Below are 142,903 nucleotides of genomic sequence, written 5' to 3'. Positions count from 1 at the left end.
CAGAGTAGGGGCAAGAAAGGGAAAGAGGAGAACAAGAGATATGTATGGGGTGGTGTAGGAAAGTCAGCCACTTGGGGAAGAGATTTTATTCCTGTCTTTGGCTCCAGCTGCAGAAGCATTATTGTTCTTGGGCTAGCTCAGGAGAATGAGGCTCTCCAAGCTCATGCGATTGCTGCTTTCTGCCTCCTGGGCTCATTCCAAGTTCCCGCTTGTTGTTTTATCCATCCAGTGCAAGCCTGAAGGGAAGATTGCAGAGTGGTCCCTCTGAGTGCTACTGTTTTTTCCTGATGGGTGGCAAGACAGACCCCAAAGAGAAAAGAGATTTGGTGGGATGGGGGAGTGACATTTTACTGCAAAAACCTTAGGAGAATGGGGACCACATGGTATTTCTGCTGCTTGGTCTCTCCTTCAGCAAATAGCCACTGAGCTGAATGTGGCTTTCCACAAACCTGTATTTAAAAGGAGAACCCAGCTATGTGGGGGCTGTGTGGCCTAAGGGAGAGGGAGTAGGAGGTGGAGCATCTTCCTCTGTAATCTAACCTAGCTTCATAGGGAGTGAGAGCTCTGTTATCTGATGGCTGTTTGGTGGCGTCCATGTAAATGAATTGGTGGGTCCTAGAGCTGGTCTACACTAATGCTGTTGGTCAATCTAAGTTATGCTAGTTCAGTTATGTAAGTTACGTAACTGAAGTCAACATAATTTAGGATGACCTAGTGCAGGGTAGACAAGGCTGTATGCCAATGGGAGCGTGCTTCCGCCTCTCGGGGAGGTGGAGTACAGACATCGACGGGAGAGCACTGTCCCATTGACTTAGTGTGTCTTCACCAGACCTGCTAAATCGACACTGCTGCATCGTGATTTAGCCAGTAGTTTAGACATGGCCTTAGTCTGTTTCTGAGGACAAGATCAGCCAGCTGGGTAGTTGTAGCTGTAGCCAGCAACCGCCTTCATCGGCAATGATCTAGTTTCACCAGGTTGCTTGGTGTATGTCACGCTGTCTGGAGTGGCTCATGACTGTGAGTGCCTACCTCAAAGCAGACACCCCAACTGGGAATACATTCTATAATTAGATTTCACTAACCCAGTACCACAGGTGAACTCCCAAAGTACTACAGTAGTCTCATAATGAAGTCCCAGACAGTCCCCTTAGACACTGCAGACTATCTTGCCACCCAGGCAAGCTGGACTATGTGATAAACGTCGCTTACACACACAAATCACAAAATATTCAGGTTACACCCAGTTCCAAGAGACTATTCGCTCACCCAGGTCAATTAGCTTCCTAGATCTCACACCGAAGATAACACTGGTAGCCAGTTCTAAAGTAAACTAACTAAAGATTTATTAGCTAAGAAAAAGGAATGAGAGTTATTGAGAGGTTAAAGCAGGTCAAAGTATATGTACAGGTGTCTCCAGCAGTGCTCTGTTAGAATCCAAACCCTCCAGAGATGCAGAATTTTATCTTGTGTCCATATTTATAGCTTCTTCTCACAGAAACCAAGCTGTCAGCAACAGTCTCCATGCAGGGCCCTTCTTCATGCACTTAACAAAGTCTTTGATGTTTGATCTCACACACAATGACCATTTGCTTTCCAGGAATTAGCACTTTCCTGTTAAAGTTTTCATTTCCATTCTACGAGGCTTCTTTCTCGTTTGATGGGTTGCTTAGTTACAGGGGTATGCACAATACGGGTGTTTGCTGTTCCATTATAACAGGGTACAGATAAGTGAAAACAATGCATGTAACATCCTCCAAGTCTTCATGAAGTTTAAACACTAAACACATTCTTATACATTTTAACATCTACTTTGAACTATACTACCACCCAAGTGAGCTGGTCTGGCTTCCAGCCGTGAGTTTGTCAGATCTCAGCTGACACCTAGGCCTTTGCCAGACTGGGCGCTTAGGTTAAGACTGTCACAGTACGGACATTCTATTAGGATGGAAGACCAACGAAGCACAAAGCGCATTTACCAAGGTATGCTGTTACATGGCAGCGATTGCGCCACTGGTGACAATGTGATCAGCAGTCATGCTAAGATTGGCAGTGATAGCCATACCGTCTTAAGGACCTAGATGGAGACCAATTCAATCAGTGCTCCATCTGCACGGAGGCCACGGCCCTTTGGATGATGATGAGAAGGAGTCCATTTCCAAGCAGAAGGTGCCCCTGTCCCAAATAACTACCATTGCAGCTAGCATTTGTTGACATCCTTGTTTGGTGAGACTGAATTCTCTTCTCAACCATAGAGAGGGGCCCTGCTGGATCAGCCATGAGGCAAATTAGCAGGTCTACGTGGGGAAGCCCCAGGGCCTGATCTGGGATTGAGTGGAGGACTTCAGTCTCCAGAGCCATCAGTTCAGCATCTTTCACTAGCACTTGATTCACACCCAATATTCAAAGAGAACAAACTGCAGCCAAACGGGTGGGTTGCCCTGGAGCTCAGCTGTGACACCTGCTTCTGTTGAACAGTCACAGCCCTCAGTGCGCTGCAGTGCTTCGGATGGGAGTTCAGCTTTCTGCCTGAACGTGGGGACTAGCATCTTACACTGCAGGTGCTGGCAGAGCCAGAGCCAGGCTTTCTCTACAAACTCCCCATCTGCAGAACAATTTCCAGTGGCAACCTACAGGATTAGAATCCTGCAGCTGGGGATGTTGCAGCCATGGCTCCATCCACATCTGTCCACCACCCTCCGTGCTGGAGACATCTGGAGGCGTCTCTCACACACAGAGATCCTATAAACCAGCTCAAGCTGCTCCTCTTGTCAGCATCCTAAGCCAAGGCAATAAAGACGCGACTGAAACCTTGGTGTGTGTGTGTGTGTGATCCAGTAGAGAAAAACAAACCTCTCCGTCTCCATACGGTTATGAAAGCAACGATGTCGCCTGGAAAATATGTACCGGAGAGCAAAAAGAACTCCCTGTATCAGGGGGTTAGGGGAGGAGGTGGGCACCCGCTCAAATATGACTAATCCATGGAAATTATTTCTGATGAACGTAATTACTTCGGCTCCAGCTCTGATCAATACGAGGAGCTGAAACGTCCATAAAATGGCCCGGAATGCAAACTATGCACCATGATTTGTGAAAGGTATTGGCCTCGGCGTTCTATCTCAGTTGTTGTGCTAACTGTGAGGCAGGGTGACCCACTCTTGTGGAGGGGGGAGGGAGGCAGCTTGAGAGCTAAAAACTGATCTCTGCCCTCCCATCCCTTAGGGAAAATCCACATCGCCTTCAGGAACATGAGGATAGGCAGCTGCTTTGCTCGGGTCTAGGGCCTAATTAAAAGCAAATGGACTGTTTGGCAAGGATTATTTTGTATTCTAGCACAACACAACACAACACAGCTGGCACCAGAGTGCCCTCTACAATAGGGCCATTCTGATCTTGCTTACCAAGTCAGGGAGGATTCAGAGAGCCTGCACCCTCCATGCTGCAATGCAGAGACAACTGCAGTCTGTTCCCCAGCGTGCAGGGCCTGCTGCTGATTAGTGCCCCTAGAAATGCTGGCCACCACAAAGAGGGCAGGAAGAGACAGTGTCTCGGCCCCCCACGCCCTCTAACTGGCCAGCATTGCCAGCCAGGCACAGGGTGATGGACACTCCACAGCCCTGGAAGGGTAAGCCCATAGTTGCACTCTCTGAAAGCTGCTGCAATCACATTCCTAATTCAGGGGCCTAGTGTCAATTTTCTGTTCACTGATTGTTCCAAAAAAGAAACAGGAATTGATTTGGGTTGACCCGAAAACAATGTTGTTGGGGTTTTTTTTGATATTTTGGAGATTCAAAAAGGGGGGGGGGAAGTTTGGGGTCAAATGAAATGTTTTGTTTTGATGGGAGGGAGGAGTTAATGTTTTGGCATTTTTAAAAAATGAAATAGAAGAAAATTACAAAATAAAGTCATTTTGACAGGAAAAATCAAAATTATAGAAACCAAGTATTTTGACTTTGTCAAAATTGTTTTTCCTGGCTGACACAATTCGGCAAAGCCCTCACAAATTTGCACAATGTTTCAGTGGCACCGAATCTTCATTTTTCGCCCAAGAATTTTACCCAGCTCTACTGCACACTGTTCCTGGGCTGTCAAGACCCCATTGAGCCCTTCCTTGTCTACAGTTGACTCTGGCCTTCGAGATATTGTCCTGTCACTGATCTCAGGGGATCACAGTGAAGTGGGACCAGAGGAAAAACCTGCCCTGGGAAATCCCCAGGTGTTGCAGGCTGTGATGGGGTCAGTCCCTGACGATGCCTTGAGGATTCAGGAAATTTCCTCATGAATTGAGGAGCTGAAGTTTCCAAGGCCTGGATCTTAAAATATAAAATATGAAGAGATCCCAACAGGGATGAACTGAACCTCAAACGGAGGAACTTCCCTGATACAGTGAGGAACAGGAAAACGAGTGTGTGTCTCTTTTTCTCAGTCTGTGTAGATGGAGTCCCTTGTTATTCCTTGCTCTGTGTCTCAGTTAATCAGCTTGCAGAGACTGGTTCCGAGTTAGCTAATAATATTTGTACTGGCTTAATAGACACCTGATAAAACAGAGAGAGTGGAAAAACCCAACATTGAGGCAAAATATGAACACCTCCCTCTGCCTGGTTCTTTCTCAGGATGGAGCCCCTGAGCCCCAGAATGGGAGAGGTCTAGAAATATAAAATCTGGATTGGTTGGCTGCTGGGCTGGAATTTATCCCCATCCACCCATATTGACTGAGCATCAAACAGGGACGAGTGTTTGCAGCAAACTATGGGAGTATTTCACAAATACCATCGCTCTCCCTGCCACGCTGCAAGGAAAGGGACTGTGTAGTAGATGCTGATTTAGCTTTCCAGGGTATGTCAGCGAAATCCTCCAGCACTCATTTAATGGAAACCTGTAGGCTTTCCGCCATGCTTGTCCTGCTCCCTTTCAAGGGAATCCCATTGGCTACAAAGTGGAAATATGTCCAGCCAAATCCCCGAGCCCTTCCCTGTATAAACCTGCCCTACTGAACCCCAGTTGTGGAAGCACACAGCTTAGTGAGCTGTTAGAACTTGCTGGAACTTCTGCATTTTCTGCTAGTGATTTCGGAAGCATTTTATAATGATTTATTTAAAACAAAGCCAAAAAAAAAAAAAGCCCATGCCTGACTTAGTGAGATGTATTGTGGTCTGAATTAGTGTCTGCTAATTCTAGGTTGTGTCCCGTATGCCATGAATTTATGGGTTGTCATTTCTCCTTGCTTAATTCAGCCTGTTCTGTTGGTAGTATTGCACTCTGGAATTCCCTCACTCGAACCACCTGGCCAGACGGGTCACCAGTAAAGGGGTCGCTCTGAATCTCCCTTTAAAAAGCCTAAGCAGATAAAGTCTCCTGCCCAGCCTGAAATGTGAGAGGCAGCTTGTGGAGAGCTGCAGTCCTGAGGATTGAGAGGAGGCCTTGAGGGCCATGGTAACATTCATCTCTGAGTGGAAATCTGGCCTGTGTGGTGAAATCTGTTACTATCCTGAAGGCAGCCCAGATTCCCCTGACACAGAGCAAAAATAGCAGGAGCCCCTGCTGGGGATCAACAGAGCAACACTTCCTTCCATAACAATTTCCCTCAAACCTGGGAACAGGACCAGCAACTTGGCTCACAGCGGAGATGGAGTGGAACTGCCAGCAAGTAGCTTCTTCCCCAAGTACGCTGGCCCTAGTATCACATAAACACAGCCTGGCCTTTATTTAGGGATTGGAATGTGCCCTCACCCCACTATCCCTCTGCCTGCCGGGTGATGCCAGAAAAAGGTGCAAGTGGCTAGATTATGGGACTGTCCCGAATCCAAATCACCCTGCACTCACCCAGTTCAGAGGACGTTACATTCTGTCCTTCCACAAACCGTTTTTAAGAAACAGTCTGAAATGCCAATCCTGGAAATGGAGGAGAGGACTGAGAAGTGAATGGTGAAGGGAGCATGGACACAGGACTCCTCCAGAGTTGAGCTTTCCAGATCAGGGACAAAGCATACTAAGGTGCAAGTTATCCTAGTGAAGCAGCTGCCTGCAATGAGGAAGTTTGCACCCATCAAGTCATCAGGAAAGCACATTAAAGGATCTTCTCACAAGGCTGCTCCTCTCACATCCCAGACTCCAGATTGTGACTTGAGCACTCAAAGGATTTGCACGGGCAATACACTGGCAAAGTACATATCACATTCCCCACTACAGGCTGGCCCAGTAAAGGGTAACAGCCTACTACTGCTGTCACCTAATAGAGTTATTCCTTTAGGTCAAGCGATACAGGTCTGTGCTGTGGATATGAAGGTCCTAAGTGCAAACCCTGCTGATGACCAATGCTTGGTGTTATACATGACACAAAAGATAAGCTGCTTGTAGTTTCAGTATTAACCTCTTCTTCTCCCTGCCTGTATGGGTCTCAGTCACAGTTTGAAAAGAAGATCCATTCAAATGAAAGAGCTGTTAAAAACTACCACAAAGCTTTGGCCACACTGGAGCATATCCTGGGACATGCCCAACTCTTTGGAGCAACCCAGAATTACTCTGTCCAGGTGTAAACCATGGTTGCCCCATGATTTGGCTTTGCTGGAAACCACACTTAGTAGATGTGGACTGGGCCTGCTGGCAAAGAGAAACAGTGGCACAGGTTACCTGTGACCACTATAATCATTAGCTGACCCTAGTCAAACCACTGGCATTCTTCACTTCTCCCAGTCCTGTTGAGATACAGCAGCTCTTTCTACGGTCTATGCTAATGTAGACCCCATTGATCTGGTGTCCAGGAAAACATGCTTTCAGAGCCCCAAATCCTTAGTCTGTATCCTGTTGATGAAGCCTGTCTGCATGTTCACACAGCCCTTGAGCCGTTGTATGTTTCAGGGCTAGGAATCAATATTTGTGAACTAACTTTCTAAGCAGAGGAAAGGGTTTTTCACCATTGTGCATGCAAAGCCCCACAGTCTTGGTAGCTGCATGTGCAGATGGTTAGAAGTCCAATGGGTCAGTTCTCTGCACTATTGCTACAATTGCAAGCACAAGCTTGGTAATTACATGTGCCAGGTAGCTATACAAATGCAAGCACATTTTTGTGTGTGTCCTGAGAATCTGGTCACATCCATATTTATCATTTATATACTTTTTTTTGCAGTGCTGTTGTAGCTATGTCGATCCCAGGCTATGAGAGAGATAAGTAGGTGTGCTAACATCTTTTACTGGACCAACTCAAGTGGAGGTAGTCACTTGGAATGAAGTGGGCATTTGGGGGTTAGATTGTTATGCATAAAAGGTTTGAAGTGGACAGTTAAGGGTATCAGGTAGTGTGATGTGTTACCAATTGTTGTAATGAGCCATAAAACCAGTGTCCCTGTTAAGTCCATGGTTCTAGGTGTCTAGCAGAGTTAAGTTCCTAGGCTTGTCTTTTGAAGATGTTGTGCTGGGTTTCCTTTGAGGACAAGTATTGAAAGATCAGATATGGAGTGATCACTGTGTGAAAAGTGTTCGCCCGTGGGTGATAGTGTGGTTTTGTCTTTTAGCATTTTTCTGTGGGAGTTCATTCGAGAGCGTCATGATTTGTGTGGTTTCACCCACACAGTTATCCGGGTCACCTGCACCAGGCCTTACACATTCTGCTTAACTATCTGTCCCAATTGGTATTTAGCTCAGACACGCTGCTTCCTTACCCAGAGCTGAGGAAGAGCTCTGCATAGCTCAAAAGCTTGTACTTTACACCAACAGAAGTTGCTCCAATTACCTACCTTGTCTCATTCACATAACTGTCAGCCATCATCTTTGTATTTCGAGTCCAAATTTGTTGCCATCCTACCCCTATCTGGGGGGTTCTCGGTGCCATTTCTGCATATTATCAACACCAGGAAAAGCAAAATCTGGAGCTGGAGGTTAGAGACAATGTTATTTAGGCTGATGAAATGTAGAACCATGTTGTTTGGCATTTTGGTTTTGGTATGTGCCCTGCATTCTGAGTCTTTATCCCACATCTGGGCTTTGGCAGGCTGAGAATCCTGCTTTTCAGATTTAACCGTGGAGATCTGTCTCCTCTGGCCCACAGCTGTGTCCTATGTATTTGTTGTCATCGCTAATGAAGGCTGTGGTGCTAGCCACACTGCTCCCCAGGTCTCCTTCTCCTGTTCTCAGCTTTGTGCCTTCTTTGATGCTATCTGCCACGCTTAGACCAGCCTCCCACTCTGCCTGTGCCAACCATCCTCTGCCTCACTGCAGCTGTGGATCCCCTGACACTGACCTGTCAGGCAGCATCGTCTTCATGGCCTTGGGCACCCCAGCTATTGCCCCAGTGTTATTTTCTCTGTGTTGGACTTCAAGCTGCAGGGGTCAGGGGCCTGTTCTGCAATGGGTCATGTACGTTTGGTATTGCCATAGGGGTATCGTCAGGAGTAGGAGCCTCTGGTTGCCCCACCCCAAAAACAGGTATTGGAATCTTGGAAGGAGACGCAGGTTAATTACTGTGGATTCCCTGGGGCAGGTGTGGCTCATGAGACCCCACCTTGAATATAGGAGAGGAAACTAGGATCACAGGCAGATAACCAATCAACATGCCCCCCGTAGGGCAGCCAAGCCTAGGCTGAGGTTCGGGGAGTGTTTGAACTACCTTTGTGTTAATATAACTGTGCCCCAGGAGGGGGTGACTCTCTACAGCCGTGTGTGGCTTTTGCCTGGCGCAGGGGGGTGCCTTGTCAGCTGATAGTCATTATCGTCAGAGTGGGCCCCTTGCTCCTGGGCAATGTTCTCTCTGACACCCAGTGGTGAGAGATAAGCCCTTTCCAGGGACGTGCCTGTCTGGAAGGAGAAAGCACAGGCTCCCTTCCTTTGCCCAGCCTCGCCCCTCCTGCCTCCAAGCACAGGACCCTGGAAACATCTGCCAGGAAATAGCTGACAGTGTTGAACAGGAAGGCAGGAAACTCTGGGTTTTTATTTCTAAACACTGTGGCACTAAAGCTGTTTGAGGAGTTAAAAATAGCAATCCAGGGAACCTGCCTTTTTCCTGTTTGCTTCAAGCTCACACTTTCCTGCCTGTCCCTGCATTCAAACCTGGCCCGATCTGGCCCCTATTCCTGACCTCCTGAAACGGGACCTTGGTACAAGAGGGCTTGCACCAGTGAAAACTATATTGCGTTTGCAGCACAACTGAAAGAGGGCACGGGCGGCAAAGCTTAGGCACAGCCTCAGCTCGCAGCCCTGGGATGGGGTACCTTACAGGAGACCTGGGGGTGGGGATGCATGGGGCAGGGGGAACATCCGAAAAACAGAAAGTACTCAGCTTTGGAATTGCCTCCCGCTTGGTCTGTGTCTTTGCCTGTAGCTACACATGCCTGGGTCTCCCCTGCCTGTCTCTGTGCCTTATGTCTGTGTACTCCCAGCTGTCCATGGTTCTGGGTCTGTCTCTGTCTAACTACATTAAGGGCTTCTGCTGCATCCATCACCAGAGTATCTGAATGCTTCCCAGGGAAATGAGATCTGTGTTACTGGGTCCCTAGTGGATTTCATGGGGTCTCTGCTTTTCTCCCTTCTCTCACTCTCGGAAGCTCTACTTGAGATACTATTCATTTCTGGCTCTAGCTTTCCCTATCTCTGCATGTCTCTACGACTTTGTGTCTTGGCGGCTGTCTCTTCAGGTCTTTGTGACCCTGTGTATGTCTGTGGAGGTTACGTCCTGTCTCTGGGTGGCTGCACTGTTTCCCTAGCAGTAGTGCTGGCCTTTTCCAGGGCCTCTCCACAGCTAACTGGGCAGCACTGGCTGCTCCAGTGTGGGTTCTGCTGAGCTGAACCATCAGTTGTGAAGCTCCAGCTTGAAACCGTGAAATCCCCAAATTCCCATTGCTCCTGCCGAAGGCACAGATTCTTTTCTGGCTCTCTGCCCCAGCCAGGAGCTCTCTGGCCATGTGGGACAGCTGCCTGGCAGATGCTGAACACTTACCAGTGGTGTGAAAGAAAAGGGCCAGTGTTAGCAAAGGTGGTTCTCTCTGCACACCCCTCTTCCTTTTGAAGGACAATGCCTTCTCCTTGTAATTTCGGGGCATCTGCATTCCCACTCCCCACCCCAGCTCTGCCAGGTGGCTCACCTGACACTGCACTTTCAGTCCATGCGTCTACATTAAAAGGAGAGGGTTTGTTTTGTTTAATCTGCTGCTGATCTCACAAGCTGCTTTGTGTTAAGTGTAGTCACAAAGAGTGGGCAATAACCAGACCAGGGAGACCCAGCTGCTCCAGGGAGCTGGGTGCCAGTTCCAATCCAGGCCAAGTTAATAGTGAGAGGGATTTCCAGCTGATGGCTGCTTGGTCTCTGTAAGCGGGCGGTACTCACCCCTGCCGCGCCTCCTGCTGGTTGGTCCCAGAATGTCCCTCAGTCCAGCCCTGGAGCGCCCTCGGCAGGCTGGTGACCCGCCTGTTCCCTGGCCCCGGCGTCCCTCCCTGGACCCGGTGCCCCCTATCTATAATTGGGTCTCCCCCTCCCAGGGGAACCCCACGCTACTATCCCCGCCTTGCCTCAGTAGTGGCTACTGACAGTCATGGTCTAGCCCCACACCCTGGGGCAGACTGCAGTATCAGGGGGTTTCCATCTCTCTCTTTCCCCATCAGCCCAGCCTCCAGCCGCAGCTCTCAAGCCCTGCCAGGCTGCTTTTCCAAGCCCTCAGGGCCGGAGCAGGGTCCCCCCTGCTACAGTCTCCCATGTGCAAAATGGGTTGGGTCTTTTCACTCAGTCTGGTTCCTATGGTCAGGTGTCTGCATCACACAAACCACCCTCACAGTTGGCACTAATGGGCCCCCTTGTCGGGAATCTCAGCAGAAGCCAAGAACAGAATGGATCATGGAGACAGAACTCCCAACTCCTTCCAGGCTGGGGCTGAGACCCATTGGCTGGGCAGTCCTGTTGCTGCCCAGGGATACAGCACCAGAAAACAAGAGGCAGTTCAGCAAATCCTCCCCTACCGCTTCTCAAGGCCATTCCCAGCATCCTGCTTTCCCCCTTCTGCTTCATCCCCATTCTCTTGAGTTTGTCATGAGCTGAGACCAGGAGTCAGGTGGGTACTTTGGATGAAGGGAGGGAGAGCCTGGAGTGTCAGAACGAGCTGACTTGGAAGACCATGCACCGTGGAATTGGTTTTATTCTGAGTCAAGCTGTTCATGATGCCCCTTGGCTGAAGCAAGCTTCCATGCAGGTGAAATAACAACCAGGCCAGCATAGGAACAAGGCACAGATGGGAAGATTAAATGAAGGGTTTACATTCTGAGTAGTCTCTGTGTTCGTGCAAATGATCCTGCACTGTTGCATGCACGTGAAGGCAGAGTCCAGATTTCCAATCTGCGTGCACACTTCTGACATGCCTGTATGCAAATACCCCAGTGCACACGGCGAGCTCTGCCATCCAGGTGCAGAGACCTAACTCGTGCATTGAGGGGAGGGGCTGTTCACAAAACACCAGGACCCTGCTGCTGCTGCAAGTAATCTCTGTGATTAAGGAAGTCTTCTTTCCTGAGTGGAGAAGCTCTGTTGCTGACATATCCACAGGGATGGTGGGGTTTAAAGGAAGATGTGAACACATATCACCGCCCTCTTCTCCGCATTTGGTGCACTGGCGTGGGGAAGAGATTCTGCAGGTCACTGGGAGCAAAGACCTCTCACCAGATATTTGGAGAGGCAGGGCCACATTCAGTGCTGACATAAATGGGTGCAAATACACTGACACCAATGGACCTGGGTGTACTTTGTTAGCCAGTGAATTTGGGCTCAAATATACACAGAGCTTGAGAGAACAGAGCACATGAGTCTGCTCTTCTCCCACCCTCCAGAGCAGGTGAAACATTAATGATGGGGTGCAGAGAAATGACTAAGGAAATGATGTTGGAATAGCAGCATACCTTTCATTTGCGAGACAACACCCTGTCCCTGATCCATGTGGTTTTCTTGCACAATGCAGGTATTCAGATTAAAAGCTAAATGCTCATTTCTCAGAAGACTATGCTGGCTGGATGTGTCTGGGATGGAGGCTGGTGCCTGATTTATTATGTACTTGGCTCTGGGTGCTTCCAAAGATTAAGTCCTGGCACATGATGAGACACAAGTGTGTGTACGTATGGATTGCATTAAGCAAAACCCTGTCCTGTAGTAATGTTATAGGCTTGACTCAACCACCCCGATGCCGAGGAATTCAGAGTATGGCGGAACAATCCATCCTGATTTGCATTCCTCTCCCCCCCCCCAGTTCTTTTTTAAGTGATTTTCACACTGATGAATGGGGCTGGCTGGCAGCGCTGCATAGTCAAGTTCTCTCTAAAGCCACAAAGCAGAAGATCAAGCTTTCCCGGCAGTGACCTAGAAGGACCCCACCTAAGCATAAGGCTGAGCTGCTCCCCCAAAGACTTTTGACCTGCATTGCAATGATATTGAACAAGTGTCCATATCACATGGGGACTGGACTCCTTTCCCACTACAGGTCACTAGTTTTCAGACAGCAATGGTTCTTGGTCACTGTTAACCCCAGCTGAAGTGGAACCAGTCACCTACAGATGAAAGTCTCTGTCACAGGGTAAAAAATTTAAGGCCACAAGGGGTCACCAGATCTATTCTAGTCTGACCTCCTGTGTATCACAGGCCACCACCAACACCACCCAGCACCTGCACACTAAATCCAACAATGGAAATGAGACCAAAGTATTATGGCCCTCTGGGGACTAAACTGTTATTTGCCACAGGCAGAGGATAGGAGAGACCGAGGTGCATGAGAGCCTGAGACCCCTACAAGGGCAGGGAACTGATTAAGTGAGACATAACCGGATAATCCTGAAAAGTGACCTGTGCCCACGTGCTACAGAGGAAGGTGAAAAACTCCCAAGCTCACTGCCAGTCTGATCTGGAGGAAAATTCCTTCCTGACCTCAAATATAATGATCAGTTAGACCCTGAGCATGAACCAGCCAGGCAAGCACCTGAGAGAAAGAATCATAGAATATCAGGGTTGGAAAGGACCTCAGGAGGTCATCTAGTCCAACCCCCTGCTGAAAGCAGGACCAATCCCCAGACAGATTTTTGCCTGAGCTCCCTAAATGCCCCCCTCAAGGATGGAGCTCACAACCCTCAGTTTAGCAGGCCAATGTGCAAACCACTGAGCTATCCCTCCCCCCTGAGAGCCCTTTCAGAGCCCTGGTCCTCCCTGTCCAATGTCCCATCTCCAGCTGTAGCCATCCCTGATGCTTCAGAGGAAGGAGTTAGAGAAATCCATAACTGATGGGGCAGAGGGGAAATTCTGAAAGCAAGAGTTTTTAGGAGTGTAAAACATAAAACAGAAGTGAGCCCCAGGCCTGTTGAGCCCTATTCCTACCATCACAAGCAGCCCCGTCATACAATCACAGTCATACATTTGTCCATCTCTCTCTTAAAAACAGTTCAGTTGCTTGCCCCTGTCATGGGGTGTCCACCTCCCACAAGAGCAGGTTAAATTAGGTCAATTAACCTAGTAGGCTGCACCTGGGAAAAGATTTAGGCTTGAAGGACCAGCACTGAGTGAAGATGGAGCCCAGCGGGGAAGGAGCAGGTGGGGCCTGTATAAAGGGAGATGAGAACAGAAGAGGGCTGCTAGGGGAGTTGTCTGCAGTCACTCCCTCTGAGAAGGGAGAGGTGTTTGGGGCTGCAGAGTGTGGCAAGAAGCCAAAGAAAGGAGTAGTCTACAGCTGCTTCTTGGGAGGATGGCATTTGGGCCCCTAAACCCAGGGGACAGAGGATAGAGCAGGGAAATGGGAAGGACTGCAGTGAATTAGTGACCGGGTCTGGGAGCAAGCAGATCAGAGTTGCTAGACAAAGAGTCCCCGAACTGGAACCTGGAGGAGTGGGTGGTCCTATGTTCTCCTACCAGCCTCTGGGGAAGTGGCACAGGACTTGGCCTGGACTGGAAGATTGTCTGGAATAGGTAGACCCAGTGAGACTTTGATAGCCCAGAAGGGGAGGACTATAGTGACCTGGCTGGAGGGCTGAGTCATGAGGAGGGAGCACCCTGGTCCTGGAGAGAGAGAGGCCATAGTGCAAAAAGGGGGCATCAGACCTGAGTGAAGCTAAAACCCAGACCTAGCCACATGGAAGTGCCCCAACAGTGAGTGAACTCCATCACAGCTCCCACAACTCCTGTTGGGAGGCTGTTCCAAAAACTCACCTCTCTGATAGTTAGAAATCTTATGCTGATTTCCAGGCTGAATTTGTTCATGGCCAATTTATATCCATTGTCCTTTAGCTTAAATGGCTATTTACCCTCCTAATGGACTTATAGACAGCAGCAACCATGTCCCCTCTTAGCTGCTTTCTTGCTAGACTAAACAAGCCAAGCTCTTCCCGCATCCTGTCATAAGACAGGTCCTCGATTTCCCTGCTCATCCTAGTAGCTCTTTGTACCAGTTCTGATTTAAATGAATCTTTCTTGAACATGGGTGTGGAGAACTGTACACAGAATTCCCACTGAGGTCTTACCAGTGCCTGATTAATACTTATTATTACTAATATTGATTAAAACAACATCATTAATACTTCTCTATCTATCTTCTCTATCTCAGCTGAAAGTGCCTCACTTGATACATCCTAGGATTGCATTTGCCCTTTTTCACATTACACTGGTGGCTCATAATCATCCTGTGATCAACCCCCAGACCCAGGTGTCTCTCCTCTTCTGTAGCAGAAATTCCTATTATTAGACCCTAAGTGCATGACTTTGCACTTTGTACTATTGAGTTTCATCCCATTTCTCTCACTCCAGTCTTCAAGGTCATCCAGATCTCACTGTATAATATTCTGATCCTCCTCTGCATTGGCAATGCCTCCCACCTTTGTTTGATCAGCAAATGTCATTAGCACCCTGCTACGTTTTGTGCCACGGTCATTAAGAAAAATATTGAATAAGATTGGTCCCAAGATCAATCCTTGAGGAAACCTACTAGTAACCTCCCTCCAATTCAATAATCCACCTTTCAGCACAACCTGTCGCTTCTCCATTTTAGCCAGTTCCTTACAGTTCTTGTACTGATCCTCATCTTCTCTAATGTAACTAATAATTTCCCATGTGGTAACATCTCACTTGCTTTACTGAACTCCAAGTACTGCACTTCCCTTATACAAAAAAATCAGTCATTTTCTCAAAGAAGGAAATCAGGTTAGTCTGGCATGATCTACTTTTGGTAAACCTATGGTGCATTGCAGCCTCTTTACCATTTACCTCCATGAATTTAATGATTCTTTCCTTCACAATCCATTCTAGCACTTTGTATACTACTTAGGTCAGACTAACAGGTCTAATTTCCTGGATCACTTTTTCCCCCCATTCTTAAATGTAGGTTATGACCTTCACTAATCTCCAGTCAGATGCTACTACCCCCGAAAAAACAGATTTATAAAAAATCCTTGCTATCAGACTAGCAATCGCATGTGCCAGTTCTTTCAGTACTCTGTGATGGAAGTGATCGGGTCGTTCCCACACCTCTGATTTGAGTGTGTTAAGCTCCTTCAGTTTTTCTTTCACCTCAGATGTGGTCATTTCCATTTCTAGACACTCATTTCCATCAGTCGCACTGCCTGAACGCACATGTTCCATATTATTGAAAACTGAGGCAAAGTACTCATTTAGGTTTGGGGCCATACCTAGATTATGTTTAATCGTCTTCCCATCCACACTGCATAGCAGCCCAACCTCATCCTTCCTTAGTCTCTTTTTATTTATATAACTAAGAAACCTCTTATTTGAATTTCCTTGGCAAGAGCTAATCCAGCTTGGCTTTTCGCAATTCTCAGTTTATTCCTTCATTTTCTAACCTCCATGAGATAGCTTTATTTGCATGATGTAGCTTTCCTTTTCCATTTCCTAGAGGCTCTCTGCTTACCTTTCTGAGGTAGTTCATCCTGCTGGGTCTGAAGTCTTTCTCTACAAGTTTTCCCCTTGCTTGGGATGCAAATTGCAGATAGTTTTTGTATAGTCGATTTAAAGAAATGTCACGTGTTCTCCACATATTAAGTTCTTGATCTCTTCAGTCTACTTGACTTCTTTAATTCCCTTAACTTCTCCAGGTCTGCCTTTTTTAAATAAAAAATCATAATTGATGATCTGGTTTTGATTATCCTTCCATGCAATTTAAACTGAATCACTCGATCCAGTGACCACTCGATCCAAACTTACTTCCTATGACCAGCTGTTCTAAGATGTCCTTACTACTTACCAAAACCAGGTATAACACTGCATCACCTCTTGTTAGTTTGGTCACAGTTTGATGATGAAAACTACCATATATGTCATCTATCACATCCAGGAATAAGTGGGCCCTATCAGCATTAGGAGCATTTCTATGTGCATTTCTATGTGCAGGAATGTACAATGCCAAAAGTATTCATCTGTAATAGTATTAAAGAGATTTCTGTCCATATCTGAGTCTGACCCTGGGGGTTTATAACAGACCCCTCACAATATCCCAGTAGAACTCTTTTATAATCCTTCCCCAAAGGAAGGATTATACTATCACTTCTGGCCCACTGCTGACTCCACAAGACATCCAGTCTCCCAGCCATTCACTTCTGATGAATTTGTGAATGGGAAACACAAGCCAGCCTCTTGCACCTCTCATGCAAACTGCAGTTGAAGGAGAAAATAGCCATTCAGAAAGAGTGTTAGACCTAATTAGCATAATCCATTTCAACCTTCCTTTCTCCAAGAGGCTAGCTGGGCCAGGAAGGAGAAGTGAATGAAAGTACGCCAAAGTAGAGTGAAGCAAATAAACGACAATGAATAGTTCTTCTGGTGAATTTTTCTGTTTGTGGAACATTAAGTGGATCACAGTTCCCTCCAATTGTCTTTATTATCAGAACTGAGCAGATGCATAGCTTCTCATATTTTTAACTCTGTAGACTGATCAATGACAAGGAACAACTGTGAGACTGGTCACTTGGGGTTGTTTCCTGTTCCTTGGTTGGATGAGCACATGAGCAGTGGAATGTGTGGGCCTCTGTCTTCCTCTAGTGGCTGGTGCATGCAAGAGGTGTCCGAGTCTTGTATAGGACTTGGGGTATGTCTGCGCTGCAATCGGAGATGTGACTGCAGCTTTAATCGAGCTAGCACAGCTAAAATAGCAATGAAGATCTGGTGGCACACGTGGCAGCACAAGCCAGCCCAGTACTCTGGGCATCCCTTGACTTTGCTAGCCCACACTGACGCCCATGCAGCTGCTGCTTCACTGCAATTTTTAACTGTGCTATCTGGATTAAAGCTAGTGTAGATATGCCTCCCTGAGCTGCAATCACCTCTGAATGCAGTATAGACAGACTCTTATTTTAAGTGGTAGAGACTTGTGCTTTTAGCTCTTAAGGTCCTGGGCTCAAGTCCTGTTCTCAGCCCAACATAGTCAATTATCCAGGGAAACTTAGCATCCAGTTCCCATGCATGCATACGCAGGTGACTTTGCAATTCACGTTCTGTGACTACTTTTGCCAGTAAAATTCTCACCCGCGGATGTGCCTGGTAGTGTAAACATGACCAATGTGGGATTCATGTACAGATTCCAATGAATATTTGCATTATTTGCCCAGCATCGTTCCCAGATATTTATCCTTTTTTAAAGCAGAACCGTCCAGTTGCCACTGGGGAAGAGCTTATTATAGCCCAGACTTGCGTCACAGCTGGGGAATGGTCAGGAATGGAGCCAGCTGCACAGGAGACAGTCGTCTAAAAATTGAAGTAGTTTTCTCCCCAATAATCTGTTTTCAATTTCTTTACCAGTCTACCTTGCCAAGAACAAAACAAAACAAAAGCTAGAAGAATTTCTATAGAATGCGAGTTGGGCCAGAGCCCTGAATTATACAAGTCCAATGGAGTATCCAGAGAGTTCCAGTTCTAAACGGCAAGGATCAGTTCCTTTTCAAAACATTATCATTACTTGTAGATATTTAAGAACTAGAGAAGGCTTGTGCCTAGACTGCCCAGAGGCCTGGAGTCTTCTGTGAATCTACAGAGGAGCAAGGGCAGAAGCAGTGCTGTGAGCTTCCTCAGCTGGATCTGGGAGAAGAGGAGTTGAGTCTCTGTGACCTTTGAGGTGCTGGATATGTTGCTGGTTTGTGGGTGGTGGGACACCTCGCTACTAGAAGTCAAACTGAGAACATAAGACACCCAACAGCCACTAGATGATCATGATTGTGCCAGCTAACTGGGGTTCAACATGCCAATACAATGGGTTCCTGCTACCCCTGCATTCTGTGCTAAACAACCTGTTACTTTTGGTCTCTCCTTTCCCCCTGTCTGCTTGTTTTGTCTCATTCACCGGCCCTGGCTTGTCTTTTAGAGTGTAAGCTCGGTGGGGGCAGGGACTGCTGTTTATGTGTTTGTACAGCACCCCACCCTGGTTGAGGCCTCTAGGCACTACTGCCATAGTAATGATAACTATGGCAGTAGTGCCTGTAGGGCCAGATCCCCAGGTCTGGCTGAGCTGAGGTTGGCACAGGACCCAGAGGAAGGAGAAACTAAGTGATCTGTCTGCTCCCCTGATCCTCCCCTGATCCTGCAGTCCCTGCATAATTGAGAGTAGCCTTGCCGGCTGCTCTAAATCAGTGGTTCTCAAACTAGGGCTGCCGCTAGTTCAGGGAAAGCCCCTGGCGGCCCAGGCTGGTTTGTTTACCTGCTGCATCTGCAGGTTCAGCCAATCGTGGCTCCCACTGGCCAGCATGTCTCTCAGCCCACGCCGCTTCCTGCAGTCCCCATTGGCCTGAAGCGGCGAATCACGGCCAGTGGGAGCCACAATCATCCGAACCTGCGGACATGGCAGGTAAACAAACCATCCCAGCCCGCCAGGGGCTTTCCCTGAACAAGCGGCAGCCCTAGTTTGAGAACCGCTACTCTAAATTATGCTCACACCAGCTAGGGATCACCCCCAACAGGCTCCTTACACCTGAAATGGGGAGTGGGTAGCATAGACCTGGTTGTGCCTACACCAGAGCAATTCCTAGATACCTTCTTTGTGCAGCTCTGGAGCTGCAAAGGGGATAGAGCCAGGGCCAGCATCTGGTCTGTGTTGTAGGAGAAAGTGTGTCCTAATGGAGCTGGATTGGAGAAGGGGAATGGGGGCTAGTGATGCACAGGAGGCGGTGCCCCTTAAATCTGCACACTGCAGATTGCTCATGGCACAAACAGCATGGGACACCCCTCGCCACTGCATGCAATAGGGTGCCACACAGCAGGGCAACACTTCTGAGAGGAGCTTATTTGACACTGAAATCAACCTGTTGATTGTACAGTTACACTCTTACCTGCCGGCTAAAAGACTTGCTAAATAGCGGCACCCTCAGGGCATGTTAGTTCACTGCTCTATTTTTGGATGGGTACAGTTTAGGGGGAAGCATCCCTTTTCCCCCCCAACCCCTGCAGCCCAGGATTCAGATGTAAGGCACAGATCATCCAATACCTTGCAGCAAACCTAGGGTGACCAAACAGCAAGTGTGAAAAATCACGACCGGGGGTGGGGGGTAATAGGTGCCTATATAAGAAAAAGACCCCAAAATCGGGACTGTCCCTATAAAATTGGGACATCTGGTCACCCTAAGCAAACCAATGGTTAATTTTTGTCAGGGCTGAGCCCCGGCACCTCTGGGCTTGGCAGTTCATAGCCCTGGCACCTCTGGGCTTGGCACATCAGTTATGAAAGTAAAAAAATTGCTTGAACCCTGGCACAGAACAAGGAGAAATGGTCTCAAGTTGCAGTGGGGGCAGTTTAGGTTGGACATTAGGAAAAACTTTTTCACTAGGAGGGTGGTGAAGCACTGGAATGGGTTACCTAGGGAGGTGGTGGAATCTCCTTCCTTAGAGGTTTTTAAGGTCACGCTTGACAAAGCCCCGGCTGGGATGATTTAGTTGGTGTTGGTCCTGCTTTGAGCAGGGGGTTGGACTAGATGACCTCCTGAGGTCCCTTCCAACCCTGATATTCTATGATTCTATGACCTCTTTCACTACAATGTAAGCACTGCAGTGAACACTCTACAGCAAACAGCGCCATCTAGTGACTATTAAATTACTTTAGGCACAAAACTGATCCATTCTTTCCTTGGTTTTCCTTGTGGAGAGTGAGCACTAGCACCACTGAGGAGAAGCACCGGCTCTTTGAACAAGTTCTGCCAGAGAAAACGGGGCGCTAAAAGCTGTGACAGTGCAAGGGAGACTGGCACCTGCACTAGAGGGGCCTAGAGAGGGCAAGAGGAAAGCCCTGAGGACTGAGTATAGCGGGAGTTCTGGTTCCATGCAGGGGCATAGAAACTAGATGATAGAGGGTCTCAGTGGACTGAGTGGTGTGGGTTTCTGTGCACCATCAATGGAATAACGTCGTGCGTTTCATCTTCATGCAGTTTACAAGCCCTACTGAGAAATGCAGCAATCTCTGGGGTGGAGCATGGCAACAAATAGGCTGTGTCACACTGTCTGGAGTGGCTCACGATCATGAGGGCCAACCTCAGGGCAAACTGTCAAAAAGCAGGGCAGACACCCCAAACTGGCTGTATGTTCTAGAATTAGATTTCACCAACCCAGTAAAAGGGTGAACTCCTAACACACTATAAAAGTCTCACCTTGGAGTGACACACAGTCCCCTTGAGCATTTCAGTCTGTCTTGCCCCCCAGGTAAGCTAGACTTGGTGATAGATGGTTCTTTACACTAAAAATGATGGTAATATTCAGGTTACTCCCATTTCCAAAGGACCGGTCACTTACCCTTGGTCAATGGTACTCAAATCTCAAACCAAAACAACACTTGTAGCCAATCCTGTAACAAGCTAACTAAAGGTTTATTAACCAGGAAAAGGAAACAAGAGAGAGTTATTAACAAGGTTAAAACAGGAAACATATACACACAAATAAGTTGCGGTCTTAGATTTGAAAAGGTAAGATAAGGTTCTGTAATAAGCAGCTCTATATGTCCTTAGGGCTGATCCATGCCAAGCAACATGGGAATCTCTTGTTTATGTTTAGGAATCTTTGCCCCTCAGAGTCCAGACAGCATAAAAAGACCCAATTTCTCATTGTCAGGGATTTTTATTCCTGTCAACCCAAAATCCAAGATGACAGGATGAGTTTATGCATAGGTCTCCCTTTCCTGGAGGGAATTAGGAATGCAACCAACAAGGTCTCTCTGGCCTTTGATGCTACACAATATGTCATTTGTCTTCAATGGGTCAACGCGTGTGCAGGACGAGCACTTGACTTTAATTAACGCTTCTTTTCCTGTTTGGTGAGATACACAATTACAGAGGTTTACAATGCAAACACTCAATATAACTTGATACCAGTGGTTCTCAACCAGGGGTACCCGTATCTCTGGGGGTACACAGAGGTCTTCTAGGAGATACATCAACTCATCTAGATATTTGCCTAGTTTTACATGAAAAGCACTAGCGAATTCACTACAAACTAAAATTTCATACCAACAGTGACTTGTGCATACTGCTCTATACATTATACACTGAAATGTAAGTACAATATTTATATTTAATTATATGGTAAAAATGAGGAAGTCAGCAATTTTTCAGTGATAGTGCGCTGTGACACTTGTGTTTTTATGTCTGATTTTGTAAGCAACTAGTTTTTAAATGAGGTGAAACTTGGGGGTACGCAAGACAAATCAAAATCCTGAAAGGGGTACAATAGTCTGGAAAGATTTGAAAGCCACTGCTTTACACCATGGGATACAGATATAAGTAAGATTAACACATGCAGCATCCTACAAGCAGTCCATAAAGTCTGAACACATTCTTATAAAACTAATATCTATTGTAACTATACTAACCAACAGGTGAGCCAGACTGGTTCCAGCTATGCATTTGTCAGTGTCCAATGAGGCCCTGGTCCTTGGCATGAGCTGGCCCCTGGTCTGCCAGTATCACACAGGCACAGAGCAGTGGAATGAGGATAATTTGGACCACAAACCCAAGCGTAAACCCTGGTGACAGGTTTCATAGCGGTAGCCGAGTTAGTCTGTATCAGCAAAAACAATGAGGAGTCCTTGTGGCACCTTAGAGACTAACATTTATTTGAGCATAAGCTTTCGTGGGCTAGAACCCACTTCATCAGATGCATGGAGTGGAACATACAGTAGGCAGATATAAATACACAGCACATGAAAAGATGGGAGTTGCCTTACTGAGTGGGGGGGGTCAGTGCTAACGAGGCAAATTCAATTAGGGTGGATGTGGCCCATTTCCAAGAGTTAACAAGAAGGGGGGAATATCAACAGAGGGAAAGGTTTCAGAGTGGTAGCCTTGTTAGTCTGTATCCGCAAAAAGAACGAGGAGTACTTGTGGTACCTTAGAGACTAACAAATTTATTTGGGCATAAGCTTTCGTGGGCTAAAACCCACTTCATCAGATGCATGCAGTGGAAAATACAGTAGGCATTTTTTCATGTTCTCTGTGTATATATATCTTCCTACTGTATTTTCCACTGCATGCATCTGATGAAGTGGGTTTTAGCCCACGAAAGCTTATGCCCAACAAATTTGTTAGTCTCTAAGGTGCCACAAGCACTCCTGGTCTTTTAACAGGGAGAAAATTACTCTTTCAGGTGACTTTGGATCTTTAACATCCAGGCCGAGCAGACAGGACTTCATGGCTTTTTTATTTTTTTTTTAAGGACCCGTTCAAAGATCAATACATAATGAAGTGCTTGGAATTCAGTTCATCTGTCTGAGAGGGATGAAAGGCAAAGCTGACCCTGCTGGGACTGGACTCTATAGTACCAGCAAGGTTAGGTATTTCATACTTGCCACATGAGCCACTAAGCCATCCCACAGTGGCAGCCGTGGACTTGCCGCAAGGGGGCGCAGTAGCGAAAAGGTTCAGTATCTGGAAGAGCTAAGGGGCCAGGGCTGGAAAGTCAGATTATAGTGAGAGCTGCCATCAGCCCACTGAGCAGCACTTTGTCACTCTGGCGCATTGTAACTAAACTGAACAGGGAGCTGCGGGCAGCGGCACTTTGTGATGGGTATGGCGAGGGGCCAGGAAGGAAAGTATTTTGGAACATGATGAATGCAAACCTAGAAACGGAAGAGAGCTTGTGGGTCTGACAGTGTTCTACAGAAGGCTTGTGCAGTCTGTAAGGGACCCATGGCCCCCTTAGGAATTAATGGTGCCTCTACAGAACTGGATGCTGTCATTAATAGTAAAGTACACACCATATTAGACTATTGGTAAGCCGCTTTGTTTTCAGTTTAACCAATTTTTACCAAAATAGTCCCAGGTTTTACAAAAAGTATTATTCTTTTTTTCCTGATTTTCACCCTACTTTTGTGTCATTTAAATATATAAAAATAACGTGTTTTATTAGGAAAATACAATACAGCACATGAGCTATATGTATTACAATAATACATTAGTCTGTGTGTAAATGCAAAGCTGCCTGTTGAAGTAAGGTTATGTATTAGTCTAGAAGATACACACAAACAAACAGGCAGGCACGCAAGCTCTGAAGTGTGTGCACGTCTGAACGTACTGATGAATCTCATGCCCACCACATACACATTTCAAGCTGTTAGCAGATAACAGTTTAAGGATTTGACACACTAAAATGAGAAGAAAACAAAAATCTGTCTCATTACGTTTCAGAACACAAGGAAGTATTCAAAAGTTTTAAAAAAACAAAAACAGGAGAAAAGGATGAAGTTGAGTGTACGCACTGCAAACAGTGTGGCCCAATTATTAAATATAGATATTTATAGGCTGATAGTTCTAAGTCTACAACAGTAAACTGTTTATTCAAAGGAAAAGTTTTATTTGGGGATTAGAGAGCTATTGTTTTCTTAAACTCTGAGAAAGCATTGTGTTTTGAGTTCTGATTTAGTTCTGCAGCAAAACACAGAGATCAGTGTTTCCCAAACTTGTTCCACCACTTCTGCAGGGAAAGCCCCTGGTGGGCCGGGCCAGTTTGTGTACCTGCCGCGTCTGCAGGTTCGGCTGATCGCGGCTCCCATTGGCCGCGGTTCCAGCAGCTCCCATTGGCCTGGAGCAATGAACTGCGGGCACTGGGAGCCACGATCAGCCGAACCTGCGGATGCGGCAGGTAAACAAACCGGCCCAGCCTGCCAGGGGCTTTCCCTCTACAAGCGGCGGAACAAGTTTGGGAACCACTGACATAGATGAATGGAATTGAAAGCATTAATCTACTCAATACTTTCCCCCGTCTTTCCATCCATCAAAATAAACCCTGATATTTACCCAGAAAAAATATTTATAGTTTTTTACACTGATTTTCACCTATGTTGTTGTGGTAATAAACACTGATAAATTCCTGGGGAAAAAAAATAAAATAAAAACTTAAAACCAAGGGCCTTAGCTATTGGTTATTTACTGTAAAAATATAACTGTGGCTTTGGCTACACTTGAAAGTTGCAGCGCTGGTGGAGGCTTTCCAGCGCTGCAATTAGTAACCGTCCACACCTGCAAGGCACATCCAGCGCTGCAACTCCCTGGCTGCAGTGCTGGCTGTACACCTGGTCTGGTTGGGGTGTAGCGATTGCAGCGCTGGTGATCCAGCGCTGCTTGTCAAGTGTGGACACACACCAGCGCTGTTATTGGCCTCCAGGGTATTAGCAGATATCCCAGAATGCTTTTAACTAAATTACTCTTTGTTTTGTTATGCTGCCTCTCTTTGTTTTGTTGTGAACTCGGAGCTCCGCGAGCTCCGTTGCTCCCAGAGCTGCCTATCTAAGAAACAAACACAGCTCCTGTTTGCTGTGATCAATCTAAACCTGGCTGTGAACAATCAAATGAGATAATGAGGCAGGCAGGGAAACAGCGGGGAGTCCATTGGATGCAGGCTGTTTGCAATTAAGAGTTAAGACTAAGGGGTCGGGAACATTTTCTGATTTTTCAACGCAGGAAGCTAACACACAGTGTTGGCTCCAAAAATCCACTCTCTCTCTCTCCCCCCGCTTCCTGTCACACTACAACACCACCCCCACCCCCCTCTTTTGAAAAGCACGTTGCTGCCACTTGAACGCTGGGATAGCTGCCCATAATGCATCACTCCCAACAGCGCTGCAAATGTGGCCATACACCAGCGCTGGTAGCTGTGAGTGTGGCCACACACCAGCGCTGTAACTCCCAGCGCTGCAACTTTCAAGTGTAGCCAAGCCCAAAAGGCTTAATTCTCCATGAACTTTCCTGGTCACTTATACCTGTGCAGAAAGGGCCATATCCTCAGGTGATGTAAATCACCATATCCCTGTTAAAGCAGTGATGGGTGGCAATATAAAACCCTACGATAGACTAATAGTCAATGGTGCTCCTCCCCCCGCCCCTTTCCCAGCTCAGGCTCTGGCCCAGTGAGTGCAAGGGGAGTACCCTCGGGCTTTGGTGGCAGTTCACACCATCTTTGCACGTACTTAGCACAGATGTAAATTACTGCACCAGGTGCAAAGCATTGGGGTGACACAGACCTTAAGACTCTTGCTATTGGATGCCCTTGGTAAATGCCTCCCCTGGGCTTCAACAGTGGGAGTTTTGCCTGCTCAACAGCAGCAGAATCTGGTGCAGTAAAACTGATTCTAATGAGCTGATATTTGCTCCACTGCCCAGGGCAGTTTCTGCCGGCAGCACTGTTCAGTGATACCGCTGCCACCCACCCAACTTTCACAGGACAGACCCAATCTTTTTCAGTCTGCTTCATGCTAATTTGCAGAAGCCAACGAATCCCCAAAACAAGGAGGAGTCCTTGTGGCACCTGGGAGACTCACAAATTTACAGTAGTTAGTGCCACAAGGACTCCTTGTTTTGCTGATACAGACTAACACGGCTACCACTCTGAAAGAATCCCAAGTGAGCTTTGAGTCAGAGAAAGATCACTTGTGTGTGCCTGGATTGCCAAGTAATGGAGTGACTGTTGATTCTCTCTGTGTTTCTGGCATCCAGGGTGTCTCCTAATCACAGGTTTGCAAACATTGCAGGGAGTGGCTCAGTATAAACACTGGTTTCTACTGACATTTGTTCTAAACTAATGAAAACATTTCTGTTAGGCTGGGTTTGAGGCCTAAACTGTTTTGATTCCTTCCCGTCTGTTTTCCCTAGCCATCAGTCTCTTGGTGTCTTTACTGATGACTCTGCCTTCCTGTTGCCCTGTGGATACCCAGGGGAAGATGTCCTGTGCTCAGAGTCCCGTATGGTGCTGAATCATTTGAATTCTGCTGCAGCGTGCTGTGGCCTATTGCCTGAGCATAGCATGTCAGGTGTGCTGTACCTTGCAAAATATGCTGTTAGTTTCCTGGTCACAGTTCTTGCCTCAGTGTCCTCTAGACTGTCCACCTCCCAGAAATTGGAGTAATAAGCTACCAGGACTCTGTAGTTCCTGTCATTAAAAGTGAACAAGTCTATGCTCCCCTTTTCCCAGGTCAAGATGGGATTTCATGAGGCCGCAGAGTCTCCTGTTGTTGATCACTCTACTGTTTGCACACCTCACACTGTTCCACGTACACTCCCATCTGGGCATCCAGGCCTGGCCAATAGCGATGCTCCTTGGCTTGCCTCAGGTATGCTTCTGCCTCTGTCCCCAGGTGTGATTCGTGAAACAGCTCACCCCTACCCTGCCTCCTCCCCGAGCATGCCATTGCTGCTTCATTTCTCCCGCCTCCCTGGCTTGCGGCGCCAATCAGCTTAGGCGCCGCAAGCCTGGGAGGCGGGAGAAGTGAAGCAGCCACGGCGTGCTCGGGGAGGAGGTGGGGAAGGGGTGAGCTGGGGCGGGGAGTTCCCCTGTGTGCCATCCCTCACCCCCACTTGCTGCAGGCAGCCCTCCCCGTGCCCCCCTGCCCCAGCTCCCTCCACCTAAATGCCGGCGGCGACCGGGGCGGCCGAAGATCCAGCCACCGCAGTCGCTGCAGAAGAAAATGGTGCCCCCCAAATGCCAGCGCCCTAGGCGACCACCTAGGTCACCTAAATGGTTGCACCGGCCCTGCTCCCCATCAGTGCTTTGTTGGATTGATCTGGAGGCTCTCGTCAGAGATGTGAAGGTAGTGTAGCATGCTGATAGACTCCATCGCCTCTTCCACAGAGCCATTCTGTGTTGTACTCTGGAAGGTATGTCCTGCTGAGTGTGTATCCTCACATCATAGAGATGAAGCCCCAATAACATTCACTGGAGTCTCTCGGGTACCCTCAACAGTGGCTTCTTCCATGATACTTTCTAATGGCTGGTGATCAGATTCCATGTCCACTTTGTGCCCAAAGGCAAGTTGGTGGAATCAGAACATAGCCAGTAGCTCTTTTTCGAAGCGAGCATATCCCCTTTCTGTTCTGTCAGGGCTTTGCTTTAGGAGCAGTGCCTCATTTATGATTTTCTTTATTCTTTCAAATGCCTGTTCTTAGGTCTCTGACCATTCCCATGGTGCATTAACTGTCTCAAGGCTTCATGGGCTTCTGGTAGGTGAGCACAGAATCTGGAAAGATAGATGGGCATCCCTATAAAGTGTTGGACTCTCTTCACATCCTTTTGGCCTGGGCATTTCACAATGTCTTTCTGGAGTCCCTCAGAAGTCAATAGATGTCCAGTATAGGGGGACCTCAGTTATTCTTAGCTTCAGTTTGTCTGCATTCAGGGCAGGTGTACCGCACTGAGGGTATGTCTACACTACCCGCCGGATCGGCGGGTAGTCATCTATCTATCAGGGATCAATTTATCGCGTGTAGTGTAGACGCGATAAATCGATCCCCGATTGTTCTCCAGTCAACTACTGAACTCCAGCTCAGCGAGAGACAGAAGCAAAGTCGATGGGGGAGCGGCGGCCGTCAATCCTGCGTCGCAAGGACGTGAAGTAAGTAATTCTAAGTCGATCTAAGATACATCGACTTCAGCTACGCTATTCCGGTAGCTGAAGTTGCATATCTTAGATCGATCCCCCACCCTAGTGTAGACCAGGCCTTAGCTGTGCTCTGGGAAGCATGCGTTAGTGGCAGTGCTGCTAGAGAGCCAGCAAGGGGAGCTCCCAACATTGATTTCAGGAATGCGAATTCTAGGGACAGCCTCCACACTGCTACTAGTCAGCATATGTTGACAACATGGCCTGTTACTTCTTTTCTTTGGCATCTGCACTTGTACTTATTTTGCTTATTTGCCCTCGTTGGGATAAATTATAGATTTATTTGTTAAAGAGTCCAGAGGATTTTCTCAGTATTGAGTCCCAAGCACTCAAAAATCATTAGCCAGGCCCCAGAATATCATGAGATTGCCTTAAAATTCATGAGATTTTTAAAAATAATATACTTTGGGTTCTTTTTATATGCCTTGCAGTTTCTGAGCCTTTAGTGGGTACTCACTTCAGCTTTTCTCTGCAACCACAAGGGCTATTTTTAAAATGAAAGCTGGGTTTCTCATGCAATCCAGCCATTCCTGCAGCTGGGGCTTTAGGAAAAATATTAGCTATTGTGAGGCTCACGAAAAAAAATCAAGCGGAGTTGGCAACGCTGCTTTCTGTGTGCTACAATGTAATAAAGTATACAAAGCCTGCCTCTCAGTTCTGCTCCTTTATACCGCTCTGGGACTTGACCCCTTTACACTCCCAGAGCATCTTAGCATAACTGAGAATTCAGGCCATATTGGTGATTTAATTACAATTAGTATATTTCAAACCATTTACAAGGGGTGCTGACAGGTAGTGTAGGTTTAATTTACTTCCCTCCCCCCTAAACTGATGCTGACGATTGTCAGAGACAGGTTGCTAGGCTAGATGGACCATTGATCTGGATCAGTCTGGCAATTCCTCCGTTCTACAAATTGTTAGATCAATACAAATATTTTCAAGTTTTGTTTTGTTTTTTAAATACAATTTTGAAAGTTTTATTTTTCGTTTAAAGACTCCTCTGTAAGGCTAGGCAATTTTTTTTCAGTGAATAGTAAATTTGCTAAAAAATGCATTTTTCAGGGTCCCAAAACTGTTCACAAATGTGAGTTGAATTCATCAAATAGTTTTGGCTGAAGAAAAAAATAGTTTAGTTTGAAAAAAAAAGAAAGTTAAAAAAAATATCCAAAATTTATTTTGATTCTTTTTTTTCCATTTCGGGTTTTTTTTTATCCAAAATTATTTTTGTTGTTTGTTTGTTTGTTTTATTTCAGCGAGGGGGAAAAAGAAATTCAGCTTTAATTCAAAACAAATGGAAATTTTGTGTTGGATTTTTCAGTTAGGTTGCCAAACCAAAACCTCAAACCCAAAACCTTATTCTCTGGGCTCTACTCCTCTGTCATGTCAGGAACCTAACAAGGCATGTGAGAAGGACCAAAAGATAGTATTGTCTGGTCCATATGAGCTGTCCAAGGTTGGGTAAATGGCCGAAAGTAAACCAAACAGCATCACTGGTGAAAAACAAACAAGGGTCACGATTTCGCATGGGATCTGCACAACTGGACCCCTTGCCTGTGCTGAGACCCAGTGACGGCATGGGGGGCTCTGCCCATGTGAGTCCAATTGCAGGATCAGGGCCATGGTATTTACTATCTCCTTCTGGTTTAATACTCAGAGGTGGTGTTAGTGGCACAGATCAGGAAGTTTGGTAGGAGTTTTCACCTGATGGTGTGCCACTGGCTTCTTTTTAGCACCATCAGAAAACTCCACATCTCTCCCGCGAGGCCTCCAGTGTTCAATAGGGGATGTACTGGGTATCCCTGTGAATCAGGGCAGAATTTGGCCCCAATGGCTTTCCTACTCTGTTAGCAGGACAATAGCAGCACAGTAGACAGTCTCGCTGTGATTAGCTGAGCCTAGAGAATCCATTTGATCCTGTCTGGGCCGGAAAGGATGTTCAAACTATCTGGGGGAGGTGTGGTCTGAGCGCAAGACTAGGACTCAGGAACTCCTCCATTCTGACACTGAGGCCTTGTCTATATTGGTGATTTTAGCTTTGGGGGTAGCTGCACCCAAACAGCCTCAGTAGCTTAGTTGGGAGGGACATGGTACACTAGGCTGGAACTGAGGAAGCTGCACCAGTGTAAGTTGTGGCTTATGCTAGTGCAGGCTGTCTACAGTAAGGGTTTTCCCCAGTGTAGCTACATCAATGTGCTGGTGGCTAAAACCCCAGTGCAGACAAAGTGAGGGGGGGGTCACTCAACTTCTCTGCCTCGGTTTCCCTATCTGTAAAATGGAGATAATGATCCTTCGTGGCCTCTCCGTTTGGACTGGCTATTAGCAAGTTGGAAGCATGTTGGTAAGGATGACAGAAGTGCTGCTGTATGTTGCAGTTATATAATAGACAATATCATTAATAGTTGATGTACTCTCATTTTTTGTTAATACAAAGAAACATCCACAAAGAAAGAAAATCCAATAATTAACCCTCCATCCAACCACCCTAAAGCTGAGGTCCTGTTGGGAATCAGTTAGTCCATATTCTCTGGGCCCTGACACAGCTAAGAGTGAAAAAAAATCCACCTGGCTAACTTAACTGGTATCTTTGCCATTATCCTGAGTGTTCCTGCTATGAAGCCAGCTAGGCCCCCACTCTGCAGACATCTCTTTGCTGATATGAATAGTTCCTGTGCTGGTAACAGTACCTTCCCCCAATGCACAGAAACATGATAGCCTTGTGTAACTATGGGTGAAGGCGGAGTCTGGTTTGAAAAACATGGGGCACCTTCAGCTGGGGAGACATGATACTTCCCTCCTCCCTTATCAACTTGGGAGCTGCAGGCTGCAGCAGGGTGATAGACTGTTGACTTTGTGGCCTGAGAAGAGGCTTGCTGCCTTTGCTAGTAAGGCATCCATTGTTCATGGTTCCCACTGATGCAAACCTAGTTTACTTTAGGCTCCATCTCTCATGCCGTAATCTGCAGCAGGATGATAGGAGCAGGGGCGGCTCTAGACATTTTGCCGCCCCAAGCAGGGCGGCATGCCGCGGGGGGCGCTCTGCCGGTCACCGGGAGGGTGGCAGGCAGCTCCGGTGGACCTCCCGCAGGCCCCGTGTTCTGCAGGTCCACCGGAGCCGCCTGCCGCCCTCCCAGCGACCGGCAGAGCGCCCCCCATGGCATGCCGCCCCAAGCACGCGCTTGGCGTTCTGAGGCCTGGAGCCACCCCTGGATAGGAAGCATGTTTTGCCTAAAAGAAGGAACAGGTGCTTTGTCACATTCATACATAAGACAACTCAAGGAGTATTTTCAGGGCAGAGGGTCTACAGTAAGAAGCCACGCAGGTCTGCTAGCGAAGGACTATCTGCATGGAGGTGTTGGGCTTGGTGCCAGCAGCCATATGACTCAGTGGGACACACCACATCTGTTCTCAGTATCTTGGCCTTTCTGCAATTCAAACCCTCGCCTTAATTTTGCTATAATATTGGTTCTTACTGTTAATCTCTATTCTGTGTATTTAAGATTTTAAAATGCCAAAGGGCTGGCGGGGCGGGGGGAGATTCACGATAAAGTATTTCTTCAAAAACTGTCCCTGGGATCTGCTGGAATTTTACCAAACAATCCAACCAATGGCTAAATACATTCTGTGAAGGACAAATACAAAATGCAAAACTGGGCATGGGTAGGGCTGAGAGCAAACAACTCCAGGTCTTCTCAGCTATTCCTCATCCTGTGACCCCACATTCAGACACATATAACTATTCTCCTCACGTGCTCCAGGGAACCTTCAGCTTTGCAAGGAGGTGCTGCAAAAATCAATGCACTGGTTCACCCCACACTTCTGGTGTCTGAGGAGGACCTGCCTGCAAGAGGCTGAGCAAATGCACTTAAAAACATGGGAAATGGGAAATGGTTTGCAACCTATGCCCCTCGCCCAGGCAACTGCTGGTGAACCTCTCACCTCGCACCACTGTATAATTTGGGATCTGGTTCTGCTTACATTGAAACCAGTGTGAACTTTGCCTTGACTTTTCTAGGAGCAGAAGGGGACCCATTGTCCCTTTCACATACTAGGATCATTGTTGGAATGGACACAGTGCTGGGATATAGTCACATTATGTTTGCCTTGCGTTAACCACAAGTTTCATGACACCAAGAGGATGTCATGCAGCAGGAAAGTCAGTCACAGCCCAGTTATCTGGCAGGTCATTCAGCCGCAGGAGTTTCAATATCAGCAAATCTGCTCCTTCTGTCATGCTGAGTTAGCAGATGAGGAAGTTAGCTGAGAATTGATGACATTAGAGTCAGAGCTTTGGTTCTCAAGGGGAAAATTGCAGAAACAACTGATAATTGTGGCTGAGGAATTTCACTCAGCAAAGTTTAAGGTAACACTGTAAGTGGCATCAACACTTATAAATATTTTAGTACTAGGTGTCACAGGGGGTACTGGGTCCTTGAAGAGGTCCACCCCACCTGTGCCTCATTTACTGCCTCTCAGTGAGGTCTGATAGAGGGCAGCTGGTCTCTATAAAGAGCCAGAGGAGAAACAGAAATAGGGAGACAAAGCTGGGGCAGAAGCTGCAGAGAACAGGAGGATCCTGCAGGAGACCTTTGACCCTGGAGGGCCACTTGGAATATGTCTACATTTTGGAGCCCATGGGAGTGAGACTCCCAGCCCAGGTCGATGGACTCGGGTTAGAGGGGCTCATGCTAGCGCTCTTAAAAATAGCTGTGTAGACAGCACCTTGAAGCTGCAGCTTGGGTTGGATCTCAGGCTGTGTAGACCAGCCCTAGGCTTCAGAACCCCATCTCCAGCCCAAGCTACTACGTCAAAGCACTGCCCACACAGCTATTTTTATAGTGCTAACTCAAGCCCTGCTAGCCCAGCTTTGTTGACCTGGGCTGAGAGTCTCCAAAATGCTATGTAGACACACCCTTGGACTGGACGCTGTGAACCTGTGGAAGATTCCAGGTAAAAAGACCTGGCAGTGTCTGCTTAGAAGAGAGCAGAGAGTGTTTAAAGGAGCACAGAGTGGGCTGAGGGGAGAGACTGAGCAGAGCCCAGGAAGGGCTGAAAAGCTCCCCCCCCCCCGGAGATGATGTGGTGGGGCCATGCAGGGTTATGTGCTCTGCAGAGTTGCTGCTTGGCTTGTACTGAGCATGCCTGCATAGACTGAGCATACTCAGTAACATCTGCTGAAGCCACTGCCCTCACTTTGCCCCCGCATTATTGGCAGATACGGGTCCTCTTTGATTCACTCTGTGACCAGAGGTGGAATTAGCAATCCTTAACCTCGCTCAGATACAGATAACCCGCAAATCCTAGTCCCTATGCGTCTGTGTTGTCCTCCCACTTACACAGATGTAAATTAGGAGAAACTCTGATGAAGTCAATGGAGTGGCGTGAATGTAAAATGGAGTGTGAGGAAGGCCAGACCAAGGGCCTGTACTGCCATGCTTTTCCTTAGCACGACTCTGACCTGTGTGTATCTACCTGATGTTGTTTAGATCGGTTGGATTTCCAGCTCCTCAGCATCCCACAGATTTAGTCAGGGCTAAAATAAAATGCTTGTTGTTACTTGCTTTCGGTTTTTGCTAACAGTGAAGTCTCATGTAGCATTTGTTATTCTAGAAGGAAAGGGGGCAGGCAGTTCTCTCACCAAATATCACCGTTAGCATTAGAATACTTACAAATACCTATTCCCCTAAGCTCTACCAGGCACTGAAATCTATCTCTTTGGAAGCAGTAAAAATATGCATAAGTACAGATGAATTCCCTTATGATTTACAGAGTCAGAAGCTTTAGCTAAGTTGATGAACACCATATGAAGACCACGGTTTTGTTCCCAGCATTTTTCCTGAAACTAATGAGGTGTGAAGATCATGTTTACAGTGTCCCGTCCAGACTGAAATCTACCCTGAGATTTGGAGAAGATGGTTTCCACAAGATAGGCATTAATTCTATTCAGTCTGGAAACTATTCAACTGTGGACATTTTGTTCATCGTTGGGATGTCCTGCAAAGTTTATTTCTGTCCTTTCATGATGGGGTGATGGCCAGAGTGGTAGAAAATGGCAAGAGGTCAGACCTCTTTCCAGTCACCAATGGCACCAAACAAGGTTGTGTGCTGTTTCCTGCACTCTTTTCCATCCTTCTTTGAGTTACGCTTATGGATGCATTTCATGACACTGACAGAGAAGTAGTTACCCAGTTCTGCACTTATGAGAAGTTGCTCATAGGAAAGTGGCAGATTTACTCATTAAGGATCTTTTACTCAGTTGATGACATTCAGTTTATAACTGATCACTTCACTTGTGCAATTAGTCGCTTTGGTTGTACAATCAGCCTAAAGAAAACTGAAGTATTGTACTGGGAGAGCTCATGTCTACACCGTGATTAAGATCAATAACACTTCTCTCAGGTCCATGGAGAAGTTTGCTGTGTAGAGAATGCTGTCACAGAATGCCACAATTGATTATGAGATTATCCTTCTCATGACCAAAGCCAGCTGTGCATTCGGAATGCTGTTACAGCGCATATGGAATGACAAGGGCATCAAATTAAGCACTAACCTAAATGTCTATTGGGCAATCATGCTCACAATGCTTCTATATGGTTGTGAAACACTGATGACATATTACCATCATATTAGGAAACCTGACCAGCTCCATAAGCAGCGAAGTCAAAGCTGAAAGAATATCAGGTTGACCCCAGCAACTGGGAAGTAACAACCCATGATAGGGCAAGATGGGGGAAGATTTGTCATGTCGCTGTTAATTGTTTTAAAGCCAGGGGCTTTAACACCTTATGTGAAAAACGTGCACAGCACAAAGGATACAACAGCCTGCAATGGCCAGGGACATTCTTGTCTGCCTCACATGTAACTATGTTTGTGGTTCTCGCATAGTTCTGACCTCACATATACGTGTTCACCAATAGTGTTTGCTGAATCCTCTCATGTCAGCACTGTGAGATTCCATCATCACAGATGAATTAGGACATAAATACCCTGCCTAGTTACTGGTGCGCAGTCCCTTTGACCAATGTGACTATACAGTACTGGAACCTGTTATACATAAAAACTCCTTGTGAGACCAATGTTTATATATGGTGACTGGGCAAGAAGCACTATTCGCCTGAGTTTTGCCCCATATTAACTATGGGAATTAAGTGAGGTAGGTACATTAATTGCTTTGAGATACCTGGAAGATGGGGCTGTGTAAATAGAAAGTATTATTGTTGTTTCCAGTTCATGTATTAACTGTCTTTAAGTCAAAGAGCAAAATTATGACTGCTCATTCAGACCCTCTGTGCATCCACTCCATATATAGGACCAGCTGTGTGGAGGAAGATCCAGATTTACACTGTTGTAGCATTAGGGTGCAAACTATCAATTTGTGCCAGACTATGCTAGTTAACTCAGACTCTTCTGCCTTTTAAGCCTTTCCTGCTGCTAAGAGATGCCAGCACTGAGCTTTGCATATAGCAATAGGATTTCAGTGGGAAAACTCTGGTTTAATATATAAATAGCATGGCAGTCATAGCAACCACCTGATTAAGTCAAGATGGTAAAGATGGATAGGCAGGATCAAGGTCAGGCCAATTAAAATCCACCTGATTTCCACAGAGTTGCGCCAGCGAGTTGTGTGCTATAAACAATGGCACCAATGTTTACATTCTCCTGCAAATGGCTGAATATGCAGCACATGCTTTATTTGCTCAGCAGAAAAAAAAATTTAATCTTTGCAGCCCTGGTGCCTGCGTCTAAATGTGTAATTCAGCCCAATTTGCATTGCTTTTCACTGCATTCACGACTTTCCTCTTGGCAGAAAGGTACCTCAATGCTATTTTTATCCTTGTGGGACATAGATTATGATTTTTTTTAACGCATGAAGTTAAATTTACATGGGCTCCTGTTGAAATCTCAAATAGAAGATTACTGACAGCTACATTCCTTCCATTATCAAGTGGCATCTCTTACAGGCATAGATGTCTGTACAAGGCCACTGTGTTGTAAGAGCACTCAGGAAAGAATATTGTTTTCAGTAGAGATATTACAGAATAAAGAAAAATAAATCTCAAAATGGCAACCAAATTGGGAGACTCACTATATATGCAAACAGAACTATATTTTTGAAGGGCCTTTAAAATACCTATGCATAATTTGGAGGTGCAACTGTTTGCATGTGCTAGGGTGACCAGACAGCAAGTGTGAAAAATCGGGATGGAGGTGGGGGTTTAATAGGCGCCTATATAAGAAAAAGACCCAAAAATCGAGACTGTCCCTATAAAATCGGGACATCTGGTCACCCTAGCACGTGCCAAAGCCAAGTTGGTGCACACAGATTGGGGAATTATACACCCAGCTGCCCGTTTGCACATTCAGATGTCCAATTTTTGCACAAGTTTGCATGCACAAATGTGGGATTTTGCATGTGTGAATGGAGGACCCCGCAAATCTGACACCCAGAGTTTTGGAGCCCCTTGGAAAATGTGGCCTCAGAAGTTTGGATGGTTCAGAGAATAACAGAAACTAGAGACGGAAAGACCCATTGCATCATCCCATGCGTCTCCCATTGGCCAATGCAAGACCCATGCAACTGACTTTCACCACTTCCCTTGAGAAACTGTCCCACAACCTAATATATTCCATTGTTCTTTGCAGGTTGTCAACTAAATTACACTCTGTCAGAAATTATTTTATAAAGGTTATTGCTGCGTATTGGTTAAATGCCAATAATGTGCTGTGCAATACACAAAAATAAAGAGCTCAACAAATCCTTGCAATGAGGTGTGGGGAAGGGAGTCGTTAATGATGAGAACATTTTGATGAGACATTCTCCTCTCCCCACAACAACTACTGCATCCAAGAGTTGCTTCAGAGGCTTGAATGTGGGTATAAAAGGCTCTCTTTTCCTCATCTGACACTTTCTTCTTTTTATGTTTATGAGTACTATTTTTTTTTGGTATTATGAACCCCAATCAAGGATCAGGGCCCCACTATGGTAGGCACTATAGATGAGATTTCCAAAAGAGCCTAAGTAATTTAAGAGCACAAGTCTCATTGACTTTCAGTGGGACTTCTGCACCTAATTCACTCAGGCACTTTTGAAAATCTCAACCTATACAAACAACTCCTTAAAAGGCTATGGAGATGAACATGTTTCCCATGAAGCCCTTTCTAATTCTGTTCCCACAGTTTTGTTGGCAGGCTCCCTAACCCTCTAGAAATCATAGCAGCCTGAAAAACGTCATCCTGGCCTTTTTCCAGATTAAAGGTTTCAATGCCCATGTGCTTAGAGGGCAATTTTTTGCCCTCTGTTCTATGAGCAAAATAGTAGGAGGAACAAGTGGAGGATTCCTGAGCCTTTTTGCCTGGGGGAGATAGGAGACAATATGGCCACGACTTCCCCCAAGCACTTACATTCCCAAAAATCTTCCCTAGTATCAACTTTGCAACTTCCTGAGCTACCCACATTTTGGGGAAATGCCCTGTCACATCTCTAGCTGCGAACCAATAAATCTGAAATGTGATGATGACATAACTCTAAAATGCATTGGCAGAAAGCGCTTGTAAGTCTTCTCCATCCCTCATTTCCATGACTGTGATGTGACTCTGATTCCATGCCACAAGCTTTTTTAAACCATATTTGTGCCTGTTTATGCATGCATTGTAAACCCAGCTAGGACAGGGAGAACAGTTTAACTTAAGGAAGCTTTATTTTTCCAAACATTTGTGGTAGCATACATGTGTGAAGTGTTAATCTCTTTCTTTGCTTACATACCATAGCAAGTAATAATAATATTTTACATTTATATAGCACCTTTCAGTCCTATATATCCCAAAGTTCTTTACAAACTAAGGCATCCATTGCCACGGGACCTACAATAGCTATGCATCTCATTCAGAAGATCCCTACACAGGAAACTGCATGTTTATTATGCACAAAAACCTATGTTAAAAAGGTTATTACATTTACAAAGTCAAGCATTCAAAAGTTAAGAAATGCCAGTATTAAGATTGCCTGTGCAACCTTAATTTGGCTCCCTTGTGCATATGCATTGATACAGTCTTTAATTACATGATCACGTAGTGTTTTTTCGATGGCTGAAATGTTTTGGCTGACAATTTGCAGAAAAATTCAGCCTAAGGCTGGCGTCTGGCATGCAAAATTTCAGCCCAAATGGTTAAATTTAAATACAATTGAAAATAGGATCTTCTAACGAGAAGAGTTGAGCAGCCTTAGCAGTGCTGCCAGCCCCACCTATAATGTAATACCTTAGAAGCAGAAACTGTTGAGTGCTCTGCTGAGATTTGAATCTGGGATTGCAGGTATTTCACATCTGAGACTCGGGTGTTGTCTAAACACAAAAAGTTGCAGCAGTTTAACTAAAGGTGTGTGTTTTAAAACTAATTTAACTAATCTGGTGCAGACCTCTGTGAGGGCATTCTTAACTCAGTTTAAACCTGATTTATATCAATTTAGCTTATTTCAGTATGGAATAGACTTAAGACAAATTGATATAAACCAAGTTTGCATTGATTGAAGAGTATCCGCATAGAAGTTTGCCACAGTTTAACTAAATTGGAGCACCTTTATGTTTAAACAAGGCCTTATGTCACTGAGCTATTCCTTCTACATGCAGTCACAACAGACTACTTGTTCTAGAGGACCAAGAAGTTAGAGGCTGTTTGAAAGTCCTGCCCCCACAAGGGGACAACCAGATTGGAGTTCTGACCTGTCAGTTTACTCAGTGGCTGCAGGTGTCTGACAACAGAAGCCAACAGTTAGAAAGCTGGAGCCAGCCACTTCTGGTGAGGATGAAATAAAGCAAAGGGGCTGCACAAGAGAGAGAATGTTCCAAAGTCCATTAACATGGTGGGTTAGCAAAGTGAGAAGCTAGAACTATGGTGGATCTAGAACTCAACTCCAGTTTTGAGGGGATAAAAACAGGTGTGTGAGAAAGGTCCAATGACAGATTGTGAAACTGAATTATTTTGCAGTGGAGTCCAAAGACAGGGAAGGTGATAAGCAAGGGTTGTTAGTGAGTTTAAACAATTTAATAGCCCGTTTTGGGTTAAGAATAGTTTAAAAGAGTGTGAGCACATCAGCCCAAGGTTGGAAGCAAAATCACCATGGGAGATAAAAACCCAGTTTTATGAGCTAAGTTGTTGTCTCAATTTTAGCCTGTTGTAAATGTTAAGTGTAGTGTTCCCAGTGAGGAGAAAGAAAGAAAGATCTGGGGAATAGAGGAGCAGAACTTGGGACAGGTCCCAAGGTAGAGCTGGAAAAATCTCAGGACAGGTGATAGGATAGCAGAGAATGGTAAGAGTCTGATTTGAATGTGGCTTTAAGGGTTAGTGTCGTTATGAAGTTCCAGATCTTTAAAGATAGTTAGGTACCTAACGATGTAGACAGGCACCCATTGGGATTTTCAGAATTGCCTAGATCAGGGGTTCTCAAACTTAATTGAATCGTAACCCCCTTCTGACAACAGAAATTACTACATGACTGTGACGTTCCCCTCTGGTCTTATCCGGACCAGTGTCTGCTAGGTCACTCCAATCCTTGACTCTGGGAGCCAGCCTTACCCTGCACTGCTGCGAGAACCCCCACGCCTGAGCTGTTCATGCACAGCCTCTGGCACGTAAGCTGCTCCTTGGACTGTGCAACCAAATGACACTAGCCAATAGCTCCGGTCCCAGACACAACCCTCGGAACCTCCGTCTTACAGTTTCCAGTTATGCCCACTGGATGCTGCAAGCTTATATGAATTCATCCATTTAACAAAGAAATTGATATGTACCAGGCTTGTTATCCCAAGGGGAGTCTCTGACACGCTTCAGACCAAATGCACTGCTTCAGGTAGAATAAACAAACAGATTTATTAACTATAAAGATAGATTTTAAGTGATTATAAGTCAAAGGATAACAAGTCAGATTTGGTCAAATGAAAATAAAATATAAGTATGCAGTCTAAACTCTCAACCCTATTAGGGCAGCAACTAGAGTAAGCAGTTTTTCTCACCCCACTGGATATTGCAGATCTGGATATAGGTGTGTTCCTGAAACCTGGGCCAATCTCCTGTGTTGGGGTCTTCTCTTCTTCTCAGTGTCTTGGTCGCTTGCAGCATAGGTGGGGGCAGAAAAAGGGCGGGTATGTGTCCACTCACTCTGTTTTATACTCTCAGTCCATGTGCTTGGGGAGCACAAGTCCAGGCATGCCTAGGGGGAATTGCTGAGTCTCTCCCAGCAAGGTTGAACAATTTCCCTGGTGTGGCCTCATGCAGGTGAGTCATTGCATTGTAGCTCCCTTGCTGGTTAATGGCTGTTGATGCACTATTTGACACCCCGCCCGGGCGTTGGTTACTTTCCTTGCTGTTGCCTCTGGGAAGCTAATATCTGTCTGATTCCCCAACTTACAGCATGCTTTAGTGACCACCATACAACACAATTCTCATAACTTCATATGCAATAATGATACACACATATGGATAGAGAAATGACTTTCAGCAGATCGTAATTACATGATCAAGTAGTGTTTTTTCCATGGCTGAAATGTTTTGGCTGACAATTTGCAGAAAAATTCAGCCTAAGGCTGGTGTCTGGCATCTGGCATGCAAAATTTCAGCCCAAATGGTTAAAATTTCATAAATTGAAAAACAATTGAAAATAGGATCTTCTAATCTTAGCAGTGCTGCCAGCCCCACCTATAATGTAATACCTTAGACACAGAAACTGTTGAGTGCTCTGCTGAGATTTGAATCTGGGATTGCAGGTATTTCATATCTGAGACTCAGGTCTTGTCTAAACACAAAGTTGCAGCAGTTTAACTAAAGGTGTGTGTTTTAAAACTAATTTAACTAATCTGGTGCAGACCCCTGTGAGGGCATTCTTAACTCAGTTTAAACCTGATTTATATCAATTTAGCTTATTTCAGTATGGAATAGACTTAAGCCAAATTGATAAAAGCCAGGTTTGCATTGATTGAAGAGTATCCGCATAGAAGTTTGCCACAGTTTAACTAAATTGGTGCACCTTTATGTTTAAACAAGGCCTTATGTCACTGAGCTATTCCTTCTACATGCAGTCACAACAGACTACTTGTTCTAGAGGACCAAGAAGAAGTTAGAGGCTGTTCGAAAGTCCTGCCCCCACAAGGGGAGAACAAGATTGGAGATCTGACCTGTCAGTTTACTCAGTGGCTGCAGGTGTCTGACAACAGAAGCCAGCAGTTAGAAAGCTGGAGCCAGCCACTTCTGGTGAGGATGAAATAAAGCAAAGGGGCTGCCCAAGAGAGAGAATGTTCCAAAGTCCATTAACATGGTGGGTTAGCAAAGTGAGAAGCTAGAACTATGGTGGATCTAGAACTCTGAACTCCAGTTTTGAGGGGATAAAAACAGGTGTGTGAGAAAGGTCCAATGACAGATTGTGAAACTGAATTATTTTGCAGTGGAGTCCAAAGACAGGGAAGGGTGATAAGCAAGGGTTGTTAGTGAATTTAAACAATTTAATAGCCCTTTTTGGGTTAAGAATAGATTAAAAGAGTGTGAGCACATCAGCCCAAGGTTGGAAGCAAAATCACCATGGGAGATAAAAACCCAGCTTTATGAGCTAAGTTGTTGTCTCAATTTCAGCCTGTTGTAAATGTTAAGTGTAGTGTTCCCAATGAGGAGAAAGAAAGAAAGATCTGGGGAATAGAGGAGCAGAACTTGGGACAGGTCCCAAGGTAGAGCTGGAAAAATCTCAGGACACAGGTGATAGGATAGCAGAGAATGGTAAGAGTGCAAGAAAACCATGGGCCTTTTTGTGGGCAGTCTCAACAGAGAAGCCCAGGACTGAAAGGGCCATGAGACAAAGCTGAGGGTACATCTACACTGGAGCTGAAAGATGTAATTTCCAGCTCAGGGAGACCAGTTCTGATCGAACTTATGCACTAAAAATAGAAGTGTAGCTGAGGTAGGATGGGCTATCCACCCTGACTATGATCCCTTCTGAAACCTTAGGTAGACCCTCAGGAAAGCTAGTCTCTCCGGCTGCTTGCGAAGTCTCAGTGATGCTGCTCTTTTTAGCACATTAGCTCTATCAGAGTTAGCACGGATCTGTCTCCTCAAGATGGAAATTACACCTTCCAGCTGGAGTAGATGTACCCACTGAAGGATTTCAATGTGTTAGGCTGTGGATTTACTGTCCATTGTGAAGAAGCTCTCAGTACTACTGCCATGCTATATCTGGCTTGCAGATAAACAGAGGACTTCAGTATCCAGGGCTTTCAATCCAGCACCTTTTACCAGTGCTGAAATCTACAAATCTATTATATTCATTTAAAATTTGACTCGTAAAGAAAGATAGTAAGAAATGAAACTCTTTCCTGTGATTGACTCAGGCCCAAGCAATTGTAATGTTTCTGTGCCTGCAGTGTCTAAAAACTGTAACACGCGAATAAGGATTAGAGGCCTGTGAAAGGATTAATAAAGAGAAAGAAAGGAAAAGGGTCTGAGAACCTGTGTGTACTTACCTGTCATGTGTGGGCAGGTCATTGTGTGTGTTTGGATATGCAGACTTATTAAACGAATAAAGCAGAATCAGAAGAAAACTCCTCGGTGTTTCTTCAGTGCCAGTTTAAATGGTGTCCCAATACTGACAAAAAGAAACTCGGTCCTGCCCTCAAAATGGCTCCATTCAGTCTGATCCTGCCTCTCCTATGCCCAAGAACATACTTGAATGCTCAGCTATGGGTCGTTCTCCCATTAGCAGTTTTAGTATTTTTTTTATTGGCATCACAAACAGGATCAGGAGCCCAAAGCAGGATGTGTAGTGCCCAAAAGGGGCACTCCCCACCTAGTGGCTGCTGTCCTGCTTTCTGAGGGGGGGAGCCACACAAAATTCAGAGTTGCTAAGAGCACCTTTCAAAGCCTCACCATAGAAAACAGAGTGATCTGGTGACAAAGGGAGGCTGCCATGTTCCTGACCAGGTGCTGAGCTTCCTGGTGACTGCAAGGAGAGGGTTTGGGGAAAAATTATCCCCGCCCAGAGTTAGGAGAAAAGATAGCAAAAAGGAAGAGGGAACGTCTGAGTTATAATAATATTTGATGTTGCCGGTACAGTATTGGAGAGGGAAGAGGGGAGGGTTAGGAATAAGAAAACAGCTGAGACTGGAGGGTTCATTTTGAAGGGAGATGCAGAGTCTGATTTGAATGTGGCTTTAAGGGTTAGTGTCGTTATGAAGTTCCAGATCTTTAAAGATAGTTAGGTACCTAACGATGTAGACAGGCACCCATTGGGATTTTCAGAATTGCCTAGATCAGTGGTTCTCAAACTTAATTGAATCGTAACCCCCTTCTGACAACAGAAATTACTACATGACTGTGACGTTCCCCTCTGGTCTTATCCGGACCAGTGATCTGCTAGGTCACTCCAATCCTTGACTCTGGGAGCCAGCCTTACCCTGCACTGCTGCGAGAACCCCCACGCCTGAGCTGTTCATGCACAGCCTCTGGCACGTAAGCTGCTCCTTGGACTGTGCAACTGAATGACACTAGCCAATAGCTCCGGTCCCAGACACAACCCTCGGAACCTCCGTCTTGCAGTTTCCAGTTATGCCCGCTGGATGCTGCAAGCTTATATGAATTCATCCATTTAACAAAGAAATTGATATGTACCAGGCTTGTTATCCCAAGGGGAGTCTCTGACACGCTTCAGACCAAATGCACTGCTTCAGGTAGAATAAACAAACAGATTTATTAACTATAAAGATAGATTTTAAGTGATTATAAGTCAAAGGATAACAAGTCAGATTTGGTCAAATGAAAATAAAATATAAGTATGCAGTCTAAACTCTCAACCCTATTAGGGCAGCAACTAGAGTAAGCAGTTTTTCTCACCCCACTGGATATTGCAGATCTTAATATATAGGTGTGTTCCTGAAACCTGGGCCAATCTCCTGTGTTGGGGTCTTGTCTTCTTCTCAGTGTCTTGGTCGCTTGCAGCATAGGTGGGGGCAGAAAAAGGGCGGGTATGTGTCCACTCACTCTGTTTTATACTCTCAGTCCATGTGCTTGGGGAGCACAAGTCCAGGCATGCCTAGGGGGAATTGCTGAGTCTCTCCCAGCAAGGTTGAACAATTTCCCTGGTGTGGCCTCATGCAGGTGAGTCATTGCATTGTAGCTCCCTTGCTGGTTAATGGCTGTTGATGCACTATTTGACACCCCGCCCGGGCGTTGGTTACTTTCCTTGCTGTTGCCTCTGGGAAGCTAATATCTGTCTGATTCCCCAACTTACAGCATGCTTTAGTGACCACCATACAACATAATTCTCATAACTTCATATGCATTAATGATACACACATATGGATAGAGAAATGACTTTCAGCAAATCATAACCTTTCCCCTGATACAAGGCAGGTCTTCGGCGGCATTTCAGCGATGAAGCTTCAGTGCCGCTGAAGACACTTGAAGCGAGTGCAAGTCCCGCCACTGAAGTGCCGCCGAAGACCCGGAGCGCCATCCCATCAGTAAAAGCGCCGCAGTGAGTGGCGCCCTTTTTCCCCCCACTCCCGAGTGAATACAATTAAAAAGGCGCCACTTGTGCTCGGTAGGGGAGCAGCCTCTCCCCCGCTCCTCCTAGCTACGCTACTGCCTCCCCCGCCCAGCCCTGCCACCCTGGGGTGGAGGAGCCAAAGCCTGAGTCCCACTGCCCTGGGCGGGGGGAGGAGGGCCAAAGCTGAAGATCAAGGGCTTCAACCCCAGGCAGGGGGCCTGTAACCTGAGTCCTGCCACCCAGAGCTGGAGCCCTTGGGCTTTGGCCCTGGGCGATGGGGCTCCGGCTTTGGCTCTGGGCCCCAGTAAGTCTAAGCCAGCTCTCACGACCCCATTAAAACAGGGTTGTGACCCATTTTGGTGTCCTGACCCACAGTTTGAGAACCGCTGGCCTAGATACCTAATTCCCATTTATTTCAGATCCTACTGGGTGCTTATTTTTAGGTGCCTATATATCTTTAAAAATCTGGCCTGAAGAGTCTGGAGTTATGTTTATTTAACAGTAAAGCATGGCTGGCAGGGAACAATAAGATGCCAGCCCAAAAGAGACCTCACCACCTTCCACTAAGAGACACACAGCAACTCCAGGACCAAAAAACCCTGTTCACCCTCATTATTATTATTAATAGTAAGTGCCTGACAAGGTCCCTGCCCTTGATGTTATGGGCTAAAAGACAAAAACAAATATGGGGCAACCTTATTATGGGGCAAGCTGCTTGCAAGGGAGGTCCGTGGGGGAGCCCCTGGCTGCAGAGGGGAGCGGGGCCTGGGGGCAGGGCCAGGCTGCAGGGATTCCCCGCCCCAGCGGGGGTTGCGAGGAGCCGCGAGCTGAGCCCCGCGGAAAGGGCGCGGGCGGGTGTCAGCGAGGCGGGGCCGGCGCGAGAGCTGGGCGGGGCCGGGCTCTAAGGTCCCGGCAGCCCCGATGTCCCGCCAGTAGCGCGGGATGGAGGGAAGCAGCGGCTGCAGGATGGAGCGGGACGCGGGGCAGGGGCCGTCCGTCTTCGACCTGCCCAAGGTGAGCGGGCGAGCAGCGAGCCCGGGAGCTGCGGCTCTGAGCCGGCTGCCTCCCCCCTGCTGGATGCTCCTGGGTCCGAGCCGGAGGCTGCGACCCTCCCCTGGGCGGGCGGCTCCGCGATGGGGCGGCTCCCCTTACCCCGGCACGTGCCTCCCCCCCGGGCAGTAGGGGGGGGTCCCTGCCTAGAGCCAGTGGCCCCCCACACCCGCCGGGCCAGCCCCGAGCCCCAGCGGCTGACGGGCGGCGCGAGCCCACCCAGGTCTCCCGGGGACACGCGGAACGCGGGGGAGTCCCAGCTGTGCCTCTCCCTTCAGAGGCGCCTGCACCGCATTGTGCGGAGTCGGGCTTGTATTTACCTGGGGTGGCTTTGCCAACCAGAAGCGACCCATTATAATGCTGCTAAGGGTTTGTGTTCTGTTGCTTCCACTTCCTCTTGCCCATCCTGCTGACTTCTTATTTTTACTGCGGTTAGCAGCACCCACATTGGGCTAGGCGCTGTCTGTGCCTGCAGGAAGACACTGTCCGGTTCTCACCCTAAAGGGGGCTGTAGGTGGAAGCCTGGTCTGTGACAGCAGAGCTGCAGTACCTGTTGCTGCTGAGAGAGTCGCTGACACAGCGTAACTGCAAGTGTTTGTAGTTTCCAACTACAGCTGCACCAGTTGTTGATGCCTTTTGATAGCAGTGAGTGATGTCTGTGGGTAGCCAAGGTTTAGGAAAATAAGCAACATATAAAAAGATTGTTAAGGCAAAAATAAACCATTAAAAAAACAAGCATCAAGCATTAAATGAGCTAGAGATTGATGAAATCCTTTTACAGCAGTCACCAGAAAATATATCCTAGCAGTACTGTCAGTTTATAGAGTTGATAAAAATACAAACAGTGAAGTGAAAAGTATCTAGCAGCACAAGCTAGCCTATAAAGAAAATGATGTAAGGGGTAAGATTTTGAAGTTTAGCTCATGGTCTGTTGTATCCATTCATCCTGTCTCCGTTTCCCCCCCCCCCCGCCTTTCTCTTCTGTCCCCTCCCCACCATCCAAGACTGGAGGGCAAACAATGGTTTTTCAGACTCAGTCCAGACAATTAAAAATCACAAAATATTGATGGTAAATTTTGCAATTTTAGAACTAATTTCCATATTAGAAAAAGTCTAAGAGACTGAGATTTAAACCTTCTGTTAATCTGAGAAAGCAGGAAAAGCAGACAAGAGAGATGACCTTCTAGGAATGACCTGGAAGATTTTATTTGTTAACTACCCAAGCTTATGATATACCCATTAAGCCTCCTAGTGAAATCAGTGCTGGGAAAAGGTGTCAAATTGATGGTCATAGAGTATGAAGTCCTGTTTATTGGCAGACCAGGGGTACAGCATGGGCAGCAGCAGTGCAAGATTCCTCCAAGCTATCCTGGCATTGTAGCTCAGTGCTGACCTGGAATTCCCCCATTAGGATCAGAGGAGAGTTCAGTCTACATGATGCAATGTGATCCTTTGCCTCTTGGCTGCTCCTGCTGCTCCTGCCAACAAAAGGGGCAACAGTGGTAGTATTTTTGGGTGGATACCTGTCTGCTTTGATCTGGACGGAGGCCACAAAATAACTGTGAGATGATACTTTCCAGTCACTCTCAGTATGAGTTCCAGCAGAGCCATTGATCTATAGATGAAATACTGTGTAGATTATCAATCCCCTGAGTCATCCAGCCTCCCATCACCTTTATAACCACTATTTAAAACAAAGGATATTATAGAATGTTCTTCTTGCAGCACATTGAAAGAATAATTTACATTCCGTGTTAGATGAACATAGACCAAAATGTTGGCTTGGTCTTATTGAATTTAGATAAATACATCTTTTTTGTGTAAAGTGCAATATGTTTGAAATTAAACTGTTCAGAAATAAGCATAGGTTCTAAGCTGATCTCAGTGTGTCTCCTTTAATGAAAAATAAAGGTCACTACACACACGTGCGCACACCACTTTCCTTAATAGCTTATTATCTAAAACTTAGGCTTTCTGGAGAACCTCTAGCGGCCGAGTAGTCGGAGCTTATATTTTTAATATATATATTAGCTTCAGTGACAGTGTGCTGATAATCACATGTTGATAGGATTTTGGGATATGTACTAAGGATGCAGTGGCTTTGGGTTATAGTGTGTTTTTTGTTCTCTTAGAACCCTCATTGTTGTAACGGGCTTTCTGTTTCCGATTTTTTTTTCCTTATGTTTTGTTCAGTTCTTTGCTGGTGACGATATTCTGTCTGCCCAAAGATATCACACAGATCACAGCTGTAAAATGTACTTTGATATTTCACTTAGCCATTTGCAGTACAAATACATCTGAAGAAAGGTCATAGGTTACACTTTACTTATACAAATCATAAAGAAGGAGGGGGAGAAGAGTAAAAAATAGATGCTTAGTTTCATATCCTTGGTCTCTTGCAGAGAACATCACCAAAGAAGCCACCTCCTGGCTAGCTTCTGATCTCAGTTACTGTGGTGCAAACCTGGCATAAATGATATCAGTATCTGGCTCTCTCTTTCCATGTTTGACTCACTTCAATCTCTGGTTTACTTTGGTTGCTGCTGGTAAGACAGAATTCAGCTTTCAACAGGCACTTCATCTAAGTGGGTGGCAGCAAATTCTCAGTCTGTGGCTAGTTATCCTCAACTGAAAGGAAGAAGGGAAGAGGAGGAAAGAGAGCAGATGTGAGACATCACATTATTGAGCCATCTTCCTGATTTTTCCACATGGTGGGAAGTTAAGTAAAAGATAAACATCTGCCAGCTCATTAAAATTTCAAACAGCTGAAAACGCCTCTATTCTTTTTCAGTTCCTCAGAAATCATAGAAATGTAGGACTGGAAGGGAGCTCAAGAGGTCATCTAGTCTGGTCCCCTACCCCGAGGCAGGACCAAGTATATCTAGGCCACCAATGGCAGATGTTTATCTAGCATGTTCTTAAAAACCACCAATGATGGTGATTCAACAACCTCTTGGAAGTCTATTCCAGTATTTAACTATCCTTATAGTTAGAAAGCTTTTCCTAATATCTACCCTAAATCTCCCTTGGTTCAGGTTAAACAGACTACTTCTTGTCCTACTTTCAGAGGACATAGAGGACAATGGATCACTGATCTCCTTATAACTGCCCTTAACAGGTTTGAAGACTGTTATCAGGTCCTTCTTTTCTCAAGACTAAACATGCCCAGTTTTTTTAACCTTTCCTTATAAGTCAGGCTTTCTAAATCTTTTATTATTTTTGTTGCTCTTCTGTGGACACTCTCCAATTTGTCCATGTCTTTCTTAAAATTTGTGTCCAAAACTGGACATGGTACTCCAACTGAGGCCTCACCAGTGCTGAATAGAGCAGGCCAATTACCTCCAATATTTAGATGTGATGCTCCTGGTAATACACCACAGAATTCTATTAGCCTTTTTTGCAACTGTATCACATCATATCTCGTATTCAGTTTGCGATCCATTATAATCTCCAGATCCTTTTCAGCACCTGCTCAGTTGTTATTCCCCATCTGATTTTTTCCTCCCTAAGTGTAGTGCTTTGCGCTTGCCTTTATCTAATTTCATCTTTTTGATTTCAGATCAGTTCTCCCATTTGTCAAGGTCATTTTGAATTCTAATCCTGCCTTCCAGTTTACTAGCAACTCCTGCCATCTTGATGTCATCCGCAAATTTTAGAAGGCTACTCTTCACTCTGTTATCCAAGTCATTAATAAAAATGTTGAATAGTACGAGACCTAATACAGACCCCTGCAGGAACTACTTTTTGAGTACTGTTTTTCAATCAGTTGTGTACCCATATTATAGTAATTTCATCTGGACCACATTTCACTAGTTTGTTCATGAAAGTAACGTGGGACTATATCAAAAGCCTTACTAAAATCAAGATATATCACATCTGCTGCTTCCTCCCATCCACTAGGTCCGTAATCCTGTGAAAGAAGGAAATTAGATTGGTCTGGCACGATTTATTTTTGATAAATCCATGGTAGTCAATATTTATCATCCCATTATCCTCTAGATGCTTACAAGATTCGTGTTCTTTCATTCTGAGTTTTTTCTCCTCTTAGCTTGAGCTGACACCAGAAAAGTACAGCTACTTAGAAAAGTCTGAACACAGGTATTCTTATGCATGTTTTATTCCAGTAATGTGTGTGCCATCTCCAGTGGGAGATGCCTCTTTACAGCCATGCTGTCAAACCCGAGCCATCTTTGGATGTTAGGGACCAAATCCTACTTGGAGTTACAATGATGGCACTCCAGAGAAGCAGTGATATTTCATCAGTACCATTAAAAGCAGAAATTGACCCATAGTGATTACTTTAATTTTTTGCCATCTGAAGCATAAATGACAGCGTCTCTCATTTATGCATCACACTGACTGTTAAATCAGTGGAGTAGCTGGAGACGGTAAAGATAAGATAGCCAAGTCATGCTTTGCATAACTTTTCCAGATCCTAAATCAGTTAGTGAACCCAGATTGCCTTTGCTCAGTTGTGGCACCTTTTGGTGCCACGAACTATCATCTTATTTCATAGAGACATTTGCTGATAACTTGGCTGGCTTCATGGGCTGCCGAGAACAAGCTAAGCACAGGTCAGGACTAGAAACATAATGCCCTTTTCCCAGGAATTCAGCCTATTCACATAAGACCTCATAAGAAGCATAGGAAGCAATTGAAGCTACCACCTTTGAATCTGACCCCTTCTCTTCCTGGATTCTAAAAGAGTACAGAGTGAGACCCCTCTGAACAGATATTGTCAACCCTTGTTTTGACAAGAAGGATCTGTCACTCGCTCTGAAACATGCCATAGACAATACCGAAGAAACTATCTTTTTGACATTGAGACTGTACTAAATACTGTTTGGATGTCTAACCTGTTTTTCCTAAGCAAGCTAAATGAGAAGCTAGAAAAAAGCAGTCTCTAATGCTACCAGTATTCTGGATTCCTCTCAATCAGGCTATAGTCTAGGATATGGTACGGATACAGCCCTTGTTGCTTTAGTGGATGACTTTCTCCTGTTGCTCAGAATCCTTGGGAGGGGACAGATGCTACCTACAGTAGAAAAATAGAATTTCTGGCCCAGTGTCTTAGTAGAAAAATGTCCCTTTCTGTCAACCTTATGACCAGCATTAGTACTCTGACAAGAACCTCATTTCATGAGTTGTCTCTAATTAGCATCAAGGTGTCTGCTTTTCATCATAGCTCTTATAACTTCCCTGAGACATTAGGCGTGACTAGTTCCTAATTGACAGCATGCATCTGAACCAGCTGAGCAAGGTGCTTCTGAGAACAGGAATCTCTTCACTTTCAGTACTCTGCCCATTCAAAAGAACAGCAGTAGCAGATAGAACAGTGGGATAAGAACATAGGCAGGTATGCGACATGCATATGCTGTCCAACAGACCATGTAGCATTACAGTTGAGTTATCATAACCTAATAAATCCGAGGCACTTCTAATGCAGGGTTACTCGGAACCCTCCAAGGTTCAAAGTGTGTGATGGGCCTTTTTTTAACGGTGACGGACACCCAGCACGAAGTAACAGAGGAGAGATGAGAAAGCAGTATGTGGTGTCTGTCTCATCAACAGCATTTTCTGTAACCTTCCTGTCAAGATCTCACATTTCTAATACCGATGATTTACATTAACAACCCCTGACAGGCAGCTTTCTTCTAGAGACTACATCTAGATGCCATTTCCACAGCAATTTCACCACTGTCTCGATATTAGATAGTTTTGGGTGAGCTTCCATTTATAAATAGTAGTATCCAAATAAGATGACTGTTTTCTCCCAGTGTGTGTGTGATATGCTAAATAAGGGAATTGCTTTTTGGGAATGAATTGACAGTTTAATGCTAGATATTGCACATGCTTAGTCACTGTCCCGGAAGCAACAGGTTGCAAGCTGGATGGGTATTTTCTATGACAGAAAGATTTTTGTGGCTTCCCAGAATTTTCTCATTTGCTAAAAGCCTTTTGACATAGGGACAAAGTACTGTTTACTGGGGAAAAAAAAAAAAAAAAGAATGGGCAGATGATGCTATCATGCAGCTTCAAAGTTTGATTTTGCTTTTCAGATCACTCCCTTGGCTTCACAGACAGTGAATATTCATGGGTACAGGTCATCTTTTCTCCTACCACATGCTGAATTTTGACCTTTCTTAATTTTTTCTACTTGAAGTTTTCAAAGTTATTCAATAACTGAATGAGTCAACTGATACAGCATGCAATGACTGTAGTTTCCAGTTATTGTCCATGTTAATATATGGTGGTTTAGAAAATGCTGATAATGATGTGCTGATCCATACACCTGAGCAAAGTCACTGATAATTAAAGGCCTTTTTAATTATTAAATAGTCATTAACTGGGTTGTCTGTTAATGCCTGCCTGAATTGATCAGCATAATGGGTGGAGTTGTGTGACCATGAATATAAATTATTTGGATCCTTAGGTTTTGATCAAATCAACCATTGATTGAATTAAGGAAACACTGAAAGTCAAATTGTTAGGGGAAAGGTTGATAGTGCCTCATTCCCCTTTCATTTAAACAGAATTAGGAGTACCACCATTGAAATAAATGAAGTTATAAAGTTATTAAAAATCAATATTAGAGTAACAGATCTTAAGGCTAGAAGGGATCACCAGGTCATTTACTCCAAACTCCTGCATAGATATCACAGGCCACCAACATCACCCAGCACCTGCACACCAAACCCAACAACCAACGTTAGACCAAAGGATTGTAGCCCAGAAGAGACTCTACTATTATGTGCCACAGGCATGGGCGGTGGGTGAACTGCGCTTTGGGGAGGCTTTCCGCCCAAGGACCTGCACGCTGGATTCCCGAAACCCCCATCCCACCCCATAAAAGGAAGAGCCCCAGCCGGCCCGTCCGCCCCAGCCACACCGGGCTAAGCAGCCAACCTGCTTCCCCCCTCCCGAGTGCCAGGCCGAGCTGCCGGGCATTTTTCCCCCTCCCGCCCCCGGCCAGAGTCAGGCCTCCCCCAGCCGTGGGCCGAGCTGCTGGCCTCCCTGAGCGCCGGGCCGAGCCGCTGACCCCCAAGTGCCTGCCAGGCCAAGGTGCTGCCTCCCCACCGAGTTGGGACAGGCCGAGCCGCTGGTCCCCAAGTGCCATCTCCTTGGCCTCTCAAGGACCTGCCCCCCCCGCCAAGCTCGCAGCCCCAGCGCCTGGCTGAGCCTCCTCAGTCTGCCGGCTGCTGGTTCTCTGCATCCTTCCTCATTCCCCCGTCCGGAGTGTATGGAGTGGAGGAGGCAGTGGGGGGACTCAAGGAAGGGCTGGGGCTACCCCAACCCAGGTGTCTGGCCAGAGGCAGACAATAGGAGGGACTGAGGCCTCTGCAGTGGCAGGGAAATTAAATGAGCTATACGAAGATAATGCTGACAAGTGACCGGCACCCATATGCTACCGAGGAAGGCTAACCCCCACCCCATGGTCAGTGCCTGTCGGACGTGGGGAAAAACTCCTTCCAGACTACACATGTGGTGATCAGTTAGACCCTGAGCGTGTGAGCAAGATCCAAGCAGCTAAGCATCTCAGAGAGAGAATGCTTGGTGCCACCTCAAAGCCCTGGCCCACTCTGTCCAATGTCCCACTCCAGTTGTGGCCATCCCTGATGCTTCTAAGGAAAGAGATTTAAACCCCACTCCCCCACCCCAGAATCCCTTCCTGATCCCTGCAGGTGGCCAGCTGAAACCCTGGAGCATGACCATTTAGTGACATAAACTGGAAGTGAGCCCCGGGAATGTTGAGCCCTGCCTCCTACCATCACAAGCAACACCGTCATATAGTCACACTCATAAATTTGTCCAGCTCTCTCTCAAAACTAATTACGTTGTTCCCCCCCCCGACTCCTATTGGGACATTGTTCAGGAACCTCCTACCTCTGATTAGAAACCTTCCTCTACTTTCCAGCCTGATTTTGTTCATGGCCAGTTCATATCCATTTGTTCTTGTGCCGACGCTGTTCTTTAGCGTAAATAGCTCTTTGCCCTTCCAGGTATTTACCCCCCTATGTATTAACTTCCATGGAACTTTCCCTAACTTTGGTCTAAGTGAAAAGGAAAATCAGGCCTTTTTTAAAAAGCCATCTGTGAATTTACTGATTGTGTAAGTGAAGGGCAAGTGGCCCTGTTGGTACCCAGCATACCTGGCTCTCTGCACCATGCACGTTTACTCCTCTTGACCTTCAGTATTGCATCAGCTAGTCCAGTCTTGGACCTCTCTTCTCAACAAGGCTTGAATATTGTGACAGTTTGCAAGGTGGATTTTTGACATGGACCAACCAGCTGACGATCAACTAGGGCACAAATAGGATTTGAAGCCAGATCTCCAGAAGGGAAGCAAGTGCACATCATGTCCCACCTACCCAGCCATCTCTAAAGATTGGTTTGAAGAACATATTATGGTCACAACACTGATGATGCCCTATGGACTGAGCAATAGGTCACCATTTGTCAAGCACCTCTGAAAGAGTTAACACTCAAAGACAGTCAAGAGACAGCTTAATCTGATTTGGCCCAATGTGGAGTTAGTTTTGTAAACCAACAAGCACGGTCATCCCTTCCATTGTCCTCTGCCAGTGCAGATGTAGCTTGCTTCTAGCCAAGGGAGGCTTAGTCTGTTTGGCACTACTATGCGAGGAGGCCAGATGGAGGGGATCTTTCAGGGGGAACATTGCGTAACAGGCAAAAACCTGATAGGGAATTAGTTGATCTGCAGCACAATTATAACTTAGTCCAAACTGCAAGGCCTTACTAGTACTATGTCATTTTGTATGTACTGTAGCTGTTTCCTCTGTCCTGTCATGCAGGGAAATGTACTTAAGAGCATAGGCCTCTCCCATTTCTCATTGTTCTGGGCCCTCTAAGGATATAATATAAATGTTCCTTAGTTCTCTGCTTGCTTTAGCGTATTTGCACTTCTCTATGTAGAGATGTAGTTCAATGAAAGCTGATTTATCTAAGTCCTTAGTTGTTGGAGAACTCACTGATCTAAAATAAAGTCATGTCCCCTGCATACGTTGATGATTTTCCCAAATGTGTCTAGTCTACTGGGGACCAGTGTGCCAGCCAGAATGACCATGGTTGATTGCACCAGGCATCATGTAGCAAAGTCCTAGATCTGGCTCAATCCTGTGAATCCACAAATCTCTGGGGTGGCCCTGCAGGTGATGCCAGGTGGTTTCAATGTGTGCATCCCTTTGCCCTTCAATGGAAAGTTTGAAGTAGTACCTGATAAGGGACCCCTCTCAGAGTAATGAGCGAGAGCCAACAATGGACCCAATGGATGAGGGCCAAGGTCACCAGCGGTGGTGAAGGTGGATGAGACATCACTGGATGTCTAGACTGCATAGGGTGGAAGAAGAGCTAGATCTTTGTAACGGTCATCCACGTCCTCAAGAACCGACAGCATCTGGCAGAAGAGTTTCTGGGAAAGGGAATGGCGCCCCCCCCAAATTAAAAACCCCTGTACGTCTTCCCAGCCTCCAGGAGGCAGAATGAAACAAAGAGGTGACCAACCCTGATAAACAATGTGAAAAGTCCTGTGCTTATCCAGTTCCCCACTTGTCCATTTCATTTGGAGAGACAAGGCTCCAGTCAGCTTTGGGTAGTTCCTTACAGCCCTAGGAACCTGAGGGTGCTGAGCATTTTCCTTGCAAGCTGCACATTACTTTGGGTTGAATTGCTCAGATGCTCCTCACCCAATTTCATTATCCCTGGTTTATAGAATCATAGAATCTCAGGGTTGGAAGGACCTCAGGAGGTCATCTAGTCCAACCCCCCTGCTCAAAGCAGGACCAAACCCAACTAAATCACAAGCTATTTGAGGGGGAGAGAACCCTCTCCCGGAGACATAGAGTGGAACCTGGTTACTTTCCTGCTGCAGTTTACAAGTGTCTTTTGTTTACAATAGCAACAGAGGGTAAAGGCAGATGGCCCACAATTTAAAGGAAGCTACTTAATGTTGCTGTCACTTCCATGAAAGTACTGCACTTGTGGGTCGCTTTTGCAGGAAATGTTTGAGATGAGCTAGGAACCTATAGCTGCAGGTTGCTGGGATTTTGTACACGGCATAATGTGGAATAAATATGGATCATGAGCCTCAAGCCTATAATTCCATCAAAGGGTTGTGCGGCCACCAAAACCTCCAAGGAGTGACGCCTCTGTGAAGCCTCAATCACTGCATGGAATTGGAGCCCAAGAATTCAAAACTTGCCAGGTTTTTACATTTTGAGGAGGACGGATCCAGGACCTGTATCACTTTGTGCTCTGCATGGTCTACAGCTCCCTCCTGCTGCTGCACTTTCTTCCATCCACATCCTTCACTCCTGTCCCTCTTGCTAACTTCTTCCACCTTGAATCCCGTCCCTCCTTCCCTGCTGCTACCTCTCTCCTTCTATTGCTTCCCTGGTCCTCTGCTCCCCATCTTCCCCCCCAGCTGAATCCATTCTGGGTCCCACTCTGGTAGCCTTGTCATAATTACTAGAACCATATAATTCATGTATTGGTAAAAATCTCATTCCTGTGAATGACCAGGTTTTGGCCTTGTCTATCTAGGTTCTTGTATTTGCATCCTCTCCATAGAAACGGAATGCCTCACTAGAATGAAAAACTATCTCTCTTCCAAGCCTGCTGGCAGAGGTTGTGTGTATGTGTTTTAAACGAGTAAATGAAAGAAGCATGAGTGCCAGAACATGAGAGAGGGCTATTGCTGAAAAGCTCTGTTGAAATAAAAAGATTTGTAGTGTATTTAGATCTGAATGCTGTGAGGCTAGTGCTCAATTTCATGTCATGAGGCAGTGAGTTCCATAGTCTTGGTTTGGCTCCTATGAAAGTTCTGCCTCTTGAAGTCATGAGTCTCCTGGTGGTTGACAGTTTCATTGCTCCAGTGGAGCAAAGCTGTCTTTGGAGAGGTGGTGTTTCAGGTAACTAGATTCAGTCCCATTCAGGGATTTGCAAATTGGGGCAGAGAGAAAAGCATTTCCTGTAATTCTGAGGCTGCAGGGATATGATGGCTGCTTCGCTGAAGCTGCGCAGAGCCGGGTAGGGAGCCTGCCATACCCCCAGCACCAGCAAGGGGTCGTGGGCCGCACACCGCCGCCCGCCCCCTTCTCCCCCCCCCCCCCAGCAGGGGTCATGGGCTGCCTCCTCCCCAGCAGTAGCGGCCTCCCTGGAGCACCTGTGCGCACACACACACACACCCCGTCCCAAGTTTTAGTTAAGGGTATATAGTACAATTCACGGACAGGTGAATTTTTGTTTACTGCCTGTGACCTGTTGATGACTTTTACTAAAAATACCTGTGACTAAAACGTAGCCTTAGCCATGATGTATAATGCTTTGTACTTAGCCATAGTTGTTATATATCCATGACATCTAGGCTTGATGACGGTAACTGAAAGCTGCAGTTGGTTTTGAATGGAGCAGTCTGTTTGTCCAGCATCTCAGGCCACCAAGAGTCCATAATTCCAGTATTTTGCTGTCTGCCCAGGCTCCTTATGTAACACTGGCTCAAATTCCAGGTTTTAGTCTCACTTGAAGCTCTCCATGTTACCATGGCTTGCTGCAATGGCACGTTCCAATGGGACTGTGGACCTTGCATCAGACTCGTGCAGATAGGGTTGCCACCTCTGAGGTGGAAAAAAAATGGGACATCCAGGATGATCCTTCGCCCACAAAACTGGACAGCTGGCAGTGTGTACCGAGCACTCTTAGAGATCTCCCAGGACAGCTACTTCAAAAAAGGGACAATCTTGGGAAAACCTGGACTGGTGGCAACCCCTATATGCAGGAGACAGCTCTTTCTCAGTGACTGGCCCACAAGTTTGGAACTCCTGAAAGACAGCAGGATGGGCATGAGCAGAGCAAACTCCAAAACCCGCTACTTTGACGCAGAGTACCAGGAATTACCAGATCGGACCAGTAGTCCAGCTAGTTGAGTTCTTGTTTTTTACTTTGCTCGGTACCGGCTGTGTCAGAAGTAAACCTGAAGTGGACAGTTAAGGAATGATTAAGGAATAATGTGTCTGTAGGGGTAGTTTCTTTTTGACCCCTGTCAGTTATTGGTTGGCGTATGTCCAGTCTTTTTCTGAATACAGTTAAGTTCTTGAGTTCAATATCTTGTAGCAGTGAGTTCAAGAGGTTAAATTTGCATTGTATTAATTTTTTTTATTCTCAGTCTTAAATTAATTGCCTTTAAAATTTCTTTGAATGTCCTCATCTCTCCTATTAATAGCCAGTGAACAGGTGTGCCTCATTTACCTTCTCTGTCCCATTCATTATTTTGTTTGTCTTTCTTAAGTCACTACTTATTCATCTGTTCTCTAAACTGAACAGCCCAGATCTCTTAAGTTCTTACTCATAGGATAGTCTCTTTGTTTGTATCAAGGTAGGTTGATTGCAATCCATGCTGTTGTCAGAAAGATCTGGACACAATAGACATGTAATAACCAGGGTCTTGTGCTCTTCATACTATGACTATCCTCACTTATCTCCATGCTGAATGCCTGTTGTGATTTTAAAAAATGATTCATTTGGTTTGGATAACATTTTAAAAACAACCGAGGGGCGTTTTCTCCTTGAGATTGCAGAGAACTGCATGCACAGCTCCCATCAGTGCAAGTCAACAAGATGAGAAATTTCCATTAACAACTTAGTAAATGTGGCAACAGCTTCAATAAAATGAATCTTTTCAATGCTTTTCATATTCCAAAAAGTCAGTTTTGGAGAATGTGATCCCAGGAGTTATCAGAAACAGCCTCCGTGGGAGGCCCCATGGTGCAGAAGAGTCTTTGTTTACATTTGCTTCCAAGCACTGGTATGTTGACACTGAACAGTTATCATAAATAAGGGTGTAAGCTGTGTCTCTCTCCTTTCCACACGCCTGGAGTTAATTACAATATCTCATCCTGTTCTTCCTTGGTAATTGTGATGGACTTGAGAACTTCTTCCCATTTTCCTTTGCAAGTTTCATTCTCTCACAGTGTTCCCAGTACAATTGTATTTGCACACACAAAATATTGCTTAAACATCTTATCATTAAGGTTTTTTCCTCTTAACTTTGTGCTTTCCAAATCATGTTTACCAACTTTATCCTAAATAATGTGCAACAGCCACTAAATGTTGAAAAGGTACTAGTCTTTCATCTTCCAAGAGGTCTTGCTCCTGGCAATAATTATTTCTCTCTCTGAAAGTGTGTGGCAAGCAGGTACCATTAAAGGTGATTTTGGGCTATTGTCTCACTTGTAATGGGCCTAAACTAAAGCACCATTTTGAAACATGATCAAAGCAGGAGTAGCTTTTGGTTGAGAAATTGCCATGCTTGTGGAATGGCATTCTCAGCAAGCAGAAATTAGGATTAGCCAGCATTTAAGACAGTGGTTCTCAAGCAGGGGTACATGTACCCCTGGGGTGCACAGAGGTCTGCCAGAGGTACATCAACTCATCTAGACATTTGCTTAGTTTTTCAACAGGTTACATAAAAAGCACTAGCGAAGTTGGTACAAATTAAAATTTCATACAGAGAATGACTTATTTATACTACTCTATGTACACTGTACGCTGAAATGTAAGTACAATATTTATATTCCAATTAATTTATTTTATATTTATATGGTAAAACATGAGAAAGTCAGCAATTTTTCAGTAATAGTGTACTGTGACACTTTTGTATTTTTATATTTGATTTTGTAAGCAAGTAGTTTTTAGGTGAAGTGAAACTTGAGGGTACGCAAGACAAATCAGACTCCTGAAAGGGTACAGTAGTCTGGAACGGATGAGGGCTTTAGGTTTAAGAGATTATGAATGTCAAGATGGAGCAGGATAGAAGCAAATGTCACTCCCCCGCCCCTACTTATTGGGGGACCAAACAGGGCTGCCCAGAGGGGGGGGCAGTGGGGCAATTTGCCCCAGTCCTGGGCCCCACAGGGGCCCCCATGAGAATGTCGGAGGCTCCCCCCCACCTCTGCCTTCCCCCATCCCCTGGTGCCTCAGCGCACCACGTCCAGGAGTGGCCCTGGACAGAGCTAAAGCAGCATGGCTCCAGCGGGGTCTGAGCTCTTCCCGCTCAGAGCCGCATGGTAAGGGGGCTTGGCTGCGAGCTGCGGCCAAGCAGCAGGAGCTTGGGTCCTGCTGGAGCCACGCTGCTGCAGCACTGTCCAGGGCCACTCCTGGATGCGGCACGCTGAGGCTCCGGGAAAGGGGGGAGGCGGGGTAAGCGGCATGGTAAGGGGGCCGGGGGGGTTGGATAAGGGGCAGGGAGTCCTGGGGCAGTCAGGGGACAGGGATCAGGGGAGGTTCCTGGGGGGTGGGGTCCCGGGATAGTGGTTGGGGGGAGGTTTCGGGGCGGGCGGTCAGGGGACAAGGAGCAGGATGGATCAGGGATTCTGAGGGGAGTAGTCGGGGGGGCAGGAAGTGGGTGGGGGTCGGATACGGGGCAGGGCCAGGCTGTTTGGGGAGGCACAGCCTTCCCTACCCTAAAGCTCATTCAGCAGTTTGAGGCTTGCAGACAGCTATTTAACACAAAGAGCCAAGCTGTTATCTTTTCCCTTAGAGCTACCATCCCTTTCACTTCTCAAATGCCATATGATAGTCTACATTTAATTTCAGTGCCATTGGGAGATTCATGTCAGGGAAGGGTAGCTTCATTTAAAATTAGCCACTTTAGATTAACAGTGATAGAGCCAAGAGAGCCATGGGGGAGGGATCACATGAGAAGAGCAATATCCTACACCACCTACTTCCTTCCCAACCCTACCAAGGGAGACTCCCCTCCCCTGCATTCCCTGAGGCTCCAGAGGGGTTAATTCAGTGGTTCTCAAACTTTTATACTGGTGACCCCTTTCACATAGCAAACCTCTGAGTGTGACCTGCCTTCCCTTATAAATTAAAAACACTTCTTTATATGTTTAACACTATTATAAATGCTGACGGCAAAGCAGGGTTTGAGGTGGAGGCTGACAGCTCATGACCCCCAGTAATAACCTCGTGACCCCCTGAGGGGTCCCGACCCCCAGTTTGAGACCCCCTGGGTTAATTTCATTTTAGCACCCTGTGTCCATTCACATGCATATGCTATTTTGAGCATTTCAGTTTTCACAACATAGACTCATCCCAGATTCTGGAACAAGCTCAAATGCTCAGTTCGTGGAGTATGTACATAAGCTATACTAAAGACAAACCCACAGTAACCGTTTCCAGTTTGTGAGGGACCCCATGGAGCCAGTTTCTGGGAAACAGATAAATTCCTGGAGGTTAAGTCCATTAATGGCTATTAGTTAGGATACGTAAGGAATGGTGTCCCTAGCCTCTGTTTGTCAGAGAGTGGAGATGGACGGCAGGAGAGAGATCACTTGATCATTACCTGTTAGGTTCACTCCCTCGGGGCACTTGGCATTGGCCACTGTCGGTAGACAGGATACTGGGCTGGATGGACCTTTGGTCTGACCCGGTATGGCCATTCTTATGTTCTAACCTAAATGAATCCAAAGTTATGGAGACAGATATGAGTCAAGGAAGCTAGCAGAATATCAGAAACCTGGAAAAATCTCTGACTGGATGGGCTCAGGCATTTGGTCACAAGCTGAGGTGGTTCAAAAGTTTTGGATTTTTTTTTAAGCAGAATTTTTTTATTGTTTCTTTAAACAATCAAACACAGCAAGCAGCAAATATTTGGCCACACGCTTCTGAACCCCCAAACCATGTTCAGGTTTTGGCAGAATAATTTCAGCTTTTCGATTTAAAAAAAAAAAACACAACAAATTTTGAAGGAAAGCAGACATTGTCTGTGATTTTTTTTTTCTGCTTTTTAAAAACCCCTAGAAAAATATTTGTCCAACCCTTTTAATGAGCTTTCGTGCCTTTTATCACTAGCTGATGCTGAGAACCAGTGATACCTTGTAAAGGTGACTTGAAAAGAAGTTTTCTCAAAACTGGGTTTGTGCCGAGATGTGGAAGGTTTTTAAAAGTTTGTTTTTCCCAGGGTCGCTCGGGGAGCGGGGAGGGGCGGCAAGTGGGACAATTTGCCCCAGGCCCCACAGGGGCCCTCACAAGAATATAGTATTCTATAGTATTGCAGCTTTTTTTTATGGAAGGGGCCCCTGAAATTGCTTTGCCCCAGGCCCCCTGAATCCTCTGGGTGGCCCTGGGCCCAAATATGAGTAGGACAACTTCCTGAGCAGTGTAAAAGTTGCTGGAAACAGAGTTTGCTTGTAAAGGAATGTTAAAAATGTGACTTCCGGGAAGAACAACGAATCCAATTCTGTCAATTTTCAGACATTCAATAAATAACTTATCAAGTATCTTTTCTATATTGTGTAGCTTTTTAAGTTCTCTCTTTTAGCTCCCATCTTGTGACTCTACCACACTGGCTGTATTTGTAGCATCTTCTGATCCAGAGATCACTTTCACAGTTATATGAATGTTGTTTGTCTTTTTTTTTAAACAGGTAGAACTTCATGTCCACCTGGATGGCGCCATTAAGCCAGAAACAATCTTACACTTTGGCAAGTGAGTTGTTTAAAAATAACGTTTTGGTTTAGTGTGTTTAGCTGGGTGCTTTGGTTTGTAAAGATTTCCTGAACAGAGGCACCTCTGTGTAAAAAGGAAAATTCCTAGAATTTGGCCCTCTCCTTGCTGATTAGTCCCGTGTTAGGATGTATAAACATAACTGTAGCTTTCTATTAGCAAGATTCTATCTGGCAAAGACAAGGATTTTTTGTTTATTATCGTTTGCCAACGAAACTGCCCTATAGAATCACTGTATATCCCCACCCCCGGTTCTGACATCCCAATTCTCAGACAAAAAGTTCTCTGTCCATGCCCATCCGGGAAACTCTGCTTGAAATGTGCAAACAACAAACGGCTGTCACTAGCATGTCCTAGTCGGAGTGTAGACCAACACTGTGACTAAGTACATGATGCACAGAACTGTCCACTTTCTAATAGTGTAGTAGGGAAACTGGACTGAATTGGTGCCAAATATGTAACCAAACAGTGACTTAGTGCCCCTCTCTTTATGCTCACAAGCCACAAACCAAGCAGAGTTATAGACAACAACATGAGCAGGTTAGATGAGGAAACAGATTTTGTGGTCAGGTTTCCAAACAGATTTAGAAAGAATGAGTTATGAGTCCATTTCTAAATACGTACATAAAACAGCCCAGTGATCTGTCTCAATAACTGCAAGAGTTTTGTAAAGCGCAAACAACCCTTGTGCATCAGCATTGCCACCGGCTGTCCCTTGTAGTTGACTGCCAGTCCCTGGTCTGCAGAAAGCAATTGGCTGGGTCAGTTGTACTTGCAATACTACCAATGCTAGTGTTTGTGTTTTCAGAAGGGGTTTTCTCCCTTAGCACTCTGTGTAAATTTTCTGTTTGATCCTGCCTTGCCATCTTAAAACCAGATGGTATTATTAGGGCTGTGTAAATAATTGGATATTCAGTTCAGGAGCAGGTCTGAAAAAAAATTGTTTTGGGTTGAGCTGAAACGAAAATGTTTTGAAATTTTTGCCAAACTAAATGTTGGTGGGGAAAAAAGGTTTGTGTCATGTCAACCATAACATTTGGTTTTGAATTTGAAAATTTTCAAATCTCTTTAAAATTGAGGGAAATTCCAAAATGAAGAAAAGTTGAAACTTTTTCCCCCCAGCACACCAAATTCGACCCGACTCTGTGGGGTCTGTTTTTGTTTTGGAGTGGGGAAAAAAGGGTTCTGGGCAGGAAAAAAAAGGCTCTGCGGCAAAAAAGTTGCCTCACTCTAGATGTAACCCATTGCCAAGAAGAATCTTCAGTGCTATGGCTTCAATGCTGGCTTAAGCAAGAAGGAGCAGATGGGTTCTGTCGGAGAGGCAAACTCTGGTTAATTGACACATACACTTGATGAGTGGCAGAGTAAATAATGAACAACTTGAGGACCTGGCTCTATAATTTTAAACAAGATAAACGTAAACTTTCACACCTGGAAGAAGTTTCATTTAAAGATAAAGGACATTAGATATCTGGCATTGTTTGCCAAAGTATGGCAGAAATCCCTCTTATCAAGAATGTCATGATAAGGTTGACTCTAACAACCAGCCTTTGCAGGTTCTTTCCCATGTCCCAACAAATAACACTTCAACATAGTTGAGGGGGCTTTAGACATGAAAACAATTTCCAGTAAAAATGGAACAGATGTGGCATCACCAAAGATGGATGGATTGTAGGATTTGATAAAATATTTTTGGTGGGGAGGGCGGGGAGAAATTACTTCTCAGGCCATGGCTAAAGTGCCTTCTGAACTGGCAGTAGTTTCTGCGATGCAGCCAAGATGAATATTCAGAAGGTGCATCAAGAAAATCCGCCTCATTAATTGCAGCATTCAATGTAGGGCATGGCAAGGAGATGTCTGTCATTTAAATTGGACAAACGATGTGTCAGAGTGAAAAGGGCAACATGAAAAGAGTAATACTTAACTAGGGTGACCAGATGTCCTGATTTTATAGGGACAGTCCCGATATTTGGGGCTTTTTCTTATATAGGCTCCTATTACCCCCCACCCCCGTCCCAATTTTTCACACTTGCTGTCTGGTCATCCTATACTTAACAGTAATGAATGACGCATGCTGAGTGCCAGGATCTTAATCTGTGGTAACTGCCTTTGCCTCTGAACTCTGACTGTAATGTAGATTTCCTATACCACCGAGCAATAAAATGTGTGTGTACATTGAGCAGAGGAGCAATATCAGTCAGGCTGTTTTCCTGCAGATAGCTTGTGTAGTTGGCTTTTGGAACTGGAGAAAGCCAAGCCCTTGGTAATGAGATCTGGAGCCTTTCCTCTCCAGCTCACAAGCTCAGAGAGAGCCCATTTTTGGCAGAGATGGATGGGCTTTCCTATCTGGAAGCTCTTTGATGGTTTCTCAGTGAAGGGCTTGTTGGGTGTCAGCCTTGGTTCACAGTGTAAAGATTTCCACATCAGAGAAACCACATCACAATTTTTCTCTATTGTTGGCAGCCTCAGCAGAAAGGTCAAGGATTGACCAGCTCCTGGAGACTAGTAACAGGCAAACCTGAGAAGGTTCAGTGACTCAGTTCAGATAAGCAGTCCAATGTTTGGCAGCTCTTGAGTCTATATAATTGGGGCTGGAAATTTCTTTCTTGAAGTAATTTGTCCTGTATGCTTCCAGGACTAGAAAGTATCAAAGCACCAGGAAAAGAAAGGTTCTGTTTGGCTCAGTTTCTTTGGATAGTTCTGGGTCTGTTATTGGTGATAGAGATCAGAGTCCTCTCTTATCCGGATGGGACTGCTGAGGCACATATGTGAGGCATTTTTGAAAAGACTGAGGTACCTTTTTTCTGTGCTGTATCTGTTCTGTGGAGAAATAGACTCAAAGCAGGCTTCAGCAGCATGGACTATGTTTCTAAATAAAAGTGTAACCCAAATCCTTGTCAGTGAAATGTGTATCGATTTCTAGGAAAAGAGGAATTCCGCTCCCTGGTGACACTGTTGAAGACCTCTTGGAGCACATCAGTTACTCGGAGCCACTCACTCTCGCCCAATTTCTAGAAAAGTTTGCTCTCTACATGCCTGCCATTGCGTAAGTAAGGTATTCCCTGGTAACTGCTGCAAGCTTCTTATTAGTTTCAGGCTCCTGCAAGCTAGAATTGTCAGTTTGGGGCATGTATGGTTTTCAGACCCACAGCAGGTCCACTCTCCTCAGTCTTGTTGATCAGCAGCCCATAGGTTTCTGAGAACTCATAAATCAGACTAATCCTGTTCTTTTCCTTACAGGGGGGACCGTGATGCTGTCAGAAGAATAGCCTATGAGTTTGTAGAAATGAAAGCAAAAGAAGGTGTCATCTATGTTGAGGTCAGGTACAGCCCTCATCTCCTAGCCAACTGCAAAGTTCATCCTATTCCATGGGACCAAGAAGAGTGAGTGAATCCATTAAGTTTAAGACTGTGCCAACATGACATGCTGAGATCTGCTTGAACCATGAAAGCCACTGACTAGCAAATGGAGAACACAGTTTTGCTCCCGGCAGATAATAAGGAGGATTTATAACTTGAGAGCCAGATTTTCATTATTTTAGATGTATAACTGCGTGCCTAATTTACATGTGCAATTACAGTAATTGTATAGGCACATAACTAATTAGACACACTTGCTGGGAATTACCCAGTGAGCAAGCACAATTTTGATAATTGTGCATAGAAATTAGGGTATGCAATTATGCACACTTCATATGTGCAGTTATGCTTTTAAACAAAATGGAGAGCTGAATCCATACAGGTGCATTGGAAAGCACAAGTTAGGTTACATTAATATGCCTTAACAAGGACGGTACACTAGAAGCTGTTTCATTTGTGCTTTGGTAACCCCTCCTTCTGCCTTCCCACTTCCTCAAAGGCTTAATAGCAGAGTGCTGTAGTGAAGTCTCAATTATCTTTTTCCAGAACATGCCGCAGCATGCTAACTATTGAGGATTACAAACAAAACTAAACTGCTGTAGGCAAAGTAAATGAACCAAGTACATTTTGAGATTTTTTTTTTTTAATTGTTCATTCACCACTTGGTAAATCACTGAGTTCACTGAAACTTGCAATGAATCTCCCCATCCGTACAAATCAGTGAGGTCCCACTGTTGTTTTCAGCTCAGGCAAGGAGAAGCCTAGCACTGGTGTCAGATACTTGGCGTATAATCCAATCCCTGTTTATGTAGGACCAGAGGTGGGCAGCACCCCTTTTATTTCTATCTGGAATGCAGTAAATAGTCATGTATATGCTTTTCCTTCCCTCCCTAAAGTGTTCTTCCTTTGGTAACCATTCCATCTGCTGCACTCTTCTGAGGACAACTAGCCCCAGTGGCATTGTCTTGTCTGAGTGGAAAACAGCTGTTAGATTTTTGGCTTAAGCTGCTCCCCCTTCAAGAAGTCACCAGAGTTCAGATACACATCCCCACCCCAACCCCCCATCCAAAATGTAACATTTTCTGCCAGCAAAGTTAGTGGGCTGAGCCTTTGGGAGCAGCCCTGGTAGCTCTCAGTCTGTCTTTCTGTGTCGTCTGTGCTCTTTAGAACAGCGTGTTGCTAATTAAACCAGCACCGAGCTTTGCAAGGAGACCTCTGGGATTTCTCACAAAACATGGTTTGGGGCGTCTGCTGCTTTTTGTGTCACTCTGCTCACTGCTGCCAGGATAGTGCAAAGCTCTGCATCTTAATAAGACTTTCTGGCCAAAAAAAAAAAAGAAAAGAAAAAGGTTCCTCTTCCCTAGCTGGCAAACTGGTTCATTTACTTAAAGAAATACGGTGATCTAGCGCGGGGTTTGTGAAAGTGTCTCTCTCTGGCCACCATGCATCCCACGCAGCTCTGCAGTGCCGCCTCCCTCATCCTCCAAACAGATGCGGGTCACTGAGGACCTCAGTTACAGAGGAGGCTAGTGCTGCACGTAGGCGCAAAGGGGGATTCACAGATGAGCCTAAGGGAGTCAGAGGCCTAACCTGCTTAGACACTTTTGTAAATGCTACCAGGTGCCTAAATACCTTTGTAAATCTGGCCCTGAAACTACAGTTCCTGGCAGATCATGCTCCCTCTTGCTCTGAGGGGGCTGGTCCAGTGTTCAGCATGAGGGTGGCTGCAGTATACTCCTTTTTTGATATAAATGTGGCCCTTAGCTTTCTGGCATTTTGCCAGTGTGGTCACTTTGGTTGGAGTGTTTGGATTCTCCTGTATTTAACAGCCCACAGCAATAATACAACCAGCTCAGTGATGTTACCATTCGGGAAGCAGTTTCTCTTCCTCTGGGGTTGCTGGGGTGCCGAACCTCACGAGCTTGCTAGCTAACTTGGAAGTTTTCTTCCCGCAGGGGCGACCTCACTCCGGATGAAGTGGTTCACCTCGTTAATCAGGGATTACAGGATGGAGAAAGGGATTTCAACATCAAAGCCAGGTCTATTCTATGCTGCATGCGCCATATGCCAAGTAATGTATTACAGTTCACCTGCTGCTCTGCTCCCTCCTTTCCTGACCCTTTGGGGGTGTGTGTGAAATGCCTTGAATTGAGATCCTTTGGGGAAGTATTAGGGAAGCATCAGTTGCTCAGTTCTGGGTTGAATGCTGTCTCAGTGCCATGGGAAGGTGATGGCTATTTCCCATGTAAGTGCTGGTGGAAGAGAGAGACTGAGGGAGGAGAAGCCACTCTTCATACCCACACAGTGATTTCCAGCTCTTTTATCTCCGGGGAGCGGGTAAATCTGAATTCTCCCCAGTCTCAAGATTGAAGGTTGCTACCTCCGTTTTTTCTGTTTCTGCAAAAAGCAATTTCTAACCAGCTTAGTGTTGTACTCAGGTTTGTCTAAGCCACTTAATGGGGTAGTGTACATGCTCTGGCATATCAGATGGATAGCAGCGTCTCTTGGAGATGCAAAACAGAGGTTAAGTGGAGTGGGTGTCATTCATTTCCATTTCCTGCAGATAGCTTTAAAATAAAAACCAAGAGCTGGGTAGAGTGACGCAGGACAGCTCCAGCTGGGGTTAGAGGAGATGTGGCCTGATTAAGGGATTGTTTGTTATACCTGGGATTCAGGGCAGACAGGTTGCTTGTGAAGAGACTATTAGTTGTATGTTGAAATACCACATATAATATGCCTTCTTCTAATTCTGGTATTAAACAAACCAAACCCTTGAAATACACTGCTTCGGTCCATACTGGAACCTTGTTCAGTATTATCCCCTTCCATCAGAAAGATGGGGAAACTTGAGCTCCTAGTTGAGAATGAAACAAATTTCTAGACTCCTTTGGGAGGCGGAGTTGGAAATGTGTATCCTATATTGCTGTTCCCAGTATCCCAAAGCACAGTGTAGAACAAAAATGATCAGCAGTTAAAAGCAGTAACAAAGGTACCTTCCAGTGCTTCCGGTAAAGATGCAGAGTAGATGCCCAAGTTGGAAACATTCCATGGCCAAGGAGAACAATTATAAAATGACCGCACTTCCATTGTCTGGTTATGATGAGGGCTAACTAAATAATCCACTGTTTCTTAATGCTCTCTGCAGGATCAGGTCCAAAAAACAGGTCAAATACACTAAGGCACATTTATTAAATGCCAAAAAACTTAAACATGTAGGTGCCTGAAAATGCAGCCAGGAGCCTAGTGAGATTTTGAAAGGCACCTAAACATTTTTGAAAATCCCACTAGGCGCCTATCTGCTTTTATCCTCCTGGGGGCGTTCTGCACTAAAAAAATTAAAATTCTGCACACGATATTTTAAAATTCTGCAAATTTTATTTGTCAACATAACCCTGCATAATCACACCAGTTTCAATTATTTTGGTAATTTATTTGAAAATACCTGTCAGCAAGTATGTCTGTAACAATACAGACAAACACAAACATTCCCCCAGGAATATAGAGTTAAGAAACCTCTGTGACACCCAGTTCCTGTTTCTCTACCCCCTGCCCCCAGAGCCCAGCCGAGAGTGCCAGACACCTACAACCCCTCCCTCCTCAGAGCCCTGCTGTGCCCCCCCCCCCAGCCAATACACCCGAACCCCCTCCTCCCAGAGCCCAGCCATGGCCCCCTCTTGATTCCTGTTACTAGAAAAGCCCCTTCTGCTTTCAGCTCTGTACAAAGCATCGCCCTGCCAAGTGAAGCATTCTGCGGGTACTGTGATAATGAGAAAGCAGGGGCTTGCAGCTGGGAGTTCTTCCCATACCATGTAGTCAGGCACATACGTTCTAAAGTGCAAAGTAAGGGTGCAATACAATCTACTGGGGATGACTCATGGAGTTTTGCTCTTGTCAAGGGTTGTAATGATAATGAAGGGCTCCACCTAGGCAGGCCTAATAACCAGGGCTAAAACCTGTCACACCTACCAACTTTACAGGCAGTGAGCTCACTTGTTAATGGGTCTATTCCTATCTGACTCTGCTCTGTAAATCTGGCTTTAGGGTTTTGTTGCTTTTATAGGGCTTCAATCTCAGGGAAAAATCCCAAAAAGCAAATGCGCTTAATGTTTGTATTCATGTGAACAACCACATCTGTTTGGACAAGAGCTCAGGGGTGACCCTTGTGGAATGTTTTTCTTTAATCCAGCTGCTCTTCTTTCCAGGCTGGTCATTGGAGGTGGTGGAGCTGTGTAAGAAATACCAGAACAATACGGTGGTAGCCATAGACCTGGCTGGGGATGAGTCGGTGTCCAAGACCTTCCCAGAGCATAGGAAGGCTTATGAGGTTTGTTCAATGAGCTTCTCGAAAAATCTTGCATCAAATTCTTTCTAGTTCGTGCAGACAGAGCACAGTACAAAGGGGATCTGGCAAGTAGTTCAGATCCAAAATGGCCCGTAGGACTTATACATGTCTTAAAATGTATAGAAGTGTTTTATTGGCATAGCAGAAATACTACTTTTAATTTGGTGTTTAAATTACTAATAGAGCATATACATAATTTAAGTATAAAGAGATGTTTTTATCGTGTCCCAGCTGCGTTCACAACCTTGGTTCTGCAGCACTGAGCTAGTGCACAGAACCACAAAGTGAAATGGATGGTAAAATAATCCTGCATTCAGTTCCGCCTGGGTCCTCCAGTGAATCTGCATTGGGCTGCCTGCTTACGTTGCTTTGCAGGATCATAACTCAATACCAAAAATGAAGCTGGCTAGTCCCTTTTCACTGTCTCCAGCTGAGTAAAATGCAAAAACTAAATCAATCAATCAGAGAAACTGTGTAAATGTATGTTCAAAGGTTTTTTTCCCATTATAATAATCTAAGATGATGGTATTGGAGGAGACTTCTTTCCTGAAATGTATTCTTTTCAACTAGACCATGTTACTTTACTGTAGCTTAAAAAGGAAGCCCAATGCAAATATCTCCCATCTGTATATAAGGATTTTAGCACTCTAGTGGTGATTGTATTTAAGAAGTTACATGATTGGCATAGGTCAGTGGGATCTGAGGGTTCTCAGGAAGACAGCCTGAGAGGACACTGAATTTAAAAATAGTGCTGGGTGTCAGGTGACTGGTTCAGGTAGAATCATGGATATACTGTTGTACTTAGCAGTCCGACTGCCATCTGTGGTTGTCATGGGAATCCATGCAAATGTCCTAATGTGAAAGCAAAAACTTGAGGGTGAGGAGAAGAGTATGGAAGAAATGTACTTTGTTTTGCAGGGCCTTGAACTTCTGTACTTTCACAATCGGTGTCTCCTTGCTTAAATGCCCAATGCCATTTTTTAAATCCATGCAGTTTCTCACTTGCTATCATCTTTCAATTAACCACTTATTGATAAGATATTACGTATGTAGCAGTTTCTTATCCCTTCTAACATGCTGAAGTTCCTTGTCATGAGCACTAATCAAGCAGCCATAGCTTCATCTCGTGCAACTGTTATACTTGCATTATACAAGATGAATCAATTAGTTGCTTATCACGTTATGTCCAGGCAGTTTAAAGGTTGATAAAACAGGATGGAAAATACGTTTATCAGTTAATATCTAGCTTGCTATGCGTGGGGTCTCAAAGTCCAAATTTCAGCCCGAAGGATTTGAATTGTTCTTGTCTCATTCAGACTCAGAGAAACATGAAAGGAACAAAAGTTCCAATTTGTCAGGCTTTCTCAGCCAGCATGAAAGTAGAATGCTCCCTTTCTAAATTGCCCTCACACTGGAGCTTCACACACCAACAGTAGTATGGATAATATGACTTATGAAATGAGAGGCTTATGGTGAAGGGATCGGATGTCTGCCCTTGGACCGGCGTTCTCAGTTTTCAGTTGTGTTACCATTTAAACTGTGGCTGGCAGGAGTCAATGAGTGTCACTACAATTGGGGATAGCAGGGAGAGTTCTGTTTGTGAATTGCCTGCAGTAGGTTGTGGGGGGGAAGCCATGTAAAGATTTTGAAGCTGTGACTTTAGATAATTAGCTGGTGCTAATGTTGTAGGCAAGTGATGCTATAAATCAAAGAAGCATGCAGAGAGGAATGGACAATCTCCTTGCAGGGGCGGCTCCAGGCCCCAGCACGCCAAGCGCGTGCTTGGGGCGGCATGCCTGCAGAGGGTCTGCTGGTCCCGCGGCTCCACCGAAGTCGCGGGAACAGCGGACCCTCCGCAGGCACGCCTGCTGGAGGTCCATCGGAGCCACGGGACCAGAGGACCCTCCGCAGGCACGCCTGCGGGAGGTCCACCAGAGCCGCGGGACCGGCGAGCGGCAGAGCGCCCCCCGCGGCATGACGCCGTGCTTGGGGTGGTGAAATGTCTAGAGCAGCCCGTCTCCTTGGTTGGGAAGTTCTGGGTTATTTAGAGCCAGAGGAGGCTGTTTGGAGGGGATGTCTTTACAGCAATCGGGGGCTGTGTGATTGCAGCTCATGTAGACATACTTGAGCTAAGCTTTAATCCAGCTATCTCAGATCGTGGAGCAGTGACGGTGTGAGAGCACATGCTTCGGTGTGGACTGTAGAGACCTGCCTGTAACCCTGTGTCATTCTTGGGCAGCTACCCCACACTGTAGCGTGCACTGCTGCAGCTTCACTGCTTTGGAACCTGAGCTAGCTAGATTAAATGTAGCTCTGTATGTCTGCCCGAGCTCCAGTCGCACCTGTGATTGCGGTGTAGACATACCCTGAGAGTGGAGGTGGAGGAGATATTCCTGGCTTTCCTCCTCCCCAGCACACACCCCCTCGCCCACAGAAATCTGTTTTCTAATCCACATAGTGCACCAGAGGGGATACATAAATGAACAATAAAAGTGAGCAGACACATTGGCTCTTAATTTGCTTCATGTGCGTGACTTTGGTAAAGTGAGCTGGCAAAATGATGGGAATTGGGCAGGCAGGGAGACTCGCACTGGGCGCCATTGCCCCGAGAGCTGGCCTGTGCATTTAACACACATTGGAAACAAAATAGTGTTTAAAACAAAACTTTGTTTATCTTTAAGACCTCTGGCTTCAGAACCACCTCCTGCAGTCCTGACACAGTCAAAGCTTTCACAGACTTCAGCAGGAGTTTTGCCTGACCACAGAATCTTTGTCTTAAATTGTTGACTCTTGGTTCTTTGAAACACATTGCTCAGAGCCCTAACCTGAAGGCCCTGTCATGCTTCATTGAAGTCAATGGCAAAACTCTCATTGACTCTTACTTAATCAAACATAGAGATCAGTAGGAGGAGCATTGCGCTCTGATAGTTCAGAGCCCAATCCAAAACCCACTGGAGTCATTCCATAGATATCGTGTGTGTGTGTCGGGGGAGGGGGGGGTTGAATTAATCTGTTCATCCTCGGAACTCCCCAAATTAACAGTTTCTGACACGATTGAAAGGCCAGTGTGAAGGGAAGGGAGGTTAAGCATAGCCCTGACTGAATGGTCAGCCTTCGGGGTAACTGTCTGAGTCCCTGTTCTGTGCAGGACATATGACAAGTGTGTGTTAAAACAAAGCTATCATTGCAGACACAGGGAGTCTCTATTTAATTTCAGATAGACACAACTAGGCTTTTCTTATTAACATACCAAGCAGAGCCGTGTCTTACCCAGTAGTTCAGAGCGGAGCCTGGATATGCAGTGGCTGCAAACCAAGTGGAAAATTCACAAAGCACATGAAAAATTCAGTAATATAAAACAGCAACTTCCTGAAGGGTGTGTGTGTACGTGCGTGCTGCCTCTGGTAAGATCCGTATAACATCAGCTCAGTGCCCATGCTCAGGACTTTGGCGTTTGGGATTTTCCAGATCTGTAGAATCCTGTTTAGTCACTGTTTAGTCACCTCTCTAGAACAGGTACCGCTCAGGCGACAGCCGTGGGAACTTCCCCCCCTGCCACATCACCTCAGCCAGCGTGCCTCAAGGGGAGGACAATCTCCATGGCTCAGTTAGTTTTTGGTCTAGCTGCTGAGACTGCCAGCAAGAGGGACAGTTGTAGTTGTGGGGGTGTTTGTGTGATGTGGACACCAGGGACTGGACTGAGACTCACCAAACTCGCTGCATGTGGGCTATGAATAGCTGCCAGCCTTTGACTGCTTTCATTGCCTAGTCCTGGCTGGGCTTCCCAGACACTCACCTACCCAGCTCCTACGCTGTCTGAGATTGGTAATTATTTTCTTCTTGTTTTGATTGTGTTGCTCCACAGTCGTTACTCCTGGGGTGGGAGCGGTTGGCTGCTCTAGAGCTCTCAGCCTAATGATCAGTTGAAAGTATTCGCTCTGTCTTGCAGGCAGAGAGTAGTCGGTGGGGGGGCTGCTGTCCTGATAATTTGTTCACATCTCTCCCCCCTGCCCCCGTCTCTGTGCCTCCCTAAGCCCACAGCAGCATTTTCACTCTTTGCTTCATGTGGGCTTTTCCAGGAAGCTGAAAGATGTGGCATTCATCGCACTGTCCATGCTGGGGAGATTGGGCCACCCTCTGTCATCAAGGAGGTAAGAAACCCCAGGGCAGGGCAGTGGAATAAGTTAAGCAGAGCTGCAAAGTACTCTGTATTGTAATGCAGGGAACAAAGGTAGCTAAGGCCAAATCCTGGCCCAGCACTCAGTAGCCCCTGGGAGCTAAATCCCTCCATTGCTCTAAGGGAACAGAGTAGGGTGGATTTGATTTAAATCACTAGTCAGGAAGACTCAATTTAATTGTGGATTTCTACATAAAAATACATTTTTGTTGGTTGTTATAACCTTAATACATATTCTTCACAGCTCAGAGAAAGATGTGGGTTTCATTTTTAGAAGGTACACACTATACATTTTTAAAGTGATTTATTTTGAAAAATTTTCAGATTAGTTTTACAGCTATATCAGAAAATGAATGATTGTTTAGTTATTTCATTTACCAAAGGTGATTAAAAGAGATATTTATGAAGTCATTGGGAGGTGAACTATCTCCAATTCAACAGGTTAATCATTAATATTTGGAGGATTTTCTTGCCATGCTGACTAGGAGGAGAACATCACCAGACAGACTTATAAATTATTTTATTTAACTAAAACAACAATGTTATATATTCTGGATTTTTTTCTTCAACAGCAAAACTAAGCATCTCTGACGGTATCTTCCAGACTGATCACTGAGTCCCATTGAGTAGATAGAAAAATTAACCTAAACAATCTATACAGATGCCCCTGGAACCCCGTAAATTGGATCCCTAATCCATGAACTATTAGAACTCACTTACAAAACTATTCTTAAACATTACATGAATATATTGTCTCAGACTATAGAATTAGAATTTATAATCCCTATTCATTGATAGACATTATAGCTCAAAAATATACCTTAATTAAAACTATCTTTTTTTCCTCAAAAAAATCTGATTTAAATAAAATCAGATTTATTGTTTTTAAATCATTGATTTTTATCCACCCTGGAGCAGAGTCTGTGCATCATAAAAAGAGGGAGCCGAAGCCTCATATAGCGCTCGGAAGGAGCAGGCCCTCCTAAGAGCTGAGCCCCCATGTCATGCATGCAGGCAGTGGACTGGAATCCTGGCATGGGGTTTGGAGCTCCTGTGGGCCTGCCTGATCCTCTGTGGAGCAGGAGTCAGGCCCTTGCACAGAGACTTTACATGTTTTCTATTCTCTACAGGCAATCAATGTCCTGAAGACAGAACGGATCGGCCACGGCTACCATGTCCTGGAAGACCCAGCCCTTTATAGAGAGCTGTTGAGTAGGAAGATGCATTTTGAGGTAATGACTAATTCTGCAGGGGTGGCAGTTGTGTAACCATCACCTTGTTCTGTCTGAGAGTGAGAAATCTGCCCTTGTTTGGGTTGCATGACAAGTCAGCACTTTGGATACTGAGCATGGACATAAATGTCTTTACTATAGGGGTGAAATTGCTGCCACCTGGAGTCTAAGCGCTGACAGCATTTGGAGTGAAATCTGCCCGCCACACCACAGTTTGAATTTAGCTGAGGCTCTTGGTGGAAACCAGACATACAAGGCTCTAGCATTTAGCTAACTGGGCTGTTGAGCAGAAATGTGATGTCACCAAGGGCATACAAGTTGGGATCCCTCTCTGTGCTGAGTGCCAGAGGTCACGTCATGCTCAGCCTGGGGGAAAGGGAGCCTGTATTATCTAGTCCATCTTCAGCTGATGCTTGGAGCAGCACTGGCTCTCTGAGTAGAGAGATGCCTTTACCCCTTCCCAGGCAGAGGGTGAGTGACCGTGGTGTTAGACTCACAGGAGTCACAGTGGGGAGAGTGGTGGCAGGTGAGATCTTGAAGAACCTGGTGCTTCTGAAAGGTCCCAGCTTTGGGAGCATGTCTTCCTCAGACGTGCAAAAGAACAAAACCCGGTCTGGGCCTTTAGTATATACTAACCAGTACAGTAGACCCTCAAAGATACAAACACCAGAGTTATGGGCTCACTGGTCAACCGGACACCCTCTGGAACAGGAAGTAATCAGGTAGCAGCAAAGACACACATGCACAAAAAGCAAATACTTTACTCACCCAGGGCTTTAGCCCTGGGACTCGTGGCTCCAGCTTGGGGACAGGTGGTTAGGGCTGCAGTTGCAGGGTGAGGGGGGTCAGGGCTCCAGGCAGGGGGTGGGTATCAAGGCTTCTGACCCTCTGGAGCACTGGGGCTCAGGGCTTCAGCCCCTGGCTCCTTTCCAGGCTTCAGCCCCAGCACTCCCCCCGTAGCTAGAGCCTGGTGCCCTCTGCCCTGCTGAAACGGGAAACAGAGCCGTGGGGAGCCCCAGAACCCGCTGCAGGGCAAAAGCTGGGAACAGAGCTGCAGATCTGAAGCCCTGAGCCCAGGCACCCCCTCCGAGGCAGAAACCGAGAGCAGAGCCAGGGAACTGAAGCCCTGAGCCCCAGCGCTCTCCCCAGATCTAAAGTCCTAAGTCCTGGTGCTACCAAGCGTCAGAAGCCCTGACCCTTCCCCCTCCCCACCCACCCCCGGGCTTCAGCCCCAACTCCCCAGTGATTGAAGTCCCTAAGGTCTTGTTCAGCGTTATGAATATTTCAGAGTTGGATAACCTCCATTCCTGAGGTGTCTGGAACTCCGAGGTTCTACTGTAAAACCGTCCTGAGCAGCTGGCTGTGGTCACATTCCTAGCCAGGCTTTCCTTTACACATGGCAAAGTCATAGGTCACTGCTCCCTCGGATGGGGGCTGTTCTACCAGAATGGCTGGGGTGGGGAGGGAGGGAGAGGTGGGATGGGAATGACAAGGGGTTCTGTGCACGGGCAGAAACCCATAGCCGGAAAATAAAAGTGCTCAAAAATGTTTATATCCAGCAGACATGGGGGTAAATGCTCGTTGCAGAGGCTGGGATTTAATGATCGCTATTGTTTTCCCAGAGCTGTAAATCTGCATGGTGCTTTTCAGGGCAGTCCCTGCCTGGAGAGTTTCCGAATTTGTTTGCAGTAGTATTATGGAAGAGACTGAGTCTGCCTTTTTTTTTTTTTCTTTGTCCCCCCCTCCCATACGCATATAGACCTGTCCTTGGTCCAGTGTCCTCACCGGAGCATGTGATCCAGACTTCAGGAAACACCCAGTAATTCAGTAAGATGTTTAAATATATTATTTTCAAGTAACTAACTCAGACTTCACTTATGTAAAGCTGCTTTATTACCTCATATGAGAAGCAAGTTCTAACCATTTGTCAGCGTATTGTGCATCACCAAAGGGACCAGTTCAGAGGAGCTGTAACAAATATGCTGATAGATTTTTATCCTTCAGGAGACCTTTCTGCCTGCGTCAGGCCCCTGCTCTGAGCAGACAGGAGGCCAAGCCCCGGATTGCAGTGCATTGCTGTGGGCTCTGGAGCAGGTAGCGGGGCCAGACACTTTGAACGTCCGTCCAACAAACAGTTTGTTGTTGCGTTTAAAAAGTAGGATGGTGAATAGCAATGTGAAGTTTTGCAATGCAAACTACAGCTTTGGTAGGAATTTCTCTATCTAGCTGGATACAAAGTAGCCAAACTGGGTGGAAAGCTGTGGGGGTTTTAGTGTATTTTACACTTGGAAAAACACAAACTATGCGAACTCTAAGATTTGTCCCACTTTAAATTCTGTTTTCCCAGGTTTAGGAAAGATAAAGCCAATTACTCCCTGAACACTGATGACCCGCTCATTTTTAATTCTTCAATTGAGACTGATTACAAAATAGCTAAGCAGTCCCTGGACTTCACTGAAGAGGAGTTCAAGAGAGTGGTAAGTTGTTGTGGGGTGTTCTGTGCAAAGCCGCGTGCTGGAGCCTAATGTGATCCAGCGTTTCTGAGATAAATCTCATTTTTAAACATAAAACTGGAAGACAGTTCAGTGGCGTTAAAACTGGAGGCAGAAAAAGCTGAATTATGTGGGGCACAACAGCAGTGTGAAGATAGTTTTTTTTTGAGTCTGCTTCAGCTGGTGCGGGTGAAGGGGTGCTGGCACTGAGTCATCATGAGGCATACAAATGGCCATCTGCAATGAATGCAGAAAACCGAGTACAAGTTCTGTGGATGTTTAGATCAGAATGATCTGCAGAGATGCAGCACACTTGACTCTAGCTTACTGCATGGGGTAGATGGAAATTGTTCACTGAATAGTTGCTCAGACTGGAATTGAGCAACAGAATGTGGGGATGTCAGTGGCAGGTCACTCGCTGCCCTTCCCTGTCTATTTGACTATGATTACATGTGCAAATATGTGTACACGTATGTGTTCAGTGGGAGCGTGCAGTTAGGCCAATGTGACTGCTATGCAGCAAACCATTTGGTCACAAAGTGGGCATTTGCTTTTGCCATTATTTATAGGGTCCACATGGTGTCTGTCATTTTTGCATGCAGATTGGCATGTACAGTGTCCTGAAAATCTAATAATTCTGTTTTTCATCTGCCCTTGTACCTAAGATAAAGGGACAGAAAAATAGTCTGATAGAGTTTCACTTGTTTATGGGTAACCTCTGATGCTTTCCTGTTTCCCCGTTAGAGGTGCACTGGGTTGAAAGGAGATGTGTACTGTCCAGGCATTCATGCATCCTACCATATCTTGGAAACCAGCTGATTTCCTTTGTGTGTGTTGGAGCTGAATTTGCAGAATGCAGCTTTGCAGGAGAAAGCACTGGGCCTGTATCAGGGGCCTCATTTAAGGAGCAAGAGTCTGTCTTCCTGGAGAGTAGACTATGCTTTAGTCCTTCCTTCCAGCTGTAGAAAGCTCTGATCTTTATACCGTTAAATCCATGGGCAGTTTTGCTGCAGGCTCCTGCAGAAGACGAGCCGTTCCTTTCTGTTTAATGAAAAGAAGCTTATTAATTAGGGAGAGAGACATTTCTGTAAATTGTTAAGGGAAGCCAGTAGTGAACTTTGTTACAACAGCAGCATATCAATGAGGGCCTGATCCAAAGCTCATTGACGTCAATGAGAGTCTTTCCCTTGACTTTAATAGGCTTTGGATCAGGCCCCTGAACTGCACATCCTGGAACCCGATAAAGGAATTTAAGATACATTGTTTATCTCTTGCGTTTTTTTAAGCCCCTTAGAAACACTGGGTAGGAACCGGTTCCTTTGAAAACTGAGGCTGCTGAAAAGAGCTCAAGAGTAGCAGTGCTAACAAAAGCGCTCACTTGACTTACACCAACTCACTCACTAGCTCACACTCACTGATGCACAAAGATTTGATGCACAACCCCACACTCACACATGTGGGTATTACCCAGCTATATCAGTCTTTTTTTTTCTTTTCCTCCCAGAACATCAATGCAGCTCAGTCCAGCTTCCTGCCTAAGAAAGAAAAGAAGAAGCTTCTCAGTAAACTGTATGAAGCCTACGAGATGGCCCCGAACAACCCATCCTAATCCTGCTTCTACCAGCCGGCAAGGTGCATTCACCTCTCCCCATGTGTGCTCGACTCCTCTTTGCTTTAGTGGGAGCATGACACCAGCGCATAATACTGGTATTATTATGCTGACCTTTACAGTCCGAGGCATATACTATAAATCAGTATTTTCATGGTTCCCACCATATATACCTACCTACAACACCCACATACTAAATACATATCTGGTTTCCTATATTTCTGATGCACAAATGTACAGGTGGCATTTTCTGGCATAATTTCATTGTGACTTATGCTGGTTTTACATCCTGGTGTAAATGAGAGCAAAATAAGGCCCTCTTTCTTTGTGGTGGTGGTGACAACATTTTTATGCGACTTTTTGGTGCTCTAGTTCCCTTGCTGATCTACCATAGTCCCTCTCTGCACTACAAACGTAATCATGTTGAGCAGCAGCTGTGGTCAAACCATGGTAGAAGACAGGTTTTTCCTCCCACCTTGTTTGTGTGCGTCGAACTGGGTAAAATGCAGCTTTAGTCACCCCAGAGCCATTCATGACTTTGCCTTGTATTTGCTGAGTGCAAACTGAAACATGCCAGTGACCTAACTCAAAATGTTTCAAATGTGGCCATTTGTCTAGTGTGCAGAGGCCAGGGAGGGACCTCCCTTTTACAGCCTTTAGCCCATTGGTTAGGGTACTGTCCCGGAAAGGGCTGCTCAGCCTACTGATAAGACCTGACTGGACCAGAACCCAAGCTGAGCACAGCTGACCTGAGAGTGTCAAGTCTTTTTCGGAACGGACCTCCTGAACCAGTCCCAATCTACATCATCACCGCCACCACCTTGTCTTTAGGGCTCGGCCTGGTAGGAGTTAGTCACTCCTGACTCCTCCTCCTCTGGCCACCTCTTGCCCATGGTGATGCCTGCGTGTCCCCTTGCCAGCTGCCCCCACCTCGCTGCGCTGAGGTATTGCAATTTGTCAGCATGCCCAGCCCCGAGGGTCAGGTTTTTTCAGATCTGACCCTGACAGACCTACTCTTCTACCTTATGAAGAAGAAAGAATTGAACGTGGGTCTCACACATTGAAGGAGACCGCCTTACCCATTGGGCTATGGGATATTCTGGTGTGGGGCTTTCTCCCTCTCCCCTGTGAAAGCCGTTCTACTGTATGTAAATAATTAAATCGTCATTAGAGCTGGGACTTCAACTTGGGTCTCCCACATTCTAGATGAGTGCCCTAACCACCAGGCTATTTTCACTTCATTCCTAGCCCAGTGACTCTTCATTGTCATTCAGAGTGGCAGTTCATAGTCATGAGAATGCCCTACCCATCAGGATATAGAGTCACTTTGCTGCTGCTCAGGGAGACTTATTCAAATCCCTTTTCCACATCTGACAGAGGGGGAACTGAGCTCAGGTCTCCCACCACTGGGCTAAAGGTTAGAAGTAAGGTGGTCATCCTCCCCCCACAACTCACACCCGGCATTTCATGATTTCTTCTTTGCTTTTGACAAATGCCCCAAATTGAAAAATGTCATGTTGGAATGAAACCTTTTGCTTCAACTCGACTTTTCAACTTTTTGAGTCACCATTTTTTGTTTTAAATACTTGTTTTCAATTCAACCCAAAATTAATTTTTTTTTAATTGTCTCAGAATGGCCAGTGAACCGAAAAATCCATTATTCACCCAGTTGTAGTGTGCGTGTTATAATCATACGAGAGAACCCTCTTCTGACGCTGGTAGATTCCTAAATAAATAGTTTATTCACAGTTTATTCTTGTTTGTATGGATAGAAAAGACAGTGTTAAAACACAGTTTGGCCATAACGGTATGTACAGAAGGTTTATTTTGTATTATAAATGGGGACTAAGAACAAGATGGAAAATGCAGCAGTGGTTGCACTTAGGCTTTTTGGTTGCAGAAATACAGTAACTTTTTTTTTAATTTAGCACTTATTTTGTACTTTTTTTATTTATTAAAAAAAAAAAAAGCTGTATCGCAAGACCTTAAATCTCCAAAATGTGTCTGCAGATGAGAGCATATAGCTGGGCTTCAGGACATCAGAGGGAATGTTTGGGGAGTCCAGAGGCCTCCAGAGGTTTGCTGCATGTACATATAAAGTTAGTGCACATGTTTACAATTTCAGGACAAAATTCTCCTCTCCGATTCTCCACTCCAGCATTCTGCACTTCGCATGTGAGTCAGACTCCCAGGGGCTGAATTTTGCTCTTACTCTATTCTATTCTATTTTTTTTTTAAGATTCTTAAAAATGTGGTTAACTTCTATGTTCATTTTTTCAGCCCTCTTTCTGACATAAGGTAACTTTCAGGCACTATTAGTAGAACTAAGTGAATAAACTAATGAGCTACTGTCCAATATATGTCCCAGATGCCACAAGTGTTTCAGAAGGTACTTAGCAGAATTCTTGCTGGAAGTCCTGTCTTCAGTATGTTTGAGAATTTACAAAGAAAATATTAATATAATTCCAATGCCATTTTGGTGCATTATGACACTGTTCTCCTTTTTATGCAAAGAAATGATTGCATGTTTGGTTGCATGTAGGTTTCAGATACTTTTACCTCTGAAGAGTCTAAACAGGGCTGAGGAAACTGGTGGGGGGGGGGGCGCAGGGAGTGGGGAGAGCCCCAGTATCACAAATGGCTGCAAAGACCTGGACCCAAAGCTGCCAACACCAAAAAGTTGCCTTTGATAAAGGGCTACGTTCACCATTCTCCTAGACATTGGAAGACGGCTGGGATTTACTGCTCTGATTTCAGACATCAGCAAGCCAGTGATGGGCTGCTATATTGATTTTTATAAATGAATACAAAATGCTCTTCTCTTAAATACATTGTGCGTATATACACAAATATATAAATGAATTATTTTTTTAAAGCCAATTATAAGTTGTCAGTGTTAAGAAATGATTCTAACATTTGTCACCCACAATCTTATTTTGTTTGGAAATCTCTCTTCAGAAATAGCTTGTGAGAAACAGCTGTTTGCATTCTGGAGACGCTAAGTGAAATGTTGTTCTGGTTTAATAAAATAACTTTATATTTAACAAAAATAATTTTATTTCTAATTTCTGCTTAAAGAACTAAAGAGAGTGTTAAATTCTGCACCATTGTTCTAGCCAAATGTGACCCACATTGTTAGAACCTGGGGAATAATGGGCTCTGCAATTACATTTATATATAAAATAGCATATCACCAAAATATTAAAGATAAAACATCTACCTACTGACCACCATCACTAGCTGCTGTTTTGACAGGACCTACAAAAAAGAAACATGTTATGAATTCTTCCTTACTGTAGTTCCATGGGTAACTTTTTTGAAATTTCCTCTCACCTCCATATACTTAGGGCATCTGCAGGCAATCGCAAACAGTGGTGGAATCTATGCAGTTATCCTGAGTGCCACAAGATGGGCTCAAGTTGCTTGAAGGGAGTCCCAGAATTCGAGGGGGATGGATGGAAGCAGAGGTCAGGATGAACCCGTTTTCCCACTTAGCAGAAGTGTAAATTGGGAATAGCGTCACTGAAATCACAGGAGTTACACCATTATAGAATGGATGCATCTTGGATCAGAATCAGGCCCTGGGTGTACACATGGCAGATGTCATTCAGTAACTTTTGGGCCTGACTTTTTTTTTTCTTTCTTTCTCATAATGGTACAAATCAGGAGTAACTCCGTCGAAGTCAGTGGAGTTACACTGATGTGGGAGGAGACTCCTGTTTGAAGTGCAAACGTGTTTCTTGTTCAGACATTGAAGGCTCACAACTTCCTCAGCGCTGTCGATATGAGCTGTTCCAATTTCACACATCATTTCCCCCATTATGCTCAAAGAAAGAGACATGTCACTGCCAGAAGTGACAGTGTTATTACTGGCCACTGGGCTGTGATTTTTCTGGCATGTAGTCCAAAAACAATGTTTTGTTTGGTTTTTTTTCCTTCTGGGCTGTGAAGAATTAATCAGAGCTGTGAGGCAAAGCTGAGCTTGGAACTGTTCCCTCTGTGGCCAGTTAGATCCTCATGTCAGCTCACTTTTGGAGGCCTGCTTTTGCAAGGGTCTTCCACCACTATGTGTCTGTGATCAGAGTTTCACTTGCACTTCCCATTGAAGTCAGTGGGAGCTCTGTGGGCCCAGCATCTCTGAAAGCCAGAATGTTACTGAATAATATGATGTGCTTGTTCTTTCAGTACAATTGGTGATGGCAGCTGACCTGTAGGGTGACTAGCATACTTCCCTATGCTGAATATGGGACACCTGGTAAAATTGTTCGCACTCAAGCGAGTTCAACGGCAATCAGTCAGGACTGTGTAGTACAAACGTTCAGATTAACATCAAGTTGACTGAGCCCCCATTAAAAAGAAATACAGTTTAGTTGGATTATTTATCATCTTATCTGTAAGGCTTTAGGGTTCACACTAGGGATATAAATACCATTTTAAAAGTTAACCGTTTAAACGATTAAAATATGACTTTTAAAGCATTAACCGATTAAGTGACTGGAGCCGACCCCGCTGGTGGGGCGGGGGCCAATCCTGCTGGAACGTCTGGGCCGCTCCAGCTGGGGCTGAGGCTGCTTCTTCCTCCTGCATAGGGCTCCTGGGGCCGGCGCAGGGTAAACAGTTAAGGTGAGTTAACTAGTAAGACTATTGCTAACCGGTTAACCTTTTACATCCCTAGTTCACATGGGGAGAGATGATACATACACTCCTTCCCCCTGCACGCGCACACACATGGGGAGAGGTCACACACACACACACACACTCCTGTACACCTCTCTCACACTGGGGGAGAAGGGGGTGACTGGGTGATTGACTGAGCCAACCCTCCCTGCCAGGTGCTCTCTGCCATCCATGCGTGGCTGGACCTCCAGGTGGACCAGCCTCTCCTGGTAGCTAGCGCTGCGTCTTCCCAAGGCAACATGTATGGGGAGGAAGGATCACATTCCCCCCCACTGTGATTTCTGCCAGGGTTCACACCAGAATGTGGCCAGTACCAGTCTTTCAGCACTGTGTGGGAGGGAAGGGATGGGAGCTGCTTCCAGCCTCAGGGGAGGAGGGGCAGTGGAAGGGATAATCTGGCCTGTGTCTTTGCAGAACTCATCTCTCCCCCGCTCCATCTCCGGTTCCCTGTGGCTGGAAGCAGCTTGTCCCTTCCTGCCTGCACAGTGTTGAAAAGCAGCTAACACCTCCAGGCTGCTGCTGGCCACTGCCATACCCACCTGCCTCTTGTCCACTGGCTACAGCATGGGCAGGAAGGGATTAAGTCCTCAGGATGCATTGTGTATTGGGGCCCAAGAAGCCTGACTGCAGGGGGTTCAGCAAACCCAGCCAGAGAGGTGATTCAGCAGGGGAGGGTGCCTAGGGATGGGGCAGCCCCAGGCTCCCTGGGGGTAGGATGCAGGGTGGGGAGGAGGATGCTAAGCCCCTGCCCCAGGGGCTGCTGTGGAGCCTGCAGGTTTGGGGCATGAACAGGCTGGAAATGGCTTCCCCCCTGCCAATCCAGAGCTTAGCTGAGTGGCTTCCCTGGGACAGCGCTGTGTGAGGCTTTGGCACAGGCAGGGCCAGGCCAGAGACCTTGAGCTTTCCCAAGGCACCAGCCGAACCAGAGGCAGTGGGGGAAGGAAGGAGCCTGCCCACCAGGTTGATAAGCTGAGCACTCCAACCAGGGGCTGGTTCTCTGCACAGCACTGGGAGCAGGATGCCCCCTGCAGGGGGGATAGGCAGGAGCAATGGGGCTGAGGGGTGTTGTGAAGGGGCAAAGCAGGGAGGACAGTGAGAGGGGGAGCATGTAAAGGGCCGATGGGTGGACAGCAGAGACAACACGTAACCAGCTGGCATCTGCCACCTGCCCTGGTTGCTATCCCCAGTCCACTCTCATGTGGAAGGTGCTCCAGCACTTGGGAGCATATGAAACTGGACAGCACTGATGTCATTTGAAATAGGTCCTGGCCCTCTATTCCCCCCATAGATGTGATCTAGTGTGATGAGTTTATGATTCCACATTTTAGGGGATAGAAGTGGGGAGAAGAGAGACCATTGCGCGCGCACCCACACAAAAAACCCACTCAACTTTATTATCTGAGAGTTTGTGTTCTTTATTACAACAAGCTTAGTTTATCAAACAATTATTTTTATCATGAAAAATGTCTCAAGTGAGAGCATGTGAAACTTTTTCAGGAAGAACTCTCTGAGCTGGATGGAAGCTGGAAGAGATTAGTCTGAATTTTGTTAACTGTCAAAAACATACCAAAATAAAAAAAAGTAAATACCACACAGCTGTTTCTGCCCTTTTAACAGTATCTTAAAACCCTATGACCCCAAATGGTGCCCAGGTGTGGTGCTGCTGAGCCTGAAGCTAGAGTTTGTCCATGCACCTGTGAACATTGGTCCTTTTCTAATTCCCAGAAAGCAGCCACACAGGTTAATAGTGTCCAATTAATGCAGCAGGAACTGCTGTCACCCCTCCCTAGCTGATCCCCATGACTGCAGGTGTCTGTGTAGGCAGCACTAAATATCTGTTCACCTCTGTGCTAAGCTGGTTACAGAAGGAAGGTGAAGTAAGTGAAGCACTGAAATCTAATCTATAGGAACAGGAAATAGTCTAAATGTACAGAGTTTAAAAAAAAGTACCTTATACAGTAAAGGCTGAAGTGTACATTTTAAATTTCCAATAGAGGAAAATTGTTACTGAGGCACTTTGAGAGTGGGTCATGTGACTACCACCAGTGCAGTGTTGTTCTAAGCTGTTCTAGATGGGAGAAGAGTTCTGTGGATGTACCACTCACTCACAAGCTTCCTCCAGATATCGGAACAGAATGGTCACAGCAGAGGCATTTAAAGGGAAAATTCCTTGTTCTGGTTTGGCTCTCTCAGTTGGCAGCAGAGTTGATGGAATGTTCCCTTTTTTATAGTGTATACAGTAGGGCTGTCAAGGAATTAAAAAAAAATGTGATTAATTGCACAAACAATAGAATACTATTTAAATATCCTGTAAAAATGGTAAACAAAAGAAATTGTATTTTTCAATTCACCTAATCCAAGTATGGTAGTGCACTCTTTATCATGAAAGTTGAACTTACAAATGTAGAATTATGTACCAAAAAACCTTCATAAAAAAAATTGAAAAATTTTAGAGCCTACAAGTCTACTTATTCATCCAGTCACTTAGACAAACAAGTTGGTTTACATTTGCAGGAGATAATGCTGCCTGCTTCTTCTTTACTATGTCACCTGAAAGCAAGAACAGGCATTCACATGGCACTATTGTAGCTGGTGTTGCAAGATATTTACATGCCAGATCCACTAAAGATTCATATGTCCCTTAATATTTCAACCACCACTCCAGAGGACATGCATCCATGCTGATGATGGGTTCTGCTCGATAATGATCCAAAGCAATGCAGACCAATGCATGTTCACTTTCATCATCTGAGTCAGATGCCGCCAGCAGAAGGCTGATTTTCTTTTTTGGTGGTTCACGTTCAGCCAGGTATAGTACAAGGGGAACAGGGTGGGGAACCCAGGCCCACCCCCTACTCTGGATCCCAAGCCAGGGACCCTCTAGCCGCTAGAGTCTAGCGGCTGCCTCCCTGCTCTCCTTCTCAGACTTGTCCCAGGACTGCTTCCCCTTCAGCCCTGTACACCCATTCAATCCTCTGTAGCAAGGCCTGCAGCCTAGGGTTTTCCTTGGTTGGAGCTCCCCAGCGCTACTTTGTCCAAGGTGCCACCTTTCAGACCAGGAGCCAGTCCTCTTCCTTTTAGCAGTCAGGAACAGACTACCTCTCCTCTGCCTAGACAGCCTTTATATAGGGCCTAACCTGGCCATGATTGTCTGCCTCTGCCCTGTCCTGATTGGCTCCTAACAGGCCTCTATTGATTGGCTGCCGGCCTGCGCAGCTTCAAAAGGCCTGTTCCAGCCTTTTTCTCAGGGGGTGGGGCACTGCTCCACCACAATTGCAATTAAGTTTTTTGAGTTAATCACATGAGTTAACTGCAACAGCCTTATTTGTAATAAAGAAAGCAGGCCCTGCTGCCACCATGGGCGGAACTGCTCTGAAGGAGCCACTGAGGGCTAAATTCCCCACTGAAGTAAATGGAGCCCCTCCTATGTAGTCAAGGGCTGGGGTTAGCTCTGCCAAGCTCATTCCAAGGGCCCACAGCAGTGACTTTCTCAGGCTGTGGAAATGCAAGGCCTATTTCTTCAGTATGATACAGCCCCTTTGTGCTGCTCCACTGACAAACAGGCCTTAAACTCAGCAGCCCTGGCCAGATGAGAAGGGGAGTGGCCAGTGAAAAGGATTGGCAGGAGAGTCTCTCTGCTCTGCCTATTTCCAGGTGCTAGAAGAGTTGCTTGGGGCTATAGCGTAAGTTAGGAGAGCTCTAAGGCTGCTGTAAGTGACTCCAGGGCCTGAACAAAGAATTGCAGAGCTACCAAGAGTGCATAAAAGTCAACTTTTCCTTTCTCTTTGGGTCCTGCCCTGAATACACCTGAGAGTTAGGCTCATAGAGAAATCAAAATCATTATCATGTGACCTGAGAAGGCTAAGGTTATGGTTGGTGGGGAGGTTGGGTAGAGAGATGAAGAAGAAACTGAGGATATTAAATATTCTTTCATCCTGAGTTCTAGCCGGATGGCTCAGCCCCAACAGCCTCAGGGGAAATATTTATAAAACTGGAACGTTTCAGCTGCTGATGTGATTCTGAACGTTAATGTTGTTTTAGGAAGTGCTGGGGATGGCTCAATGGCTGGATGTTGGATTTGCAGAGCTGGAAAAACTTGATGACATAGATGATAGATGAGCACAAGAGAATGGTGAGAGTGCAAGAAAACGGTGGGCCCTTTTGTGGGCAGTCTCTCAACAGAGAAGCCCAGGACTGAAAGGGCCATGAGACCAAGTTGAGAATGAGTCTATCCTGGAGCTGGAAGATGTACTTGTGCCAGCTCTGCTTGAGCTTGTGCACTAAAAACAGAAGTGTAGCCGAGGCGGGATGGGCTATCAACCCTGACTATGATCCCTTCCAAAACCTTAGGTAGATACTCAGGAAAGCTAGTCTCTCCGGCTGGCTCACGCAGCCTCAGCGATGCTGCTGTTTTTAGCACATTAGCTCTTGCAGAGTTAGTGTGGATCTGTCTCCTCAAGATGGAAATTAAACCTTCCAGCTGGAGCAGATGTTTCCACTGAAGGATTTAAATGTGCTAGGGCTAACGTATGCTGTGGGTTTACTGTCCATTGTGAGGAAGCTCTCAGTACTACTGCTATGCTATGTCTGGCTTGCAGTTAGATGACTTCAGTATCCAGGGCTTTCAATCCAGCACCTTTCACCAGTGCTAAAATCTACAAATCTATTATATTCATTTAAAATTTGACATGTAAAGAAAGATAGTAAGAAGTGGAACTCTTTCCTGTGACTCACTCAGGCCCAAGCAACATTTCTGTGCCTATAGTGTCTAAAAAATGTAACACACGGATAAGGATTAGAGGCCTGTGAAAGATTAATAAAGAGAAAGAAAGGAAAAAGGTTTGAGAACCTGTGTGTACTTACCTGTCATATGTGCGGACAGGTCAGTGTCTGTGTGTTTGGCTTATTAAATTAATAAAGAAGAATCAGAAGATAATTCCTTGGTGTTTCTTCAATGCCAGCTTAAATGGTGTCCCAATACGGACAAAGAGAAACTGTGTCCTGCCCTCTAAGTGGCTCCATTCAGTCTCACATCTAATTCTGCCTCTCCCATGCCTCATAATGTACTTGAGTGCTCAGCTATGGGCAGTCCTCCCGTTAGCAGTTTTAGTACTTTTTTTAATTGGCATCACAAACAGGATCAGGAGCCCAAAGCAGGATGTGTAGTGCCCAAGAGGGGAAATCCTCACCAGAGGGCTGCTGGCCTGCTTTCTGAGAAGGGGAGCCACACAAAACTCATAGTTGCTAAGAGCACCTTTCAAAGCCTCACCATAGAAAACAGAGTGATCTGGTGACAAAGGGAGGCTGCCATGTTCCTGACCAGGTGCTGAGCTTCCTGGTGACTGCAGGGAGAGGGTTTGGGGAAAAATTATCCCTGCTCAGAGTTAGGAGAAAAGATAGGAAGAAGGGATATCTGAGCTATAATATTTGATGTTGCCAGTACAGTATTGGTGAGGGAAGAGGGGAGGGTTAGGAATAAGAAAACAGCTGAGACTGGAGGGTTCATTTTGAAGGGAAATGCAGAGTCTGATTTTAATGTGACTTTAAGGGTTAGTGTTGTTATGAAGTTCCAGATCTTTAAAGATAGTTAGGTACCTAAAGATGTAGATAGGCACCCATTGGGATTTTCAGAATTGCCTAGGTGCCTAACTCCCATTGATTCCAAGTCCTTCTGGGTGCTTATTTTAAGTGCCTAAATATCTTTAAAAATCTGGCCTGAAGAGTCTAGAGCAGGGGTAGGCAACCTATGGCATGCGTGCCGAAGGCGGCACACAAGCTGATTTTCAGTGGAACTCACACTGCCCGGGGCCTGGCCACCTGTCCGGGGGGGCTCTGCATTTTAATTTAATTTTAAATTAAGCTTCTTAAACATTTTAAAAACCTTATTTACTTTACATGCAACAATAGTTTAGTTATATATTATAGACTTATAGAAAGAGACCTTCTAAAAACATTAAAATGTATGACTGGCATGCAAAAACTTAAATTAGAGTGAATAAATTAAGACTCGGCACACCACTTCTGAAAGGTTGCCAACCTCTTACCTAGAGCTATGTTTATTTAGCAGTAAAGCATGGCTGGCAGGGAACAATAAGATGACATCCCAAAAGAGACCTCACCATCTTCCACTAAGAGACACACAGCAACTCCAGGACTGAAAAATACCTGTCCCAGCCCTTGATTTAATGGGCTAAAAGGAGATATATATCCTCACACCCGGGCAGTGTGAGTGCCACTGAAAATCAGTTTGCATTCCGCCTTCGGCACACGTGCCATAGATTGCCTACCCCTGCTCTAGACTCTTCAGGCCAGATTTTTAAAGATATTTAGGCACTTAAAATAAGCACCCAGAAGGACTTGGAATCAATGGGAATTAGGCATCTAGGCAATTCTGAAAATCCCAATGGGTGCCTATCTACATCTTTAGGTACCTAACTATCTTTAAAGATCTGGAACTTCTTAACAACACTAACCCTTAAAGTCACATTAAAATCAGACTCTGATTTTATATATGGCAACCACTCTTGAAGTTTTCTGTAGTAACTGGGAAAACATCAATACCAGTTGATGATAACTGAGCCAGCACACTCTATCTACTGAGGGACAAGGAACTTCAATTTCAAACATCTTCTCTGTAACTCAGAGTTAAATGAATGGTCACATGGCAGCAGATGGAGATTCACCTTCAGCCCAAGTGGTAGATATCTTTGTTTTTAGAGCTGAATCCCATTAATAATTCCAGGGTGCCTGGCTGCAGTTTTGCTGCTAACCAAAGGCCCAAATCTTTAACACTTGAAGCAAATAGCACTTACATGAGTAATAATATCCTTGCTCTTCCAGGCAGGGACTCCCTCTTACTATATATTTGTATCATAACTAGAATAATAGGGTTCTGATCTTGGTTGGGGCAGTTAGCTGCTGCAATAAATAATACATATGGCATGGAACATATATTTCCATTAAACACTGTAGAAAGCAGGCTGCTAGGCTTATAGAATTGCCAGCATATGAGCCCCTACTAAGGCCTGACCTGCTACTCGATTCACATAGGCAGCCGTCTGCATCTGTATGGGAACCCCACTGACCTCAGTGGGAATCTGTACCAGCACAGAGGTCCAGCCACATATATCAGTTTGTAGCATGGGACTGCTGGTCTTGTGCACTAGAGATTTCAGAACATTTGGTGCGTTATTTATTAAGAACATAAAAATGGCCATACTGGGTCAGAACAATGGTCCATCTAACTCAGTATCCTATCTTCCAGGAGTGACCAGTGCCAGATGCTTCAAAGGGAAAGGACAGAAAAAGACACGCCCTGTCATCCACTCCCAGCATCTGACCGTCAGGAACACCCAGAGCATGGGGGTTGCATCTCTGACCATCTTGGCTTATAGCCATTGATAGACCTATCCACCATGAACTTATCTAGTTCTTGTTTGAATCCAGTTATACTTCTGGCCTTCGCAATATCCCTGGTAACAAGTTCCACGGGTTGATGGTGCATTGTGTGAAGGAGCACTTCCTTATGTTTGTTTTAAACCTGCTGCCTACTGATTTCATTGGGTGACCCCTGGATAAATAACAGTCCCTTGTTCACTTTCTCGACACCATTCATGATTTTATAGACCTCTATAATATCCCTCCTTAGGCATCTCTTTTCCAAGATGAATAGTCTGTTTTTTAATCTCTCCTCATATGCAAGCCGTTCCATACCCTTAGTCATTTTTGTGGCCCTTCTCTGTACTGTTTCCATTGCTAATACATATTTTTTTAGATGAGGTGATCAGTATTCAAGGGTTGGGTGTACCATTGATTTCTATAGTGGTATTATATTTACTGTCTTATTGCCTTTCCTAATGGTTCCTAACATTCTGATGGAGAACATTTAGTAATCATTCATCATATTTATTACAGTAGAGCCTAGGGCCCAACACAATTGTGTCCCCCATTGTGCTAGACACCATACAGAGCAGTAGCCAGGCCCTGCGCCCAAGAGCTATAAACAGACAGGAAAGACAAAGGGGGGGGGGAGTGTAATACACAAGCAGAGCGAATAATGTGTTGGCAGCAAATGTCACAACACTCCGGCTCTCTTGTAACCACAATGGTGCTGGTTCCTTCCGCGCAGTGGTTTGGCACCTGCACACAAGTCTCCCAGGATCTGCTACCCTCCCCAGGCTGCTATTGGCTGCTGGGCTGCAATGGACCCCTGGTTTGCTCTCTGCCCTGCTTTGTGGCAGGGTGCAATGGGTCTGAGGATTGGCGACGGTGGCATCGTGGCCCCTGGCTGCAGGTGTCACCTCCACTCCTTCAACCCAGCAGCCCCCAGCCTCGCTCACTGCAGCCCACCTCAGGGCAGGGCCTTAACCAGAGCGTCTCTGGACAGCTGGCACCTCTGCACAGTCTCCAGTGGGGTGGGGTGGGGTGGGGGGTTGCAGCCAGGGGTCTTTGGGGGAGACAGGAGGAAGCTGCTTGCAAGGGAGGTCCGTGGGGGAGCCCCTGGCTGCAGAGGGGAGCGGGGCCTGGGGGCAGGGCCAGGCTGCAGGGATTCCCCGCCCCAGCGGAGCAGCCAGGGCGCGGTGGGTCTCAGGTTGTTGCGGGGAACCACGAGCTGAGCCCCGCGGAAAGGGCGCGGGCGGGTGTCAGCGAGGCGGGGCCGGCGCGAGAGCTGGGCGGGGCCGGGCTCCAAGGTCCCGGCAGCCCCGATGTCCCGCCAGTAGCGCGGGCTGGAGGGAGGCAGCGGCTGCAGGATGGAGCGGGACGCGGGGCAGGGGCCGTCCGTCTTCGACCTGCCCAAGGTGAGCGGCTGCCTCCCCCCTGCTGGATGCTCCTGGGTCCGAGCCGGGGGCTGCGACCCTCCCCTGGCGGGGCCGCTCCGCGATGGGGCGAGGGGAGCAGAGCGCGGTGGGGCAGCGCCCCCCCCACTTACTCCGGCACGTGCCTGCCCCCCCGGCAGTGGGGGGGGGCTGTCTCCCTCCCCGCCCCTCGCACCTCTGCCTAGAGCCAGACTCAGGGCCGGCCTTAGCGGAAAGGGCACCCTGGGCGAACTTGCATTCTGGTGCCCCCGTGGGTGCGGTGCCCCCCCTTGCCCTGGGCCCCCAAGTCTCACCACCCTCCCTTCACCCCAACCCTGCACTTTGCCTCTGCGCCCCTAATGCCTGCACCCTCCTGCGCCCTAATCCCTACACCCCCTTCACGCCTAACCCCTGCCCCCTCCTGTGCCCTGACCCCTACACTGTGCCCCCATGTCCCTAATCCCTGCACTCCCTTCCTGTGCCCCTGATCCCTACACCCCCTTTGCCCTAACCCCTGCACTGCACCCCCTTTGCCTCTAACCCCTTCATCCTCCTCCTATGCCCACGTGGGGAAACTGGCTTGGATGCACAGAGCAGCTGGCATTGTTGCTCGCTCCCCCTCGAACTGCTGCTCCTCCTGCTCCTCCTGCTGCTCCTAAGGGGCTGTGAGGGGGGACAGCCAGGAATGACAGCACGGCTCCCTGCATCCAGGTCACTTTCCCCACCTGGGCTGCATAAGGAGAAGGCAGGAGAGCAGCAGCTCCTGTTGTTCATGGCACAGCACAGCCCAGGTGGGGAGAATGACCTGGATGCAGGGAGTGCTGGTTTTGGGTGTGTTGGGGGGACTGTGTGAGGGACACTGTGTATGTGTGAGTGTGTGTGAGTGTTGGGGCAGAGAATGTGTGTGTGAGAGTGCATGTGTGTGAAAGATTGTGTGTATGTGAGAGACTGTGCATGTTGGTGCTTGGGGGAGTGTGTGAGAAATGACGAGTGTGTTGGGGAGTGTGCAAGAGAGTGCATGTGTATGAGAGAGGCTGTGTGTATGTGTGTGTTGAGAGGAGTGTGTCACAGAGTGTGTGAGAGAGAAACAAAGCAATGCACATTGGAAAACATAATTCCAACTATACATATAAATTGATGGGGTCTAAATTAGCTGTTACCACTCAAGAAAGAAATCTTGGCATCATTGTGGATAATTTTCTGAAAACATCCACTCAATGTGCAGCAGCAGTCAAAAAAGTGAATAGAATGTTGGGAATCATTAAGAAAGGGATAGATTATAGGACAGAAAATATCATATTGCCTCTATATAAATCCAAGGTATGCCCACATTTTGAATACCACATGCAGATATGGTCGCCCCATCTCAAAAAGATATATTGGAATTGGAAAAGGTTCAGAAAAAGGCAACAGAAATGATTAGGGGTATGGAATGGCTGACATATGAGGAAAGATTAATAAGACTGGGACTTTTCAGCTTGGAAAAGAGATGACCAAGGGGGGATATGATAGAGCTCTATAAAATCATGACTGGTGTGAAGAAAGTAAATAAGGAAGTGTTATTTACTCCTTCTCATAACACAAGAACTCAGGGTTATCAAATGAAATTTATAGGCAGCAGGTTTAAAACAAACAAAAGGAAGTATTTATTCACACAACACACAGTCAACCTGTGGAACTCCTTGCCAGAGGATGTTGTGAAGGCTAAGACTATAACAGTGTTCAAAAAGAGGATAGGTCCCTCAATGGCTATTAGCCAGGATGGGCAGGGATGGTGTCCCTAGCCTCTGTTTGCCAGAAGCTGGGAATGGGCAACAGGGGATGGATCACTTGATGATAACCTGTTCTGTTCATTCCTTCTGGGCACCTGGCATTGGCCACTGTCGGAAGACACGATACTGGGCTAGATGGACCTTTGGTCTGACCCAGTATGGCCGTTCTTATGTTCCAACAGCCACTCACACTGGTGTACACACACACACACCAAGGCCTCTTTTTCTTTTTCTTTTTTTTTTGTAACCCTTTTTTTTTAACCTTTTTATCTTTTTTTTTTTTTAACCATGATGCATCTTTACCTGGTCCGGACCAATACCATGAGGCGGTATGACAACCCCTCTTGAGGCGGTAAAAACCCCTCAGCACCGGTGCATTCTAATGCATTTACCTATGCATTACCTTATGCATTACCTTATGCATTTCCTTGGCCAACTCAGCAGTTCCCAGTACTGCTATAAACTAACCTTATTGGGGCCTCTCCCCAATACCACTTTGCATCTGATCCTGCTGCACAGTCAATAAGTTCAGATGGCGTGAGCCCAACAGAGACAGACGTCCTCACGGAAAGTCCTCCTCCGATACCCCAATAGAGATTTCAAAAGGTCTCATACCTCTCATGTGGCGCCATGGGGTTCGAAGGGGAATGATCCGTAGTAGTTGTCTGTGGGTCCGTGGGCGTTGCCATCCCGGACGAGCCCCCAAATTGTCGAAGAAAAACTCAGTTCTCGCTTTTTGTTTGGGTGCAGCAAAATCAAATTCTTTATTATTTCTCCAGTAATTACCATGGAGGGAGAGAGTGCCATAGGACACAGGGTCACCCCAGTCCTGGACAGGTCTCTCCACTGGTAAACAATTACATCAAGCCTTTATACCGTTGTTTCAGACAATTTCTAGCAATAATACAGACAGTAAAAAGCAACAAATACATTTTGTTTATACATAAGCTTTCCTGCTATCTCACTAGAAAAACAAGACTGCAAGACTGCATATTGCAAGGTGGTAATAACTTTCACACAATTCACTCTGTCTTACATTATCTTGCTTCCTCACGTCACCAGGGTCACAGTTAACCTAACTCATGCTAACTAACATTCATTAAGATCTCTTCAAAACCTTGTTAATTATTTACTGGCTTCCACATCATGTTTAACAGTCTGTATGTGTGTAGTGAGGGGGGTGTGTATGTGCCTGAGTGAGTGTATGAGCAAGCTGTCTCTTTAAGAAAGCACTCAGGATTTTTTTCAGACACCAGCAGCTGCTGGCAGTTCTGGGCCCAGAGAGGCAGCAGCATAGATTTCCCCCATGACCCCTCACCCTGGCTCAGAGGAGACCAGGTACATGGGCAGCGGGAGGTGGGCACCCAGTATCAGCTCCCCTCCCATCCCCTGCACAGCAGGATAGGGCGTTCGCAGTCCCGAGCAGCGTGGCCAGGGGTGGCTCTGGGGGAGGAATGGTGGGAGGGAACAGGAGTACATATGCTGTCCAATAGACCGTGTAGCATTGCAGTTGAGTTATCATACCCTAATAAATTAGGGTTTTTCCTCTTAATTTTGTGCTTTGCAAATCATGTTTATCAGCTTTTTCCTAAATAATTTGCAACATCCACCAAGTGTTGAACAGGTACCAGTCTTTCATCTTCCAAGAGGTCTTGCTCCTGGCAATAATTATTTATCTCTGAACGTGTGTGGCAAGCAGGGGTTTAGAATTAAAGGTGATTTGGGCTATTGTCTCATGTGTAATGGGCCTAAACTAAAACACCATTTTGAAACATGATCAAAGCAAGAGTTGCTTTTGGTTGAGAAACTGAGGTGCTTAAGGAATGGCATTCTCAGCAAGCAGAAATCAGAATTAGTCAGCCTTTAAGACAGTGGTTCTCAAGCAGGCGTACAGGTACCCCTGGGGGTGCACAGAGGTCTGCCAAGAGGTACATTAACTCATCTAGTTATTTGCCTAGTTTCACAACAGGTTACATAAAAAGCACTAGCGAAGTCAGTACAAACTAAAATTTTATACAATGACTTATTTATACTACTCTATATACTGTACACTGATATGTAAGTACAATATTTATATTCCAATTAATTTATTTTATAATTATATGGTAAAAATGAGAAAGTAAGCAATACTGTGCTGTGACACTTTTTTGTATTTTTATATCTGATTTTGTAAGCAAGTAGTTTTTAAGTCAGGTGAAACTTGAGGGTATGCAAGACGGAGCATACTCCTGAAAGGGGTACAGTAGTCTGGAAAGGCTTAAAGACACTGGTTTAAGAGGTTATGAATATCAAGATGGAGCAGGTTAGAAACAAAGTCTCCACCCCGCCCCAACTCATTATGGGACCAAATATGAGTAGGACAATTTCCTGAGCAGTGTTAAGGTTCCTGGAAATAGAGTTTGCTTGTAAAGGAATGTAAAAATGTGACCTGCAGGAAGAACAATGAATCTGATTCTGTCAATTTTCAGACATTAAAAAACAAAACAAAAACACCATACACTTACCAAGTGTCTTTTCTATACTGAGTAGCTTTCTATGTTTTCTCTTTTAGCTCCCATCTTGTGACTCTACAACACTGGCTGTTTGTAGCATCTTCTGATCCAGAGATCACTTTCACAGTTATATGAATGTGTCATTGTTCTTTGTCTTTTTTTTAAATTACAGGTAGAACTTCATGTTCACCTGGATGGAGCCATTAAGCCAGAAACAATCTTATACTTTGGCAAGTGAGTTGTTTAAAAATATCAATTTGCTTCAGTGTGTTTAGCTGGGTGCTTTGATTTGTAAAGATTTCCTGGACAGAGGCACCTCTGTTTAAAAAAGGAAAATTCCTAGAATTTGGCCCTGTCCTTGCTGATTAGTCCAGTGTTAGCTACAGTTATGTTTATAATACTTTCCATTAGCATGATTTTATCTGACAAAGATAAGGATTATTTTTTTACTGAGCCCTGCCAGCCAAACTGTCCTGGATCACTGTATGTCTATACCCAATTCTCAGACAAAGAGTTGTCTGTCCCTACCCATCAGGGAAACTGTGTTTGAAATGTGCAAACAACAAACGGCTGTCACTAGCGTGGTCCTAGTCAGAGAGTAGACCAACACTGACTGAGTACATGATGCACAGAGCTGACCACTTTCTAATAGTGTAGTAGGGAAACTGGATTGAATTGGTGCCAAATATGTAACCAAACAATGACTTAGTGCCCCACTCTTTATGCTCACAAGCCACAAACCAAGCAGAGTTATAGACAACAACATGAGCAGGTTAGATGAGGAAACAGATTTTGTGGTCAGGCTTCTAAGCAGATTTAGAAAGAATGAGTTATGAGTCCATTTCTAAATATATACATAAAACAGTCCAGTGATCTGTCTCGTTAATAACTGCAAGAGTTTTGCCAAGCGCAAACAACCCTAGTGCATCAGCACTGCCACCGGCTGTCCCTTGTAGTTGACTGCCAGTCCCTGGTCTGCAGAAAGCAATTGGCTGCGTCAGTTGTACTTGCAATACTATCAATACTAGTGTTTGTGTTTTCAGCAGGGGTTTTCTCTCTTAGCACTCAGTGTACATTTTCCGTTTGATCCTGCCTTGCCATCTCAAAACCAGATGGTATTATTAGGGCTGTGTAAATAATTGGATATTCAGTTCAGGAGCAGGTCTGAAAAAAAATTGTTTTGGGTTGAGTTGAAACGAAAATGTTTTGAAATTTTTGCCAAACCAAAATGTTGGAAAAAAAGGTTTGTGTTATATCAACCATAATGTTTGGTTTTGATTTTGAAATTTTTAAAATCTGTTTAAAATTGAGGGAAATTCCAAAATGAAGAAAAGTTGAAACTTTTTTTCCCCAGCACACCAAATTCGACCTGACTCTGTGGGGTCTGTTTTTGTTTTGGAGTGGGGAAAAAAGGGTTCTGGGCAGGAAAAAAAAAGGTTCTGCGGCAAAAAAGTTGCCTTGTGCTAAATGTAACCCATTGCCAAGAAAAATCTTCAGTGTTATGGCTTCATTGCTGGCTTAAGCAAGAAGGAGCAGATGGGTTCTGTCGGAGAGGCAAACTCTGGTTAATTGACACATACACTTGATGAATGGCAAAGTAAATAATGAACAACTTGAGGACCTGGCTCTATAATTTTAAACAAGATAAATGTAAACTTTCACACCTGGAAGAAGTTTCATTTAAATATAAAGGACATTAGAAATCTGGCATTGTTTGCCAAAGTATAGCAGAAATCCCTCTTATCAAGAGTGTCATGATAAGGTTGACTCTAACAACCAGCCTTTGCAGGTTCTTTCCCATGTCCCAACAAATAATACTTCATAGTTATACATAGTTATAAATAATACATAGTTCAGGGGGCTTTAGACATGAAAGCAATTTCCAGTAAAAATGGAACAGATGTGGCATCACCATAGATGGATGGATTGGAGGATTTGATAAAATATTTTTATGTAGGGAAAATAAATTACTTCTCAGGCCATGGCTAAGGTGCCTTCTGAACTAGCAGTAGTTTCTGTGATGCAGCCAAGATGAATATTCAGAAGGTGCATCAAGAAAATCCAGCTCATTAATTGTTGGATGCCCCTTTGGTGTGTTGTGTAAGAATTCTCCTTGATTTCACCCATCTATACATATTCTAGGAGCAAAGGAGTGGGTTAAAGATTTCAGTGTGTGGATAGGTATCCTGATGTGTGAGGGATTCATTGACACATCTAACTCCCTGGAGCTCTTCTTCCCTATGGCAATGTGGGTGATCAGGTTCTGTGGTTACCTGGGGGATTCTTTTGACTCTTGTAGACGGGAGTGTCCATACTTCACCCACCTGAAGGAACTGTGCTTGCAACTTGGCAGGAGCCCAGGGCTGCCCCACGCTTGTATAAAATGGAGGTGACTAGAGCTATTTTCATATCTACTGTAAAGCTGGAGCCTACACAAACTACCACTCCCAGCATATAGTGTTCAGTTTAGGGTAGAGCAAAAATGCATGCTGGTTTTTGTGCAGAGGCAGCATTTTGTGAGGGCAGTCTAGGAGTCTGCTTTGAAAATCTGGCCCCAAGCATAGAATGCTGCTTGTGATCATGACTTAGTGATCATGACACGAAAACTGCTTGGTACAGATCAAACAGCAAATAAATAAAGTTGCTGGGTGGTGATTGACTCAATTTGACTACATCCAAATAATGCAATGTTGTAGTGCAGGGATTGTCAACCTTTGGCACGCAGTCCGCCAGGGTAAGCACCCTGGTGGGCCAGGCTGGTTTGTTTACCTGCGCGTCCACAGGTTCAGCCGATCGCAGCTCCCACTGGCCGCGGTTCACCGCTTCAGGCCAATAGGGGTTGCGGGAAGTGGCAGCCAGCACATCCCTCAGCCCACGCCGCTTCCTGCAACCCCCATTGGTCTGGGGGGGGGCGAACCGCGGCCAGTGGGAGCTGTGATTGGTCAAACCTGCGGGTGCAGGGCCGCGGCTTCTCTCCGTCTTCAAGAGGAGCCGTGGCCCTGCGCCTGCTGGGGACAGAGAGCACCAGCGCCCGCAACCCTGGAGTTCTCTGTCCCTGGCAGGTGTGGGGCCGCGGCTTCTCTCCCCTGCTGGGCCCTAGGCACTAGCGGCACTAGGTGGCGCACATCAGTGCACCGCATTGGGGACCACTGACTTAAACTGACCGGCTTGAAACCCCGCTATACCGTTACCCCGCATTTATCGCGATGGAATTTTTTGGACCCCAAACATTGCGTTATAGCGGGATTTCATTGCACTTAACTAGGGTGACCAGATTTCCCGATTTTATAGGGACAGTCCTGATGTTTGGGGCTTTTTCTTATATAGGCTCCTATTACCCCCCACCCCGATCCCGATTTTTCTCACTTGATGTCTGGTCACCCTGTACTTAACAGGAATGAATGACGCATGCTGAGTGCCAGGGTCTTAATCTGCAGTAACTGCCTTTGAACTCTGAACATAGCGTAGATTTCCTACACCACAGAGCCATAAAGCATCTGTGTACATTGAGCAGAGGAGCAATATTAGTCAGGCTGTTTTCCTGCAGATAGCTTATGTAGTTGGCTGTTGGAACTGGAGAAGGCCATGCCCTGGGTAATGAGATCTGGAATCTTTCCCCTCCAGCTCACAAGCTCAGAGACTGCCCACTTTTGGTAGAGATGGTTGGGCTTTCCTATCTGGATGCTCTTTGGTGGCTTCTCTGAGAAGGGGCTTGTTGGGTGTCAGTCTTGGTTCACAGTGTAAAGATTTCCACATCAGAGAAACCACATCACAATTTTTCTCTATTGTTGGCAGCCTCAGCAGAAAGGTCAAGGATTGACCAGCTCTTGGAGACTAGCAACAGGCAAACCTGAGAAGGTTCCATGGCTCAGTTCAGATCAGCAATCCAGTGTTTGTTGGCAGCTCTTGACTCTATATAATTGGGGTTGGAAATTGCTTTCTTGAAATAATTAGGCATTTATGCTTCCAAGATCAGGAGGTACCAAGACACCAGGAAAAGAAAGGTTCTGTTTTGGCTCAATTTCTTTGGATAATTCTGGGTCTGTTGTTGCTGCATTGTTGCTAGAGATCAGTCTCCTCTCTTATCTGGGTGAGGCTCCTGAGGCATATGTGCGAGGCATTTTTTAAAAGACTGAGCTATCTTTTGCCTGTGCCGTAGACTCAAAGCAGGTTCAGCAGTATGGACTTTGTTTCTATTTAAAGGTGTAACCCAAATCCTTGTCAGTGAAATGTGTATCGATTTCTAGGAAAAGAGGAATTCCGCTCCCTGGTGACACTGTTGAAGACCTCTTGCAGCACATCAGTTACTCGGAGCCACTCACTCTCACCCAGTTTCTAGAAAAGTTTGCTCTCTACATGCCTGCCATTGCGTAAGTAACTTACTTCCCGGTAACCGCTCCAAGTTTCTCGTCAGTCTTAGGCACCTGCAAGCTAGAATTGCCAATTTGGGATGTATGGTCCTGAGAATGCTTGCGCAGGAGACTGTAAGCCAGAGGTGGGCAAACTGGGACACATCCTAGCCCAGGAGGCTTGCCCCCGGCCCCTCTCCCGCTGTTCCCACTCCCCCGCAGCCTCAGCTCACTGCGCCACCGGCACAATGCTCTGGGCGGCAGGGCTGCGAGCTCTTGCCAGGCCGTGGCTTTGCAGCTGCGCTGCGTGACCCGGTGCTCTGTGCTGCGCGGTGGCGTGGCTGGCTCCAGCTGGGCGTTGCGGCTGCCTGTCCTGCTGCTCTGGGCGGAGGGGCTGTAGCGCCGCCAGTCACCGGTGCTCCAGGCAGCATGGTAAGGGGGCAGGGAGCAGGGGGTTGGATTGAGGGCAGGGGAGTTCGGGGTGGTGGTCAGGGGGTGGGGGTGTGGATAGGGGTCAGAGGGTGGGGAACAGGGGGGTTGAATGGGGGCAGGGGTCCCGGGGGGGCAGTCAGGAAGGATAGAGGGGTTGGATGGGGCAGCGGGGGTCAGTCAGGAGCAGGGGTTCCGGGGGCGGTCTGGGAGAAGGGGTAGTTGGATGGGGCAGGGGTCCCGGGGGGGCAGTCAGGAAGGAGAGGAGGGGTTGGATGGGGCAGCGGGGGGCAGTCAGGAGCTGGAGGTCTGGGGTGGTCAGGGGACAGGGAGGGGTGGATGGGGCAGGAGTCCCAGGGGTGCCGTCAGGGGTTGAGAAGCAGGGGGGGATCGGATGGGGGCAGGGGCCGGGCCATGCTTGGCTGTTTGGGGAGGCACAGCCTCCCCTAACCGTCCCTCCATACAATTTCGGAAACCTGATTTGGCCCTCAGGCCAAAAAGTTTTCCTGTCCCTGTTCTAAGCTGCAAAATGTGTTCATTTCCCTTTACTGTGATAATGATGATTGATAACATCATGGTATTTTATTTGCTTATCAGAAAAAAATCACTGATTCCTGGGAAGTGGGGGAGTAGGCTTTTTCCCAGCTGGTTTAGAGATGAAGCAGTCAGTCCTGGCACCATGCAGGGAGAGAAGCTAAATGACTCACTAGATAGGTCGCTTCCAAGCCAAAGGAATCTTGCATTCTAATTTCTCTAAGTGTGTGATGAGTTTTCATGTGCTGGTGAGACTGGGGTGCCTCTTGGGAAGCATTCAGACCCTCAGCAGGTCCACTCTTCCAGATCTTTTTGATCAGCAGCCCATAGGTTCCTGAGAACTCATAAATCAGACTAATCCTGTTCTTTTCCTTACAGGGGGGACCGCGATGCTGTGAGAAGAATAGCCTATGAGTTTGTAGAAATGAAAGCAAAAGAAGGTGTCATCTATGTAGAGGTCAGGTATAGCCCTCATCTCCTAGCCAACTGCAAAGTTCATCCTCTTCCATGGGGCCAAAAAGAGTGAGTGAATCCATAAAGTGTAAGACTGAGAGATCTGCGCGAAAGAGCACGCAGAGATCTGCGCGAAAGCCACTGACCAGCAAATGGAGAACTTAGTTTTGCTCCCAGGGCCAGAGGGAGACAGCACATCTTTTATTTCTATCTGGAATGCAGTATTAGTCATGTATACACTTTTTCTCCCCCCCCCCTAAAAATGTTCTTCCTCTGGTAACTTGCCCCAGGGGCATTGTCCCATCTGTGTGGGAAACAGCTGTTAGATTTTTGATTTAAGCTGCTCCCCCTTCAAGAAGTCGCCAGAGTTCAGATACACATCCCCACCCTAACCCCCCATCCAAAATGTAACATTTTCTACCAGCAAAGTTAGTGGGCTGAGCCTTTGGGAGCAGCCCTGGTAGCTCTCAGTCTGTCTTTCTGTGTCATCTGTGCTCTTTAGAACAGCGTGTTGCTAATTAAACCAGCACCGAGCTTTGCAAGGAGACCGCTGGGATTTCTCACAAAACATGGTGTGAGGCATTTGCTGCTTTTTGTGTCACTCTGCTCACTGCTGCCAGGATAGTGCAAAGCTCTGCATCTTAAGACGTTTTGGCCAAAGAAAAAAAGTTCCTCTTTTGGCAAAGTGGTTCATTTACTTAAAGAAATACGGTGATCTAGCGCGGGGTTTGTGAAAGTGTCTCTCTCTGGCCACCATGCATCCCACGCAGCTCTGCAGTGCCGCCTCCCTCATCCTCCAAACAGATGTGGGTCACTGAGGACCTCAGTTACAGAGGAGGCTAGTGCTGCACGTAGGCGCAAAGGGAGATTCACAGATGAGCCTAAGGGAGTCAGAGGCCTAACCTGCTTAGACACTCTTGTAAATGCTACTAGGTGCCTAAATACCTTTTTTAAATCTGGCCCTGAAACTACAGTTCCTGGCAGATCATGCTCCCTCTTGCTCTGAGGGGGCTGGTCCAGTGTTCAGCATGAGGGTGGCTGCAGTATACTCCTTTTTTGATATAAATGTGGCCCTTAGCTTTCTGGCATTTTGCCAGTGTGGTCACATTGGTTGGGCAGTGATTGGATTCTTCTTTATTTAACAGCCCACAGCAATAATACAACCAGCTCAGTGATGTTACCATTCGGGAAGCAGTTTCTTTTCCTCTGGGATTGCTGGGGTGCCGAACCTCACGAGCTTGCTAGCTAACTTGGAAGTTTTCTTCCCGCAGGGGCGACCTCACTCCGGATGAAGTGGTTCACCTCGTTAATCAGGGATTACAGGATGGAGAAAGGGATTTCAACATCAAAGCCAGGTCTATTCTATGCTGCATGCGCCATATGCCAAGTAATGTATTACAGTTCACCTGCTGCTCTGCTCCCTCCTTTCCTGACCCTTTCGGGGTGTGTGAAATGCCTTGAATTGAGATCCTTTGGGGAAATATTAGGGAAGCATCAGTTGCTCAGTTCTGGGTTGAATGCTGTCTCAGTGCCGTGGGAAGGTGATGGCTATTTCCCATGTAGGTGCTGGTGGAAGAGAGAGACTGAGGGAGGAGAAGCCACTCTTCATACCCACTCAGTGATTTCCAGCTCTTTTATCTCCAGGGAGGGGGTAAATCTGACATCTCCTCAGTCTCAAGATTGAAGGATGCCAGCTCAGTTTTTCCTATTTCTGCAAAAAGCAATTTCTAACTAGCTTAGTGTTGTGCTCAGGTTTGTCTAAGCCACTTTATGGGGTAGGGTACATGCTCTGGCGTATTAGTTGGAAGCAGCATCTCTTAGAGCAGCAGAGACTGCTTTCTGGCATTTCTGACATGTCACTTTATAAATACACACAATCCATGTCAGGCGTTTGAAACCGAGAGCAATGTATTCTAGCTCTGTGGCCCCACTCCTCCCATCGGGAAGCTTTGAATGTCACCTACATCAGAGGTGCTGACGCAATAGGATGCACTCTTTTGTTAGTGTGTTGTTGAGAGGGCCCCTCAGGAGGGAAGCAGTGTCTACGGTGGGCCCCATGTGCAGGTGGTGGCAGTGTGGATTTTGAGAAATGTTCCATGGGGGCCTTTACGGCTTACTGCATGGCTGCCTCTGGCTCTGTTCTCTTCTAGTGTTTCGTGCCCCTTAGGAAAAGATACAAGGTGAAAAAGGGAGAAATATTGAGCCTGCCTTGCAGAGATGAATTTGTGAATGCAAAACAGAGGTTAAGTGGAGTGGGTATCATTCATTTCCGTTTCCTGCAGATAGCTTTAAATTAAAAACCAAGTGCTGGGTAGAGTGATGCAGGACAGCTCCAGCTGGGGTTAGAGGAGATGTGGCCTGATTAAGGGATTGTTTGTTATACCTAGTATCAGAGGGGTAGCCGTGTTAGTCTGGTTCTGTAGAAGCAGCAAAGAATCCTGTGGCACCTTATAGACTAACAGACGTTTTGCAGCATGAGCTTTCGTGGGTGAATACCCACTTCTTCAGATGCAAGGCCCCATGTGCAGGTCTTGCATCTGAAGAAGTGGGTATTCACCCACGAAAGCTCATGCTGCAAAACGTCTGTTACTTTGTTATACCTGGGATTCAGGGCAGACAGGTTGCTTGTGAAGAGACTATTAGTTACATGTTGAAATACCACATATAATATGCCTTCTTCTAATTCTGGTATTAAACAAACCAAACCCTTGAAATACACTGCTTTGGTCCATACTGGAACCTTGTTCAGTATTATCCCCTTCCATGAGAAAGATGGGGAAACTTGAGCTCCTAGTTGAGAATGAAACAAATTTCTGGACTCCTTTGGGAGATGGGATTGGAAATGTGTATCATATAGTGCTGTTCCCAGCATCCAAAAGCACAGTGTAAACTGATAGAACAAAAATGATCAGCAGTTAAAAGCAGTAACAAAGGTACCTTCCAGTACTTCACGTAAAGTTGCAGAGTAGATGCCCAAGTTGGAAACATTCCATGGCCAAGGAGAACACTTATAAAATGACCACACTTCCATTGTCTGGTTATGATGAGGGCTAACTAAATAACCTGTTGTTTCCATACTCTATGCAGGACCAGGTCCAAAAAACAGGTGAAATACACTAAGCCACGTTCACTAAAGGCCAAAATTTTAAATGTATGTAGGTGTCTGAAAATGCAGACAGACGCCTAGTGGGATTTTGAAAGACACCTAAACGTTTTTGAAAATCCCACAAGGTGCCTATCTGCATTTTAGGGCATCTAAATATCTTTTCAAATCTGGCCTTAAACTTACTGACTTCTATAAATAAAGCACTTATCCACAGCTGATACAGTTATCTAAAACAGGGCTTATGTGGTAAGTCAGCCAATTTTCTATATTATCTTGACCTACTGCATTCTAGAAATAGCACAATCAGGAAGACTAGGAAACAATTTTGCAGTAACTTAACCTTTCGTAAACAAAGGCATGTACTGACATTTTGAAATCCTTGCTGAACAGTTGCCTCAGGATACTAGTAGATGGGTGGTGAAAAGGCATACTAGTAATGTCTGTCAGGCCTCTATCTAAAAAGGTGGGAAACGATCCTATATTTCTAAAAATTTCCCAGAATCAAATTGAAAGATCCAAGGGTCAAATTTTCAGAACTTTGTGCATGTAGAAATATGTACATGTCTAATTATCACAATTGTGCATGCAGTCGGTCATTACATGCATAGTGGCAGTAAATGCATGCATAAATGACGGCCTAAATATCTAACTGATCACTTGTGTGCACACGTGTTGCACTTGCAAAGCTGTGGTAATTGCACTTACCGATTGGACAGATGAGTAAGTGTGTAATTTGAATGTACACATAATTTGGAAAATGAGGTTTTGATGGGCAGTTTTGTTAGTCTCAAAACCTGTTCCACAGAGTCTAGTTTGGGACTATCCATTGACTTGACTCAGGGAAGAATTTTCACTGGCATTGTTCTGAGAACACAGTACTAAGTCATGCAGAGTCTGCCTTTTTAAAATAGATGCAACTTAGTGTAATGAGACGTTCCCCCCCCCTACATTTGCAGTGAGTTGAGAGGAAGATGGAAATATCAGTCTGAGAACTGGCGCATATTAAACTTGTGTTTGAAATAATGGCTCCAAATTATGCAAATCTAAAAAGTAATCAAACAACTAGACTAAATCCTAGGCAGTTGAGCTGTATTCTAAGTATCACTGACTTGTAAGTACTTATGGTCTTCAAATAAAACATGCCCAATAGGTACCCTGTTAATTGTTAACTCTATATCTTATCTCTGCTTCATGGCCTTTCTGCTCAGGTAGAGTGCAGTGTCAATTCCACAGTGGTTTTACCCTCCTTCAGGAACTATAGTGGGCCTTAGTCAGGAACGGCTATGAACTAGGGGGTCTTGTTGATTTCTATCTGCTGAGAAAATAGCAGTAATTAAAATTCAGCACTTATCTGTTACAAGCACTTGGCAAACATTAAAGACCAATATTCCCTGGTTACATGTGGACTGAGTCCCCTCCTCAAAGGTGCCTGGCATTCCGTCATTCCCATTGATTTGGATGGGAGCTGTGGGTGCTCAGCACCAGGCCAGTAGCCCGTATGCTTGGGAAATGCAGCCCATTCTCACTGCACATCTTAAACCAAATAAAACAGGAGTACTTGTGGCACCTTAAAGACTAACAAATTTATTGTAGCATGAGCTTTCGTGAGCTACAGCTCACTTCTTCGGATTCATAGAATGGAACACACAGACAGGAGATATTTATACATACAGAGAACATGAAAAGGTGGAAGTTTGCATACCAACAGGAAAAGTCTAATCAATTGAGATGAGCTCTTATCAGCAGGAGGAAAAAAAACTTTTTGAAGTGATAATTAAGATGGCCCATAGAAGGTGTGAGGAGAACTTAACATAGGGAAATAGATTCAATTAGTGTAATGACCCAACCATTCCCAGTCTTTGTTTAGGCCAGAGTTAATTGTATCTAATTTGCATATTAATTCGAGTTCAGCAGTTTCTCTTTGGAGTCTGTTTTTGAAGTTTTTTTGTTGCAAAATTGCCACCTTCAAGTCTGTCACTGAGTGGTTAGAGAGGTTGAAGTACCTGAAGCAAATACTCACCAGCAACCACACACCATACAACATAAACACTAACCCAGGAACCTATCCTTGCAACAAAGCCCGATGCCAGCTCTGTCCACATATCCATTCAAGTGACACCATCATAGGACCTAATCACATCAGACACGCCATCAGGGGCTCGTACACCTGCACATCTACCAACGTGATATATGCCATCATGTGCCAGCAATGTCCCTCTGCCATGTACATTGGCCAAACCGGACAGTCTCTACGCAAAAGAATAAATGGACACAAATCTGACATCAGGAATCATAACATTCAAAAACCAGTGGGAGAACACTTCAACCTCTCTAACCACTCAGTGACAGACTTGAAGGTGGCAATTTTGCAACAAAAAAACTTCAAAAACAGACTCCAAAGAGAAACTGCTGAACTCGAATTAATATGCAAATTAGATACAATTAACTCTGGCCTAAACAAAGACTGGGAATGGTTGGGTCATTACACTAATTGAATCTATTTCTCTATGTTAAGTTCTCCTCACACCTTCTATGGGCCATCTTAATTATCACTTCAAAAAGTTTTTTTTCCTCCTGCTGATGATAGCTCATCTCAATTGATTAGACTCTTCCTGTTGGTATGCAAACTTCCACCTTTTCATGTTCTCTGTATGTATAAATATCTCCTGTCTGTGTGTTCCATTCTATGCATCCGAAGAAGTGAGCTGTAGCTCACGAAAGCTCATGCTACAATAAATTTGTTAGTCTTTAAGGTGCCACAAGTACTCCTGTTCTTTTTGCAGATACAGACTAAGACGGCTGCTACTCTGAAACCTTAAATCAAATGAAGTCACTAAATAGTTCCCAAGGCTTTTCTCCCTTGTGGCAAAATACTGAGTGGCTGGAAGAATATAGCTGTTCCGTCTGCACTACAGAGAGTCCATGATGGCACGCGAATACCCCCTGCCAGACTTCCTGTGAGCTGGTGTAGCTTAGCCCTGTACAGCCATGGGAGTCGTGAAACCTGCCTGTGGGTATATGGTGGATCTAAGACCCTACAGAGAGTGGTGCGGCTTGTGATACATGTGGTCTGAATTAAATATTTGGCTTTAAGAGCAGAAACCATTCTTGATTTCCCTTCCTCTCTCAGGCCAGGGCAGAGTGAGAATAATCCGTTTTGTCAATGAGAGATTAGATCAGGGGTAGGCAACCTATGGCACAGGTGCCGAAGGCGGCACGTGAGCTGATTTTCAGCGGCACTCACAGTGCCCGGTCCTGGCCACCCATCTGGGGGCTCTGCATTTTAATTTAATTTTAAATAAAGCCTCTTAAACATTTTAAAAACCTTGTTTACTTTACATACAAGAATAGTTTAGTTATATATTATAAACTTATAGAAAGAGATCTTCTAAAAATGTTAACATGTATTACTGGCATGTGAAACCTTAAATCAGAGTGAATAAATGAAGACCCGGCACACCACTTCTGAAAGGTTGCCGACCCCTGGATTAGATATTGGGTTGTTATCCCGCTTCTTCTTTCAGTTTCCTCTTGATTCCTGTTCCCAGAAAAGCCCCTTCTGCTTTCAGTTCTGTACAAAGCATCACCCTGCAAAGTGAAGCATTCTGTGGGTACTATGATGTCACTTTCTGGCTGGTACCAGAGTTTCTCTGATCCTCACTTGCCTGTTCCAGTTCTCCAGCTTCTCCAGTTCTGAGTTATTGGAGAAGCTGAAGGTCCTTTCTTCCTTGCTGTGAGCTCAGGGGTCCAGTTCAACTCCGTCTCAAGCTTCAAGGGTGATTGAGGATTTGGGCTGGGAGCTGCTTTGTTTCCAGCACAAACCACATCTGTCTTTATTTTCAAGAGGAAGAGAACTTCCCCTTTCTAACTCTCCCAGCCTGTGCTAGAGCTGATGGAACTGTGAAGTGGATTTCCCTGAAGGGTAGTGCAACGTTGTGTATTTAACACCCACAATCTGCAGTGGCAATTGCACTTGCCAAACAGCTGCCCGTTGGAAGGATGCTGCTGGCTATGAGCTGTTTGTCTAAAATTGTCAGCCCAAGGGCTTAATTGGCAGTTTTCAGTCCAAAAAAATCTAGACTGGAAACAGATCCAGACTAGCAGCTGGTGTTTCTCTAGTGAGTGGTCACTTCCATAAGTTCCTCTGTCTATCATCATAGACATCATGCTCAGCGTGGTAGTGTGTAGACTCTTCTCTGAGCAGTTAAAGTGTGGATTGTTGATTCTTGGGCAGATGCAGTCATTCTCTAGTCTTCTCGCCTGTGACTGTGATCAGCCTGTATCTTCCAAGCCACGAAGCACATATAGTTACAGAAGAGCCTTTCAGGTGCCATTCCAGGCTGTGTTTTTAAAGGGCCAATGAATGTCCGTCCACAAGGTTTGCCAGCTCATCTGTTTGCCCACATGCAAGCTCCATAGTGTCTATGCCACAGAGCCCTTGTCCCTGAAAGCCAGGCTGTCCTACAGGTGCATTGTTAGAGGCCTTCAGAAAGTATGTCCTCTGCTGTCTTAACTCTGAAGGTCCTTCAGAAAGACTAAATGAGATGACAGACACATCTAGAAAAGCCTCATGTTTCCTAATCAGTTACTGCTTCTACTTCCCTCTTTTTAGAATAGCTTTTCCTAACTTCTGCCCTCCTGCTGCTGCCACCGTCGGTGTATCTAACCTGTGTTGAATTTAATCTTGGAGCCTACCACACCTTTGTGTGGTCCCTCCCCATTTTGTATTTTAGTTTAATATTTTTAGAAGTTTTCTCTGATTTCTCCCTTCTCCTAAGAAAAATTAAACAAACCCAAAGCACAGTGAGTAAGGGTTTTATGAGGAAAGTGCTGTACTCCATCATGGTGTTGGCAGCATTAACAAATTAAATCTGCCAATTAGCCAGATGCCTTGAGCTCCTGAATTCTTTACCTCTGGACTTTTCATCTTTTCCTTCATTATCTCATAAGAGATAGTGGCATTTTCTTCCATCTCTAAAGCAGAACCACTTGTTTCCGTCCATTGGCATCATTGAAACTTGCTTATCTTCACAGCAGGCTGTCCATGGGCTTACACTTTCACTCAGGGAATCTGGATGGTTGTGTTGTCCTCAGAAAGTGGTTTATATCAGTCTTTTTTTTAATTGCTTCCTATAAATCTAGACTTGGAGAGGAATATTTACAAAAGGGTAAGCAGGGATCTCATCTCCAGATGCATTGCTGTGGAAGAAAAGGCCTTCCTCACCCCCATCCATAGTCAAACATGGCCTTGGGAATAGAATCCTGTCCTTTGATGCTTTTTCTTATGGAAAGTAGCATTTTCTCTACATATGTTAAAAGACAGAATGCCCCTGCTGCTCTGAGCAATGATTGCCCTGTGCCCAGCTAAATGCTGTCTTGTTTTTATATAGGTCTTGGTCTTCCCAGCTGCGTGTAGGAAGGATGTTTAGTCAGGTTAATTTTTTATTTTTATGTTCATGTTGTTGCCAGGTTAATGCCCTCACTGAGTTGAAAACTAGCATGCAATGTATGAATCGTTCTTCTAAGGGTTTGTAAATGGTGCCTAGGGCTTGGGATGGGTGCTTGTTTGCATGGTTAGTACAAACCTCACTACATAAATAACTAGCACACCCAACTGGGGATCGGGAGAGCTGGGTTCTAATCCTGGCTTTTGTCCTGACCTGCTCTGTGATCTTGGGCAAATCACTGCACTCCTCTGTGCCTCATTGATAAAACAGGGATAATAATTTTACCTTCTTTTAGAATTAGCGCTATGGGATCTGTGGAAGAAAAGAGTGCGATAGCAGCTAACTCTTAGGATTATTATGTTTCTGCCATTGCACTTAATGCCCAGAGCGTAACTCCAGATGATGGTAGCATGGGTGTAGATCCATCAAGTGCATGACCCTTCCGTTTTACACAGGATCTCTCTGCCCACCCCATCCTCTGCTCACCCTTTTGTCTGACCTGTAATAATGAGAAAGCTGCAGTTTGCAGCTGGGAGCCCCAGTAGATTAGATTACACTGTGACTTTGCACTTTAGAAGTATGTGCCTGACTCATGGAGTTTTGCTCTCGTCAAGGGCTGTAATGATAATGAAGGGCTCCCGCTTGGAAGGCCTAATAACCAGGGCTAAAACTTGTCATGCCTACCAGCTTTACAGGCAGTGAGCTCACTTGTTAGTGGGGCTCTTCCTCTTTGGCTCTGGTCTATAAACCTGGCTCTAGGATTTTGTTGCTTTTTGTAGGGCTTCAAACTTGGGAGAAATCCTGGAAGTGAACTTAATTTTTCTATTCATAAAAACGTAAGAATGGCCATACTGGGTCAGACCAATGGTCCATCCAGCCCCAAATCCTGTCTTCCGATAGCGTCCAGTGCCAGGTGAACAACCACATTGGTTTGGACAAGAGCTCAGGGGTGACCCTGGTGGAGGGTTTTTCCTGAATCCTGCTGCTCTTCTTTCCAGGCTGGTCGTTGGAGGTGGTGGAGCTGTGTAAGAAATACCAGAACAATACGGTGGTAGCCATAGACCTGGCTGGGGATGAGCTGTTGGTGTCTGAGACCTTCCCAGAGCATAGGAAGGCTTATGAGGTTTGTTCAATGAGCTTCTCGAAAAATCTTGCATCAAATTCTTTCTGGCAAGTAGTTCAGACCGAAAATGGCCTGTAGGACTTAAAAAAAATCATGTCTTAAAATTACTAGACGTGTTTTAGTGGCATATCAGAAATATTACTTTGAATTTGTTTTTTAAATTAATTATAGAGTATATACATGATTTAACTATAAAGAGATTGTAGCGGGGTGGCTACCCGCTCCTGCCCTTTTGGGCTTTAAAGCAGCCCTGGGAAGGGGCTTTTTGGCTGGGCTGATTGGGGAAGTGGCTGCAGCTGGAGGCCACGCCCCAAACTGAACAGGGCTTATAAGAAGGCAGGGAAGCCAGGCGCAGTCAGTCTCTCTCTGCTTCCAGAGGGAGATGGGTCTGGCTGCTTAGAAGTTGAGAAGGTACCTATGGTGAAGCAGGGCTGGGGAAGGGCTGAGGAGCTAGGGAAGCTCCAGCCTGGAAAGGGCAAGAGGTACTGGGGGTTGCAAGGGACAACCCAGGAGTAGGTAAAGCAGCAGGTCCAAACCCCTTTTGCCTGTGATGAGTGGGCCGATGCTGCAGTCTGCCCCAGGGTGTGGGGCTAGACCATGACTGTCAGTGGCCACTGCTGAGGCAAAGTGGGGATAGTAGGGTGGGAGTTCCCCAGGGAGGAGGAGACCCCGTTATAGTTAAAAGGGCACCCGGTCCAGGGAGGGACACGGGGCCGAGAGCAAAACAGGTGGATCACCAGCCTGCAGGGGGCGCTCCGGACTGGAAGAAGAGCTAATTCCCGGAGTAACCAGTAGGAGGCGCTGCAGGGGTGAGTACCGCCCTGTTACAAGATGTATTTATTTAAATGTGTTCCTGATGCTTTTACAACCTTGGTTCTGCAGCACTGGGCTGGTGCACAGAACCACAAAGTGAAATTGATGGTAAAATGATCCTGCATTCAGATCTGTGTGACTGCTCCAGTGACTGCATTGGGCTGCCTGCTTATGTTGCTTTGCAGGATCAGAACTCAATATCAAAGATGAAATTGGCTAGTGCATCTTCACTGTCTCCAGCTGAGTAGAATGCAGAAACTAAATCAATCAGATAAACAATGTAAACATATGTTCAAAGTTTTTTCCATTGTAATAAACTAAGATGATGGTATTAGAAGAGAGATCTTTTCTTTTTAACTAGACCGTGTTACTTTGCTGTAGCTTAAAAAGGAAGCCCCCTGCAAATATCTCCCATCTGTATATAAGGATTTTAGGACTCTAGTGATGATTGTATTTTAAGAAGTTACATCAGTGGTCCCCAACCTTTTTTGTCTGGCAGGCGCCGGACAATGAGCCACTGAGGACCAGGGCTGGCGGATGAGCATCCGTCGACATGCTGCCAAGAAGCGGCAACGTCAATAGGTGTCATCACTGAAATGCTGCCGAAAATCAGCGGCATTTCGACAGCGACGCCTCTGGATGCTTCTCGGCAGCATTTCGGCAGATGCTCGTCTGCCGGCCAGTACACAGGCGCACGTAGATACCGTGCCGCGTTGGGGACCACTGAGTTACATGATTGGCATAGGTCAGTGGGAGCTGAGGGTGCTCAGGAACACAGCCTGAGAGGACACTGGATTTAAAAATAGTGCTGGGTGTCAGATGATTGGTTGAGGTAAAATCAGGGATATCTCAGGGGTATATTGTTATAGGTAATAGTCCAACTACCATCTGTGGTTGTCATGGAAATCATTATCAATGTCCTAATGCCAAGGCAGAAACTTGAGGTTGAGAGTTTGGAAGAAATGTACTTTGTTTTGCATGGCCTTGAGCAATCGGTGTCTCCTTGCATAAACACCCGATGCCATTTTTTATATCCATGCAGTTTCTCACTTGCTATCATCTTTCAATTAACCACTTATTGATAAGATATTACATATGTAGCAGTTTCTTATCCTTTCTAACATGCTGAAGTTCCTTGTCATGAGCACTAATCAAGCAGCTGTACCTTCAACTTGTGCAATGGTTTTATCTGCTTTATATAAGATGAATCAATAAGTTCCTTACGTTACATCCAGGTAGTTTAAAGGCTGATAAAACAGGATGGAAATAACAGTTTATCGATTAATATCTAGCTTGTTATGTGTGGGGTCTCAAAGTCCAAATTTCTCAACCTGAAGGATTTGAATTGTTCTTGTCTGAAAGTCAGCATCTCATTCAGACTCAGAGAAACATGAAAGGAACAAAAGTTCCAATTTGTCAGGCGTTCTCAGCCGGCATGAAAGTAGAATGCTCCCTTTCTAAATTGCCCTCACACTGGAGCTTCACACACCAACAATAGTATCGATAATATGACTTCTGAAATAAGAGGCTTATGGTGAAGGGATCAGATGTCTGCCCTTGGACCGGCGTTCCCAGTTTTCAGTTGTGTTGCCATTTAAACTCTGGCTGGCAGGAGTCAATGATTGTCACTACAATTGGGGATAGTAGGGAGAGTTCTGTTTGTGAATCGCCTGCAGTAGGTTGTGGGGAGATAATGAGGGGAAGCCATGTAAAGATCTTGAAGCTGTGACTTTAGATAATTAGCTGGTGCTAATGTCCTAGGTAAGTGATGTTATAAACCAAAGAAGCATGCAGAGAGGAATGGGTAGTCTCCTTAGTTGGGAAGTTCTGGGTTATTTAGAGCCAGAGGAGGCTGTTTGGAGGGGATGTCTTTACAGCAATCGGGAGGTATGATTGCAGCTCATGTAGACATAACTCAGCTAAACTTTAATCCAGCTATCTCAGATCGTGGAGCAGTGAAGGTGTGAGAGCACATACTTCGGTGTGGACTGTAGGGACCTCCTGTAACCCTGTGTCATTCTTGGGCAGCTACCCCACACTGTAGCATGCGCTGCTGCAGCTTCACCGCCCTGAAAACTGAGCTAGCTAGATTAAATCTAGCTCCTGTATGTCTGCCTGAGCTCCAGTCGCACCTGTGATTGCAGTGTAGACATACCCTGAGAGTGGAGGTGGGGGGAAATATTCCTGGCTTCCCTCCTCTTCAGTGCACACCCCCATACCCACAGAAATCTCTGCCCATCTTGCTGTTTTCTAATCTGCATAGCGCACCAAAGGGGGATACGTAAATGAACAGTAAAAGCGAGCAGACACATTGGCTCTTAATGAAAGAGCAAGTAACTGGAACTGATGGAATGGAAGGCGCCTTGTGGGGTTGGAGGTAGAATCTTGGAAAGCAGCAGTTGTCTCTGCAATTGTCTCTGTGCAATACGCCACCCCTGACTCCCAGACCGTGCCACTCTTTGATCACAGACATTAGTTGTTTTCTCTGAAAAATCCTCATGCGACCTGCAGATCAGGTTAATTTGCTTCATGCACGTGACCTTGGTAAGGGAGCTGGCAAAATGATGGGAATTGGGCAGACCGGGAGACTCGCACTGGGCGCCATTGCCCCGAGAGCTGGCCTGTGCATTTAACCCACGTTGGAAACAAAATAGTGTTTAAAACAAAATGTTCTTTATCTTTAAGACCTCTTCAGAGCCACCACCTGCAGTCCTGACACAGCCAAGGCTCCCATAGACTTCAGCAGGAGTTTTGCTTGAGCACGGAATCTTTGTCTTAGGCCTGGTCTACACTACAAGTTTAGGTCGAATTTAGCAACGTTAAATTGAATTAACCCTGCATCCATCCACACAACAAAGCCATTTTTGTCGACATAAAGGGCTCTTAAAATCAATTTCTGTACTCCTCCCCAACGAGGGGAGTAGCGCTGAAATCTACATTGCCGGAAAGTACCACTGAAAAGTACCCCTTGTGGTTTATGTACTGGCTGCTTTGGTGGTCCGGTCCAAGATAGAGATATGGGTTCCGTCTATCGCCCCACCACAGTTAGGGAATCCCATTGCAGCAAAGCCATCTACTATGACCTGCACATTTCCCAGAGTCAGTACCTTTGATAGCAGCAGCTCAGTGCTTTGAGAGAAGTCTGTGTCCATGTCCTCATCACTCTCGTCACTGTGCTGCCGTCGTCTCCTTGCCTGTTTTTTTTAGCTTCTGGTTCTGCATAAACTGCACGATAATGCGCGAGGTGTTTACAATGCTCATAACTGCCGCGGTGAGCTGAACGGGCTCCATGCTTGCTGTGCTATGGCGTCTGCTCAGGCAATCCAGGGAAAAGGGCGCGAAATGATTGTCTGCCATTGCTTTCACAGAGGGAGGGTTGACTGATAACATTTACCCAGAACCACCCGCGACAAATTTTTGACCCCATCAGGCATTGGGAGTTCAACCCAGAATTCCGATGGGCAGCGGGCACTGCGAGAACTGTGGGATAGCTACCACAGTGCACCACTCGGAATGTCGACACTTGCCACGGTACTGTGGACACACACCGCCGAATTAATGTGCGTAGTGTGGATGCATGCACTCGACTTTATACAGTCTGTTCCCAAAAATCGACTTCTGTAAAATTTGAGTAATTTCGTAGTGTAGACATACCCTTAAATTGTTGACTCTGGGTTCTCTGAAACACATTGCTCAGAGCCCTACCCTGAAGGCCCTGTCATGCTTCATTGAAGTCAATGGCAAAACTCTCATTGACTCTTACTTAATCAAACATAGGGATCAGGAGGAGGAGCATTGCGCTTTGATAGTTCAGAGCCCAATCCAAAACCCACTGGAGTCATTCCATAGATATTGGGGGGGGAGGGGGTTTGGATTAATTTGTTCATCCTTGGAACTCCTCATATTAACAGTTTCTGACACAAGTGAAAGGCCAGTGTGAAGGGAAGGGAGGGTAAGCATAGCCCTGACTGAATGGTCAGCCTTCGGGGTAACCGTCTGAGTCCCTGTTCTGTGCAGGACATATGACAAGTGTGTGTTAAAACAAAGCTATCACTGCAGACACAGGGAGTCTCGATTTAATTTCAAGTAGACGTGTCTAGGGCTTTTCTTATTAACATACCAAGCGGAGCCGTGTATTACCCAGTAGTTCAGAGTGAAGCCTGGATATGCAGTAGCTGCAAACGAAGTGGAAAATTGACAAAGCATGTGAAAAATTCAGAAATAAAAAACAGCTACAGCAACCTGTGTGTGTGTGAGTGAGACTGAGGAAAGGTGCCAAGCTAAGAGCTTCTGAGACAGCAGGCCCTCCTCTCTAGAACAGGTACCGCACAAGCCACAGCAGTGGGAGCTTCTCCCCTTCCCTGTCACCTCAGCCAGTGTGCCTCAAGGGGAGGAGAGGACAGGTTGGTCTCCATGGCTCAGTTAGTCCTTGGTCTATCTGCTGAGACTGCCAGCAAGAGGGACAGTTGTAGTTGTGGGGGTGTTTGTGTGATGTGGACACCAGGGACTGGACTGAGACTCACCAAACTCGCTGCATGTGGGCTATGAATAGCTGCCAGCCTTTGACTGCTTTCATTGCCTAGTCCTGGCTGGGCTTCCCAGACACTCACCTACCCAGCTCCTACGCTGTCTGAGATTGGTAACTGATTTTCTTCTTGTTTTGATTGTGTTGCTCCACAGTCGTTACTCCTGGGGTGGGAGCGGTTGGCTGCTCTCGAGCTCTCAGCCTAATGGTCAGTTGAAAGCATTCGCTCTGTCTTGCAGGCAGAGAGTAGTCGGTGGGGGGGCTGCTGTCCTGATAATTTGTTCACATCTCTCCCCTCTGCCCCCGTCTCTGTGCCTCCCCAAACCCTCCGCAGCATTTTCACTCTTTGCTTCCTGTGGGCTTTTTCAGGAAGCTGAAAGATGTGGCATTCATCGCACTGTCCATGCTGGGGAGGTTGGGCCACCCTCTGTCATCAAGGAGGTAAGAAACCCCAGGCCAGGGCAGTGGAATCAGTTACAGCAGAGCTGCAAAATACTCTGTATTGTAATGCAGGGAACAAAGGTAGCTAACGCCAAATCCTGGCCCAGCACCCGGTAGCCCCTGAGAGCCAAATCCCCCCATTGCTCTAAGGGAGCAGAGTCTGTGTGTCATACAAAGAGGGAGCCAGAGATCGAGCTTCATATCGCGCTCGGAAGGAGCAGGCTCTCCTAGGAGCTGAGCCCCCATGTCATGCATGCAGGAGTGGATTGGAGTCTTGGTATGGGGTTTGGAGGGCTTCCTGTGGGCCTGCCTGATCCTCTGTGGAGCAGGAGTCAGGCCCTTGCACAGAGACTTTACATGTTTTCTATTCTCTACAGGCAATCAATGTCCTGAAGACAGAACGGATCGGCCACGGCTACCATGTCCTGGAAGACCCAGCCCTTTATAGGGAGCTGTTGAGTAGGAAGATGCATTTTGAGGTAATGACTAATTCTGCAGGGGTGGCAGTTGCGTAACCATCACCTTGTTCTGACTGACAGTGAGAGATCAGCCCTCGTTTGGGTTGCATGACAAGTCAGCACTTTGGATACTGAGCATGGACATAAATGCCTTTAATATAGGGGTGAAATTGCTGCCACCTGGAGTCCAAGCACTGACAGCATTTGGAGTGAAATCTGCCCGCCACACCACAGTTTGAATTTAGCTGAGGCTCTTGGTGGAAACCAGACATACAAGGCTCTAGTATTTGGCTAACTGGGCTGTTGAGCAGAAATGTGATGTCACCAAGGGCATACAAGTTGGGATCCCTCTCTGTGCTGAGTGCCAGAGGTCACGTCATGCTCAGCCTGGGGGAAAGGGAGCCTGTATTATCTAGTCCATCTTCAGCTGATGCTTGGCGCAGCACTGGCTCTCTGAGTGGAGAGATGCCTTTACCCCTTCCCAGGCAGAGGGTGAGTGACCATGGGTTAGGCTCATAGGAGTCACCAGGATGGATTAACTCTCCTGTGGGCCTGCCTGGGGCTATTAGATTTTGTGGGGCCTCTGTATACAAGTCTTTTTCCTAATTTAAAACAAAACAATCACAATTATGGCATCGAGGCTATTAACGCTGTACGAAACTTGCCTCGTAATTAACATAAAGCCATTCTGTGGTTACATTTTAGTCTTAAAGCATGTAGAATATAGTTACATTAATTCAAAAGAGCTGTTCTAAGGTAAGAAGTAGGGTGTTACCTTAGTTTCTTTCTGGGAGGGAGTCTGGGTGCGGGGGGGGGGAGGGGCACCAGGCTGGGGCAGAGTGTTGGGCAGGGGTAAAAGTAACTTAACAGACTTAGTGGTATGCAGGGCGGCCGGGCTCCTGGGCAAGGTGGGGCGTGGGTGGCTGTGGGCCCCCAGAAGGGGCGGGGGCTCAGGCGGAAGGAGTGGGGCTGGGGCCAGACTTCCCCAGCCAGACCTTCAGTGCTGCCCGGCCCGCGCTGCCCTGGGCTCTGGCCTCAGGTTAAAGGGCCTGGGGCTCTGGGCTACATTTGTCAAAATAACACTATAGAATCGTGCCAATTTCAATTGTGTTAGTAATTTATTTCAAAATACCTGTGAGCATGTATGTCTGTAACAATACAGACAACACACAAATTCCCCACAGAGTAGAGAATTAACAACCCAGTTCCTGTTTCTTTGCCCCTTTGCCCCCAGAGCCTGGTCAGGGGGTGTCCTCCCAGAGCCCAGCTGCAAGGCCCCCTTAGTGCAGTCACCTGCACCCCCTCCGCCCCATAGCCCAGCCCACATCCCCTACCCCTCAGGGCCCAGGAATCCAGAGAAACCACCTGATTCTGTACGCTGCCTCCTTCCTTTGGGACCTGCTGAGAACTGCAGCTGTGGGAAACCCTCCAGCTCTCTCCTGCTCCCCCCAGCAGTGTCTTCTGTTTGTGAGCTGGGCTCTGCCAAGTCCAGCAGCCCCTCGTGGTGGCCGGCAGCTCTGCAACCCATTTCTATGCCGGGTGGAGGGGGGCGGGCGCAGGGAAGGAAATTCTGCACGCACAACATTAATTTCTGTGCAAATTCTGCATTGCGCAGTGGTGCAGAATTCCCCCAGGAGTATTTAGTGTAAAGTAACCAATAGAACCATCCTGAGCAGATGGCTGTACTCACTTTCCTAGACAAGGTTTCATTTACACATGACAATATCACAGGTCACTGCTCCCTCCGATGGGGGTTCTACCAGAATGGCTGGAGTGGGATGGGGTGGGAATGACAAGGGGATTCTGTACATGGGCAGAAACACATAGCAAAAAAAAAAAAAAACGCGTTCAAAAATGTTTATATCCAGCTAGCATGGGAGTAAATGCTCATTGCAAAGGCTGGGATTTGATGATCATTATTGTTTGCACAGAGCTGTAAATCTACCTGATGCTTTTCAGGCCCAGCCCCTGCCTGGAGAGCTTCAGAACTTGTCTCTCTGTGCAGCGTTATTATGGAAGAGACTGACTCTGCCTTTTTTCTCCCCTTACACATATAGACCTGTCTTTTGTGCAGTGTCCTCACCGGGGCGTGTGGTCCAGACTTTAGGAAACACCCAGTAATTCAGTAAGACGTTTAAATATATTATTTTCAAGTAATTAACTCAGACTTTGCTTATGTATAGCAGCCTTATTGCTTCACATGAGACTAGGGTGACCAGACGGCAAATGTGAAAAATCGGGACGGGGGTGGGGGGTAATAGGAAAAAGACCCAAAAATTGGGACTGTCCCTATAAAATCAGGACATTTGGTCACCCTACATGAGAAGCAAGTTCTAACCATTTGTCAGCGTATTGTGCATCACCAAAGGGACCAGTTCAGAGGAGCTGTAACAAATATGCTGATAGATTTTTATCCTTCAGGAGACCTTTCTGCCTGCGTCAGGCCCCTGCTCTGAGCAGACAGGAGGCCAAGCCCCGGACTGCAGTGCATTGCTGTGGGCTCTGGAGCAGGTAGCGGGGCCAGACACTTTGAACGTCCGTCCAACAAACGGTTTGTTGTTGCGTTTAAAAAGTAGGATGGTGAATAGCAACGTGAAGTTTTGCAATGCAAACTACAGCTTTGGTAGGAATTTCTCTATCTAGCTGGATACAAAGTAGCCAAACTGGGTGGAAAGCTGTGGGGTTTTTTCAGTGTATTTTACACTTGGAAAAACACAAACTATGCAAACTCTAAGATTTGTCCCTCTTAAAATTGTTTTCCTAGGTTTATGAATGATAAAGCTAATTACTCCCTGAACTCTGATGGCCCGCTCATTTTGAACTCTACAATTGAGACTGATTACAAAATAGCTAAGCAGTCCCTGGACTTCACTGAAGAGGAGTTCAAGAGAGTGGTAAGTTGTCGTCAGGGCCAGTGCAAGGATGTTTTGCGCCCTAGGCGAAACTTCCACCTGGCGCCCCACCCGTCCCCGAGCCCCCACCCTGAGGCGCTCCCCCCCTTCGCCCTGAGGCGCCCCCCCGCGGCAGCTCCTCACTCCGCCCTGAGGCACCCCCCCGCCCCAGCTCACCCCTGCCCCGCCTCCTCCCCGAGCACGCCGTCACTGCTTCACTTCTCCCGCCTCCCAGGCTTGCGGTGCCAATCAGTTTAGGTGCCGCAAGCCTGGGAGGCGGGAGAAGTGAAGCAGCCACGGCGTGCTCGGGGAGGAGGCGGGGCAGGGATAAGCTGGGGCGGGGAGTTCCCCTGCGTTCCGCCCTCCTCCCCACTTGCTGCAGGCGGCCCTCCCCGCGCCCCCCTTCCCCAGCTCCCTCCGCCTAAATGCCGGCGGCGACTGGGGCGGCCGAAGATCCGGGTGCCGCGGTCGCTGACGAAGAAAATGCCGCCCCCCAAATCCTAGCGCCCTAGGCGACTGCCTAGGGCGCCTAAATGGTGGCACTGGCCCTGATTGTCGTGGGGTGTTCTGTGCAAAGCTGCGTGTTGGAGCCTAACGTGATCCATCATTTCTGAGATAAATCTCATTTTTAAACATGAAACCGGAGGACAGGGCTGGCTTTAGGACGTGCAAGACCCAATTCGAAAGAGCTGCCGCCGAAATGCTGCTGAAGACAGCGGCAGCGATTGAGCTGCCGCCGAAGATAGCGGCGGAAATTCAGCGGCAGCTGAATCGGTTGCTGCTGTTTCCGGCAGCACTTCGGCGGAGGGTGCAGTGCCCTCTTAGGCGCGGGGCCCAATTCCCAGGAATCAGGGGAATCGCATTAAAGCTGGCCCTGCGGAAGAGAGTTCAGTGCAGTTAAAACTCTGGGGAGAAAAAGCTGAATTATGTGGGGCATAACAGCAGTTTTCAACAGGAGCGTGCAGTTAGCCCAGTGTAACTGATATGCAAACCAACTGGCTACAAAGTGGCCGTTTCCTTTTGCCGTTACTTATAGGGTCACGTGTCCGTCATTACATTTTTGCATGCAGATTGGCACGTGTGGTGTCCTGAAAATCTTAATAGTTCTGTTTTTCATCTGCCTTGTACCTAAAATAAAGGGACAGAAAAATAGTCTGATAGAGTTTCACTTGTTTGTGGGTAACCTCTGATGCTTTCCTGTTTCCCCGTTAGAGGTGCACTGGGTTGAAAGGAGATGTGTACTGTCCAGGCATTCATGCATCCTACCATATCTTGGAAACCAGCTGATTTCCTTTGTGTGTGTTGGAGCTGAATTTGCAGAATGCAGCTTTGCAGGAGAAAGCACTGGGCCTGTATCAGGGGCCTCATTTAAGGAGCAAGAGTCTGTCTTCCTGGAGAGTAGACTATGCTTTAATCCTTCCTTCCAGCTGTAGAAAGCTCTGATCTTTATACCGTTAAATCCATGGGCAGTTTTGCTGCAGGCTCCTGCAGAAGACGAGCCGTTCCTTTCTGTTTAATGAAAGGAAGCTTATAAATTAGGGAGAGAGACATTTCTGTAAATTGTTAAGGGAAGCCAGTAGTGAACTTTGTTACAACAGCAGCATATCAATGAGGGCCTGATCCAAAGCTCATTGACGTCAATGAGAGTCTTTCCCTTGACTTTAATAGGCTTTGGATCAGGCCCCTGAACTGCACATCCTGGAACCCGATAAAGGAATTTAAGACACATTGTTTATCTCTTGCATTTTTTTAAGCCCCTTACAAACACTGGGTAGGAACCGGTTCCTTTGAAAACTGAGGCTGCTGAAAAGACTCAAGAGTAGCAGTGCTAACAAAAGCGCTCATTTGACTTACACCAACTCACTCACTAGCTCACACTCACTGATGCACAAAGATTTGTGCACGGACAACCCCCCACTCACACATGTGGGTATTACCCAGCTATATCTGTTTTTTTTTCTTTTCCTCCCAGAACATCAATGCAGCTCAGTCCAGCTTCCTGCCTAAGAAAGAAAAGAAGGAGCTTCTCAGTAAACTGTATGAAGCCTACGAGATGGCCCCGAACAACCCATCCTAATCCTGCTTCTACCAGCCGGCAAGGTGCATTCACCTCTCCCCATGCGTGCTCGACTCCTCTTTGCTTTAGTGGGAGCATAGGGGGAGGAGATGCCATGGCACCAGCGCATAATATTGGTATTATTATGCTGACCTTTACAGTCCGAGGCATATACTATAAATCAGTATTTCCATGGTTCCCACCATATATACCTTCCTACAGCACCCACGTACTAAATACGTATCTGATTTCCTATATTTCTGATGCACAAAAATACAGGTGGAATTTTCTGGCATAATTCCATTGTGGCTTATGCCAGTTTTACATCCTGGTGTAAACAAGAGCAAAATAAGGCCCTCTTTCTTTGTGGGGGTGGTAACAACATTTTTATGTGACTTTTTGGTGCTCTAGCTCCCTTGCTGATCTACCTTAGTCTCTCTCTACACTACAACCTATTTACCATTGTAGCATCCAGCACTACCTGTATGGCTCTGAGGATGTCACACGGGCCCAGCTCTGGGCTGATTGGGATGCAGGTTGAGAACCTCTGGCCCAAAGTCACTTTAAAACTAGCCCAAAAGTAGCCCAATGTATTTATTGGAAAAAAAGGGTCTGGAAATGGCCAGCAATGGATGGGCAGGCGGTTGCTGTCTGCTGCGGGCAACCCAGGGCATGCTGCAGCCTGGAGCATGTTCATCCCCCCAAGAGATGACATGTAGCTGTGGTTAGTTGGGAGGGCACATGTGCCCCATTTCTGCAGAAGCAAGAAGGCAGTGCTCCCCCTAGTGGCGGCACTTTGTCATCCCCATCTATTTCCCCATCCCATCCCTTCCCCCTTCCTCTCCCCACCCCATCCCCTTTCTTCCCCACACTGTCCCCCTCCCCCATTCCCCCATACCCTTCTCTTCCCCCTACTCTATATCATCCTTCTTCCTTCCCCACTGCCTCTTCCCCCAAACCCTCTTGCCCTGTCCCTCCACGGGCACTCACCGGTTGTACAGAAACAGGACCCAGGACCCATAGAAGATGATGAAGATGGGCACTAGGACACAGGAGGCAGTGTCCTGGAGCTGCTGCCACACTCAGTGGAGGAGAGGGACGAGCAAGCCTCCTCTCTCCCCACAGGCTGAGCAGAGTAAGCCCTGCTCTGGGCAGGAGAAATCAGGGGTAGGAGGACTGTGGAGGCACTTGTTCGCATTCTGGAGATCCTGAGTGAAATGTTATTCTGGTTTAATTTTATTTCTAATTTCTGCTTAAAGAACTAAAAGAAAACTGTCAAATTCTGCACCATAGTTCTAGCCAAATGTGACCCACATTGTTAGAACCTGGGGGATAATGGGCTCTGGGATTTTATATATATATATATATATATATATATATATATATATATATATGTTGCTTCTGAGTGGAAAGGACACCAGCAGCATTTCTTCTGCACCTTGGTCTCTCAGCCAAGTCCTGAGCCAACCCAATCGTGCTGAGCGTATGAGGTTGGACCCTGAAGGACCTGTGCTCCAAAGTTCAAATTAAAATCCTAGAGACAATAAATAACCACTGCCAGGGGAGCTGCTCTCTAGCAAATAGGATTACATCAGTGTCAAACTAGTGGATTGATTTACATTTATTGAGCCCGGCTTCCAGTCCACTCTCAGCTGGAAGTTGTTCCAGCACTTGAGAGCATATGAAGCTGGACATTTGCACTGATGTCATTTGAAATAGCTCCTTGCCCTCTGTTCCCAACGTAGATGTGATCTAGTGTGATGAGTTTGTGATTCCACATTTCAGGGGATAGAAGGGGGGCAGGGAAGAGACCATTGCACAAAAAACCCCACTCAACTTTATCTGAGAGTTGTGTGTTCTTTATTACAAGAAGCTTATAGTTTATCAAACAATTTTTGCCATGAAAAATGTCTCTGAAGAGAGAGTGTGTGAAACTTTCCCAGAAATAAATACCTTGGAGCTGTATGGAAGCTGGAAGAGCTTAGTCTGAATTTTGTCAACTGTCAAAACACACAGAAAGCCTCTTCTGCCCTTCTCCTAACAGTATCTTAAAACCTTACGATGCCAAATGGTGCCCATGTGTGGTGCTGCTGAGCCTGCAGATCGAGTTTGTCCATGCACCTGTGAGCTTTGGTCCTTTTCTGATTCCCAGAAAGCAGCAGCCCAGGTTAATAGTGTTCAATATTAGTGTAGCAGGAACTGCCATCACCCCTCCCCAGCTGATCCCCATGACCCCAGGTGTCAGTGTAGGCAGCGCTAAATATCCGTTCACCTCTAAGCTGGATACAGAAGGAAGGTGAAATAAGTGAAGCACCAAAATCTCTAATCTATGGGAACAGGAAATAAATAAACAGTCTAAATGTACAGAGTAAAAAATGTACCTTATCCAGGAAAGGCTGAAGTGTATATTTTAAATTTCCTATAGAGGAAAATTGCTACTGAGGCACTTTGAGAGTGGGTCATGTGACTACCACCAGTGCAGTGTTCTTCTAAGCCGTTCTAGATGGGAGCAGAGTTCGTGGATGTACCACTCACTGATGAGCTTCCTACAGGTAACTGAACAGAATGGTCACAGCAAAGGCATTTAAAAGGGAGAAGTCATTGTTCTGGTTTGGCTCTCAGTTGTCAGCAAAGTTGATGGAACGTTCCCATTTAGTGTTTACAGTTCTTTCCTCCTTCCCCCTCCCCCCCCCACTCCTGTGGCGCTCATGATGGGGTGGTGCCGTCTTGCCCCTCAAGTCTCGCTTCAGGTTCCTTCTCAGAAGCAGCAGCAGCAGCAGCTTGGTTTCCTGTAAACCAAAAGGAAGAGAGAGGGATTAAACTTGCAACTAAGAGAACGAAAGGTTACTCACTTCAGCTGTAACGCCACTGCTTTTAGAGTACATCTACACTGCAGACGAAAACCTGCAGCAGCAAGTCTGAGCCCGCATCAACTGACTTGACGTGAGGGGCTCACCCTACTGAGTTAAAAATAGAAGTGTAGATGTTCCCACTCAGGCTGGAGCTCAGGCACTGAGACTCCCCCATGCTGGGTTTAGTGGCCCAAGCTCATGCCAGAGCAGGTCCTGGTGAAGTGGATGGAATTTTCAAGCTTCTGGGTTATTTTCAAGGAGAGACTTGGACCAGCAATTTTGAACCACTCCAGGGCTGTCTCTTGCTCGTTGGCTGTTGGTAGAGTAGAAGGGGTTTCAGGCTGTAGGCTCTGATCCCACTGTACTTGCCTCCTGCAGCTGGAGAACTTGACTAGAGGGAATGAGAGTGGTTTTCTACCATGGTTTTCGGTTAAGCATGTTGTTTCCAGAAGACATTTTGGGAAGAGGGGATGGAGTGCCCCAAAATGTTAGCCTCCCTCTTTCATGATCCAAAATAGCATGATGTACATCTGTCCTCCCTACAGGAGACTGACACCCTTCTCCTTTCTAACGAATGAAAAGGAACATTGATAAGACTTCCACTAAAAGAGAAGCCACGAGTTAGGTTGAAGCTTATACCCCTTCCCTCACTCACAATCACCACCAGCAACCTACTTCTGCTGTGCTTGCATAGCCAGCTGTGTTTTATGTACACAGCCATGTACCCAAATTCAAAGGAGTGACCAATAATGACTAAATCTTGATTGCACAGAAGTCAGTGGCAAAGCCACCATTGACTTCACTGTGGCCAGATATTGGGCCTAAAACATGGGTTCTCAAACTGGGGGTTGGGACTCCTCAGAGGGTTGCAAGGTTATTATGTGGGTGCTGTGAGCTGTCAGCCTGCACCCCAAACCCCACTTTGCATCCAGCATTTATAATGGTGTTTAAATATATAAAAATGTGTTTTTAATTTATAAGGGGGAGGGGGGGGTCGCTCTCAGAGGTTTGCTATCTGAAAGGGTTCACCAGTACAAAAGTTTGAGAACCAGTGGCCTAAAAGCAGCAGGCTGTATGCTGCTGAATGCAACCTCTAACATGCACCAAACTGCAAAAGGCTATTCGAGAAAGGGAGGAGGCTGGGTGCAAAAGTGGGTTTTAGGGGGTTGAGATGACGTAACTGGAATGCTTAGGGCAGCGCTAGAGCAAAGATCGCTTTCTAAGCGGGGGACATTGCACTTACGGGGTCACACAAGGAAGCAGTGTGAGTTCTTTTGGATGAAACTCCTGGTAGCTGGCTGCCAATATATTTGCTCTATGGCTGCTGGATCACATTAGAATCCACTAGTAACATGCTTAAAGGGGTATTATCAGTGTAAAAAGTGTTTGTAAACACATTTTTATCCCTGTTACAAATCAACGCTCAGAAGATAAAAATGGAATGTTAAAAACAAAGTTTACTGTCACCATTTGTGCTGTTTACACAACAGGCAGGTAGACTAATCAGTTTCCCTTTGCTCTCAGTGGGTCTCACTTTTAGGCTCCCTGGCCTTAGTACACCCAGCTGGTCAGCATGTGTGAAAGCAACAGACTGTGACAGCAGCAGTAGAATGGTTGCAATGTTTGGGCTGCAGGGGAAAGATTACATTAAAAATTTGATTATTAAAAATCACAGAAACACAACTGCTGTTTAGGTTTTCAAAGAGCCTCTTATTCTAAAGCACAGTGGGGGTGAGTTTGCCCTGCCGGTGCCCTTTGCCATTACATGCCCCCCAGACGAAACATCAGTGCTTGAACTGGTTTACACAAAGAGCTTTGACAGGAGCATGTTAGTGTTTTACCCATTACGAATTAGAACGTGAATCACCATCACACTCACTGTAAGGAGCTCAGAGAGACAGGAAGTCCAAGTTCAGACAAACGTACCCATTAAATAAGAAGGCAGTGACACTAGGATGTTCCTCTTCAATGTGCTTGGGTTTCCCAACTGTGAGCTTTTCAGGTCACACCTGACTCCCTGAATTTGTGTGGAGTTGAATATCTTGGCCTTTCAGGGAGCCATGTTTCAGGGGTGCCCTCACCTTGCACACTCACCTGCTCCTTCAATGGAGAGCTCGCCTATGTCACCTGCCAGCTTCCGCATACTGATGGAGGTTGCGTCTCCTTGGATGTCGTGGATAGCGTTCCTCCGCCCAGTGCGATCACAGGAAATAAAGTCAGTGTACGAGGGCTCAATCTCCATTACTTCGCTTGCATTTCCAAATGCATAGGAATCCCTGTGGGGAAGAGACAGTGCTGAGGTGACAGGTCCTCAGAGAAACCTCGCTACATCCTCTTCCGAGCTCCTCGGGTTAAATGATCACATGGAGTTTAGCTGCGGCATGAAAAAAACCAGTTCTGGATCATTTTGCTTTGGGCCATCTAATACCAGCCACTAGATTTGCAGAACACCCTTTGTTGTGTGAAAGGGCGTCTCTTGTAACACTGACCTGTGTCTGGTGAGTGGGGCCAGACAATAAAGATCAGTCTCTTATCAGCACCCCGGTGTGTCCGGCCATTATTACACTCTCTGCAGTTGGAAGCAAAGAAGATGAGGCACTTGACTGTCCCTTTTTAGCCCTCTCCTTTAGGAGTTAACATAATGAGAAATGGCTGCGCCCTTTTCTGCAGAAAAAGCTTTATCTTTGCTGTTTCCAGCTATGTTCTTAGGCTGTAGGGAGGGGAGAGCCTTCTGCAATGGGTTGTGACAGAGATGTCCCTTGGATGAAATCACTACAGTGCCTCTGCCCTGCTATCTCCCACACCAGTCTATTTGGAACAGCTCTAGAGTCCCCACCTCCACCACCTGGCTGCTTCACCCATGGCCTTGTCTGCCCAGCTCCACTTATAGGGCTGAAGTGGTGCAGCAGTCATCATGCTGGGAGTGAATTTCCACCTGAAAAACCTGCCTGTGAGCACCACACAACAGAAGACCTCCGACTTCGCTGTGTTTGCTCTGATAGGTATGGAACAGATACCTATATCTGTAGCAGCAGATAGCAGCAAAGAGAAAGTCCTGCTAGCATTTGGTCTAATGTCAGAGCAAGGCATGTGAGGACAGCAGGTTTCATCCTGAGTTTGCAGAGTGAATGGAAACTGGTTTGATTTTAATGACTTGAGCTCCAATGTTACTGAACCCTGTCCCTAACTTTCCTCTGTTCCTAAAAAACATCATGGGATCTTTGATCCTGGCCAGATTCAGCTCTTGCACTCAGTGGAGTTCCGCCTGTGTATACCATGGCTGACTTTGGACCCACAAATGGTCAGGGTATCTGCTTTCTGTCTCCTCTGAAAGGCCCTTGGAGGGGGCAGTGCTAGGTCGTTGAGTCCATACTGATCTCAGCTGGCATTTGTTTGTCAGTTTCATTTTGAAATGTATATAATGAAGTGTTCATTTAAACTGCTTGGCGATAAGGAATTAAAGGTGTGAAATTCAAACCTTCTATGAGCTTTCTGGGCCATTTGACTCTGGGGCTTATTTCTGTGATCAACTTCTCCGAACTGTTTAGAATGGTCAGATCTTCTCAGCCATGTCAGTAACTCCATGAGCCAGCTCCTTCTCCGGTGTGGTTTGTATCTGAGTTGTCTGTAACTTGCCAGCGTTTGTACAGCACACCCTGTTCTGAGACCACGGAAAAGACACACTGTCTTTAAGCAGGGAGCTCACTGTGAAATTCACTTGGAATTCTGCCTTTGCTTTGGAAATCTGGCACTCTTGATTCCTGTTCATGCTTAGTAGGCATTTATTTGGTTTATCTGCTAACTATCAGTTATTTCTGTCTCTGATTCTGAGCCACTGAAAGCAACGGATTTAACTTAGCTGACGCTGCAAATGCTGTGTGCGGGGTCCTGATTACCAGTGCCTTTGTGACTTAACTAAAATTCAGTTCCTCAGCACCCACCTGTTTCTATGACTTGTGGTTAAATGCCCCTAAGGTGAAGCGCCGTGTGAGGCAGAAACTGATTTAGTTCCCTCACAGACCATGCTCAGCACTGAATTTTCGAGCTGCCAAAGATGCCATATTCAGATGGACCCGTGCCAGGAAATGACATCCAGGAAAAGGAACTGCCTCCTGATGCAACTGCTCATTGTTCGTAGCTCACTTTCTGGCAGTTGCCATATACCGAAATCCATTCGTATTTTGTTTATTCTGCATTCTGGCTCAGAAGGGAGCCCGGACTGCAATCTCTCAGGGACTGAGCTGACCCCTGCCTATGCAGAGGATCTGTCCAGCCTTCTAGGCAGGGTATCGAGTTCTAAAGCAAACAGGCCACTAGGGGAGCCTTTTTGGCAGCATTAGCGTGCTTACTTCTGTCCCTCCTCAGATCTTATCAGCCACAGAAAAGAATTAAACAGAATTTCCTGGGCACATGAGCCAAAAAGCAGCTGCAACAATCATGACTGATGAGTTTAAGGGGACACCACCAGGGCTGAAAACTGACTGCCCGAAAAAGGACTTCAGCAGTAGAGAGAGATTCTTCTCTCCAACCCATGTATCCTGCCAGCAGAAAAATACCCGTCAGCCATAAAGCTCCCTATTGCTTGTAATAAACAAAGCAGGGTCTACTGCCACAATGGACAGACCTGCTCTGAGGGAGCCGCTGAGGGCCAAATTCCCCACTGAAGTAAATGGAGCCCCTCCTAAGTAGTCAAGGGCTGGGGTTAGCTCTGCCAAGCTCATTCCAAGGGCCCACAGCAGTGACCTTCTCAGGCTGTGGAAATGCAAGGCCTATTGCTTCAGTATGATACAGCCCCTTTGTGCCACTCCACTGACAAACAGGCCTTAAACTCAGCAGCCCTGGCCAGCTGAGAAGGGGAGTGGCCAGTGAAAAGGATTGGCAGGAGAGTCTCTCTGCTCTGGCTATTTCCAGGTGCTAGCTTTTGGGGCCATAGGTGACCCAATGTGAGTCAGGAGAGCTCTAACGCTGCCCTAAATGACTCCAGGGGCTGAACAAAGAATTGCAGAGCTACCAAGAGTGCATAAAAGCCAACTTTTCCTTTCTCTTTGCGTCCTGCCCTGAACACAGGCCCATCATGTGACCTCAGAAGGCTAAGGTGATGGTTGGTGGGGAGGTTGGGTAAAGAGATGAAGAAGAAACTGAGGATTAAGGTTAAATACTCCTTCATCCTGAGTTTTAGCCGGATGGCTCAGCCCCAACAGCCTCAGGGGAAATATTTATAAAACTGGTACGTTTCAGCTGCTGATGTAATTCCGGGTGTTAATGTCGTTTTAGGAAGTGCTGGGGATGGCTCAATGGCTGGACGTTAGACTTGAAGAAGGGCCTTTGCACGCGTCACAGTGAAATCTGCTTCTGAAAATCCTAGACTGCAAATATTCCAAACAGGAAATGCAAGCTACTGCCCGCAGTTCAGCTCAGGAGATTGGGGAGGGCCTCATTCTGGTCACCTGATCAGGCGAAACTCCCACTGGCTTGTATGGAGTCAGGAGTGCAGGACAGATGTCTCGAGGAAGGAGAGATTGAGTAAAGGGAATGAGACCAGTCAGATCTTTCCCTGTACATTTCACAGAAATCGTTGCTAATGAAAGTCTCACTTCAGTGATCAGCAGAGCAGGCAGAGGGATTGGCTGGGAGAGGGACTGTCATATTGCCACAGCTCTTTCCCTTGGTGGTTGTCCTGTGTGTCAGGCTAGGGTGTAAGCTCCTCAGGGCAAGAATCTCATCTCGTTAAAGCACTATATGCTCTTCTGCCATTCCTTAAATAACAGCCACTACCCTTGCCCTGGAATATGGCTAATAACGGGAGGTGCAGTGGCTAATCTCATAACCCCAATATGCCTCAGACAAGGAAAACTCCTCTGTGGGAAGATGGCGAGCGGTATGTTTATGGTGGCTTTTATACTGAAGTCTGAAATTCTTCTCCCTTCGCTCCAGCACTGATGCTAGCAATGGAAGGGATGCTAGTGTAGACTGGACTTGTGTGTTTTTACTTTCCTGTCATCCGCCCTGCTCACAGCAGGTCTAGACAACATGCTGGTAAAGCACCAGCAACTGGTCTGCACCACTGGCACTACATCGATGGGGAGATCTTGTAGCTGAGGCCCAAAGGGTGGCCTCCCCAACCTACAGGGAGAGAAGACAACAGGATGCCCTTTAACTTACCTCACTTTTCTGAACCTCCCCACTGTCACCTTCCTCCAGCCGATGTAGCCTCTGCAACCACTGTTTTCATGCTTCTGGTTATTCTCTACCTCCTGCCTGGTTTCCCCAGTGCCAGCAGCATCACTTTCCCTGCAGCCAGTAGTCGGGGAAGGAAGTTCCTCCTCCAGCTAGAATAAGTTCTGGCCTTTTCCCTTGCATGCTGCCATGATGTTATCCCATAGCTATCAGTTTGCAGGCCTCACCTATGAAGAGCTTCTACCCTCAACCATGCGAGTGACACTTCCCCAGAAGCCAGTGACTTGCTCATTAGTGCACAGTGCAAAGCCCTGCTGTCCTGTGCAGCATCGCCCAGGAGCGTTGGCAGAGCTCCAAGCGCGCTGGTAACAGGGTCGGGCGGGAGCGGGAGGTCAGCACCGGAAAGAAACCACATGATTCAAGAGCTATTCACAAAACTGATTGTCAATTCCTGTCAGGATCCCTCACTTCCTCGCCATTCAGGATTTCCCTGGCTAGCGGCGTTCCCAGGATTCTAACACAGTGCTCCAGGCAGGGAGAGGAAAGGTAACGGGCGGCATTCCTGCTCCCCCCGAAAGGGATCACAGCTGCCACTTTTCTCATCTTTCTTTTCCTTTCTCCTTCCACCTCTTCAACCTCCAGCAGTTGGAGGTGCTGGGAAAAGCACAATCCGCGATTGCCCCGCCGCAGTCGGAGTATTGGCTTTACATAGTAAAGGCACTGAGTCCAAATGCATTAGACCAGTGGTTCTTGGTGAGCACAGAATGGCTTCTGTTGCAATGGGGAAGCATCTGTCATTGTTCAAGCAGTGATTGCAGCCCAGGCAAGGATTCTTGAAGGGTTTCCAAGGGCTGTTTTGCCCCCTCTGCAGCAGCTTCACTTCTTTGCTTGGCAGGCAAATTTCTTTTGGCGTAAATTCAACCCTGATCCATATTTGCATATGAAACCAAAATTGAAGGGGGGAGGGGAAGCAAACACACAGCATCCTGGGCTAACCTGCAAAGTGTCGGGGGAGGGGGGTGTCTAAGAGCAGTGGGAGACCAGGCAGGCAGGTAAATACATGGAAAGGCCAAAATCTAGGGACAGGATGCAAACAGCCCAGGTACAGAATGGAGGGGGGGGGACCCTAATGCAGCACCCCCACAGTGCATTCAAATATTTGCATTTCCATTTGTTTCTTAGCTCTTTCCCCATACAACTTCTCCATGTGCGCATGCCCTGTGCAGTCGTTTCTAGAAGGAGAGGCAGGGTTGGCACTGTGGTGGGATGGGAGGGCTTCACAGAAGGATCTTGATCTCAACAAATTGCCCGTGATGTGAGACTAAAGACAAATCTGATCTTAGCATGGAACCTCACTTCTTTGCACTGAGGGCTGCATGGCACGTTGTGAATGGCTGGATTCCACACATCGGGGCGCAGGATAATGTAGCATTAGGTGGTTGATGCGCCTGGCAGAATAGTTCTGATTATTTGTGGCAATGCTTCATAATGGACGCTGGAGTATCCTGCCGGTTTGGAAAAGCAATGGGTCGGCGTGTGGAGACTTTGCTCTTGGAGCATTTCTGGGAAAGGGGAAGGCACTGTGCAAATCATGGGCCGCGGCGTCGGCTTGGGCTGATGAGGCTCTCCTGACCTAGATTCCTTGGCCGTGCCCTGTCTTGACCAGCAGGTGGCTCACTTGGCTCATTTTCTATTGCATGGCAGGCTTGCTCCTTGGGATCCGACTGGGAATGGGCCTGTTGGGGAAAGCTTTCAGGAGATCTGTTAAGGCTGTGGGATTCCTCTGGAGACTTTTCATGGTTTTTAGCCCTTTAAAGGCCTCAGGCTGAGCCCCTCTTCTCACTGGGAAGCTGTTGCTGTACAGAGAAGCGGGGGGAGCCAGGAGACATCACCTTCATTTTTTTCTTAGGGGCTGATTTTCAAAAGGCAGCATAGAAACTGTGCATGTTGTATCTCTGGGTGGGTGCAGATGAGTTTCTAACTGAGTGTATAGGTAAATTTCAGTCACTGAAAATGTCTCTTAACGTCTGTCGGTCACAAGAAGGAACTAACTTCCCTTCCCTACCTGGCAGAGATTGGACCCAAAACCAATGTGGAAAACAACAATGTAGTCACGCTAGAGAAACCCAAAGAACACTGGGATCTAGTCTCACATCATAACCTGACCTTTTACCGTTTGTTTCCAATATTCATTTCAGGTCGAGGGGGAGGAGGGAATTTGTAAATGAGACAGACTCTTGCCAAGAACTCCATGAGGAAGTGTGCATGCAGTGCAGCAGTTTATTAATCCACATTAGTGCACAGAAATCCCTGGGCTTTTGAGAGAGAGAAATATCTCTGACTACCCCAGGAGGGTCACTGCCTGCATCTCTTTCCCCATTTGCCATTTACAGTAACATATAAACAGCTGGTGCACCAGTGTGTCAAAGGGAAGTGTCTGCACAGAAGACTTTCCAGTGGAAACAGAGCTCAAAGCAGTCTGGATGATTCTCAGACTAAGCATTCACCACCTCTCACAAACCTCTCCACCTTCCCAGGACAGAGGAGTCCTTCAGTTCAGCTCTGGCGAGATGATGTTATCCAGCAGGGGATATGGGCACATGTGAGAGAGTCCTCACCTAAAGAGCTGAGACATTATTTCCTGCCTGTGAATCTGGCTTCACTGCTGACAGCAGAAGCTTTGCGGGGCAGAGAGTTGAGGGGAAGACCTCCACCTTTTCCACTCACCAGCTCTGTGGGGATCATCTTGATTTGACAAACACACCCTTTGGCGTGCGCTTATCTTTCCTCCCTCATGAAACAACAGAGCTGGAGTAATAATTCCCTGTCTTTACTGACTCAGCCTCTGCATTTTGAGCAGTTTCATTGCTCTGCCTCAGCCAGTGTCACTCCTAAATACGACAGCAGCCTAAGAACTTGCAGCCCCTTAGCCCAAACTCACCTGTTCTTTTGGGCATCCAACTTCTCTGGCTTAAAGAAACGAGCCCTCCGCTATCCCCATGGACTCCAGGCACTCGCATCAGGGCTGAATTTAACCCTGTGCACTCTGAAGTCCGCTGCTGAAGTGTTTATGGGAATGAAGGGTTAAATGTTCTTGCCCTGTGGTCTATGCCTCTTTTGGTATACAGACCCTGCTGAAATGGGGCAATTTCTGCTAGGCTGATCCACTCTGACCCTCTCTCCTTCTGAGTCAGAGTAGCAACTCAGCAGGTAATTCCCTTTCCCCCATACCTTCTTCCGGGGTTGTGGATGGATGAATGACACATCCTCCAAGGACAGTAACTACCAGTGCTTTCCCAAACAGCACAATCCCATGGGGGACAGGCTGAGGGGGGGAGAGTAGTAGAACAAACAAATAATGAATTTTATTAAGGTGTAACAGAACGTGCGGGAGATCTATCTGGATGTCAGGAGATGATTAAACTCAGCATAAAGTCTGGGAGCCCGCACAGGAAATGTAAAACCAGCTAACACTCAGAGATGGAACTGAACCAGGACACCGGGTCTAACTCGCCTTCCGGATACCAGCAGTAGAGCTATGCTCAGTGATGGACCTGGTCCTATCAGGCAGCAGATCTTGTCTGCCCCAGCCTGGAGCCACTTTCTGCCCAAGACAAGAGCAGCTAACACCCATGGATGGGTGCTATCTAGGGCTACGTATCAGTCCTCATTGAGGGTTTTCAGACATTCTCCCCACAGTGGTCCAGCACTGTTGCAGCCTCGCTGATGCTAGCACTGGTGGAAGTGCGTCCTGGGTGCTATTCATCCCTGTACAGAGGGCCAAAGTGCTACTGGATGTCTAGGACTGGTGCTGGCCCTCTGCAAAGGGCAAATTTCACCCTTGGGAAGTGTAGAGGAGACTTTGGAGAATAACTCATCTGCTCCTGGCAGGCACCAGGATGAGCTGTTCAGGAAATCCACCAGTGATGTGGGCTAAGCCTTCCAGGACAGGCTCCCTCCCCATGAGACTGGAAAAGCTGCCTGTTAATGGCTGGGTTTGCACTACCCTCCCCTGGATCCTGAGGAGAACTGGCTAAGCAGGATTTTTTACAGAGCAATTACCATTCAAACAACCCTGCAGCACTCAGCCTTCACCCCGTGACAGGATGTTTGGCTAGGAGAGGAATCTAGCCTGGTAGTTCTGCAGCTTGGATAGAGCTTTGGAAGTTGGGTGAAACCTCACTGAAGCTGGTGGATGTAACGGCTGCCCTTCAATCAGGATAAAAGTAAGAAGCAGCTAAGCTCCTTTTTCAAGTAAGACAGCTGAAACCATAGGGGTCGCCAACATATGCAAAGCTAGGCAGAAACTGAGCTGTGTGGGCAGAGAGGTTTCCCTGTGTAGTATTTGATGGAGGTAGATGTGCCTCTGAGCAGAAGCAGACAGAGACGGCAGCAGGAAAGTCAAGCAGACAGGAAGAGAAGCAGTGGTATTATGGCCCTGAGAAAAAGCCAAGAGGGAGAGCTTTTTGGATAGAGTGCTGGCTGGAAAGAGACTTAGAACTGTGAACCTTCTGTTTGATTCATGCTGTGTTCAGGGAAATAGGACTTTGAGGCAATCATAGAATCATAGAACTGGAAGGGACCATGAGAGGTCATCTAGTCCAATCCCTTGCACTCGTGGCAGGACTAAGTATTATCTAGACCATTCCTGACGGGTGTTTGTCCAACCTGCTCTTAAAAATCTCCAGTGATGGAGATTCCACAACCTCCCTAGGCAATTTATTCCAGTGCTTAACCACCTTGACAGGAAGTTTTTCCTAATGTCCAACCCAGTGGTGAGCTGGAGCAGGTTCCCACAGGTTCTCAAGAACCGGTTGCTAAAATTAGACCTCTGTGGAGAACCGGTTGTTAAAGGGCCAGGGGGTGGGCAAAGAACTCTGGTCTGCAGGCCGGACCATCCTGTTGCTCCCAGGATTCCCAGCTGGGGAGGCTGAGGCTCCCCCGGCCCTTCCCCCGCTTCCCCCCAGCTGCAGCGTGGCCAGCAGCCAGCATCAGCTGGGCAGCTCAGCTGAGCTCTGGAGTTGTCCTGCTGCCACTTTTTGAATGGCCCAGCAAGGTGGGGGCAGGGGGGGCTGCTGCAAGCTCCAGGGCTGGCCAGAGAAGAGGGGAGGCGGCAAGTGGGGCAATTGGCCCAGGCCCTGCAGGGGCCTCCGGCCCCACGACGATCTCTCCCTGGCCCCTCCCCCCCTTAAATCAGAACTTTTTATAGAGAACCGGTTGTTAAGATTTTGGCAGCTCATCACTGGTCCAACCTAAACCTCCTTGCTGCAATTTAATCCTGTTTATTTACAAAGAGTGTACATAAAGAAATATCTGACTGTCTCTGATTTCTCTCCTAACAGAGACAACCTGCAAGACCCTGAATGCTGTCTAATCAATCAGGCCAAAAGAGAGAACTGCACACACTAATGTACAGATTCCTCCAGCAAAATCTGGTTTGTACCAATATACACCTTTAAAGTAAAACAGAGGTGTCCACTCTCAGCAAGCCCTTCCCCCCACCCATGTAGACAGCGTTTCATCTCCTTCAGTCATGTGAGAAGCAAGACTCCACCTTTGGATTTAGACGGGCATCCCCCTCAAGGCTCTTCACAACTCCAGCCCTGACTGCCTCCCTGCTTTCATTTGCAGAAGCAGTGTGGGCCAGTGGATTAAGCACAGGCCTAGGAGCTCCCAGTGTGGGTGTGGTTTGCTGTGGGACCTCAGGCAAGTCACTTCCGTTGTGCCCGAGCTTCCCGCTCTGTGAATGGGGACATTGCGTAGCAGGTGCGTGGCAGGATAAATTAGTTCATGTTGATCCCGTGCTCTGACAATCTACATTATTATTATTTCCTCCTTCACCCTGTCTCGCACCTCTGCGCTCCTCCCAGTTCTCTCAGCCAGCTGCTCCCTTTGCCAAATCCCTCTCTCTCGGTAGCTAAACACATGCCCATCTCCATGAGCCAGCCTTCACCTCCCTCTTCAAATCTCCCTGCTTTCACAAAGCCTCTGTTCCAAACCTTGTGGCCATTGCCTTTGTCCCTGGCCTATATTATTTTTGCGGAAGCTCCACCAGAAGCTCTTTGGGGCAGGGAACAGCCATGTACACGTCTAGGCTACATCATCGTTACTGATACAAGCACAGCCCTAGGTGCCGCTGCCAGATGGCAGTGGATAAAATGGCTACACTGCACTCCAGTGTTGCTCCCTCTTGTTAAGCTTGCTTCCTTACCTCTTGCCTTTCTGATTCTTTTGGTCCTCTCCTGCCTTGGCATTGCAGTGAGGACACAGACCCTGCATACTGAAGGAGGCTCTGCCCAGCTCTACCTGGCACTTCAGGCATTTTTTGAGAGGGTTCCCTTTTCTCTTCTCAGGGTTAGACATTCCACCCTGATCAAGTGGCTGCTCCTCAGCTGACTGGAAGGAGGGAAGTTCAAAAGTTAAACGCAACGCTAGATTTCTCCACAGAGGTAGGCACAAAAAACCCACCTTCCTTTACAAAGGGAGATACTTTGAACCTGGCTGCTCTGTTCTTGTGCTTGGGGCACAAGATGGTTGATGAGGGGGAAAGGTGGCTTGAAACCACCTTTGTGCCTCCTGTATTCTGGGGCTATGTAGGAGCCTGCCTGGCCCCAGGTGTAAATTAGAGCAACCTCTGGGTTGCTATAGTTTCTACTTTGCTTCTCATGGGCCCTGGGAACCAGAGAGTAGCCACAGGGCAGTGCACACCCTTGACACACACACTCAGTATGCAAGAGGTTGAAAGCAAGGCTTATGTTAGCTGTGCAGCAGGCAGGGAGACCCTCTGCATAGCAGGTGTTCCTGGGGGAGGAAGGGGGCCTTCCCACCTATATTTAGACTCATCTCCACTGTCAGCGTTGTGTGCCACTGAGAACTGGGCCCTTTGGCACTACAATGGAGCTCCAGGGGCTAGGTCAGGAATGGGAGCTGAAGCAAACACAGCCATCTCATTTCACCTGGGGAAACACGATGGGGAGCTACAGCTACCCCCTACCTTAAAATACTTGGCAGTTGGGCGTTAACTCCCCAGCCAGGCCTGGCCCACCCTTGAACTGCTGCTGGCTCTGAAAGTTCTCACTGGAACTCTTGCCTGCCTGCTGGGGCAGATGGTACAGCCCAACCAGTTGCACTGGCCAATGGAGACCATGCTGGATATGAGTTATCTCACTTCTCTCGAGAAGGGAAAATCCTGTTCCCTCCCCTTACATGCTTTTTCCAGTGTCTGTGGTCTGAGTTCAGTGTCCTTGGGACAGCTAGAAAAGCCAAGATGAAAGGCCATTCTGAATCCCCACGCATGCTGCTGTTGCCTGGGGCAGTGATTGCTAGGCACTCTGGGGAAAGAGCCAGCAGGCTCTGGGGTGGTGATACGCTGTATGGGTGGCAGAGGGGTTTTAAAAGGGGATCAATATGTGGCTTGGGAGTTGGAAGCTAAGTGCCTTGTGGCAGCGCCCCCTTGGTCTCCCCCTTTGATGCTTGGCTGCCTTCCTTGAGCTCAGAAGCACAGACTGATGGTGCATCGGCTTGCTGGGAGGCTTTGATTTGTGCTGTCACCATGGCTGATCTTTGTGCTGTTTAGGCCCTGATTCAGCAAAGCACTTACACATGTGCAAAAGGACTTTGTTGAATCGGAGTCTTAATCTGCGCCTGCAGACACGAGGCCCCAGCATCACTGCAACTGAACTTCCAGCCCACCAGGCTTAATAGTGCTTTGTCCCCTGCCAAAGCTTCTCCTCCTCCACCTCCCTGAGCAGCCACACATCACTCGGGTAACAACCCTACGTTGTGCCTCTCTAGCACCTTTCACCCAGGGAGCCCAGAGCATTGCTCCACAATCCCATCTGCACTACAACGTTAGCTGTCTTGGGGGATGGGGGTGGGGACGAGTTCCACCAGAGTTGTCCCCAGCCCCAGTTACAACGTGGTTCCTTTTTGCAGCAGGGATGGGCTGTTGGTCGTGATGGCTGCCTACTCCTTTTTCTGTCAGAAAGGGGGAGAGAAGAAGTCAGAGCTCCCTGAGGAAACATGGGGTTTCCAGGATGCGCAGATAGGAAAACGCGACCCCGAAGGCTGTGTCTGGGCCAACTTTTCATCAGAGCCAAGTGTGATCAGGACGAACAACGCATGGACAGTAAGGCAGAAGGGACAGGCGCATCCACATTATTGGGCTCAGTAATTGGCTGAGAGTCTATGGCCTGTGCTACATGGGAGATAAGATGATCTAATGGTCCCCTTGGGCCTGAAATTCTATGAAGTCTTGAAGCTTTGAATCCCAAGGAACCGGTGATGCCGATTTGTCTGAATAAAAGGTGCATCTTTCTTAAAAGCATAGCACTGTGGGTTTGGAGGGGAAAAGGGGCCTGCGATCAGCTGCTCTCAACAGGCATCACATCCCGCTTCATTTCCCCTTTAATACCCTGCGGGGACATGAGTGGATTTGTACAATCTCTTGTATAGACAAAGAGCTTTCTTCTAAGAATCAGCCCCTTGCCCTCTCATTCCACAGCACAGGATCTATTATTAGAACTCCCCTATTGGGGCAAGATCCATAACAACAGCAAAGCACACGCACCAGCCCCGCTGAGCTCTTAAAATATTCATAGAGTGAGGTGGTTTCCTTCCGAGGGGGCCTGCTAGAGCACAGAAAAGGGAGCGACGGGATTTCTGTGCTTCCTTCAGGTCTGCAGGGAAAACTGCGGCACAGCCTCAGCCAGAGGGGGAACCAGTCTTCGCCCGCAAGGCAGAACTAGCACTAAGGGTCAAGGGGTTTTCACCAGGACTCTGGTAACAGCCAGCTGGAATTTTAGCAACCGTTCCAATGACATTGTGCCTGTGAATGAGCATAAGAAATTTCATCCCAAAGAGCGAGGGGGTTTTGAGTGTGGTTTAAGCCCCCGAAAACAAGGTCAGGGCAAGAAAATGCCTCCCCACCCCTAATATAACTCTCTCAAACTTGTCATTCTTATTGCTTATTATTTGTGTTGCAGTAGCATGTAGGAGCCCCAGTCATGGCACTCCATGGCACTAGGCACTGGACAACCACAGAGCAAAGACAGTCCCTGCCCCAAAGAGCTCACAGTGTTAATGTGCTTTGCTGGCATGTTTGGCTCCTGCAAAGAGCTGAGTGTTCCCAGCTCTAATTACCACTTATTGTTGTGGGAGGCAGGGAGCACAGCATCTTAAAGGCTCCACGTTCCTTGGCTGGCAAAGGAAAAATGCAATCAGAGGGAAGGTCTCTAGTCTTGGATCCGTCCATGCATGTAACTCCTATTAACTAGAACCTAATGGAAAAGACTTGCCAGGACTCTCCACTAGCTTTTCCAGGATCTCCCAGCAGCAGTCCAGACAAATGAGATGTCAGGCTGGCCTGTGTTTATAAAGCTCACTGCTGTTTTGGGAAGGAAGTCACTGTAAATAACACTGCACCCTCTGGCTCTCACGCTAAGCTCAGTAAACTCAGCTGCACCAAGTTAAACGCAGCCACCTTCTTCAGCTTCCAGGTTATTGCAAGAGGAGGAGGGATTTCAGGGTTCTTTAAGATTTGCCAAAAGGACAGGGCATAAAGGAGTAACGTATGAAGGGGCTCTAAGGGTCTAACCCTCCGTGCTCATCAACAGATTAACACTTTTGCATTTTATTTGTTTTAAAATATAAACGCATTTCATGCTCATGGAATTAAAGAACTATCCGAAGTGACCTGAGCTAGCCCCACTGTGCATAGGGGCCCGGTGAACTTCCCCTGCATAGCGTCAAAACATCTCAGTCCTCACCTGTTCTCTTGCGCTCCCTGCTATTTCAAGCTTGGGCCCCACACACGGCTCTGCCAATGCACCTCGGCCCACCTGCTGCTCCTGTGCATGCCCTGCTGCTCCCGTTCTGAGGAGCCCACATAGCTTTGCCAGTGCACCTCAGCACTGACCTTGTAGTATCCCTCACTGCTCACTCATGAGTTCCTCCTACATAGCTCTGCCCATGTATTTCAATCCTGACTTGAGCTGTTGCATCTCCTAATGCACCTCAATCCTAGCCTGCAGCATCCCCTTCTGCTCTAGCTCTGTGCACCTCAGAAACTCTGTCAGTGCATCTCAGTTCTGGCCTGCAGCACCTTCAACTGTCCAGTCCCCCAGGCTGCCAACAGACCTCAGTCCTGAGCCACCGCATCTCCTGCCACTCCAGCTACTCGATACACTGTACGTTCCTCTGGTATTGCACCGGCACAGATCCCAACAGACGTAACTTATTCAGGCAAGATGGCACAGTAACAAACAAGGCCCCGGACAGTTGAATAGAACAACTGCTTGTGTGGCTGTGCCGCCTCATTGCCCATGAAAGAGGTAATTGTGGCAGGACTTTCAGGAGTATTTTGTTC

General features: G+C 46.5%; 3 protein-coding genes across 4 annotated transcripts; 2 read left to right on the top strand and 1 right to left on the bottom strand.

Annotated features, from left to right (window-relative positions):
• The first annotated feature begins 45,245 nt into the window (after positions 1 to 45,245).
• LOC123348915 (adenosine deaminase-like) lies at positions 45,246 to 82,197 on the top strand. The gene is made up of 11 exons (XM_044986614.1): positions 45,246 to 45,372; positions 61,856 to 61,917; positions 64,859 to 64,981; positions 65,176 to 65,319; positions 67,251 to 67,366; positions 69,498 to 69,619; positions 73,717 to 73,788; positions 74,945 to 75,046; positions 76,806 to 76,873; positions 77,394 to 77,523; positions 79,043 to 82,197. The coding sequence occupies exons 1-11, from the start codon at positions 45,301 to 45,303 to the stop codon at positions 79,145 to 79,147; spliced, it is 1,116 nt and encodes a 371-aa protein (XP_044842549.1). The 5' UTR covers positions 45,246 to 45,300; the 3' UTR covers positions 79,148 to 82,197.
• A 10,256-nt stretch (positions 82,198 to 92,453) lies between these two features.
• On the top strand, positions 92,454 to 125,357 carry LOC123347248 (adenosine deaminase-like). Its single transcript, XM_044984643.1, has 11 exons — positions 92,454 to 92,622; positions 97,056 to 97,117; positions 101,131 to 101,253; positions 102,574 to 102,717; positions 103,920 to 104,035; positions 112,200 to 112,324; positions 118,032 to 118,103; positions 118,481 to 118,582; positions 120,619 to 120,686; positions 121,326 to 121,455; positions 123,425 to 125,357. The coding sequence occupies exons 1-11, from the start codon at positions 92,575 to 92,577 to the stop codon at positions 123,527 to 123,529; spliced, it is 1,095 nt and encodes a 364-aa protein (XP_044840578.1). The 5' UTR covers positions 92,454 to 92,574; the 3' UTR covers positions 123,530 to 125,357.
• Positions 125,358 to 125,768: 411 nt separating this feature from the next.
• Positions 125,769 to 139,614, bottom strand: PKIG (cAMP-dependent protein kinase inhibitor gamma). 2 transcript variants are annotated; one of them, XM_044984645.1, is made up of 4 exons: positions 139,532 to 139,614; positions 138,749 to 138,933; positions 128,455 to 128,636; positions 125,769 to 126,297 (listed from the first exon to the last, which is right to left on the bottom strand). In XM_044984645.1, the coding sequence occupies exons 2-4, from the start codon at positions 138,898 to 138,900 to the stop codon at positions 126,215 to 126,217; spliced, it is 417 nt and encodes a 138-aa protein (XP_044840580.1). In that variant the 5' UTR covers positions 138,901 to 138,933; positions 139,532 to 139,614; the 3' UTR covers positions 125,769 to 126,214. The 2 variants fall into 2 exon arrangements, with proteins under 2 accessions (XP_044840580.1, XP_044840579.1); XM_044984644.1 differs by lacking the exon at positions 139,532 to 139,614 and adding an exon at positions 139,365 to 139,494.
• Between the last annotated feature and the right edge of the window lie 3,289 nt (positions 139,615 to 142,903).

The sequence above is a fragment of the Mauremys mutica genome, chromosome 13 (assembly GCF_020497125.1).
Source record: "Mauremys mutica isolate MM-2020 ecotype Southern chromosome 13, ASM2049712v1, whole genome shotgun sequence".
Classification (NCBI taxonomy): Eukaryota; Metazoa; Chordata; order Testudines; family Geoemydidae; genus Mauremys; species Mauremys mutica.
The sequence above is the reverse complement of the archived record's forward strand: the minus strand, read 5'-3'. Positions and strand labels throughout refer to the sequence as shown.

Excerpts from the sequence above, each read along its gene's own strand:
- LOC123348915 (XM_044986614.1), top strand. The coding sequence starts at position 45,301 with ATGGAGGGAAGCAGCGGCTGCAGGATGGAGCGGGACGCGGGGCAGGGG. Across the intron at positions 61,918-64,858 it reads ACAATCTTACACTTTGGCAA|GAAAAGAGGAATTCCGCTCC; the intron begins GTGAGTTGTTTA and ends ATCGATTTCTAG. Across the intron at positions 65,320-67,250 it reads ATTCCATGGGACCAAGAAGA|GGGCGACCTCACTCCGGATG; the intron begins GTGAGTGAATCC and ends TTCTTCCCGCAG.
- LOC123347248 (XM_044984643.1), top strand. The coding sequence starts at position 92,575 with ATGGAGCGGGACGCGGGGCAGGGGCCGTCCGTCTTCGACCTGCCCAAG. Across the intron at positions 118,104-118,480 it reads CACCCTCTGTCATCAAGGAG|GCAATCAATGTCCTGAAGAC; the intron begins GTAAGAAACCCC and ends TATTCTCTACAG. Across the intron at positions 121,456-123,424 it reads AAGAGGAGTTCAAGAGAGTG|AACATCAATGCAGCTCAGTC; the intron begins GTAAGTTGTCGT and ends TTTTCCTCCCAG.
- PKIG (XM_044984645.1), bottom strand. The coding sequence starts at position 138,900 with ATGTCTAACCCTGAGAAGAGAAAAGGGAACCCTCTCAAAAAATGCCTG. Across the intron at positions 128,637-138,748 it reads AAGAATCAGAAAGGCAAGAG|GGATTCCTATGCATTTGGAA; the intron begins GTAAGGAAGCAA and ends TCTTCCCCACAG. Across the intron at positions 126,298-128,454 it reads GCTCTCCATTGAAGGAGCAG|GAAACCAAGCTGCTGCTGCT; the intron begins GTGAGTGTGCAA and ends TTTGGTTTACAG.